This window comes from Homalodisca vitripennis, chromosome 8, assembly GCF_021130785.1.
Source record: "Homalodisca vitripennis isolate AUS2020 chromosome 8, UT_GWSS_2.1, whole genome shotgun sequence".
Lineage (NCBI taxonomy): Eukaryota > Metazoa > Arthropoda > Insecta > Hemiptera > Cicadellidae > Homalodisca > Homalodisca vitripennis.
In genome coordinates, this window is record NC_060214.1 from 31,057,533 (window position 1) to 31,201,711 (window position 144,179).

At 33.1% G+C, this 144,179-nt stretch overlaps 3 protein-coding genes across 9 annotated transcripts; 2 read left to right on the forward strand and 1 right to left on the reverse strand.

Moving 5' to 3' along the window:
- The first annotated feature begins 4,896 nt into the window (after window positions 1–4,896).
- On the forward strand, window positions 4,897–46,061 carry LOC124367476 (calcium release-activated calcium channel protein 1). 6 transcript variants are annotated; one of them, XM_046824317.1, is made up of 4 exons: window positions 4,897–5,071; window positions 10,488–10,643; window positions 43,740–43,862; window positions 44,912–46,061. In XM_046824317.1, exons 2-4 carry the CDS (start codon window positions 10,494–10,496, stop codon window positions 45,443–45,445), a joined length of 807 nt encoding a protein of 268 aa, XP_046680273.1. In that variant the 5' UTR covers window positions 4,897–5,071; window positions 10,488–10,493; the 3' UTR covers window positions 45,446–46,061. The 6 variants fall into 6 exon arrangements, with proteins under 6 accessions (XP_046680273.1, XP_046680272.1, XP_046680275.1 ...); XM_046824316.1 differs by having other exon boundaries at window positions 4,898–5,071; window positions 10,482–10,643; XM_046824319.1 differs by lacking the exon at window positions 4,897–5,071 and adding an exon at window positions 35,041–35,148 and having other exon boundaries at window positions 10,513–10,643.
- An 8,450-nt stretch (window positions 46,062–54,511) lies between these two features.
- Window positions 54,512–68,361, reverse strand: LOC124367477 (ankyrin repeat and MYND domain-containing protein 2). The gene is made up of 6 exons (XM_046824323.1): window positions 68,100–68,361; window positions 64,234–64,399; window positions 62,644–62,783; window positions 61,219–61,403; window positions 60,541–60,688; window positions 54,512–55,012 (listed from the first exon to the last, which is right to left on the reverse strand). Exons 1-6 carry the CDS (start codon window positions 68,304–68,306, stop codon window positions 54,758–54,760), a joined length of 1,101 nt encoding a protein of 366 aa, XP_046680279.1. The 5' UTR covers window positions 68,307–68,361; the 3' UTR covers window positions 54,512–54,757.
- A 12,846-nt stretch (window positions 68,362–81,207) lies between these two features.
- On the forward strand, window positions 81,208–126,877 carry LOC124367478 (transmembrane protein 104 homolog). Of its 2 annotated transcripts, XM_046824324.1 has the most exons (12): window positions 81,208–81,360; window positions 82,519–82,640; window positions 86,457–86,562; window positions 93,030–93,114; window positions 93,593–93,657; window positions 96,492–96,622; window positions 98,384–98,471; window positions 105,224–105,317; window positions 107,015–107,260; window positions 110,500–110,669; window positions 116,020–116,130; window positions 126,331–126,877. In XM_046824324.1, exons 1-12 carry the CDS (start codon window positions 81,337–81,339, stop codon window positions 126,553–126,555), a joined length of 1,467 nt encoding a protein of 488 aa, XP_046680280.1. In that variant the 5' UTR covers window positions 81,208–81,336; the 3' UTR covers window positions 126,556–126,877. The 2 variants fall into 2 exon arrangements, with proteins under 2 accessions (XP_046680280.1, XP_046680281.1); XM_046824325.1 differs by lacking the exons at window positions 81,208–81,360; window positions 82,519–82,640 and adding an exon at window positions 85,664–85,778.
- The last annotated feature ends 17,302 nt before the right edge of the window (window positions 126,878–144,179 follow it).

Here is a 144,179-nt window from a genome sequence, read left to right on the forward strand (position 1 = left end):
TGAATATTATTAGATTTGTTGTCACGATACGATCCTCTTCTAAAAAGTCACTTAGAAAACGATCAAAGCAAAGTTAAGTATTTGTCTCCCAAAATCCAAAATGAAATGATCATGTTTGCGTCACAGCATGTTCTGGATGAAGTTGTAAGTGAAATCCAAGCAGCTCCTTTCTTCTCTCTGGTATTAGACACCACTCAAGACGTCTCAAAAAACTGATCAACTATCGATAGTAATACGACATGTGGCAGTCCAAAACTACGAAAAACTTGAAAATTAAAGAATCATTCTTAGGGTTCATAGCTCTTACAGGCCAAAATTCGGAAAAAATTACTAACGAGGTTTGTAATTTTTTGGAAGAAGAAAACAACATTAAAATTGAAAAGTGTAGAGGCCAGGGTTATGACGGGGCAGCCGTAATGAGTGGAAACTATTCTGGAAATCCAATCTAGAATAAAGCAAAAGTCGCCAAATGCAGAGTACGTGCATTGTGCCTCGCATAATTTAAATTTGGTACTCAATGACTCAGTTACTGACATAACAGAAAATGATTTTATTTTACGATTTGGTCAATCAAATTTACGTGTTTTTTCGGCGAAAGCCTGCCAAGATGGCAAGCTTTGAGAGAGAAATCTATGGAGCAAAGGGGGTCTATACTTAGCAAGACACTCAAAAGATTGTGTCCGACCCGTTGGTCATCTAGGTACGATTGTTTACTGGCCATAAAGTGTAACTTTTGTTTCTGTCTTAAGCTGTTTGACGAATATTATTCTGACTTCTAAAAAGAATAAAGAGGTTTTAGAGGCAACTGGACTCAAAAAACAAATGACGTGTTTTCAATTTGTATTGATGCTTACTTTCCAAAGTAAGGTTTTAGAGGAGAATTAATATTACATCTAAAACACTACAAAAAAGAGGATGTATCAATTGACGAAGCTACAGCCCTTCTTGGAAAGAGTATGACTGAACTAAAAGAGAGCAAGAAATGAGTTTGAAGGTGTTGTTAAAGAAGCTGAAACGCTAAGCCATGGGATGGAATATTGAGTCTTCTCTGCCGACTAAACGATGTAAAAAAGTAAAAAACTTTTTTGACGAACTGACCAACGATGTTGAATTTTCTAATCCATTGCAAGAATTCAAAGTAAAAGTATTTTACAGGAGCTTGGATATAGTTTTATTGCTCAAATCTCCAGACGTTTTTGAGAGCATGGTCAGGATTAACGATCAGTTCATCTTTTTAACTTTTAACTCCAAAGTACCTCACAGAGAAAAGTGATGATGAACTAATTTTTTTTTCAGCCAGGAAGTTTTGTGAGAAGTATGAGGAAGATGTTTCACACGGGTTGGAGACACAAATAGTGTGTTTCAGAAACATTGTTTCGGATGAAATAAAAACAAGAGGATTGAAAAAAGTTAAGGATTTAGCCTCATATTTAATGATAGAAAACGTGACTTTTGTCAAGCAGCCTTCCTGATGTCTGCACAGCGATGATGATGTTCTTGACTCTCCCCAGTTACGTCAGCGTCAGCGGAAAGGTTTTCGTAAATCACCAAAATATCATAAAAACCCGTACTAACTAAAATTAATTTTTTGTGTTAAGAAGAGTTATTATACCCTTTAATTATATACTTGTATTATAACCTGAAAATGGCATATATGTTTAACAACATAGTTTTTTAATCTTATATAAATTTTCAGGTCATTTTCTAAACTCAAGCTCATAAAGAATTATTTGAGAAACACTATGACCAATAACCAGGCTGAGCGCTTTGGGAGTCTTGAGCATAGAACATGAACGGGCTCGTAGGATCAACTTGAAGATGTTAGCTGAAAAATATTTCAGTTTTAAGAAGAGGAGAGGGTTTAAATAAATGGAAATAATTAACATGTCTACAATTTTTTCTATTTTTTATTTTAATGTTTGAGATAGTTTCATTAATAAATAATTATGATGAATAATTCATTTTAAAGTTTTCTTTTCCTTTTTGATCTTTTTACAAAATGTATAAAAATAAACATTGCACAGCACGGGACTATCAACTATTTACACAAATTTAAAGCCACTCTTAAAAAGTAAAGGTTTGTTTTTCTATTACAATTTACCGTAAGTAGAGTGAACATCATGAGAATAAAGGTAGACCAGGGAAGTAGGCTATAATTATAACGATGCGTGTAGGTCAGTAGGAGGAAGGGGGGGGGGGTGTTAGGAGCCGACAGGAGGGGCGCATTTCAGTACGCTGCGGGGGGGGGCGCGACTCTGTCTAGTTACGCCACTGCACGGGAGTAGTGATACATGTTTATCCAGGAAGAGTTTTAAAGGCAAGTGATATAATGATGGGCATAGAAAAGTGAAGTATGATATTTTACTTTCTTTTGACATATCCAAAAGCACAAAATATTGTGAAATCCCTAGTAGCTTATGTTACAAGAGAACCCCATAAGCAAGTACATCGTCCTTCAATTGAGGAAGCATCCAACAAATGCAGCATGGCCTTGGACCATCATCAATGAGGCAACTGGGAAGTCTTCGAAGCGCAACTTGGGTGACGTCTCTCCGACAGCTTCACACTTCCTTCTGTGGAAGAAATAAGTGCTAAGGTGAGCGGTAGTGTTGATGAGGCTGTCAAATGTATTGAAAAATCGGCGAAACCTAATACTGGTTGTGGTTTTTCTCAAACTCTTGTAAGCAAGTGTTGAGTGTAGTGAAGTCATTGAAAAGAAATCAGAAACTAAAGATGTATATGGTCTTACCAGTAAGTTATTTATTCATGTTATTGATTTCATTTTAGTCCCTCTAACATATTGTTGTAATCGGTGTGTTCGAAGGGGATTTTCCCTAATTATTTAAATTTTCTAGAACTTTTCCGTTCAAAAAAGGCGATCCCATCCAGTTATCAGTATCTGTTGTATTCCTGTTATGGCTAAGGCCTTAGAAACATTTATAAACATTCATTTGTGTAGTTATTTTGAAGAAATTCGTTTGTTTAATGAAAATCAATTTGGCTACAGATAGGGTTGTTTCGCAATAATGGCAGTGGATGGTCTTGTGACAGAACTGTACTTAGCTGTAGAGGAGAAGCGCATCGCTCAGGTCACATTGTGTGATCTGAGCAAGGCATTTGGCTATGTGGCACCTGATATTTTTATTAAGAAATTGCATTATTACAGTCTCAAAGATTGTGAACTTTTTTTTTTGTCATATCTTAGTAATAGAACACATTTGGTTGAGTAAAATGGTAATAGATCTCTGATATTAGATATTAACCAAGGTGTCACACAAGGCTCAATTTTGGAGCCAGTGTTCTTCCTAATTTTAATTAATGATGTTTCTTGTAATGTTGATTGTTTTTCCACTGTATATGCAGATGATACCTTGCAGGATGGTATATGCAGGTTTCTTGTTACAATAATATTCATTCTCTTGAACATACCTCTCAGAGAAGTTTTAAAAAAGCTGTTAACTGGTTTACTATCAATGGTCTGTTTTAAATGCTGAAAAACTAAAAAGACTATTGTATAGGGTAATTGAATAATGTTTATCTATCTGATAAATGTTCTGATAATGTAAATTTGATGGGTATCTACATTGATTGTAAATTAGCATGGACATGCCATATAGAGTTTGTGTCTAAGAAGTTGTCTAAAGTTATATTTTTACTATATTGTTTAAAGGAAATTGCTCCTATAGTCTGTTAAAGAATGACCTATTATATATTATTTTTTGAGTACTCCGAGGTATGGCTTGATTGTGTAGGGTAATGGTGTAGGAATTGACAATGTTTTAATTTTGCAAAAGAAAGCAATTATGACCTTGACCAACTCCTTGTCACAAGAACATTGTAAGCCCTTGTTTGTGGAAACAGGAATTCTGACAGTTGTCAATTTGTATATTTATGAAATGATTAAGATTGTGAGAAAAGATATAAATAGTTTTAAGTCCAGGTCTGATGTCCATGTCCACAATACTAGGTTTAGAAATAAAAATATATTTATTATGACATGATGTAGATTGACAAAGACACAAAAATATCACAATACACGTCCTAAGAGACATAGCTCACTGTCAGTTGGGCACAGTGCTTGCGACAATGGGCTTGGTGGTGGAGCATAATGTCCCCCATGAGATTTGGCTTAGCATTAGTAAAACCTACTTTTCTGCAGTATATCTAGAGAACGAATTGGGCTATAAACTTGAAATGTTGTATTTTCATTCATTACAAAGAGGGTTGTCACATTCCTCTTCTGCTTCAGTTTGTGTGCCTGACTCTCTGTTTGTTTTCAGCAAAATATCTCGAGAATTAATTATTGTTTAATTTCTACATAGGCAACTTCAATTCTGATGATGGTGCTTGTCCCTTCCTCCATGGGATTCGGTTGAGCATTAGCAAAGCCAGAAAAATATCTCAAGAAGAATTGAGCTGTAGTCTTGAAATGTTGCACATTCGCTCTGGGAGTGCCATGTTCTAAAAGTGCTGATTCTGGCGTACAAAAAAGGCCACATTATTGTGCTACGATGTATCCATAAAATTACAAAATAGATGATTGTAAAGTACTTCAATTAAATGGTTTTGTTTCAAATTGATTGTTATAAGACAATAAATGTATTAAAAAATAAAATAAAGTAGTAGCTCATAGTTCTCAGGTGTGCTTTTTATGTGTGTCTCTTAATCAGAGTGTTGGTTTTCTCTTTATATTATACTCTGTTAATTGAACCAATATACAATCAACGAAACAAATAAAATTATGTTAGATATTTTCAATAATTAATAAATAGTTTATATCCTCCCTCCTTAAACAACTTTGAAAAAAGAAGAAATTTGGAAATCAATTTAACTGTAAGGCTTCATGCGAGAAGGTAAACTATAGAAAAAGAAACAGCTGGTCAGTGACACTTACAGCAAAAATATCTTCATAATTTTGAAGAGAATGGACAACAAGATTGTTGATTTTTGAGTTAGTGGTTTGTGTTACTTACTGCGCTTTAAATTGTTGTTTGATTGTTTAAATTTCAGTTTTATCAATTACTTGCTCAGTAACAAAATGGTCAAAATAATAAGACATTTATTTATGAAGGTAAATCCCGTTACGCTCTAATTACCTATGTTGTAATTGCAAAACTAACCTTAGTTTTGCATCCCACATTATCTTCATAAATTATTAATATGAGCTTGACATAGTCTGAGGTTACAACCATAATTAATTAGCAAATATGACATTAAAAAAAATAAACCGACATTTTCTATGTTTCAATGTAACTGTAGTAGGAGTGGTATTTTAATTGTGGCCTAGGGCTAAGTATTCATTGATAGATACCTCTTGTTATTTTTTTAAAAGTGTGATGAAGTATTGGTATCAATTTACAATAACGTGACCATGGAAAGGTATGTTCATTTTTTTTTTTTACTGAAAACTACAATTTTTTCCTGAAAACAATATAGTGAAGAAAAAATTCGTCGGCAACGAAAATCAAAGGAGTTACGATTTTTTGAAATCCTCTGAAAACTCTGTTTTTGACAGTACCTCTGGCAATTTTACTGAAATGATGCTGACTAGTACGTTAATCCTGTCAACGATGCCTGCCTGCCCGCTGCGCACTGCTTGCTCTTTTAGAAAAAACATTGACTCGAGCTTGCAAAAATCGAATCCCAGATCACGTGATGCCCCTGATCCTTAACCCTCCAAGTGTTGTTCGACAAAATTTTGTCGGTTATTTTCCATCCTTAACGCAATAATGCCTGAAAGGCATCAATATAATACAATAATATACTTTCCCCCCAGTTTATATGCACCTGTGATAATAATACTTGGCTATAAATGCCCAACCCATGAAAAAAAGTCCATTTTTCATGGTCACGCTATTGTAAATAAATACCGAAGTATTTTCATTGTAACGCTACTAACCTAATTTTAGTTTTTACTTTATGTTTAAACATTTGTAATGACAAAGTAGGTTTTACTGGTTATTGGAGAGCAATAAAAACATAAGGGGAGACTTTAATAAGCGATCTACTACACTCGTTATTCAGTTATTTTTATTGAACAATTCTATATATTATCCAACTTCGATATGAGAAAATCGTACACAATAAGAGTTTAATAAATTACCATAACAAGGAGAATCTTGTACATTATGATTTTAAAAATTTAAATTTAACACTAACATTACAAAACCAACTATGGCCTAGGCTATACTTAGATATCAAAGAAGGTCTTATAATATTTATAACTTGCCCAGCTTGATATTAATGAGTAACCGCTATTGGGAAATGTAGGAAAGAATTCTCCCCATGTGTTATCAGGAGCAAAACCCACATTTGAACCCACTTAAACAAATCTCCTTACTTGTGAGAAATATCTCACATATTTTACTCATGTTTGTTGCCATTTGCAAAGTGTCAGAATATTAGTTTCTTCTTGCTGTTTATTGTTTACATAAAAATTACTATAATTAATAAGTTGAAATCATATGATAAGTTAAATAAATTGTCATATCTAATTATTCCTTCAGATATAAACATTGAACCATTTGATAAAAACAACTGAATAACTATTGTAGGCCACTTATTAAAGTCTACCCAAACATAAGAATAGCAGTCATAAAACTAAGAAACCCAAACTTAGTCTGCAGTATATTTAAGCGGCCACCAAGACAATCAAATCAGTAAACTATATTTTCAATTAGAAATATACCTACCTATATTAATTAGTATAATAGTGTTCTAATTATACTTATTTACAGTTAGTTATTGCCAGCTTTTTTAAATGAAATTTAGATTGCATTAAATAAGTGTTTTAATTTAAATGTAAATTTAAATTTAATAAATCAAACAAAGTAGAATTGTTTGTGGGTATTTAAATAATGACAATGAACATGCCTTATTTAGGTCTAAAGTTGTCAGATATTTTTACACTGTCTCGTTTGTTAGAATTAATAAATACACATTGGATAGTTTTTAATTAATCATTAAATGATTACTTTTTTAAGTAAAATATAGCTGAACTTTACTATAATAGGATGCAGTATAATAAGCGGCCACCACCATAATCGAATCATGATTATCGGATAATCAATATTCACGGCTATCTAAAACTACTGAAAACAAAATTTTGAACCAAATTATGTAATGGGTATTTCAAACAACAATATAGTTCTGCTGGTTTTAAATCTTAAAATTAATATATTAACGAGAAATAAAAACTATACATAGGTACTTATAAAATGTAACAAACAAAACAATGCAACATTTACTTACTTTTTACTATTTTCAAGGAGAAACTTGTCTGACTCCTTGTGGCACAAAGAACAAATGTGTGTCCTCATTGTACTTGCCGCCATTAGTCAAATATCAAACACGTGATTTTAGTTTGAATTAATTTGGAATATAATAATGTTGATCTTAATTATGTTTTAGTCTTTAAAAATGGTATTATAGTGAAGCTATACTTTTGTATGTAAAAGAAATGTATTTATTTCAGATTATATAAAATAACTAAACTTTATATCAACTATGTTTGAGCAGTGTAGTACTTACGACTACTTTACAGGGTGAACAAGTCTGATAGCATTTAAAAAATGCTCGAATTGATAGCCACCAATAAATATTACTTCTGGTAGTTTGTTTGATTCCATCTATAATAGTAGCTTATATGATTTTCAATATATGCATAATATCAAATTTAGAATGTCCAAAATTGTCTTCTCAAGTGCGTTTTTTGCAATGTTGTGTTTTTTCTGACTTTGCGTGCAGCGAAACACTAGTTGATTTCCACTTTTAATTCTTTCTTTCATCTCCTCACTACATACTAGACATCTTGTAACCATTTAAAACATTAGAAATATCAAAACTATTGAATACAACATTTGACCTTTATCTATTAAACAATTTGGTTCTAGAGAATGTGTCTTTGAAAGCAATTATTTATGATAGATCAATGTCCATTTTTATCAATTATTTCGTTAAAATTTTGGAAAAGGCAAGGTTTAAGAAAATAATTTTTTGGAAAACGTATTAAAATTTTCTGGCAGCAATTAAAATTAAATATGCTCACTGTGAACTTATATATAACCTGGTTTCCTAATGGGTATAATTGTTTCATTAGCCCTGTCTAATGTATCAAACTTAATCAATAGGAGGGTGTGCCACTGTTGAAGAAATGTGACAAAATATTGTATTAATGAATATGTGTTGTAGCGTATGGATCTATGTTATTTAATTCCTTTAAATGTATAAATTATTATTATTATTAAATTATTACTCAAGGGTATAATTTAAATTTGTGTATGAGCAACTCTTGTAAAAAAGGTGTGTTACAGTAAAAATTTTGTGAAAAAATAAGCTATGCAAAACAATATACCATACCCTATTTTTGTCATAACCTAATTACATATAAAGAAAGAAAAAGTAAATATTTAAATAGTTTATGATAGTACTTCCGCATCTAGGCACCATATGATAAATAGTATACGATAAATGAGGAAATAAATTATTATTCATTATGATGTTGTGCAAGACATACTATAAAATGTTATTTCATGTAAACTTTTGTAAAGGAATGAAATTTTAAGATAAATATTAAAGTCCTAACTACAGAGACACCACCTTAATATCAAGTTAACATTATGGAAGTTAAAGTAAGCTACAAGTTTGTTCAGCTCAAAGGGTTCTTAAGAGAGATGAAAAATTTGTTTAAACTCCAAAGAGCTGTACAATGTACAAGGAGATAAGGCCATACTGTAATAAAATACTTAATTCCATAAATCTGTTATACAAAATAGAAATTTTAAGCTGTTATTGAGTATACCTTTAGTAAATGCCCACTTTGATTTAGATTTGATTAATTAGCCATTTTAGTTCGAAAGCAAAGGAAGTTATGAAGTTAATTTAAGAATTTTCACTTTATTATCTTATTGTATTACAGTCATTAGATTAATTGCTCAATTATGTCTTTGGATATAATAAGGTTGATACACTTGCAAATTCAAGTCATTTTGGGAGACTTGACATTAATTTTAAAGATTCATTTATAAAGTTTTGTACTTTCCACATTGGCGTTTCTCCTTATCTGCTGCATTTTTCTTCTTCATAAGCATTGCAGCTTGCATTGCAACAAAGCCAGTAGAGCTCTTAACTATCTGTTTTCACAGTCTATTTAGTGCCACTCACCCGTAGCTTCATCTACAATGGTCTTCTGGCTTGTTTCATCTGTACATTAGCTTGTAACATGGCAATTGACTTGTTTTCTCTTTCCCAAACTTTTCTAAATCATTTTCCTGTAATTTTTGCAAGTGAATACACTTCTCCTAATGGTGTATATTATATAACACATTTAATTAGAGTTCTCTCAAATGTTCAACTCATTTCTTAAAATGTGTATTTGTTTATTGTTATGAAAATTTAAATTTTCTCTGTAGTACCCAAAACAAACACAGTTCACAACCATCTTTATTCAAAAAATTTCATAATTTCACAATGTATTTTCCCAATGCACCATGCAAGGTGCGCGTGGGAACATCTTAATCTATATTTATCTTACCATTCAACTGATTCTATCTATCTATCTTGTGTATATCTATATACACAATCACAATTTTTTGTATATATCGTTTTAGAATTTCAGAAATACAATAAAGAAATGCGTGTATTATTTATATTAGGAAATAGGTGCAATAATACATGTCATTTTAGATTAACATCATATTCCATTATTTTTTTTATCTCTGCCATTATTTATTCGGTCGATTAAACCTGCTGCTGGAGCAATTAAAAAAAGTCTATGCGTTTTTGTTTTAAACTTTATATAAACATATTTTAGAAATGGTTTTAGATAAATGTTTTATATGTTGTGTTTCTATAGTTTTAGCACTCTTTCTGACTATAACAGACTTTTGCAACATACGTGGGGATGAGGTAAATTGGATATGTTTAGTTGACATGAAATGGTTCTAATTCAATCATGGAATCCAAGTTTTCCAGTTCAAACCATATTGAAAATGTATGATAAGATAAGATTTCTAGATGTTAGGGTGTGATAACATCTGCATACTGAAGTCACATCACTAATATTCTACAAAATGGTTGTTTTAACATCCAAGGGTGTTTAAATAAGTCCTTGAATAAAATATTTATTTACTTTTTCTCCAATATCAGATCAGAATTCAGCATCTGAATTTTTGGTTCTAATTATACTTAAACTTAATCCAAAGTTGCAGTCTAATTATTTCAAAATCACACCAGTTGTTAATTGTTATGCAAGCTATTTTGTGTGCAGAAATGACAATGAAACTGTTGTGAGTCAGTTGACACACAGTGAATGTGTTACCAATTATATAAATTATCACTTTCGTACCGAATGGTACAGGGACACTGTAACATCTCCTTCGTGTATCATTGTGAACTGTTTTTCTTCTGCAGTCCATTAACATTTACTTAATGTATCGGAACATCTGTAAGATTATCTCTCTGTTGAGGACTGCGGTTTTAAGTTGCAGAAGTAAATGCGGCAGCCAAAGTTCGATACGAGGTCGATGTCCTCTTGGTCCAACAGCACTGGCCGTCGCACTGTGAACCTTATCGGAGACTCGAACTTCCTCCAGGGACACGAGCAACTGTGGCCCAAGTTATTCTATCCACACCGAGCCGGCAAGGTAAGTTAAGCCTTTTGTAATCACCGAGTGTTTTGGGTTTCGGAAAATCAACACTGTTTATCTAATCTACAATACCGGGTTATCTAAAGTATGTGACACTACTATTTCCACATTGTTTTTTTTCTGATAAGAGTTTCTAAATTCCATTCTTTCCCATGCAGCAGATTTCTCTCAACTTATGATAATTGTAAATAAAGCTTATACAGTAATCAAATTATATTCGTTGAATGTGGTTTTTGGGAAAATTAAAAAAGTAACTTTATGTTTTAACAAGCAATGCGTACAATTGGCTGAGCATAAATTAAATTAATTAAATAATAAATAACCTTTGATAGTCACCAAGTGATTTGTATCAAGAAAAGTCAACAATCACTGTATCCAATCTACATTATCATTTTAAATAATTTGGTACAACTATTTACACATTGTTACTTCTAACAATTATATGTAAATGTCAAGTTCTTTCCACACATTTTTGTTATAGCATAATATGATTTTTAATCAAAATAAAATTCAAGGTTCGTGTGTTTACTGTATATTGGAGAGGAAATAGGCTAATATTACATCTTTTAATAGGATATGCCCAAATAATGCTGGACATAAATCTTACTAATTACATTAATAAATTTATAAACAAATAAGGATTTATAATGCAGAATTTTTTGGTACACAAGAATCAGGATTTAAAAGTCAATGAAATTATCTAAAATTTAGATTATTTAAAAGTTTGTACACTTTTCTACCAACCTATTAGAGCTATTTTCTTCCTGGCATCTTTGTAAACAATTCAATTGGGCTATCTGGAATGATGGAAGCAGATATGTGGTCAGATAACACAGCTACGTTCTGGACAACAAAGATCTATTTCCTTTCAAAAGACCTCATCTGGAAATTATACATAATATTCTGGGTGGAGGAAGGAAAACCCTTCTTCTTCACTTTATTTTATTGTCCTCATTACTTGTCTTTGGTAGAAAAATATACTTCATAAATCATCTTGATCATAGGTGACTTGGCTGATATGTGTGCCCCTCTACCGTTGGTTGTAACTTTATTTCTTGGGATAGTATATGTTCTAGTTTAAGATTTGTGGGTTATTTAAATCTTTCATACTCCAACGAGGCTAGAATTTCACGGATCTTATCCATACAAACTATGATCAAGTTCGACTTCTAGCCTGAGGTAGTTGCATTGGCCATGGAAGACAGAGCTTACTTATCCTTCTCTTTAGAATTGTATCCATGGTGTCAGTTGTATGAAGAAATTTTCTGACTTTTAATTCTAACACTTTCCATCTGGAGATTATTTGGGTTTATAACCCCAGTTTTCATCTAATAAATAGGCTAGTACGCTACTTCTCCTTCCTCTCGATACTGGAACTAAGGATTTTAACTCAGCAATTATTATGGTTACAAGAGGTAATATACTCGTAGGTATGAAAAGGTGAACATGTTTAATGTACCCTAAGTGGTTTTCAGTTAACTTGATCATTTTGCTTAAGTGAAAGCTTTCTGTTCATGAAGTGGTCTGGAGTTATGGAGTACTGTGCAAGGTATTCATGCCTGAGAAGAGTTTTTAAAAGTAGAATGATGATCATTGCATAAGCAGCATTGTAGAAGTATTAAAAGTGACTTCAAGTCTAAAGTGAATAACTTCTGAGAATATGTTAACCGGTCCCCCAGGACAGAGTCCAGTTGTGATCTACATGGATGGTTCGTGAACTGGGTCTGGTTCAGGATTGGGTGTATTTGTGCCAGATCTTCAAGCAGAAGTTAAGAGCTATAGAAATATACACACAACTAATGATAACCAAGAAATATAATAAAGCAAAAAGTCTTATTCCTTCATGCAACAAGATAGCTCTTAAGGAGTAAGAGACAACAGGGTTTGTCTTAGATTTTACAGATCCTTATCCTGAAGCCACCGTGAGCATTGTCTGGAATAGGGAACAGGGTTGCATGAATGTGGTGATCAAAGCTGTGCAGAGAATTTCTTTTTTACGGATGGCCTGGAATTTTCCAGATATTGTTGGATTTTACATTTAGATGTGTTGAATTCCTGCTATTTTAGATTGTCACACTAGTAGATTTATTGTGTTTGTATAGACTTCTCCAAACACTCTCAGGGTCACTATGATGTATGAGGAGAAGTATAAGTTTAAGAGATCCGTATAACCTTTACATGAGAGACCTGTTTCTTGTTCATATCTTAGAGTAACAGATGTACTAGCGTTGCAAATACACATGTAGCAAATTAGGTATTTTGAAAAAAACTTAGGAAAGTTTTTACAGAATTTCAAAATGACATGTGAGCCATGACTGTGACTTATTCTTGTCCTCAGCATGTTTTAAGTGTGACTGTAATTTTTAAGTGTTTCATGCTTGGTCACAGTTGATTTCTACACACTTGTATGGTCATGAGTTCTACAAATAAAATGTTATAAAAAATACTAAAAGTATTAAATTTGTATAAAATATACATATTGCGAAATTAACATTTTTCTAACACCCAAGAGAGAAAGTTACTAATGTTTGTAGGGAGTACAACTATAGAAACATTGTATGGAGATAACAAATGTTCTAAAGTCTTCATGAGTAATCCAAAAAAAGTGTTAAAAATGTAGGAGAAGAGTGAAAATAAGAATTTATTAATGCCTACTTTGTGGAACCATCTGTTATATGTAGTTGTTAAAGTTGTTAGTTTTTATAGTTGTTAAATCCATTGAAGTTGGGGAGAAATTTAAACATTAATTTAACATTCATGACAGGGTCCCCACCCGACCGTGAAAACCGTGAAACCGGGAATAAGCCGTGAATTTCGTTCACCGTGAAAAAACCTTAAATAAGCCGTGAATTTTGTTTACATACCGTGAAAATCTCTACAACTTTTGAATAAATAAAATCAACACGGGTCGTCGTCAGACGATCATATGGGAAAGTTGACCTTCGCTATTGCAAAGTAAAAAGTAGCACGCAATGTAGGGGATAGACCACGAAGTTTGACAGGTGCTGCTATCTGAGCGATTTTACTGATAATATGGTTTATAAACAAATGAGGAAAAGGAAGGGCCGGTGGGAGATGACGCTTCCGGCTCAAATCACGTGAGGCCTGTCTTTGTCTGTCGCCAGGTTCCGGGCCTTGGCTACGCTACGCGGCTGTAAACAAGGCATTCTCTGATTGAACGCGAGATTAATAACACAATTTACTTGATAGATTGTCGTTTAATGTAAACACTTTTCGTATTGGAGTTTTATTGTATCAGATATAGTCTATTATTGTTTTCATAAAATAAAAAAAGTATACAAATCCTTAATCTAATGTAAGGAATTTAAATTACATTTTAACTTAATTCCATTACTTGCGTCGTAACCGAAGCCTATTGTTATTTCGTTCTTTTAGACGTTTCCGTCAATTCCTGCACGACCAATGACATCGTTAGTCAAATGGGAAGAAGTTTTATATTGTATTTTACCGCTCCGCCGCGTCTGTAGTGTTTACGTCTCAACTTCGCCCCTCTCCAACACGATTTTGTTTGTACCGGTAACGTTGTTTATGAAAACTTTCCGACCTTGAATTTTAATTTTTTTAACCGTGAAAACCGTGAATTAGCCGTGAATTTGAGTATTTAGATTGAGTGGGAATCCTGCATGACATCCACACAGGTTGTGCCATTGTATAGTCTTCTTAGATGTACTGAACATTAAGGCACATAATGTATATCATTTAGATACCATGTACAGATAACAGCATGTCTCTGTATTTATGTTTCCCATTCAAAAGTAGTGTGTTAACTTCTCCTGCATGACAAAAATACTGTAGAATTCAGTTATAAATCAATGATTTAAAAGGCAATTCTTCAGTTTGTCTAGAACAATCCATTAATTATTTTATATTTTGTTACACTTTATAATTTTTTCTTCACTGTCTTCCCACGTATACATTTGTTTTGTAACTCAGAACTGGTTATTTTCAGTTGTATATGTGCGTGTGTGTGTGTGTGTGTGTGTGTGTGTGTGTGTGTATATATATACATTCATTAAATATGTATAAATGGCAATAGCCGAATTTAATTTATTTCAATAAACATTGAATATATATATATATATATATATATATATATATATATACAAGAATTATTATATAAATAATTCCAAAAGTTTAGTAGAAGTAAAGAGGGTTACAAAACTTATTGTATACACTTAGTTTTAACGCTTAATTCATATAAGTGATAAGCATATTTTTAGAATTTAACTGAGACTCAGAAACTGATAACAAATTACATGTATATTTTGAACAAAACCACATCAATTAGTATAGCATTCTGTTTGTAAAAGCTTAAATTGGATGAATTTCATTGAGATTTTATTGCTATAACTGCTGACTTCAATTGACTTGTGCCAATTTATTAATACTTCAATTGGGAATCCACCTACACCAGTTCTGGTAACTAGTCTAGTTTTATCGTGCTATGGTCAAGGAAGAAGTTTGCCACAAAAGGTTTGTGTTTGCTGTGTCAGGGCATCTTGAGCATGTTTGCCGGTTTGTTTGCTTATTCGCTGTGGATTTAATCTTCTCGCACACTTAAAAATGTTTGGCTGTGGTCTATTCCTGTAGCCAGTGCCTTGTAATGGATGCAACATAAAACAGTGAAACACTTTGTGGTTGTACCTTTGATATGAATGTAGAACACTGGCTACAAAAACACTACCGTGTAAGTAAAATCAGTTATTTATACTTTGTTTATCAATCAATTAAATCAATTCAAAATAATAATAAACAACACAACGAGTACCATGTAAGTAAAATCAGTTATTTATACTTTGTATATCAATCAGATCAAATCAAAACGATAATAAACAAAGTTTGAACGTTCTGTTATGATATGTATGCATGGTACAAAGCAGGCAATTTTTACAAATTTTTCCACTCTAGAAAACCTGACTTGTGTTTCTTATATTTTGTTATGATACAAGTGTGACAATCTAGGCTGTATTAGTAATTACAAAATTATACCAAAAGGGTGAAATAGACAGTTTTTAATTTTGCATATGCTTTTTTGAGTAGATACTTGAAATGTGTAAAGTCAATGTTCATGGGGAATAAAAACTCTGAACTTCACAAACCGATGAACACCCTCCTTTTTTCTATGTTTCTATGTACAGCTGATATACACCAGACTGGATCGAACTGTTCAAGGATTATTATTAGTTTAAATATTATACTATCCAAAATTGTCTATGTTATTGATTTTTAATATCTCTTATTGTTCCGACAGAAAATGGACTAATTTTGACTAAATTGATCGAATTTAGAGGAAACATCATAGAAGGTTAAATGCTCTTCAAGTTTTTAGTTTTTCCATTTCTCCAATTTCATAACAATTTTTATCTTGATTGATATATCTTCTCATATCAAAGGAAAAGTGATACAGAGATTGAGATATTTCTCAAAGATCATCAGTAGCTTTGGTAACACAAGCTCCTGAACCAGGTCCAGTAAGATGGATTGAAACGTGGTATGTATTTCAATTACAACCATTGAATATAGAGATGATGTCATACAAAAGGTTGTCTATTACGTCCCAGTAATATTATGGAGTACAGTGTTGTACTAATTAAACTAATGTAACACTAATGAAAATTATTAACAACTGATAATTCATTTAATAATTGCATATAGTTACTTTTATTTTTAGAGTAATTAAATTTTGATATTCTGTACACAGAAACTACATATAACATACATATATATACATATAACAAGTTTATATATACTTCCTTCTATTACCATACTTTTTAAAATTAGTTTAAACAGTTTTTCTGTTGGAAACAAATAACCTTAATTCAGATACTAAACTAAATTTTTACATTGGAATTAAGTATTCTCTGTTTGTTTTTAATTCTGCCTACTTTTCCACTCTTGCTAATTTATTATTTGTAGTGTGATAAGTAACGAAATTGTGTTACTAAAATTATTAAAAATATTCAACAAACTTGAATAACAAACATAAAGGATTTTAACTTGCTTTAGTTATAAAGATTAAAAAGATTGTTAACAAGATTTTAATAAATTTTAGGTAACATTTTTCATAGTTTAAATTAATATATATTACAGCTTTAATTTTAAATTAATTATATTAAAATAACTTTTACCTTAAAACACTTAGTAGTTTGTACTATTTATTTAAGTGTAACAAAATGAAATTCTAGTGATTTCTTTATTTAAGGAAAATAAATGTTTCAAAACAGATAAATTATATGCTCAAATAATTATAAATATTCAACAAACTTAAATAACAATTATAAAGGATTTTAACTTCTTTTAGTTATAAAAAAAAGAAATTGTAATACATTTTTAGTGATATTTTTCTAGTTTAAATGCATATTGAAGGTTTAATTTGTAATTAATTATATTAAAATAACTTTTAGCTTAAAACATTTAGTACTTTGTACTATTTAAGAGTAACAATGAAATTACAGTGATTTATTTATTGTAAGAAAAATAAATGTTTCAAAACAGATAAATCAGTTTAAGTTAAAGTTCTAATCTGACTATTTTATGTCTTGTATTGATAAGATTTAGATACAAATTGGTTGCTATGCACAACAGTGATAATTGTTTAATTAATCACTGATGAACCTAATTAAGCCAGTTAAGCCAGAGTATCAAGTCAGCTATAATCAGAGATGTGAGCTATATCAGAAGTTTTACGTAAATGCTACATTACATTCGATAAGTTTTACCTGGTGTAAAGGAGGTAGTCACAATCAGTGTGCTAAGACTGCCAAAACCCATGGTGTGTCGTAAGTAGGCCCTATCACATGACTGATAAGTGTGGAGGTTTCACTGACTGACAGCGTTTAGTAGTCAGCCAGTGTCCTGTAGCACGAGGCCTGCTGCTGTCTTTGCCATGTCGGAGGACAATATTCTCGGCTGTGAGGAGGTCAGTCTGGTGGTGTTTTGTGGCTAAACAGTGTTTTTACGATGTGCCATCAACTTATCTGTGAGATAAGACGTTGGTTAATTATGGTTTTCTTTCTTACTAAATTGTTTTACGAGTGCAGTCAAGTCTAGAATACAAATTGTGGCTGTGTTGAACGTTGTCAGTTTTAGTCTCGTTTAAATTATTGTTTACTGTCAGTTTTCAAACAGGCAAATGAATAGTTCACCTTTTGTTGATTCATATGTTTCTCAGTTTCAAATGTATTGATCCTAACATGGTTCTGAATTAGTTGAAACAAGTTTTAGACAAATTTTTGTATCACTTTTTTACAGCCTTGATGATAAACCTTAATATTTAAACACTCAGATTATTTTGATATCTTCATTTTGATCTCTTGTTATTCAAAATCTAATTTTAAAATTGTAAAAAAATGTTACGAATTCTAGATGTTTTTTTCAAGTTAAATTTTTGTACACTAATACTTAACTTGGTTCAAATATGGTGTTAATTATGTAAGTGAAATGTGCTAAGCTAAGGAAGTAAACTTTAATTTGCTGCTTTGAGTTAGGAATCTGGAACCATTGCCTTCACAGTTTTTGGCTTTGTGCAAGTTCATTATTCCCATAACTTGAGCTGAGGGTTCTTGTCGATTCAAAATTCTCAACAACAATATTTAGCATGCTCTGGATATCTTTTATTTGCTTAGGAATAATCTATATTGATTTTTAAATTTATGAAGGTAACCCAGAAAGTAACAGGTTATTTGAAATAAAAATTATCAAAAGGAAATACCAAATTCCTTTATATAATTTGACATATACATTCTCAAACCTTTTCTACATTGTCGCCATTCAAATAAAACTATCAAAATTTGTGGTAACTAAACTTTTCCACCATAATTTCACACATCATGGTGAAAATCTTTTGAAATTTGGGGGAAAACTTTGCAAATGTCCCATGAAATGGACGAATTTTGTCATTTATTCTTGAAACAATTTAGTTACAAGGCTAGAACTACTGTGGTTCTCATCATAAACATTGCTGTTTTAGAAATCAATGCAATGACACCTCAATTGTCTTTCTTTAATTTTCCGTTTATTCTGCACAAAACAAAGTTGGCAGAAAATTTTACTAAACTAGCTAGCAACTGGTGGAATTTTCTATTGTAGCACACATTTTAACACCTTTGTCACTGAGAGTAAGTAGGGATGGAAATAGTATACACAATACTATAGTTAGATGCATAAGGGATATAGGAATATTTTTTATATCAAGATGGCGGTTGTAGCCCTGTACATTGTCACAAAACTTTTTTTAATTACTGTCTGGACAATCCTTGCAAAATAATTAGTTTGATGTCATCAAAATCTAAATATGAAGTCCTGAAAATTTTACATAAATAATTGGAATTATTATAAGTATGTGTGCATACATGTAACCCAATCTGTATATAATTCATAAATTTGTTGTAAATCTCTAAACATTAAAAGTTCAAAATTAATTTCTTTTCTCAAAATTAAAAATGGTCATAATTTTGGGTGTGATAATTTTAGCTTGTTAGCGTTAATGAAATGGATGATAATTTCAATTATGACTTAGGCCTTGAAGTTACGGACACATTGAGGTTTATCAGTTAAGTTATTTGTTTCCGGACAATTATGAGAGGTGGGGGGGTTAGGATGAAATCTTAATTTGACATCCCTGATTTATAGATAGTTTTAGATTTGTCTGGATGTTTTGGAACTAATGTACATGGAGAAAAAAAACATTCAGGTTAATGGTTAGTTATAAAAACGTACGAGACTTTAAAATTGTTGTTTATATAGCATGAGGGCAGCCTGACTACCTGGCTTTCCGATTGAGTACACTGCTTCATTACCATGCCGAAGGATGAATACAATTTGTATAGTTAGGGATATACACAGAATGTTATTGTTGAACAGGTTAAGTGCAGTTTTGGAAGGAGGAATAGTTTTGTTGGATTGTGGATTTAATTGGATTTACTGTTCAGTTCAATAAATGCTATAAATTATTAATCACGTTTGATTTATTTTATAAATCAGTAATTTGTTTTGTTTTAAATAACAGCAGAGGAATTTTATATTAGAATTCAAAAAGCAGACCGTGGAATATGCTGCTCTATAACCAATCTTCCTAGTGAGTCAGGTTCAACAAGGGTACAGTAAAACACCTGCATATCAACTGATACAACCTGGTAGTAGTCTCGGGCAGTCTACTTTTGGGAATCGGTTTTCTTAAGTTATCATAACTAATGATAAAATTTTTCAGGTTAGATGAACTGCCCACTCACTGTACTAAATTAAAAGCTTATATTACGTATTTTAATTGTTCATTTTGTCATTATCATCAACATGTCATCATAATTCGTATCCTTTCAAATCATCCATAGTCAATAACAAACATTAAACAGAGAAGAGTTTAATGGTATTCTAAGAAGAAACATGAATACAAATTAAGGATTAAATTATATAGGTATACATTTTAAAACTCTCAGTCCCATTTGAAGGTGGAGAGTAAAATTACTTACAATTACTGTTCAGTAACACAGAGCCTGATGAGTATTATACAACAATACCTGACTAGTTACACTGCACAATGTCTATACTTTCAGTAAATATTCCTCATTTCCAGGAATTCTGTGAAATCCATAATTGTATTTACTAATTCTACACTTGGAAATTCAACTTTACTTAAATATTAGTTTATGTGTATATGGTTCTCCAATAGTGTAAGATTTGAATGATTATTCTTAATGCCATTTTAAGGTTGTCCTCAATTTCTACAGTGCTAAAACTTACAGTGCAAAAGATAATTTACAAAAAGATCATCTTTTATAACAACACTGTCTGAAATATTAAATGGATGGTCATTTATAAGTCTTGTATGATAATAATAAATAAAAGTGCCCCAAACATTGATCCATGAGGCATTCCATCTTGAATATTTTGTATCATGCTTACTGTCTCAACTTATCAATTGATAACTTAAATTTTAACTGTTCAGTTTTGTCTCACGCTTGATTGTATCAAATCAGTGACTTCATTGTATCATACATTGTGCTAAAATACAGTTATTTTTCCTAAGGCTTTTTTGACAGTATTCAGAAAAGCTAGCTGTACCCATGCGTACATCTACTGTCTTAAATGCTAATTGTTAGAAAAACGTCATTATTTTCAAAATATTCTCTTTTTTTTTCGATTAATACCGTACACCTTAGTCACATCGAAAGCTTAGGAGTCGTAAAAGTCTAGAAAATTCAATTCAATTCTTTATTCACACATTTGATTTGTACAATTTTACAAAAAATATACAAATATTGTGTTTTGTCAAGTAACATAATGGAGTAATGTATAATCAATGAAAGACAAGCAAGAACGAGATACCTTAACTTTCTAAGTAAAAATTGAAAGGAAGTCAAAAATTAAACTCGAGGAACTCCTTAAGAGAAAAAAACACTGAACTCTTTAGGAGGTTTCTCAGCAATCTCTTAAACCCAGAAAGGGAGGTTTAAACCCAGAAAGGGAGGTTTCTGCTCTTATTTGTTCCGGTAACTTATTGTACAGCCGAATACCAAAGTAAAACAGACTCTTCTCAAACTTGGCCGTTCTGTGCTGTGGAAAGCATAGTATTTACTGTGGGTAACTTTATAAATAGTTATATAAACCTCTTGAAGTCTGATAGTAAAGCAAACATGATCAATTATAAATGGTACTTTTAGTATAAAAGCTGGTGTGACCATTATGATTAGAGTTATCTATGCAAGCTTTACTGGTGAACTTCTCAACTCTCTCTCTCTCTCTCTTCACAAACATAAATGTTGAGATCAATTCCTGAGAGAACGGAACAGGTTGTTAAACTGATTTTTAATAGTGTTATTTTGTTTGAATTAGTTAATCACTAGGAGGTATGCTAATTTCGGTCTATTATGATTTAAGTTGAGATTATACTCAAACTTAGCTACAAAACTGTTTTATAGTATCTTAAAATTTAAAATGTTTTAATAGTACGCTTGGATGTTGGTTTTGTAAATAACATAAATTGTGACTTTTTTCAAACTTAGCTAAACTAGGAGTAAACTTAAATGAGTTACTAAGAGAAAAAAAAAACATACAGGCACATACAAAATTAGGTTGTACAAATTTACACTTTCTTTTATTTTATGTAATCTTTTTCGTGATAAATACAAAAAAGTACAGTAAACATTTAACTTTTCAAGTGCTATCTAATAACTTTAGTGTGGTACCATTAAAGTGGTTTTTATTACATTTTAAATACAGAAATATCTTCAAATATCATGTGTTATTCATAATTGTTTTCTATAAAGTAAATAAAAAACAAAACCCATTGTTTTGTTTAGAAAGATGGTCTTGTTGCAGTAAAAGAGTTTTAATTTTTTTATTTGATAAGGTACAATTGTTTTTTTTTTTTTAAGTAATAATAAAAATTTCAAAACCAAAGCTTTTGAACAAACAAATGTGACTGCTTCATCTTGTATTTCTAATAATATTCCAAATTAGTACTTTCGTTACTGTCAGAATATATGGGAATCTTTCCAACGTTTTACTTTACAAAGAACGCAAATATTGAATAAACCATGTTTGTTTGTAACACAACTTAGCGAAACAGTACAATGTCACGATATCAATGTGAGTGTTAAATTTACTTTATACTCTTTGTTGCAAGTTAACAAATGCTTTGTGTTTGAAAATTTTGAGTATAATCCATAACTTAGGAAAATTAAAGTGGTTGTGTAGTTTTACCAAAAAGAATTGCGCACAAACACCTCTATGGAGCCATAGTTTTCTTTTTTTCAAATGTTTGAGTAGGATTATGAATTTTTTAGAGAAAAAAAGATGAAGGGCTGAACTTTTCCTTAAAATCTTTGTTTTGAGTGTTTTCTATATTTACCAAAATGGGGAAATAAACTTCCTCCCAAACCAAAGTTTCATAATAAACAAAGCAGATATTAAAGAACTAGAAAGACTACTGAACAGGCTGCTTAGTAGATACAGAGTCCATTTAGATGCCATGTCATTCCACTGGTTTGTCCTATTTGGAATGAACGATAGAAAAGATGAGTTGATGGGTAACAATGATGAATGATGTTATAAGATTGATATAAGCAGATAATCTTTAGCTTTTGGTCCTCATGATGTGACGTATGTGGTGAGTGACTTGCATATGGAAGGATGATCGAACCTCAATGTGCAAGTCACTAAGATTGCCTTCGTCTAATGTTCATTTCCAATATTGTCTGATCCTAATACATACATATTACAAATGTGGTTTTCCCAAATTTTGGTTTTTCCAATGCCCTTAGTATTTTCCTTAAACGCCAAGCCGTTTTTTCCCAGGTTTACAAGCTATTTTTTATAAGTCTGTAAAAAAATAATTTTTACTGCAAACTTAACCATATTTGGTTTTATTTTGTTCACAATAAATGGTAGAATACAATGATAATAAGTATCTATAACAAATATTTTCATTTGAGTTATTTATGGTGAGTGGGAACATTTTTATTTGTTATTTGTATGTAAAAAGGGAGGTTGTGTGCCTGAGGGAAAATATAGTTCAGTATATAAATTCCAAGATAGCTTAAAGATTATAAATTTAGTCTAGTTTCAGAAAATGTATAACTTTGTTTGAGTTTTTGGATAACTAAATTAGTTTTAGCCCAAAACTTAAAAGTAGTATAAGAAGCATGGTTTTCATGATCAAAAACACTTAAATTTGTAAAAATGTTTATAAAGTTGTTTTAAACTGTAAAACTGAATATATTTAATAATCTTTTATTTACAATAAACTAGAGTACACTATAACAATAAATAATTTGAGAAATCTAAGGTTTTTATTTTTTACACTTATTAGAAATCAAAATTTTTGTAACACGTTTGTAAATAAAGGGATACTTACCTGATAAAAACAGTATTGTAATAATGTTTTTGTCTTTTGTAAAATTGCTTAATATCCTAAAGGTCACAAATTTAATTCAGATGGCGTTTAAGGGACGAAAATAAACAATGAATATCCGTTGAATGGCAGTCAGAGGGTTTAAGTTATCATACCAATTGTTACAGCAGTTCCTGATTTTGAGTTAATCTCTTAGGTTCGCAGTATTCTTACTTGTGACAATAAATAAGTTTAATAAGTACCTGCAGGAGAAGTAGTGGGCTGGATCATTTCACGGTCCTTAAAATTATTTTGATTTAACTCAGGGAGAATCTAAACATATAATAACACCGATGATTTGGGTGTTATCTACTTCTCTCGGACTCTCAGCGTTATGTTCTGTTTTCCGGTCCAAAATCAACTGACCTCCAACAGGAATATATACTACTAAACAAAGGAAGACTGTATTTTGCATTCAATGTGATAATGCTTCCCATTCATTGGAAACCATTGTACATGTAGTACAGAGTTGTTACAGTTACCTGGTATTGTGATCTGACTAAGCATTGTGATATCAATCCCATGCTGGCTTGGCTGTAGCAGCTATAGCACTTGTTCCACATTAATGGGAAGACATCATAAACTCGATATGGTCTGCAATAAAGATGACAACCTGTGTATTATCGACATCCAGGTAGTGAGTCGTGAATCTTTCTTTAGCATTTTTACCACTATGTACATAAATCAGTTGCGTCCATAGGACATAGTATTGTCCTAGCCACAGTTATTAAAACAATGAGTATGGAGCAAAGTATGTGAATATCCTTAACAAATAAACAACATTTAAGGGGAAATTGTTTCCTACACATTTCATTTGTCATCTCGCTCATGACCATCTATAAAGTGTCTAAATTTTGCACAATTGTACATAGCTAGGTCAAAGATGATTCTGGTAAGTTCACTGAATTTTAAGAGAAGCACACAATGTTATATTTTTAATTTTATAGCTCTAAATGTACTTTGATCTGTGATTGAAATGAAATATAGATTGAAATGTGAAATGAAGTTGGAAGGTATACTATAGTAAAGTTTTTAACATGAAGTGGGATGGTATACAATAGTAAAGTTTTTAACATGAAGTTGGAAGGTATACTATAGTAAAGTTTTTAACATGAAGTGGGATGGTATACAATAGTAAAGTTTTTAACATGAAGTTGGAAAGTATTCTACAGGTAGCTACATTTCAAATATACCTCTAACTTAGAAGTCTGTGGTCGCATGGTGTGTAAGCTTCGGACTTTAGGTTTTTGTTAGAGTATTCACCTTATAATATAATTAATCTCACCATTACTCTACTTGTTAAGTTCTCTGTGCAGATCTATAGTCCTTGGACAGTGGGCAGAGTAAGGCTAAAAAGGGGTAATGCTCTACGTTTATGTGTAAAAAACAGTATTTTTATACACATTTCTAGAACAGTTTACTTATATCATTGAAAGAGTTTTTTTTTTTTTTAAGATACTCAGAAGTGTATTCAAAATGACACAGTATATCGGGAAAATGTGACTACACCAAATTCTGGTTCATATTAGTGTATGTGGTCTAGAATTTAGTATAATATTGTTAAGGAACCTTTCGGAAACCATATCCAAATTATTAGTTATCTTTAGTCATCAAAGCTGGTTAGGTTTTGGGATAGAAGGAATCTAGTGTCGGATCCACGGATATTATTCCTTTGGAAGGTGCCCTCTTCCGGCTGCGACGACACGAGGTCGCAAATATTGGTAGCGCGAGCCGTCCGCCTCGGATTCTCATCACCATTCCTAACCATTTCCTTAATTTAAATTCACGCATACTGTCCTATTTTTTCGTTTTCGAATAACATACCAGTGGTAATTTTTCAAACAATGGCGTAAATCACCCCAGGGCAGCGACCGACGCCACGAGGGAAGCAGCGACCTTCACCAACAGGATCAGATAACTAAATTAGTTCTAGTCTTTTAAAATAAGCTTAAAGTATAAACCTTTAATACATCAATTAAATTAAACATTTATGTTATTGTTCACTGTTTAACTTTAATCTTAAAATTTCATTGTTCAACCTTAATGATTTAATATTTTTTGCCCTTTTTATAAAGTATTTCTTAAATAACTTAGTATTTTTTAATAACTACTAACAGTAAAAGTCTCCTTTAAGCTTTAACTAAGCAGAGTTACGATATTAATAACAAATTTAAATAGTTTTTTAATTACTAGTAATCTGAAGTACGCTTGCTATTAGACTGTAACACTATTTATTTCACTAATAATAGGTGTTTTGCAGTATTTTTCTTTTGTTAACTTTTAATTACGTATCTGTCCTTTTGTTTTTTACAGCCTCAATTCCTTTTTTAAGTTTTTCATAAGGCTTAAGTAATTTAAACATTATTATCTCGGAGTTCGTAATTTCCGTCTGTCTGTCTGTTGCAAACAAGAATTTCTCGTTTCATTTTAAGACAGTTTTAATTTTTAATTTGTCAATTTTCCTCGTAGTTATACTTATAGTTTTATAAGCTCGCAACTGTTATAATTATTTTACTTAATTTTTATCCGTTTTAGATTTTCTTCTTATTGGAACTACAGTAATTTTTCCCGACACAAGATTAGTCGGTTTGATCTGCAGGCACGTAATTGTGTAAGCAGAGTTCCTCAGATCCGGTTTTTGTATCACTCCGTAGATAACGAAGTCTTATTATGTTACTCTACGTTGTGGATTTGAAGAGGTTAATATAGATTTTACTACTCCAGTTAAGCAGGAATATTTTATAATTTCCGGCCAATGTTTTAAGGTACTACATAAGTTATCTTTGTAATCCAACGTTAATTGACTTGTTTTCGTTTTCACTTAAATATTTTTTTAAGGGAATGATTTCTTTAAATTATTTTACGACTTAGCCTTATATACGTTTAGATATTGGTTATTTTAGTTAGTGTTAAACACATAATAATGACTGGTGCTTTTTGTTTTAATGTAAATTGCAGCTTGCGACGATCATTTGTAACTAACCTTGAGTTACGAATACAGGTAAGATAATTGGTGACTTTGTTATTTTTGTTATAGCCAATATTTTACTTTCGGTAGAATCTTAACCTTTGTGTTATAAATATCACTTCGCTTGGAAATATGTTTAATGTTGGATACGAGCATTTGTTTCAGGTACTTATAACAGTTGTTACAATTATTATAAGTCAAACAATGCAATTTGAATATAATAACTTTTTATTTATTCAAAAGAGATATACAAGCTAATTTACAGAGTAAATGTTATAAAATTTAAACTACTTAAACTTTTTTAACTCCAATATAAAACTAATTTATAAAATACTAAAGTAACTATCTGAGTTTTTCCTCCCCAGTAGGTGTTGGTTTGCTATATTTTCCTCAAAGCTAGGTCAGCCCAATTTGTTTGAAATAATTGTTTCATTACTGTTATTGTTTTCAGACTCCTGCAGTCTAATAATTACAAAAGTAAACATATTTTGGTACCAGTTTGCTTTGTTTAGCTTATTGTGTTCCTATTTTCTTTCTTTAAATATGTATAAACCAGATAATATTCCCAAAACTGTAGCGTGGATTAAAGAGTTAAAAGCAACTCAGGCCCGTGATCAATGCTCTCTATTGGGCATCACACCAGCAGGTACACTTGAGGGAACGAGAGTTCAGCTTCGTGCTTATGTTAAAGAAAAATATAAATTAGGTGAAATCGACTCAGATGAAAATGTTAATGAATCCAAACTAGAAACTACAGCAGCCTCGACTGATGTTACACCAACAGTCACAAAACATTCTGAGGTACAGCCCAACATAGCATACACACCTTTACAATCAATAGATCCGAATATACAAAATTTGATAGTTGCTATGCAACAACTTACACAAACAACAGTTAAACGCACTACAGAAGTAGTGTCTTCACAGATTGCCGAGTTATTCTCAAGCCATAATAGAGATAGTGATGCGACATTTCCTTCTGTTGTTCGCGAAATGATTAGAGCCCTGCCTATGACATCAGGTTCATCCCTCCCAGACCTCGTACAATTTGTAATTAAAGCTACAGAAATATTCAACTTGAACCTTGTAAGTGACAAACTCTTTATTACGAATACTATTCCGCGGACTGAGGGTAGACTTCGTGGTATATGGTTAAATGCTATCACGTCTAATCTTAGTTGGCTCTCACTGGTCCAGACAATACGTACTTCACTCTTAACTGATAGAACACTGAGGGAAGCTCAGAATCAGTTTTTGTACCGCCAGCAAACTAACTCAGAGCCCTTAGCTGACTATGTACACAACATTAGTGCAATGTTTACATTTTTAAACCCTACAGTAGATAATGCAGTTGTCTTTACTACTATTATGGCAGGTCTCAATCCCTCCACTAGAGCCTGCTTATCAGGACTTATAACACCACACTGCATTAATGATCTTTTAAAATTGGCCCCCACGGTAGATGACCTACGTCTTACATATTATGAAACTCCACAAACAACCAACGTACCCCCACCTACATCCCTTCATAGTTCCATACCATATAATGAAAGTTTTCAACAGAACAACAGATTGTTTTACAACCGAAGTAGTGGCCACTCTAACCATACTAACGGTCAACACCACTACCAAAATTACCGGTCACATAACTTTAATCGATATAAACCTCAAAATAGTCGTAATGGCGGTCATTCACACTTGGAATCAGGAAATAACCATTCAGGCCAATATAGTACACCAAAAAACAACACATGTCAGCGTAACTACCAAAACGGCCAGCAGAATAGGCAAGCTAATTATTCTGGTCAGTCCAATTCCAGGCCGAAACATTTAAACTTCTCAGGGAGGCATTTTTAGACAGGGAAATTGTCTCCCCTAAACCGAAGGTGAATTGCCCTTCCGATCTATGGCACCTTCTTTACCCAAAGTAGATCCCCTTACTATCTGGCTATCCATAAAAGAAATCAAACTTGAAGCACTAATTGATACAGGCTCCACATACTCAATAATATCTGGGTTAGTCTTTAAGGATCTTCAGAAAGGTAAAGGGTTTTATACGTCAACTCACTTAACACCAGAACTCAAACCATGACAGCGAATGGTACTTACATGAATTTCCAAAAACAGACTAAATTGCATTTTAAAATTTTACACCTTTCCTGGACTTTTCCTTTCTTTGTATCAGATAGCCTACCGGTGGCAGTTGTTTTGGGTTTGGACTTTGTAGATCACAGTAAAATGGTGATCAATGCGGCTCAGCGTAAAATAACTTTTTCCTTTGACACAACCTTAATTATTAATCAGTTCCAGAATCAGTCAGCTCAACCTAACATAGAACCAACTCATACAGCACTAACATTAGGAGAAAACTTGAACACAAAACAAAAACACATTTTAAAAAACCTATTGCAGCAGTACCCGGATACCGTAACACCATGCCTTGGCAAAACCAACTTAATATCTTATACCATCCGTATGACAACTAATAAAATTATCCGCTCAAAACCTTTTCATTATGCTCCTCCCAAACTGAAAGAGCTAAACAGCCATATTAAAGACCTGTTGAGTAAGGGTATTATTCGTCCTAGTGACTCTCCATATTCAAGTCCGGCATTTTTAGTCCCGAAAAAGAATTGTAAAAGTCGCATGGTGGTAGAGTACCGTCTCATAAATAAGATGGTTGAGCTGGAGAACACTCCCATGCCAACCGTGGAGTCAGCTTTCCAGTATTTAGGGAAGGCTTCTCATTTTTCCCACCTGGACCTTGTAAGCGCCTATAATCAAATTCCTCTTTTTGTCACAAGCACAGGTTGTTACGAGTATAACTATCTGCCCTTCGGTTTAGCATCCGGTGGCATGGTTTTGGCAAATCTACTTGACAAAGTCTTTGGAGATATAAAATTCAAATTCCTTTTTGTTTATTTTGATGACCTAGTTGTCTTCAGTAACAGTTTCAACGAGCATGTACAGCATCTTAAAATAGTTTTAGACAGGCTTAGAGATGCTGGGCTGACTGTTAGGCCTGAAAAAAATGGTTGTGGCATCTCCTAGAATCGAATTCCTGGGTCACATATTTCATAATGGTAAAATCAGTCTAAATCCTGACAGAAGTAAACCTATCAACTCCTACCCAACACCAAAGAATTTAAAACAACTTTCTAGGTTTCTGGGAATGTGCTCATATTACTCGAGATTCATTAAAAGCTTTTCTCAGATTTCGGAACCTTTAAATTCTTTAAAAAGGGCGTTCCTTACATATGGGGACCTTCTCAGGAGGAGGCATTCAAAACCCTTAAAGCAATTTTAGTATCTTCACCTGTTTTGAGGCTACCCGACTTCGAAAAACCCTTCACGTTGCAGACCGATGCCTCTGGCATGGCTGTGGGTGCGGTCTTGTCCCAGGAAACTTTGGATGGCAGCCTAGCACCTGTTGCTTACGCCAGTCGTGCCCTGAACCTCCATAAAAAAAACTACTCTACTTTTGAACTGGAGGCTCTCGCTGTTGTGTTTGCTTTGGAAAAGTTCAGAACTTACTTAGAGCATAGAGAATTTTCTCTCTTTGTGGATAATAGTGCTCTTTCCTGGTTGCTGAACCACCCCAGGCAAATTGGAAAAATAGCACGATGGATTGCCTTAATAAACACATTTAAATTTCAAGTAAGTCACATTAAGGGTAAAGAGAACGTTGTTGCAGACTGCCTCTCTTGTTTGTACGAGGAAGACCCCACAACTCCCCAACAACATGACACAAGTTCAACACCTTCGACAAGCAAACCCCAAAATCCTACCTCAAAATGTTTAGTTCTTTTCTCTCTACCAGAAGCCTTCCAAGACATAAGAGAACATCAAGCCCTAGACCCAGAATTAAAAAATATTATTAAGTCAATTAAGTCTGAACAACACCCTCCTAACTATGAAATAATTGATAAGTCTTAGTTTATAAAACCCCTTCCCAGAGCAGACCGCGTGTTGTTGTTCCCAAAAATCTACACCACTTGCTATTTGCCATGTATCACACGTCCCCAGTTGGAGCACACTTGGGAATCTCCAAAACACTAAATCGGTTAAAAAGAACATTTTACAGTTCTGATCTTACAACAACAATAACTAACATGGTTAAATCATGCTTACAGTGCCAGCGCTATAAGCAAGCCCCAAACACAAAATATGGTTATCTTTCGTCTGATCTAGCATGAAAAACCTTTTGAAAAGATCATGATTGACTATCTTTTGGTCTTATGTTGGTCTATCTTATGTTGGTCCTCTCCCTAGAACTAAACGTGGTCATCGGTGGCTACTAACCATTGTAGACGCGTTTAGCAAATTATCAGTCATGATCCCAACTAAGAATTCAACAGCTTTAACTACAGTAAATGCCCTTAAACGAGGCCTGTTTTCCTACTTTGGGTTTCCCCAGTCTATTGTCTCCGATTCTGGCGGTTGTTTCAAATCTCATCAGTTCAAAAACATGTGCGATGAGCTTGGGATTAAACACATTAGGACTTCTCCTTATTACCCGAAAAGTTTGCACACTGAACGTGTGAACAAAAATATCGGAGTTGCCTTGCGAATTTTCCACCACAAAGACAATACTCAGTGGGATGAAAACCTACATTTTTTTCAAACCCCCTTTAATTCTTCTAAGCACGAGAGCACTGGCACATCATCCTCTGAAATATTTTTGGGATACGCTATCCGCACTCCTTTGGAAAATAAATGGAATCTTAACCAACATCTAGAATCTAATTCTGAACCAAGAAACATAGAACAGAGATGGAGTAAAGCTCTAGACAATCTGATCCGTGCTAAGGATAAAGTTTCCAAACAGTATAATAAAGGTCGAGCACAAGTTCCCTTTAGAGTGGGTGATACAGTAATGTATCGACTATTTAACCTGAGTAATGCACCCAAACACATCTCAGCCAAGTTGCAACCTATGTGGTCTAAACCTTTGGAAATTGAGACCTTTACTTCCCCTGTAACAGTTGCCTTGCGTGACCCAAAAACCAAGAAATTTGTGAGGTCAGCACATGTATCCCATATTAAAAAGTGCATTCTCCCAACTCCACAACAATGATCTGCCACTAGATATTTCCTCTATTCCGAAAAAGCCATTGTGATATTAGGTTTAATTTGAGTTTATTTTCATTCTTCTTTCATATTACACCTTACAAAAAACATTTCCTTTTCTTTTTCAACTCTTCATTGGGACCCCGCATTGGTAGCTGGCCTGACACTGAGGTGGATTGGGCTTAGGAGTTCACCTGCGTGTGCTCTCCTCTTGCTACCTGGTGTTGGGTTTGGCAATTCTGGTGTTTGGTCCAAACTGTCTACTATACACTTACACGGGGATGGGTGGTTGTGAGATCTGCCATTTAGATTTTTTTTGTTTGAAGTTTTTACAGCTTCTATGAATTGATATTTATTTATATATTTTTTTCTGTAATCAATATTGGGAGCAGTGACAGTCTCATTGCCTCCTATGCGCAACCCCAAACACACTCCATTAACTCATCTTTAACTACCTCTATCCTATTGATTTATTTTTTGTTAAGTTATAACTTAAGGCAATTAAGGATAGAGAATAATTTGTATCGATATGCTTTGTATAAATGCTTTAGAACCGACATTACTTAACATTTCCCTTATAGTCGACTATTCAACAAAGTATTCTCCTATATACAACTAGGCTAAAGCTATAGCGAAGCACTCATTCCAGTTAGTCAAACTTTATTTATTGCTATAAATGTTTATCTCTGTGTAATTTAGTGTTCGTGTATGGTTTTTCGTTGATAAATATTACTTTGTATTTTCGAGCATGCGTGTTACGACCTTATAATGGTCAGTTATATGTATATTTATTTGTATGTGTTAGTTATATAGAGTGGTTATCCTATCCACAAATTAATGGTTATTACCAATCATATCCTGGCCTACTAACTTATCATAACTCTGAGCCAACAGAAGTTTTTTTTTCTTTTGAGTTATTGTTTGTTGGCCCTTCCTTCTCGATCTGAACACTCCATTTAGGGAAAACTACTTGCCATATATCACCAAACAATCTTGAGAAACTAATAGTGTAGATAAGTTTAAAGAACTGTGTTAGCAGACCAATTCTCCTCTTTCCCTTGCCTCTTATGACTGTAGTCACTAGGAGACCTCATCATTTAGATTTGGATTTATTTTTCCAATGGCCATATCATCTTTTCACCACCTTTCCTGTATTTCAAATATTGAAAGAAAATGAACAAAACAATTGTATATGTTCTTCCAGAGAGGTCATGGGAGACCTTTCACTCCCTCTCCTTCTGCGTCCGGTGGATTGGCTTGTTGGTAGCAGGCTTGTCTCCCGTTGCGGGAGGAGTGGGGGAGGGAAATAAGGGGAACAGGACTAGGATTATGGCCAGCTACGATGGAAGAAATATTCTAATGAGTTACGCAAGAATAAAATATCCTTAACTTCTCCTTTCCTACTTGGCCTATTTTTGGAAGGAAATCTGAGTCTGATGATGGGGCTGAATGAAGGTTGTGATTCTCAGTCAAACACGGTTCCCAGAATCCTGATTCCTTTGACCTAGATTATCTTCTTTAATTTAAATAAACTTTTTAAAGAAGCCCTACCTTAATTTTAGAAGAGTTAGAAGTATATAGCCGGTATGTGACATATTGGTGATAGATAGATCTTAGTTGCTTTCCACTTTGGGTTGAATTTGTCTGTGGTTGAGGACTGGAGCTGTTCAGCGAGAATGGGCGCGGTTTCTGCACCGCCTTTCTGCATGGTAGTGTTTTTTGAAAATTTTAGTAAGCTGTGTTCTAGTTTAAGATATTTGGCTCATTTTAACTATAACTGATTCACTTCCAGATAACATTCCTCTCACCCATTCTACCACTCTTAATGGCTAAGCCTTCGAACTCCTCGGAGAAGGAGGGGAGGATGCGGCGAGTGCCGCTATAGTTTTGAATTTGGCGCGCGTAATCCTTCAGTAGCCACGAGCGTGATAGCCAGCTGCGCCGACCTCTAGCTCTTAGCTTGAACAATAGGAGCCTCCTACCATCCGGAATTCTTCTGGACAGGTTCTGGTAGGATGATTCCTGCTAGGTTGGCAAGCTGAGACCGGAGGTTGTGCGGGGAGTCGTTGTGCAGCTATCGAGTAGAGTGGACCGGGAGAAGTTAGTGTATGTGGTCTAGAATTTAGTATAATATTGTTAGGGAACCTTTCGGAAACCATATCCAAATTATTAGTTATCTTTAGTCATCAAAGCTGGTTAGGTTTTGGGATAGGAGGAATCTAGTGGCAGATCCACGGTTATTATTCCTCTTCCGGCTGCGACGACGCGAGGTTGCAATATTGAGTATCAGTACAACTAAATAGATATTTTTTATTAAGGCATAACATTATGTAGTGACCAAAGAATCGTAATCCTCCTTCTGGCAGCAATTTTACTTCTTATTGGAGATCATTTTCTTGCATCATACAGCTGTATTAAAAAAAATAACAACCAAAAATTTAATAATAATAATATCATACAGTATATATATAATTGATTTTACAATGAAATAAAAAATTATTTTTGCAAAATAAATGGGTTATTTTAAAATGTATGTAATAAACATGTGTAAGATTGTTTATACGATTAAAAAACTGACACATACAGGAGAGCCTATCCTTTGAAAAAGTAGTCATTCTGAAAAATAAAAGTTTTAATAGGCATATAAAGCTAGTAAATTTATGTATTTTATAAACGTATAACATTAATTCTTGAATTTTACATATTAAAGTAGCAAATAAAAGTGTTATAAGGTATAGAGGTATAATAACTGAAAAGAAATGGATCTTTAGTATTTGTCTTATATTACCAAAAATGTAAATAAAAATAAAAACATATTGTTACATGTTACATTCACAGGCACTTAAGCGTTATTTAAAAAAAAAATTATATCTCTTAAATAACAATAATACACTATATAATACCAAGTATAATAAAAACTATAATAATTTTCATATATTTGCTGGTAACCAAACAAATCATGCCAAGATGGTGTTGAATTTCATTGTATGTTGATGTCACTGCTTGAACACCAACATTGAAGAAAGCTTATAATAGTTTATATTCTAAAGTTTTAAATGATACTTCAGTCTTGTTGATATTTTTATATTTTATATTTTATATGAAATAAATACAACTATAGGTATTACTTATTAATTCATGAGCATATGTTCACTAGGCATATAACCATCGATTACCAAAATGAGATGCTGTTCACTTGGTGGATAATCTTCGATTACCAGAAAGAGGGTTAAATAATGACATTGATTGTTTACAACAGTTATTACCTAGACTTGTGATCCAGTTATTGTCTGCTTTTGCATTGTTGTTGTGTTTGTGTTTAATGCTGTAATGCTCCTCTACTAATGCCTCACTAATGCTTGAACAACCCCTTTCTTCACATTGACTAACACACTAATCAAGTGTCTCACCGTTTACTTGCTTCTCACGCATTTCAATTTTTTCAGATCAGGGTGCCTCATCAAAACAGAACATTCACTCTGTCTGTATCGGAATAAATTGCGAACGTTCATTGGTTTTCTTAAATTTGAGGATTTAACAGCGTAGGAGAAAAGGTAAAATTGTGTGGCCCCGTACTTTAAATACTTGCTTCTTTGTTTGACTTATTTATATCGTGCCAAGTGCCTTCATCCTTTGACCAATTCAGGATTGTTCCATGCATTTTGAAGTACCTCTTCTTTTCATATGTGATGAAAACTTTGGCTCTGTTGAATGATTCCTATTGAATTGCATGTTGAAGTGAGTGCCCCAAATATTTATAACATTTAAATTTGTTTCAAATGGCAGCAGGCATTTTTGGGTTAACATGCAAATTTAAGTTGTAATTATTTATGAAAATAACTGACACTTTATTTATAATAGTTCTTGGTTAATCTGGAAAAAAAATTGTCTTATTCGTGAGATACTTCAACAAGTAATAAAATTTAATTGTACTTGTAAATTTTACAATATTTCGCAGTTGGATTGCATTGTGTACAAGTCTTTGCGATAGTTGAGATGTCAAAAAATCGAGCAAATGTTAAAATTGGCAGGCATAAGCATCTTTTGGAACACTTATCAGAATCTTATTATTTGATAAGTTAATGTTGTATTTGAAAAGTACTAACTCTTGTCTCAAAGTTTCGTCCACATAAACATGTAACCAATTCACTAATTATTTGTAGATGTATCGTTTTTAACAGTAACAAACTTTTAGAACACTAATATTTAGTTTTGACTCTCATTGGTCACATTCATTGTTGATGATTTGGATCAGAAATGTATTCGTTGATAAGTTCTGAGAATTAAGCAAGTTACCATTATTTTTAGCAGGTACCGGTACATCTCAGAAAACTATGCCATTGAAGAATTGCAATGTAATAAAACAATGTGGTGAAAATTATCAATTACAATCTTTTGCATAACATAACCCCTGTGACATAAATTTGTGTTTATTCAAATCAAGTGATTTGATGTATTTCCAGAAAATGCATCAATGAATGATACTACAAATTCCTACCTATTACTCATATAACGTCCATGTTATATTATGAATAAGAATAAGAATAAGAATATGTTTTATTGTCGTTCAGGCTTACAAAAGCATTGACAAAGTTATTTATATTGAGCAGTATTGCCACGTCACTAACCTACTTAAATAAATAATATAAGGATATTTAAAGTTACAACAAATAAGTCAATAAATAAAAAACAGTTAAAAATGTATTACTTAATAAAATCTTAACAACTTAATCTCTATGAAAACTAGAGATCAAAATAACAATAGAAACAATATAAGTTATACATACATAAACAAAACATAAATTTATTTATTAATAAAATTAGACAAACACTTATTATAAAACATTAATAAATAATTAAGTACAGTTGCACAGTATAAAAATAAATTCTTAGTTTAAAAATTGATCACAGACAGTAAAAAAAATTCATTTAAAGAATAAAAGGGATTGTTGAGTAACCACTTATAAAATTTGTGTTTAAATATCTTCACTGAATTTTCATTTATAAGGTGAATAACCTTATTGTACACTTTAATAGACAATACAATATGACTAGATAAAGATTTGCTTAGTCTGTGATACTCAATTACTGCCTTATTCTTGTTACGAGTATTGTGGTCATGAATTTCATTTGTAAATTTTAACAAGTCATGATTCTTCAAAATGAAAGTAATCAAATCAAATATATATATAAGTTTATGATTGTTTGCACTTCTAATTTAGTGAACAAAGGTCTAAATGCCTTCATTTTTGCCATTTATTTTGATTCCATGAATATATGTTATTAAATCAACAATTTTATCATGATACAAATAGTTTTGTATTACCTTTGACTATATTAGTTACTAAAGAGATAATTCTCCAATGCTATAAATTGAGGCTCGGCAAAAGTGCACGCTTAAACTGCCATCTGAACTAATCCCTTGGACATTAACATGTCACTGCCATACAAATGTGTCATCTCCTGTGTAACTAATCAAAGGTATTGCCCTGAAAGAAATGCAAACCCAAGTTGTTTCTGCCAAAATTTATATGGTTGGGCAAAACGATTTTGAAAATTCTTACTCATGAGATAGAAAACATATCTACCGTTGCATGCTTGGTTTCATATATTAAATTCCTTTTCTTTCATTATGTGCCTGTAATACCCTCTTCTGTTTACTTGTACTGATGAAACTTTGACTTTTTATAATAATTTATGGTTTCCACCATTAAATTTAACTGGTTCCTTTTCTTAGCCTTATTCTGCCTGTCTTCATGGGCCACTGATCTTTTGGATTTTATTATCAAACAGTTTTTATATGGGATATTTGTTACAGGATAACGTCAATAGTCCTGATTAAAATTGTTCCAGTCACAGAATTTGAATCTGTAATATATCTCTAACTCAGATTCAAAACAATGTGGCATCTGGCTCTTTAAGAACTGCCTTTACCTATTGTCTTTATCTGTTATATTATCAGGTATCTGTATAATTATTGACAGAGATACAGCCTATTTTATGTCTTGACCAATACTATTCAAGTTACCAAATACACAATACATTAATTCCTATTATATTATTATGGAAACTATTGATTTAAACTTCTCACTGCATGTAAATGAATTCAGGTTAAAAAAATTAAGCTGAAGGAACATTTCAAGACAAATAAACTTAATTTTAGTGTATTTTGAGGAGCCATGTAGACTGGATGCTAATGAGACCATCCCAGCTCAACATTTTCAAATGGAAATACCCCCATATATTAGGCCTATAATAGTGAAAAGGAGAAAAAAAAACATTTTACTAACTTTGTTTTATATTATGTTTGAAGACAAAAGTCAAATTGCTGACATTTAGATGTAACCATTGTGGCTCCAACATGGTTTCCAGTTTGAATCATGTTTATGAAAGAGGGAGAAAAAATAAAAATAATATTATTAACTCATTTTTAATAAAATTCTTCTTGCAGACATTGAGTTTAGTAGTAACACACATATTCCTATTAAAATATATAGCATCTGAAACTGTTTAACCTTTTAAATGTTGGTGAATATGGTCCCTGTTGTACATAGATTTGTAACCAATCTGGTTTTTTTACATCTTTCCCTCTAATTTAGGCTGCTATAATGGTTCATATTCTTAGATACTCTTATTTTTTACATGTAATGAAACATAAATAAAACAATTGGGGGAAAAAGAACAGGACAGGAAAAGTTTGGGAAATGGGAAAGGTTTCTGGTGTTCAAAACTCCACTAGATATCATGCGTTGAAACAGATTATCTCAGCACTGGTAACCATTTTGTTTTGTTTACTTAATCATCATAGAGATTACGGACTGGTTCTGGACCAGAATCTGAATCAGCTAATCGATAAGCAATGGTTTTCTTTAGAGCTGAGATATGAGAACCAAACTTATTAAGCTCTAATCTTTGGCAAGTTCATACTCTAAGCCAAGTGAATTGTACAAACAAAAAACTGTGTATTAGTTTTAGTACTGAACTAGTGGTCAAAGCCAGGGCCAGATCTTGAAGTTCTTGGTGCGTGGCCATTTATATAAATGTATCATTTCCTGTGGTAATCATTCAAAATAGGAGCTCCATTCACTGAGTTAATAATAAATAGTTGTCTCTTTTACACACCGTATTGGGCTTATGGCATCAGTGTTATATAAGAATACAAATATTGATTGTAGTGTTTAGTATTTAAATCCTTTAACATTAAATGATAACAACGTGGATAGTATATTTTATTTTGTATATAGACAAAATACGTGTTTCAGTGTAGCAAAAGCTGATAGTTGGTTGACTGGAGATAAAATGACGGTTGAACCTTCATTATTTGCCAAAATTTCGTATTAGTTGACATGCATGGATCTTGGTTCATCTACTCACTGACTAGAGGGCAGTGGGGAATCGTACTATAACCTATTATGTTTTCCTAAAATACATACAGTGATTATGATGCTGATCAGAGGTTTTTGACATGTAGTAAAGAATGGTGAAACAAATCAAGTATAAACTGAAAGTATTAAGCAATGTGTAATAGTTACTGAATATAAGCAATGCACGAATATTGCTGGTAGCTAGTTAAAACAACAAAGACTATATATTCAACTGGATCAAACCAATATAATACTAAATCTGAAAACTAATTTTGAAAAGACTGGACATGAGATTGTGAAACTTAACTAATGTCAACCATAGGTTGGTACAGGTAAGAAAAAGATTGTGTAATAATTTTATGTTAGGATTTCTTAAAGTACTATTTCTAATCAAACTATAAATTTATAACGGTTGGTCTGATATATTGGTGGAGGTGCTAAATCTGGATATTTTATATAAATATTCATTAAAAATTAAACTAACAACCAATTAAAGAAATTAACACAGAGTGCTTTGATCTCAAATATTGCCTTCTCGGGTTTGTAAGTCTCTTGGGTTACATGCATTTATTGTGCCAAAAATAAGATTTTTCTAGATTGTTACTTTACCACAAAGAATGGAACACGATGTTACATCAGTTTGAAATATACAGAGTGTCCAGAAAACACTAGATATTTAGAATACATTTTATATTTTTGAAGGAAATAAATTAAAAAGTTCTTTAACCATGTTATAATTTGTGTACATGAATGTAATAAACATTGTCTGGTAATAAAACATTGTATAAATTTATATTCGATAAATGCCTAGATTCCTTTTTATTAATTCTCCACATTTTATTTTTTTGCCCCAAAATAAACCCTTGTTTTTGTGAAAAACTGCATCTACAAAATTAGTATTATATTTTCATTGTGGTCCATTAGAAGCTCTATGTGAATGTTCATTTCATTTCATAAACAAGGAACAAGCATTAGAATGGCCCCAATCATCTTTGAAAAATCAATTAAGTTTAAATAAAAGCAATCTGTTGGAAAGGTCGTCGCAACCATCTTATTGGACAGTAAAGAGCTATTGTTTGTTTAAAGAATATAGTATCATTAGTCAAGCTAATTTTAAGGCTTAACCACAGTCAACTACTGTAAATTTTTAGTGGCAATCTTCTGTGTTGTGATAGATAATGGGAAAAAGAATAATACTTTAATAATTTAGTGCATAGTATATCATTGGTTTAATTCACAATTACGACTTTCTTTTTTTGCTATGAAATCATAAGGTTAAAAGGTATATCGTAGGTTTTTTAAATACAAGGTAATTTTAAATAACATTTTCAATGTGCCGATGTTCTTGAAACAACATGGAACAGGATGGGACATAAAATACTGTTTGAATTATTTAACAATCTAAATGCCTTTGTATTTCGAATCAGTACATGATCCAAACATGAGATTGAATTATTGACTGTTCTAGTAGTTCACTGGACATAACTTATATAACCATAAGAAGAAAATAAATCAATATACTTGGGGCCGGAACCTTCATTCTTAAGAGTACATTTGTTCAAAACCAATTATGAAAGTTGGGTCATGTGTAATTTTAATGTCCCTAAATTCATTCTTAAATTTAGAAAATATAAATGTACATGATCTATAAATACCATATATAGATAAATCTAACTTAGTGCCATTACTTAATGTAACAGTGAGTAGAACATTAATGACATCAGCTGTTTGTAGAGAGAGAAGTCTATGGGAGTAGTCAAGGTCAGAGTCTACGTAGATAATCACGCCTCCAGGCCGGTTTTTAGCTCTGGGTTGCAGCAACAAGTCGAAACTTGGTATCTGGAACTTGTTTTCTTCGCCATTTTTAATCCATACTTCACTTCAAATTATAATTTTGAATTTTATTTTTAATGTTTGCCAAAAAATTAATGTCTCATCAAAATGTTTACAAACACTCTGTATGTTAAAATGAAATGTATTTATTACAATTTGAAAATGAGTAAGTTAGCATTTTTTCTTTATAAAAATTTTTTACGTCTCCTTCAAAGGTCAAAACTACAGCTTTAAAAGTATTGTTCTATCTAGCAAACTCTTTACCTTCCCTGAACAAGACATATTGGTAACCAATGTCTCTAATTTTGTAGTTTTGTGCAATAAGTTAATAGGCAGAAAGTTGTTCACCTAAAACCCTAAGCTTGCAGCAAATTCCTTAAAAAAAACAGTAGACTTCAGGTGGTCTCTATTTACCTTAGTCTTGGCCAACATGGTTTCTTTTTTGCCTATTAAAAAATTGAACAACAATTGCTTTTATGCCTGTTCTGTTCTTTGTAGGAACCCTATAACACGCCTTGGATATCCTTATTAAAATTTATCCTTTGTATTAAAAGAATTCTTTATACATGGTACATGTACACTCTTGAAGTGTTGAAACACTGGTAAGACAGTAAGACATTTTATTTATCTTTCAGCATGTTACATACATTGCAATAGATATTGTCATTTTGTTTAAACGGTCATTCTCAGTTTTTATCCTTAGATATATTCAAGAATTAGAAAGTAGATATAATACAAGTAATAACTATTCAGATTAAATGTTGTACAACTTCTTACTACTTCATAGACTACAACTTCATATCACATTTTTGATAGCTTTATAATATTCGTCCAATTTATAGAATGGGTTTCTAGATAGCCAGTTATGTAACACTACTGAAAATGTTTTCTCTGTTAGATTTTGCCATGAAGCAGGTAGATTAATTTACATTTTTAAGCCTTGATACTTATAGTAATTCATGGTTCTAGTTAACCTATACCTTGGTAATTCAAGCTTATTACTATTTCTGGTATCATGGTAATGTTTCATGTTTCTTAAAGGTATTTGTTATAATCTTTCTTAACTAAAATTAAAATATATATGAATAATTACAAACCTACAATGGTTACAATACTGCTTTTTACAAAAAGTGGTCTACAATGAGTTAATGGCTTAGAGCCAATTAATATTCTTACTGCTTTTTTCTGTAGGATTAAAATCTCTATGGCTACCCCATTCTCCCATACCACTAAACCATATTTTATAATACAAAAATAAGTAAAAAGGAGTAATAGGCCATTTGTACATAACTGGTAGTTACGATTCCTTGCTGGAATTGCATTTCCTTACATGATTGCTGGTAGTATCATCAGCATAAATTGTGGTAAAGTTTAACAGATTGAAACTTAAGTCATTTATTACAATTAAGAAGACTAATGGCCCCAAAACCAACCCTTGAGGGACTCCAATATTTATTTCAACAATCTTGGATCTCTTTCCTCCTATCTCAACTAATTGTTTACGATCTTTGAGGTAAGATTCCAAGATAGTTAGGCTTGTACGCTGAAAACCGTAAAATTGTAATTTTTCCAACAATACATCATGCTGCAAAATATCAAAGGCTTTGCTAAGATCACTAAGTGACCTGAGCTGCACTACCGTCTTCTAAAGTCAATAAAATTTGTTCCACAAGAGTATCTATGGCCTGTACAGTTGATTTTCCAGTGCAGTAGCCAAATTGATTGTTACTAAATAGATTGTGGAATTCAAAATAGTGACAGATCTGAATCTTGAGCACTTTCTCATAAATCTTAGCCAACACTGGTATACATGAGATCGGACGATAACTACTTGGTTTGATAGGATTTTTGAAAATAGGTACCACTTTACTTAATTTTTTTTTTTTAATCAGGAAATGCCCCCTCTATAATATTACAATTTATACAATGTGTTAGAGTCTCCAATACTTCCAAACCAACTTCTTTTAAAAGATCACTGGACATACCATAAACATCTCTCGTTGCTGAACTTTTAAGAGATATAATTATATTATACCCATCATTTAAAGACACTGTACAAAAATTAAAATTTAAAAAAGACTGCATTGTAGTACATGTTCCAAGACACCTCACTGCTGAACTGGGAGATGCATTCATTTTAGAACTGATTTCTTCCACTGAGGTTTTAAAAAAACTGTCGAACTCATCTGGTTGGATATTTGGTTTTATGCTGGTTGAAGAAGTCTTCCCTGCTGCTTTGTTGATGATGGTCCATGCAGCTTTACATTTGTTTGAAGAACTTTAAATTATTTCCTCATTTTTCACCCTCTTAGCTTCCTGCAAAGCTGATCATTTCCTTGTTTTCTGTACATGTCTTTACACAGTAAAAGATTGTTCTTCATAAGAGCAAGCTGTGGTGTATACCGATTTAAAGTTGGCTTACCCTTTTTGTTAAGCTCCAGATTAGACTTAACAAATTTTTTGGGGTATTATATGCCAAGGAGATTATGTTAATAAATCATCTCTGTAGGTTTTCTTTTTGTTTAAATAAATCATCTATAGGTCTTTTAAGGTTTTCATTTCATACACTCTCATATAGGCAATATTGTGAAAAGAATATTCGTACTCTAATCTATTTATTTTTTTTTATTCTTTTAAATCGGTTAAAAAGGCTCAAAAATGTTTTCTTATTACCATCCTATATAAAATAGAACGTCAAATAACGGTGGCCTGTATTGCATTTGGAGTTATTAAAAATTAAGCAAACATGGAGTAGACTTTTTAACCATACTGTTTAGTTTTAACATTGGCCTATTGTTTCTTTTTATATATAAAGATGAGTGACAACGCCACACACCACTAACTGAACAAACACTTCTTGGACTGGAATCTTTTCTTGTTCTGTATGCATGTATTATCGTGTAAACTATTGAACAGTACACCAGATGTGACACATGTTCCCTGTACAGATGTCCACCTCCGGAGATGCTCTCAACTCTCCCAGCTACCTCTCCTGGCGCAAGTTACAGCTGAGTCGGGCCAAACTCAAGGCTTCCAGCAAGACCTCTGCTCTTCTCTCCGGGTTCGCAATGGTCAGTACAAAGTCGCATTGAGATCCAGAGGCTCGAGATCAGAAAACTTAAAACTGCGCTAGTGCTATAATGATACCATAAGTTATGGTAACGCTTTGATCAGCGGAGTCAGAATTTGTGATGAGAGGGATATATAGTGTTATAAACACATAAAAATTATATTTTGATTTTGCAAAAATCTTGCCATCTTGTACTGTAATACTAAGGCCAGTACATGATTTGTTTGTTAAATATCAGTTAAAGGTCTTATGAAATGTGACAACATAAGAGAAAAATTTAACATATCCATATCTGAAATGGTATATTAATATAATTAGAAATATTATTTATTTTTATTTACTAATATTTTTTTAGATAAAATTAAAACCACAAAGTAAAGCTTTGGATTGCAAGTGTTTTTTTTTTTAATATTGGCCCACAGCATATGTTTTGTTTGACCAAAAAGATATTGGCTTTTGACTTTCATACAATAGGTTTATTACTAAGTGCACCTTTTAACAAATAATAACAGCATGGAGACTAAACGTGTATCCTTTGGAATTCTCAAGATTATTAAGAATATTTTATTTTGGTATCATGCTGCAGACTATTCTTTGCAATCTTAGGTTATTTTCTATTCTTTCCAAATGTCCTCTTAGACAGCCCAATTAAAAATACGCCAAATACATGACAGTTGTGATAAACCAAATAGTGCATTCATTTTTTAAATACTTTTAGGTTCACTCTAAGCTCCCAGTATCTGTCATGGAACTTGAAATAAGTGAATAAATAATTCTAATAAAGCACTAGGTCTTTTTCAAAATCTGTAGAACACGAGTGTTTGGCAATGATATACTTTTCAAGTTGTAACACTTGCTAGCATGAATGCGTTTTGATTTCTTAATGAAATTATTTTCTATTTCACGAATGGAAACCACGTGATTGAGGTACAGTGTAGATCCCTCCAATTGCTAGCTGTACTGCATCTTTTATCCATATAATGCATTGGTCACGATCATCCTGTTAGGTGTTATTAGTTTTCTAATTCTAATTGGCCTTTTCATCTTCAGGTGGCGATGGTAGAAGTCCAGCTGAGCAATGAAACGCATGTCCCTCCCGCGATGCTGATAGCTTTTGCAGTCTGCACTACGCTGCTGGTCGCCGTCCACATGCTGGCATTGATGATCAGCACCTGTATCCTGCCCAACATCGACGCAGTGTGTAACCTCCACTCCATCTCACTTGTACACGAGTCTCCTCACGAGAGACTCCACTGGTACATCGAGACGGCCTGGGCGTTCTCCACGTTGTTGGGCCTGCTTCTGTTCCTCTTCGAGATCGCGATCCTCTGCTGGGTCAAGTTCTATGACTTCTCCCGCGTCGCCGCCTGGTCCGCCTCCATCATTCTGATCCCGGTCCTCATAATCTTCTGCGTCTTCGCCATCCACTTCTACCGTTCCCTGGTGACGCACAAGTACGAGGTCACCGTTTCCGGTATCCGAGAACTGGAGTTGTTGAAGGAGCAGATAGAAGCGGGTGACATGGAGGGTAGGGTGAACGGGATGTCCCTTATCGGCGCGACAGGAACGACGCAGATCGTCTGACCGACCGACCAAACAGATCTGAGTGCTAAATCTCTTACTTAATTAAACCTTAGAGCCAATTGATTAATTGTGATATAATTATATTATTGGATAGTTTCTTCTCTTGTTGTGTATATTTTTAGTTTAATGACAATGTTGTGGTACGCTTCTAGCTAATTATTTTAATGTTATGTAATTATAATTATTTTTTATTTGTTATACATTGATTCTGTGTAACTTTAATTAGTTTTATTTTATTTTTAGTGTTTTTTCCACTTGCCCGTGAGCTTTGTTTGTGCACAGTTTATCAAAAAATTATATTTGAATAGTAAACCTTATTGGATAAGACTGAATGAAACGGTTCTATTATATATTATTGAATTTCCATCACATTAACATAATATTTTACATTTTAGATTTTTGTTCACTTGTGTACATAATTTGTTTTATTAGTTCTTGGAGAATATATATATTTATATTGTTTTGTCCAGCAACCTAATCTTGTACAATATAATTAATTACTAATAGGAATATATAAACTGTATATATTAAAATGTTTGTACATCAACAATTACTGTTCTAAACTATTAAGTGACCTTATGAGGGAATATTGCAATAAAAAAAGATAAATAATGAATGTAGTTATAGCTTTTATTTACCTTGTCTAACAGACTTATATAATATATATCAGCTTATCAGATTAATGTGCATTTTGATTTCTAAATACAGTTATAAGAATTTCATATTTTAGTAGTTAACAGGAAAATAGGCACTCAAGATTTACAGAGCTATAGAAAAATAAGATTAGTTTAACTAATAACAAACAGTACAAGGGATGTTCTTGAATTAACACCCGTTTCTCTTTATTGAACCAAACCCTTCCCACCATAGTTACAGTATATGTAAAAAAAACTTGGTTGTTCCACTGTACTAAGAGATCGTGTCTAAAACATTTTAGTGAACTAAATTGTGCACCTGATAAGACACAGAATACCTCCACCTAGATTAAACTGTATCTTATAGTCTAGGTGTCTCTGACGTCCAAACAATGTAAAGAGATCTTTTGAGCTTCTTTGTCACCGACTATTTTGGATCTCTTCAGACGAAGATAACTCCAGATTCCCAGAGGCAAGTTTAGAGCTAAACTGAACATTAGCTAATTATTGCAATATTTAAACATGATTACAACACTCCGGTTGCACTCATTCGTAACAGCCAGAATAATGCTGTAGGCACGAGTTACTGCAAGTAGAAAGAATGGCCATCGGGATCAACAAATCACGAGCTATTAGAATTATTCAACTCAGATGCACATTGCTGTTAACTGATTGACAGATCGTATCTATCACACAATTATACACACAAGAAATCCTCGATGGAAGCAAAAGCGGAATCGGTATACAAAATTGTAAGTAAGCACATCAAGTCAGGGTGGCTGCTTGATCTAAAGCGCTATTCTTAGATGTGGGAATATGCCTTGGAGTTGGATCAATTCCTGCACCTGACATTAAGGATTTTTGCGGTTTGATGTACACTTGTATGAAAGTTACTGGTCTGTGGTAAAGCTGGTGGGAGGTCGCACCTTAAGTTAACTTCTGTTTGGCTTGGGTGGATGTTGACAGGATCAGTATATTCTTGTATAAATGTACCAGACATACGAGGTAGTGTCAGAAAGTTTGGACACGACTGTACAAGCCAGTACCCACTGAGTTTCTGGTTAAGTTATGTCTACAAGTTGTGCTTTGTTGTTGTGTTATCATTACATAGCAGTTTTTGTTGTGGCTCAAGCCCATTGTTCGAATTTACCAGCTATTTATTATTATCAGTAATTTGTGTAAACTATGGCACTTGTATTTGTTTAGAACATTGTTTTTCTTAACATCTTAGTTTTCCAGTTCATACTGCTTTAAAACAATGCTCACTCTATTAAATTCCCCCAATCATCTGCAGAAGTGAGTTGAAGGTGGTGAAATTATACCAAAATTGGCTGAAGCTTAACCAACTAACCACCAATATACTCAACAGTGAGCAATACGGCTTCCTTGTAACAGGTTGCCAGCTTTTTGACAATTTGATGCTATCTTAGTTATTCCTTTTCTTTTCTTTCTTGATTATTTCTAGTTTATCCTTGAGTAGTGGTAATTTTATCATTCAGTCATAAACTTTATTAGCTCACAGTATGTGTTCACAATTTAGAGAGGACTTTTTGATCTGAAATGTGTAGGGTTTATAAGCAACATGCCTGATACAGTGATTACACAACTATCAATTACCCAGGTTACATCAAATATTTTTAGAGGTTTATTATTTTTTACATGAAATATGTGGCAGTTTCGACAATACATGAGATGGTAATCCCTCATACGGAAGTTGGACACTGGCACTTATACACAACTGTGCTATACAAGTGCGCTACAAAATGTTCCGGAGAAACTATTTGTCACAGCAGCTGATCCATGGAAATACTAAAAAAAGGATGACTGAATAAACATTACTTTTCTTAGGGCAAGAAGCTGAGAAACCTCTCTAAGCACTTTAGTATTTAAAAGACTTTTGCAATTGCTTCTGGAATGACAGAATATTCAGAGGATGTTTTAAGTTGAGGGTAGGAGCCACCTCCTGTCGAGATCCATGAGGAGAGATAGCAGACAATATATCCAGTCATGCCATATTGGAAGAAGGGGAGGCCAGCTCTGTACAAGCCTTTTCAGTCAAAATTGGTGGGTTTACCAAGCCCTTATGTCTAGGACGCAACTGGCCTCGACACTAAGGGACCCCACCAACTCCCAACAGTTATCCGTCAAAGTAGACTATACCTACCAATCTATCCTTGAAACCAGATATCTAGTTGAACAACCATAGTATTACCCAGATTTAAGTAGCAATTTTGACTCCTGTGGTACATAATAAACAAGTATAATATATTTATTTTGGCAATCACTATGTGTTCTTGGTTACTTTCCATTGTGACCACTGTGAAGATTCAGAGATTTGTTCGCCAATCTTTTTAGAACCCTCTTCACAAAATACTGCCACCAGCACATTGAGATGGGTTTTCGAATTATACAGGTCACTCAAACTACTGGGTTATTGGGGGTTGTTGGTTCAAACTCAATAAACACTCAATTTGATGTAACCTTGTTCCTTTACAATAGTATAAGGAACTTTCATTGATCGTTGTGAAAACTGATCACACACCCACTTACAGTTAATTACTCTCATTTTCTGAAGTTGCTTAGCCAACATGTTGAACAAGATCTCAAGTTCTGTTGTTCTAAATCTAGTGAGAAAAGGTTGGTGGCAAAGCTCAGTGGGTTTAATACTAGAAAACAGGATCAATGATAGAGAAGCCAGTATACTGTGAATTACAAGAGGCTCCCTGATCTGGCCTATAAGCTGATTGAGGGTACCAAACACCTCTTTTGTTTTGTGTTCTGAACACATTTTACCTTCTGTAGTGAATAAAAAACTCTTTTAGATATGTACCAATGTTGTAAACAGAATGTGTTATAAAAATTTGTTCTGGGACTCCTCGAGAATAAATTGTGTTTTTCAAATACAAAAGCTCTTTATTTGGATTATTTCTAATGTTTAAAAAGTTTTTATCCTTTTCTTTAACACTTCCACCAATATACAACTATGAAAGATACTCTTCATAAAAAAACCTGGTAAGTCAATCCAGTATCTTATTGCAACCCTACAATGACCATTAAGAATGGCCTAGCCTATTTACAACATAGGGGTTAACATGGATCTTGTTTGTACCAGGACCCCTGTTACTCAGCTTTAGGGCTCTAACAGTCTTCTGAGGCTAAAAATGTTATAAGTTTCCTATGAACAACGAAAAATTAAACTCATACACGAGTCTCTAGCATAATAAAAACTCGCTTAACTACACCATACAATAAAAACCATAATTCGAATAACAAAGCAGCAGGGACAGAAAACAGACCACTAGATTATAACTGTAGAAACATAGAACACAGTGGTACCAACATCGAACTTCCAAAAATATATTTTACTTCAATGATAAAAGCAGAAAATGGCGTGCTATATGAAATGTTCATCATTGCTGCAACTGCTACAATTAATTTTGATATTTTCTAAAGTTTATAATTTGTTATTAAGTTTATTGTAGCTTATATTTAAAACTCAAATATGTTATGCTAAAATACTTAACATACGAGGGTCGTCCATAAAGTAACCGCCGTTTGGGCGTGGCACGATAAGTAGTGGGGGTAGCGCCGCCATTCTCACATCGGTGTGCGCAGCCATTGTGTGCGCAGCTGTGCAAGGGAGAGCATCGTGCGTTTGCGTGTTCTTTTGTTACAACGTAAAAACATGAGCGCCGTGATAGAAAATCCCGCCAAGTGTGAAGTGCGTGGTGTAAAAGATTTCTGTGGTCGAAAAGTTACACAGCAGCTGAAATTCATCATGAATTGAGTGCGGTGTATGGCCCAAACATTATGAGCGAAGGTGTAGTCCGTCAATGGGTTCGTTTTTTTTTTTTAATGGAATAACGAAGTTCACGATGAAGACCGGAGTGGTAGGCCATCTCTCGTCAGTGATGACTTGGTGAACATTCGCGAGAACTGTCGCTTCACAATCTTGGAACTTTCAGATCATTTTCCTGAAACCTTTTAATGTGAAACCTTAAATTGGCTACGACGAGCGATTCAAAACAAGCGTCGTGGTCTTCTGACATCTGGTGTTGTGTTTGTCCATGACAACGCCCGCCCTCATACAGCTCAGAAAACAACAGAACTTTTGGAAAAGTTCAAATGGGACGTTTTTGACCACCCCCCCCCCCTACAGCCCGGACTTGGCTCCCAGTGATTTCCATCTTTTCCCGTACATGAAGCGATGGCTTGCATCTCAGAGGTTTGCGAGTGATGAAGAGCTTCAAAACGCTGTGACAGGTTGGCTAGGTTCTCAGGCGGCAGATTTTTTTAAAGATGGAATTTCAAAAACTGTTAAAAGATATGATAAGTGCTTGAATTTGTATGGTGAATATGTAGAAAAGTAGAGAAAAGCTGTAGTTTTAACATTTATATAATAAACTTTTTGTATCTCAACTGGTTTATTTTTTATTTCAAAACGGAGGTTACTTTGTGGACGACCCCCGTATCTTTCTGAGTGCAACGATATAGCTTAGATCATAAACTGTATTCAGATGCAAATAAATACAATATTAAAAATCTTGTTTAAAAGACTCACTGCAGGTTCAAGTTTTCAGCCAGTTCTAAATTAACTGTCTCTGATATGTGCAACTAGAATTTTTGTCTCCTTATTTGACATATTTGATGTAACTTAATTATGCAATAAATGATAATGATTTCACTCAATAGTTAAATGAAGGTGTAAAGTTAAAGCAAAAGATTCATTGGAATGAAGATGAAATAATACTCTGCAGTAAACTAAAAACACATGTTTATTTGTACAAGACAGATTAGACTACACAGCATTCAATAACTTAACAAAAATGATAAAAACTTAATACAATAGAGAAAACAAAAACTCTCAACTTACAAATGTTGTACTCTAATATATTAATCAGTTTTCAGCATTTTATACTCTATATTTTTAATAAGAGTAGATTTTTAAATAATCTGAAGCTCAAGGAACCAATTCAAAAATTGAATTCATCCAAGATTTCGAGTTATAGAGACGAGTTATTACATGTATACGGATTTCAGTAGACTAGGTGAAAAGTCAGGGCTGTATTTACATATAGACTTAAAGAGTCATATGTTTCAGGGAGTGGACAATTGTGGGAGAAAACCTTAAAAAATGTATATAGAAATTAAAAAGTAAAGTTCATAGGATGTGAACCCACACAAATTAATATTTATGGTTTGATGTAAATGTATTACAACAAAATTTTTAAAACATTGCGAGTATAGAGCCGAAGAAGCAGACTTTATTAGTATTGAAAATAGGTTCTGGTTGCAGTTCGATAATTATCCTTCTACTGGCTACTGTACATTATAGTACAGAATATTGTGTCATGCCACTGATGATAGGCGAGGTAAAGTTACCCACACTGTATGTCTTGTAACAGGAAAAAAGGTTGAATGCAAAATTTCAAGTTTATAGCTTATTTCATTATTAAACAATAGAACAACATACGATCATCTGGAAAAGAAATTTTTACATCTCACCAAAAACAAAAGCGAGCCTATGACTGATAGGCTTCAACGATACTCAACCAAATTCGATTGTTGGACACACACCATCATACAACTTATTTTTTCCATGTAGAAATGAAGTTTCATGCAAAATTTACAGTCTATAGATGAAATCTTTCTTTAAATATCTTGCCACATGATGCACTTGAATTTTTGTTCATTAAAGTGAGTTTTATATCAGTGTTAAATAATATAAGTCTACAAAACTGATGTTGTATGAGTTGGGATAATTAGACTTCATGTATTAGTATATCAAATGTTAAAAGCTCATATGGGCATACTGAGTTAGTTTACAAATTTATTTACTCTGCTATTTTCTCACCGCTATCATGGTTACCCATAAGACCAATGTAATAATATTCGCTAACGTTTAGCCGAATCCCATGAAGTGACATGCACCATCATCGATCTCAGTGTTCCTTATATAGAAATGTAGCTTCATGCACAATTTGAAGTCTATAGATCAGTTTGTTTTCGAGATATTATGTAGACATACAGACAGAATTTAAATCTTTCCAGCCCCTCGAGTTATAGGCTTCGCTTACGCTCAGACAAAGAATCAACTTGCAGCTAAGATTACACTATGCAATTATCATACATGCCTCTACATGACCGATATCACACAATGTTGCACAGAACATGGAGTGGACCACCATACGACAATCAAGCATTACCAACACTTTGTTTTATTATAGATTTAGTTATATTCAGCGACGTATTAATGTCCTACAGCACAACTGGTTGTAGCTAATCTTGGTATATACTCGTACGAGGCAAATCAACATAAAAGAATAAGACACTGAATGGCGGGCGGTGTTGGTTGGAAAAGAGAAGACGGTTTTCACACACTGGATTAATGTAATTAGTGACCTAAATAATTATGTGACTGCAACGACATGACGGGTGCAATTATATGAGAATTAACGAACCACGATTACGTCTATCTACAATCTAAACATTACATTATTGGACCATCATCAAATACCTGAACTTAATCTTCATTCTAACTGGGGTGGGCAAAATCATTTCAGGAACAGGACACCTCAGGAAAGGCGGGCTGAAACACCTTACTCTTACTTTTGGAACACAGACCTATGACCATTTTGTCCTTTACCAATTACAGTCTTTAGGTTTATTTTGATTAAAACACATTTAAACAATAAAATATGCATAAATTTAAAAAATACAACTTATTTTCACAGGATTGCAAAAAGAATTTAACTTTTTTCAACTATATTCATTATATTAGGCCTAACTAAATTTAATATTGCTGGATTTTGTGGTTAGCTAGCAGTGCTGTCCCATACTGACAGTTAATATTATTCAATACTCAGCAGTGCTTTTTAAAACCTTTTTATCCTTAATTAATCAACCAATTTCTTAAACTTCTTAAACCCTCAACAAATAGTTATATGTTCGTCAGTTCTTTCACCAGTGAGCCTGGTAATTTTCCATGTACAGAATAAAAGAATTTTCCATGTAAAGAATTTTGATAGAGTTCTTTCACAATTATCCTCCTGTTTATATGCAATGAGAAAATTAAAATATCTGTGTGATTATATAACTTTAAAAATTATTTATTTTTCTTACATACACTCCATAATTAGTTTTGGCATATCTTTATATGGAGCAACAACTTCCAAAAATCTTGATTCAATTCTAAAAGTACAAAACAAGGCAATAAGAATTATATTGAACCTAAAGCCACAAACCTCAGTAAAGGAAACATTTGTGCAACTACAGATTCTTACTGTTTATGGACTATATGTTTATGAAGTAATACTGTCAGTCAGGTCAAGAATCGGAGATTAAATACTTAATGGTACTAATCACCAGTACAACACAAGACAGAGACGAATTGGCTACTCCTTCTCATCAATTGGCACTTTTTGAAAAAAACCACAATATGCTGGAATTAACTTTTACAAGAAAATACCAAAAAATATAAAATCAGAAACTTCTTTTTCAAAACTAAAAATGTATTTAATAAATAAAACCCTTTATTCATTCAATGGACTATGAGGATATTGTACCGTACTCTAATTTAGTAAAAGATCATATACACATGGGCTTAAGTTGTAAGCTTTTGACACCATTCAATTGTATTCATGCAATACAGTATGCATAAAGAATATTTTGATTTGATATTTTGAATAGCACAGTAGTCGTAATAAACATGTTGTAGGAATTTGAGACGATACCACTTTGAGAGGTGTCCTCTTGGACTGTTCCATTCTGAGGGAATTATATTATTGGAACGTGAGGTAACAGACATTATTTGGTGTAATTGTGTTGCGATTTTTAATGCTTTAAGTTCGAGAGTATATCGCACTCCTCTCTCCTCTCTCTCTCTAAATTTTTAAAGCTATATTATTTTGAAAATGTTTTCTATTTCTCAGCAATTTTGGTAACTTAAGACATAATTGCACTTTTTCAATATTCAATTAATTAAATGGAATTCACAATTGATAGTTGAGAAAATTCCAGCAAATCAGCTTCTCAAGAATTGTTCACACTCACTTCGAGCTTAACACATAATTCAACACATAGTGAGCATTCCAAAAGATTGTTTGTTGATTAAGTTTTATAAAATGTATATAGACATAAACTATCAAAGATACAACTTATTGCTGTAATTTTTCTAAAATGCCATTTGTTACGTTTTGTCTTCTCAACAACTTTGATTGATGTATAATTTGACCTGTGCTTTCAGTTCTTATACAAACTAATCATAGGCTGCCCTTTCGGATAAAAGTGAGTCACAAAAGAGCCTTTGAATTGCAGACATGAGCACATTGAATTTTTTACTCTCTAATAGAAACTGATATCGTGTGAACACAATTTTGTTAAGTGTTACTATTACAATTTAATCCATGAAAACTGAAATAAAATGAAAAAATTGCAACATTAATAAAGAAAATATATTCCAAGTCATGTTTATAATGAGTAATTTTACAAAAGATTGACGAGTCATTTTAGTTGCTCGTCTTTAATTTTAAAATATACAAATTAAAAGCACCATAACATCAGTAACAAAGATTGTTGTCAACTTTAGTCCACTTAAAAAAAATAAAAAAGTGACATGTAAAAAAATTGACATAGAAAAGAAAAAATTTAAAATGACTACAGGTGAACACTGACTCCATTATTTCTCATCCTCCTTGGCAGACACAGTCGGTATTCTCCCACATTCTTTCTTGTGGACGAACCAATGGAGTCTCTGACATTCTCGGTCACAGTACTGTGTCGCGCGACACTTGGAGCACTTCTTGATGGCCGGTTCCTGACCACAGGTGGCGCACTCGACAGACTCGCCCTCGGGGAAGAGGCGGGGGCAGATGACAAGGCTTACGGCGTCCAACGCGGGCGGTGAATCTGACTTGGCCAATACTGTCACCAACTGCACAACCAATTCACTCACTTTAAGAAAATACTAGAATGACTGTAATGTAAAGGAAACCGTCATGACAGTCTGCATTTTATTGTCACAGAGCATTCAGGTTTTTACAAGTCTGTGAGAAAATTGGTCTCACCCTTGCTTTGAACAAATAAACAAAATATAAGAGATTTTCAAATTTCCTTAACATCCAAACACATCAAAGCCAGATTTATCATTAAATCAAGAATAAATATGTTCCTTCAGATAGACTGTTACAGAAGTATTTTTGTTAACCCTTTAAGTGCAGAACTCTCATCACACAATGTCAGTGAGCTACTTAGTAAGGCTAACATCGCACTACGTAACGTTAGGTTGACATTTACTGCAAATAACACAACAACCATAAGGGGCACCATAAAAATGGCAGTCTATTTATCCTCATGCTGACTATTTCCCTAAATGCTGTCGCTAGACTACTGATGATTTTCGCTATGTTTATCATCATCTGGAGTCGTCATTGCTTGCTATTTGTATGCACAATAGTTTTTACCCTCCTTTTGTGTTTTAATTAATATTTTTTTGTTCTTAAATCATATGCATAAAAAATAGGCAAAATACCAACATGGACTCTTTTTGGGTGTTATGACTCACCTGTTGAAATAATGCTTCGGTTTTTGCCGATTTATACGTTTTTCAGTAGACACAATCAACACATATTTGCACCTGTCCTTTTTTTCTAAGTAAAGGTACCATTTGTATTTTTCCCCCCCAATAAACGTGTAATTATTTTGTATATTTTGGATTTCTATTTTAGTGAAGTGTTATGCTATGCTAAATATGAAAAAATGTAAAATATTTTCTAAAAACAGTTTTAAACTTTTCAACATGCAAAGGCACATACAGTACAACCCCGATAAGTCGGCCCCCGTTATCCCGGAAGTCCGGCTAACCCGTACCGATTTTCAATTAAAAAATAAAAAATCAGACAAACATTTCAATAATAAAAACGTAATATTTTTGAGTGGTATAGTATCCGCGAATCGATGTTGCATCAGTATTTGATGGGACTGTATGACAGTGAGTGTGTGACTCATGGCACACGGTGGCCGAGTGGCGGTCATTGTCCCGGAATCTCGGAAACAATAACAGACGCGTATTTCCCCAAATCCTCTCCCACGCTACCGCCACCTGGCCCCTCAGTACCGTTCCTACCTCGCTCCGCTCGCTTGTGCCCGTGTTGTGTGTGTAGTGTACTGTATTGTTTGCTTCTGTTCTGCAATCGTGCTTCAGATAGTGTGTTTTATTTGTGTTGTGCGTTTGTTTTTATCTCCGTGATGGCAACAAAACGTAAAAATGTTGTAGTGACAATGGAAAAGAGACTAGAGGTATTAGGTAGGATTGATAAAGGCGAATCTTTAAAAACAATTGCATCATCTTATGGTGTCGGTACATCTACAGTATCGGATTGGAAAAAAAATAGGACAAAAATCTAAGAATTTTGTTTCAAGATGATAACAAAATACAATTTGGGCAATCAGTGCAAAGCTAAGAAAGCTAAAAACGAGACTCTTGACGACGCTTTGTATGTTTGGTTTTGTGCGGAAAGGGAACGTGATTTGCCAGTGTCTGGGCCTATCATTCAAGAAAAGGCAATCAACCTGAATAAACAGTTTGTGAACCGAATTTGACTGCGAGTCAAGGATGGTTGGATAGGTGGAAAAAACGGCATGGTATTCGCCAACTATGTATCACAGGAGAAAGTCTATCTGGGGACAACGGCAATGCTGATGACTATAAAAACAAGTTTTTAGATTTTGTGAAAGAAGAAAATTTAACGGCAGATCAAATATATAACGCCGATGAGACGGGTGTTTTACAGAATGTTGCCGAGCAAAACTTTGGCCTCAAAAACTGAAAAAGACGCAAAGGGATACAAAAAAAGCAAAGACCGATTGACAATAATGGCCTGCAGCAATGCTTCAGGGAAGCATAAATTTCCTCTACTCTTAACCCTTTTAACCCCGGCCATTAAATCAAGTGATGTGCCAGAAATCCCAAGCCATTTTCAGACAAAATGTAAGGGTTTTGTAAAAAATTCATAACTCAGTTATTTTTTAAGATATTTAGGTAATTCTTTTTTTGTTTTACTTCTTTACACATTTAGCTTACAGAAATATACAAATAAAATTATTATTTTGAAAGTAATTTTTTTTACATACATATGAATATATAAAAAATAAATAAAAATGAAAAAATTTCAAGTTTGATCATGGAAACCATATAGATAAAAAAATATTTGACACAAAAATACCAATTTACTTTATGATATATTTAATCCTTAATAAAAGGAAACAAAAATTATAGGCCTACCTGATTTACAAGTGGAGTAACATCAATTTTTGTAAAGCCGTGTAAATTTTTCTTTTTGCCATTTTTGGGCAAGGCAACGTAACAAGACATGTAAAATTCACTGTACTTAAAATAAACATAAAACCAAAGTTATTTCTGACAAAATAACTAAAACTGTTCATAATATAAATTTAAAAAAAGTTTTAAAACAATATTTATATCACTACAAAATGTAAATTTTCAAGATATCCATCACTCAAATCGTCGTCACTAATCACACCCACACCATTTGCAACTAGGTTACTAATTAGTGTATTTTCACTTACGGGAGACTTTGAACGATGTCTTTTACTCATTTTGAAATAAAACAAATAATAAACTAAACTTTAACTGCCGTACTATACACTGCTTTAACCTAAAACTGTGAAGAACAGCTGATATACGTGATATACAGCTGTCTGCAACAAGCGTGAGCAGTCAGTCGAGACGAACTGCAATTGCTCAGTCACAGACTGACAAAATACGAAGTCAAACCATTACAAACTAATATATTTCGATGCAAAATATCTTTGTGCACAAGTCTGTGAAATTTCAAAGCATTTGGTGAAATAGGTGGCCAGTAAAGTAATAAAAAGTACACGTCCGCACTATACGGACGTCGGGAGTTGACGCCATTTTTACGACGTCCGTATAGTACGGACGTCGGGGTTAAAAGGGTTAATAAGAAAAGCGAAAAATCCGTGAGCACTGAAAAACGTAAATCAGGATTCTCTACCAGTTGTCTACAAGTCTCAAAGAAGTGCATGGATGGACAGCAACACTCTTAAAAACTGGTTTTTTGATTGTTTTGTGCCAGGTGTGAAGAAATATTTAAAAGATTGTGGGTTGCCAATTAAAGCTGTCCTAATATTGATAATGCTCCTTCACATCCGTCTGCAGATGTGCTGGTCAGTGGGGACATTACCGTCAAGTTTTTGCCACCTAATATAACAGCGCTATTACAGCCCATGGACCAGGGGGTTCTCGAGAAAATCAAGAAGGTTTACAGAAGACAGATGCTAAGCACAATCATTGACAATGAAGGAGAACACGGTGTAGTTGAGATTCTCTACATTTAACATTTAATGTGAAAACTGTAATGTACATAATTAATTGCAGAATCTTGGGAACAAGTGACTAGAATCAGCTTAATTAAATCTTGGGAAAAAACTGTGGAAGGGTGTATGCGACTTGCCTGAAAATATAATTCAATCAGTGGGGAACTGTAATATGGAAAATGACTCTCCAGACGATGTCCAGCCCCAAGAACTTTTGGATATGTTCCAAAATATTGATGGCTGCTCTGAAGTCGATGAAAATTACATTACTCTGTGGTTACGGGCAGACAATAACGGAGGCTATGAGCCACTTACTGACGAGGAAGTGATCGCGTCGTTTTTACCTGATGCTAATGAATCAGACGCTGAGAAGGCAGACGGGGACATTGAAGATCCAGTGATGAGTCATGGAGATTCAGTGACCAAACTAAACGAACTAATGGTTTATTTCGAGCGGCAGGCAGAAACATCGCCGGCTGAATTGCTCATGTTGTGGGATCGACAAGCGGCAGACGACATTGGCACAACCAAAGCTTACTGAGTTTTTTACCAGGTAATGAACAGTTATACATGTACTGTAAGGATTAATAATAATTAAATGTGCATATGTTTAATGTTTTTACAATTATAATGGAGTTTATATGTAAATATACCGTATTTTATTAATTTTTACCTAATTCTCCGGCTAACCCGGATTTTAGTTAACCCAGATCCGGCCGCGGTCCCGATTAATCCGACTTATCGAGGTTCCACTGTAATTGTAATAATTATTTCATTATCCTGTAGCTTTTGCTGAAAAAAATAAATTATGTTACACTTTTAAATTTTTTGTACTTAAAACAATGGATTGAAATTTAATGGATGTATTATAGTGGTTTTTATAGCAATCTGAAAAATAATAATCAGTTAAATAGAGTATACTAATAAACGTTTCAAAACACGCAAAAGTATTAAAAAAATTGTTAAAACAAATCAAATCAACGACGCAGTTTAGACAGATGAGTCATTTCTGTGGTGCCTAACAAAATTATAAGAAACGAGTCTTATACGAAGTAATCTCACGCCGAGTCCTGAGCAGGGAAAGGAATGATGAATCGTGCAAAGCAGTCAATTCTCTCCAAGCCATAGGCGAGAGCAAACCTCAGATGTCCGTGTAGCCACCAACTCATATTCATACGATTACGTGAAGTGTGGTTCTGTGAAGGTACCTTCAGGACACTTACAGGGTTGTGAGTTGCACATTTCATAATAACTCATCAAAAATTTAATGTTTTATTGAAATTAAAATCAGAATATTTTCTATTATTTGTATATACATCTAAATTTATATAAATGACAATTTTAAAAAATATTTTGAGTGAAAATATTGTAGCGAAGTGTATTTCTACTGAGTAATAGAACTACAGGTAATTGGTTATGAACTTAAATTATATCCTCTCAATCTCAATTCATATTGCATATATAACACTTCATAAATTGAATTAATACATAGTAAAATTTAATTTTAAAAAATAAATTCTTTTTGAGTTGGAATTCTGAAGTGTAAAGAGCTAACTTAGCAACAAAGATTGAACTAACTTGATTCTAATATACACATTTTTAATACCACACCATGTCATTATTATTTTTTCTTTCAATAAAAGCTTTTAAAACACCTAAAAAATTTGAAGCGCTATAGGTGAATATAGTAAGCACTTGGATGGTAAAGAATATTTGTTATTAATATTTTATGCACAATGAAACCATACTAAAGTCGGCATACTATCATAGCAAACATGATGACATGTAAATGTCATCACAAAAACATTTACTGGTTTTTAAATGGATCGATGTCAGCTGTAATTTAAATTGAACAGCAAAAACTGTTGAATTCTAATTTCTTTTTGTGATATTTTGGTTGTTAAAATGCCTTTGACAATGCAGGTACATTTAAACTCAACATATATTTTAATGTTGTTCCTTGTAAAATACAATGGTATAGGTTTTCCACGTTTTTTATTTGCCATTTTAAAAAGTGTCACCATGAATAAACAATACACATCAGGCTTTCATGGCTATAGACCCAATGAATAAAGTATTGAGACATTAAGTATGGATACTTACTTGTCTGAATATGGTGCATTCTCTGTGGGGAAACTCCCGGACACAGTCACGTATGAACCTCTCTGTGTATTCACGTCCGCGTACACTGCGCAATACTTTGCGTGCAAACGCTTCCACAGGATCAGAGGGCTTCTCTCGTTCTACTTGCCTGCAATGAACTTCTCAAAATTAACCCTCAGGGCGTCCATTGTAACTTCTGAAATGCACATCTGTTTTATTGGGTTTGCAGGCTCTCCTTGTAAAATTTACAAAAGTTCTTATAGATAGTTCTTATATATCACAACACATGTTATAGATAGTTAATTTCCTAAATAAACAATCAGATTACATTAAACTATTGGTCTACTTTTACAAACCCGTTTGAATTCTTATCTGTTACACCGTACTATATCAAGGGATGTTTTCTGATCGACCTCATCAGTGCGACCAGCATCAAAGATGTTCTTGTAGCCCACATTGATGGCCGGAAGAATTACTGTCAGATTATTTAACTACTAGTTCCTTCTTCAAGGTTTTATATTTTTAGGGCTCTCCGCACCTTAATTGTCTTGATGTTTTCTACTCACTTCTATTTAATCATTTCTATTCAAATATTTTATAGTTGAAAAGACAAAGTTTAAGTTTTACCAGATACTTATTTAAATTAATTACATAGACACTAATGAATCTGTTTTTTACCTGCATTTGGCAACTTCTGCCACAACGTTGGCGAGGTAATGAAGTTTGAAAGCCATCAGCTCATTGGTCTCCTTCCTTCGCATTTGTCGGTCACTCATAAGGGTAAGAACATTACGTAGGGTGTCCAGGGCAGCCACGAGGTTCGGTTGAAGGTTCAGGGCTATTCTCACCGGGTTCATGTTGAACTAACAGATTTGTTGGTTAGACAACGTTCACTTTACTTGATAATTTACCAATTAACAGCAGTCCTAGAAATTATTTTTTACAATTATCTTAGCAAATTTACTTGAAAACATTCACTGGTTTGCAAAAATTGTATTTTTCCTTATTCACCAGATACTCATTAAGTTGACTTTGCATTCAATTCGGTACTTTGATATTATCCACTATTTCTGAAAGGGTTTTTCTTACCAGGGACCTAACAAAACTACATTGATAGAAAGAACAGACTTTATTTTACTTAGTGTAAAAACTAAATGTCATTATGACGATTGGTTCTTGTTTCCTGCCTCCCAAAAGTAAACGATGTCTGCAAGAATGAAACCAATCTGTCCTTTACTATGCCTTATGTTACCAAAAATAAAAATAACCTTTACAAGCGCTCTGAGCTTGAATTCGGTCCTATCTCAAGGGATGTATTTGTTTTTCCGTTAAAAGTGCAGCTCACACTGATGGCCAGGGGCATTTCCGTACTTTCCCAACCTCAGATCATGTCCCAGATCGTCCAACATTAAATCACATTGAACCAATCTTGGCATGTAATCTGAGGTCGGGAAGTACCGATCAGAAATGCGTCATTCTGCATTTCGAGCGAAAGAAGAAAAACAACCTTCGAAATGGTATCTAAAGTCAAGCTCAGATCATTTGAGCGCTCGCTTACTTTTTATATATATAATACTTACACATGTATTTACCCACTTAGAAGGCCTAATTACAAATAATAGATAGGAACAGAGTGGCCTCCTTGCCAACATCGCTTCCTTTTCGGAGGCAGAAAACAAGAACCGGTCCTCATAAGGACACGTAATTAAACACTGCTCTTTCTAATAATGTAGTTTAAATTAGGTCTCCAGTAAAACAAACTTGTTCAAAAATAATGGGCTCCGGATAACAAACAAAATACTTTCAATTGTAGAACTAAATCTTTTGTTCAATTTTGTTCAATTTTGTCAATTACAAGAAGAATTTGAAACCTAGTGATAATCTTCCAGAAGTTTGGTTCTTCCAGAATGGTTTGAGTGCTTTGCAATGCTTCCATAAATAAATGCAATCCTTTCCAAATAAATTTAGAAAATTACAAGAATTTATGTGCATTACATTATTATTTTATCTAGGAAACCTCTCATACTTTATCTGAGGATTCAACCCAGTATGCGAGTCCTACTTACAGCGATACAAGAAAGTTACAAACCAACACTTGCTGACCTGCATGGCAAACTTGTGTACATGTCCGGCCAGACTGGGCGGCAGCTTGGGTTCACTCTCTAGGCCCTGTGGGACTGTAAAGTAATCCACCTCTACCCGTGGGACGAAGTTGTTGATGATTGCCACACACATGTGGTTCCCTGCAACAATAATTCAGGTAACTGTTAATAAATTATGATCTGTTACACTGCAGAATATAAATTTAACCCTATACCTCAGTCAGTGTAGATATCCATTAGTTTAAGAAAAATAATAATGCATTTTAATTTTTTATCTAATAAACATAAAATTGTTTCTTAAAACTGGCAGTTATGTTTACTCCTTTCATTATTATAGAGACATTACCAAAAATAAGGCACAAATAAAATCAGCGCATTCTTCAATTCACTTGTATTGCAACAGCCTCCTTTGAAGGATATGAATGAATTCTTTGCACTGATTTTCGAAAACTGAGTTTAAGTGGGAATTGGTGTGCACTTGTTGCCTCCTTTGAAGGATATGAATGAATTCTTTGCACTGATTTTCGAAAACTGAGTTTAAGTGGGAATCGGTGTGCACTTGTTGCCTCCTTTGAAGGATATGAATGAATTGTACTACTTTAACTGTACCACAAATGGGAGGTGGGAGTTGTCGGCAAGGCAGTCCACATGTCAGGACTAGAAGCTGATATTCAAAATAATTTTTTGTCCAAAAAAAAACATAAACAAGGTTTTCTGTGCTGTCATAATATAATTTATTTGATGCATTAATTCCATAAAAATAAAGCTAATTACCTATTACAATAAAATAAATTGTCACGTAATTAAGCTTTAAGCAATTAGTCGACGCGGTTTGAACAAGAAATCTTGATAACAGTAATCTGTTTTCCATTCTCGGTTTATTTTATTGATACAAGATTGTTGATAAAACCCTATGACAGGCCTTTAAGATTATTCTTGAATGGTATTGACAAATTTGTAATTTTATAAAAATTAAACTCGACACTTCAATCTCAATGCTTTTAGAGCTACATATTATTTACAAGGTACGTTCAGAATGAAAGTAAATAATTCCGTGGAGAGATATTCTATTTAGTGTGTTTAGTTTAGATTTTATGACTGTGTTGTGACTGACCAATTGTTTATCCATGCTTTGTCAAGGTGCGTCTTCATGTGAACATTGAGTATTGTTTTTGCTTGTGCAGTGGCATTTGAAATCCAACAATTTGACTTCGAACAATTTGTTTATTACTCTCATTCATTCCAAATTGCAAATTCATTAATTAGCATCATACTTCATGTGTTCTTACTGTACCATAAAGCAATAGCAACAAAACACTTCCTTTTTATGATTAATATTTATGAACGATTCTTTTTCAAGTTGAGACCATCTGACCAAACCCTATGGATGTATAAGATAAAATAATTTAGTATGTATAAATAGTAAGCCCAAACTCGTACTGTAAGATCCTGTCTGATAACTCGAACAAATAACAATCCTGCCAACAAATTTTCTTCTATTCAGGATTCAACCTTTCCAGTATAACTAAGTAATCTTGAGATGACTTTCAAACAGATGTAATTTTTAACAGTAAAAGTAGTGCTAACACACCGACAAATGCAGCCATCTCCATCGGTGTTTTCCCAACAGAGTTAGTGGCATGGGTCTTTGCTCCAGCAGTCAGCAACAGTTCACACACATCTGTGTTGCCAGAGAGCACTCCAAAATGTAGGGCACTGTACCCATGCTTGTGTCGACCTGAGTTCACATCAGCTCCCTGAAACACAAGAATTTAATGAGGAACACCGTTCACACATCTCTGTCGCCAGAGAGCACTCCGAAATTTAGGGCACTGTACCCATGCTTGTGTCGACCTGAGTTCACATCAGCTCCCTGAAACAAAGAATTTAATGAGGAACACCAAACACCTCCGTGTTGCCAAAGAGCATTTCAAACTGTAGAGCACTGTACCCAAGCTTGTGTCGACGAGTTCACATCGGCTCCCTGAAACAAAGAATTTAATGAGGAACACCAAACACCTGTGTGTTGCCAAAGACCATTTCAAACTGTAGAGCACTGTACCCAAGCTTGTGTCGACGAGTTCACATCAGCTCCCTAAAATACAAGTATTTCATTCTTTAATGAGTGCATGTAAACTCTACATAATGAGTAAGGACGTCATATGACTTATACTCTTATAGTGGCCCAAGGAGTACAGACGTCATATGACGTTTAGCCTGTGTATTTTTGTATTATCGTAAATGCATTGCTATTACTGATTGCCTTTAAGTAGATATGTCTGTAATGTGGCTCCATCTATCAGCAACATACTTAACTTCCATGTTTGTGCTCGCATTCACTTGTAATTTGATTTTACCACCAGATCGCAGTAGCCACCCGGTAGAAGCCCCTGACTCAAGGTCGCCGCATCACTTTGCTGTCAGAATATGCCGCCACATTATACTAGCCATTCCTTGTATACTGCGTACTGTGGCCCCATATTTATCTTGTGAGTGACATATTTGTTGAGCAACTATCTAGTTTATTACTGTTGTCCAAGTGGCAGGCAATATTGATTGATTGAGAATTTGGTTTTGAAAAGTACTGAAATACTGACTTGTAGAACACGTAGTACTTTTTTATTAAGCTTTCAATTAATGCAAATAAACATTTTTTAAGAGATTTCAAAGATTTTAATTTTGTACTCCTTTTGGTATTTTTTGGATTTCATCCAATTACTCATTGTAGCCTATCATATGACATCCACACTCCCTAAAGGGTTAATGAGTACTGTTTCTGGAAATCGATGCATCTACTTTGTGTTGTGGGTTGATCAGCCCTTGTAATACTGTTTAGGGTTCATAATATTACCTATTTAAGAAAATATTTTTCACAGTATTCAATAAAACCGTAAAAACTTGAATTGTTGATTGAATTGAAATTAATCTTTTTTCTTAAACATACTGTTACAATAAAAGACAATAAGTTCACACTTCTCATTAGTGTGAAAATCTACTATTTTTTATGACGCTATATAAGACATGCATGTATATTACAAATAGAAAAAAAATTGTTAACATTTATGAACGCTGAACATGATATAAGCTTGATCTTAGGTACTATCACAAGGTATGTTTTTCTCTTTTACCAGAAGTGCGAGGTGGCACCACTGGTGCCGCTTAAAGCCGCACTGATGGTCATGGCCATTTTTGATCAGTTCTTTTCCAACCTCAGATTACGTTCCAGATAGTCCAACTTTTCCGACATCACATCACATAGTTACTTTGGTACTTCTAGTAACATATTTATGATAACCTAATCTAAACCTACTTTACGTAATAACAGTTAGTAGTGACAGAGTGGCCTCCGGATAATTCCAAAGTACTGATTTATTCTAAGATACTTTCTAACTTACTTTTTTTTTCAATCTTAAATTCATTAAAAAGTTCCTTATTATTAACAGAACATCCACTACATATCTTTAACCTCAAAATTTGTCTTCTGTCAAACGTATGTGGGCTAAATAGTTATTGGATATTTTAAACCTCCATGTAACAACTAATTATTAGGTCACATGTTAAAAATGAGTTTTCTAGATTAAATACATATTTTGTTTACTTTAATTCATCAAGATATTTTTCATAATAATTTTCGCCTTATGAATAATTTAATTTTTTAGATATAGTTACTAGGAATTATTATTCATATGTGATTCAGTTGATGTGTATATTGAGTCTTTTGGCACTGAGTGTGAATAATGTATCTGTGAAGAAATGTTTAAACTTTGGTGCTGAATACTTGAATGTGCTCCTCATTTTGCTAACCTTCCAGCTTCTGGTAGTTTTTCCAAAAATGCCAGATGTGTTATTTGAATGGGTTTTTAACTCTTTTAAAAAAGATTATTTTTATAGTTATAATTCAATACTAAATGCCTTGTAAAACATGAACTAATAAAATTTAACAAAAATTGAGGTTTTCTAAGTACTAAAGAAAAAATTACAAAATGGGTATTTTGGGCCTTGTACATTTATACAAGAATACAATACAATGATCCCATCAAATTCCCAGCCAACCACCGTTAATTTAAGGTGGACCCTCCTGCCAACTCCACCACAGACAAGTGACTCATAAATATAGACCAGACCGCAATAATCCCTGATAACAAACAGGTGTGGGGATTGTACACACAAATCCAAGGCCAAGTCCCACATACGACTTTACACTTTAAGTTACAAATATGATTTAAGTGATTTACCTATCTCAAATTTTTAAGTGATGCTTTAAAAATTTATAAGGTACTTTGGGATTATACCTACCACACCAGTATGAGGAAAACAAAAATATACATTTATAGGAACAAACATTATAGAACGAAAAAACAAGTCTTTACAAAATTACAAACTTACAATGATTATCAATTGTTAATGGGTTTCCTGTGACGCCCAGAATGCAGCAATATCAAGGATGAGTGAGTGTAGTGGATTTCCGCCTTCAGCCGCAACTGCCGACCGCCACATGTATTCAGCTAGGTATTAGTCAAAATGGTGTCGTGCTATTCCTTTTTGTTTTTTATGACGCCATTTAGCTAAACCCCACATTCGCTCAACCTGTTGAGTATTAGCACCGGTTTCCAAGTCGCGGCATACCAGCTGAACGGGCGGCGAGACTCTGCAGTCACATTATCTACTACACCGCTCGACTTTTAACTCTTTCTAAGGATGGGGAAGGGTTTGCGATAAGACAATTCCTGTTTTATATTGATGAAATATTGTTCTATGCTAATCTAGTAATCAGTAGAAGCAAAATGTCAAATAACGATTCATGTCTGGGTGTGGTCGGTACAATCCCAAAGTACCATTTATAATTAGGCCTATCATGTTGTTTTAGTAAGGTCACTATGTCACCATGGACATCTTCGATCCTAAGATAAGGGTAATTTTGCAATCTAAACATTAAAAGAAATTTTTTTTTACATACAGAAAACCCAATTTTTTTAAATCCTGTGGAGTCAATCAATTGGAAAGAATGGAGAAATTTGTCCACCTTGATGAGGCTACAGAGATTCCACAAGATGACCCAAAAACGAATCATGGGAGGCAGCAAGTTAAATTTCTGTACTACAATAATTTTCATAACACAAAATATGTCCATTAGGCCAAATGAAAACAAAATAATCTCTGGACATAGACTATGATAATTATGGCATCCTGGTTAAAGATAGGCTATCCAGAGTCATCAGTTTAGTCAGTGTTCCAATACTGCTATATTTTAATTTATGAATAATTAAGGATCTAGGGATTCTACTGGAATATAGGCTACTGAATAGAGAATGTTATTATAATGCTCATAACAGATAATCAATTTCGAGCCCAGAGTAGTAATTATAGATTCTTATGCAGTTTTACCGAATACTTGCTATCCACAATCTATATTGTTTTATTTATGTGTGATTAAATGTTTGTTTTGAAATGACTAACCTGATCAAGTAGCAGCTGGACTATTTCTTTATTGCCTTTATATGCAGCATGTTGCAAGGGGGTCATGCCATGTTCATCAAATATATCTCCATGTATAGTATGTATAAGTGCTTTAAACTCTACAATATTATTTTTTGCTATACAATCGAAAATTTTCTTTTCGTCTTCATCAACTTTCTCAGAAGGAGCCATTTTAGTTCTCTCCATCAATATCAAACTCTAACCTAACCATGTACCAGGACCAGCACCATCTGTGATTGATTGTTTTTTAGGCTATCACTGTCTTTTTTTCTTCTCTAATTGTTCGCTCTAGACTGTCATTTAGCCGCGATGTTCACTGAGGTTTTCTGTTCTGTGGTTGTATTTTCTCATAATTGGGTTCTATTCAAGGTCTTTTATTGGATGTTCTTGGATACTAACATGTATGTTTTAGTTTAATGTTAATAAAGTAGAGAAACAAATAAGCTAAGGGTTTTGAAGGCAGGACAATGGTGGTTGAAGATGACCATCTTCTCGCCATGGGTCAATATGGCATTCTTAATCCGAAGGGGAAGATCACGGATGAATACATATAATTTTGGTGTGTGTTCAAATTCTTTTCTTTAATAGTGTTTTAAAAATTGCAAAGCTCGCGATAAAAGTCCAAGTCTTTTGGGTGTAAATTATCTTTTAATGGTGGGATTTTACGATGCAATGTTTTTTAATTTGTTGAAATGCTTTCTGGCATAATTGTGTTGGAGACAGTCAATAACTACATGGTCTATTGTTTCATTACTTGGAAGCAATACTTCAAAATGATTATTTCCTGCAATTCTCAAGATGGAGCATTTTGTTCCTATTCATATACGACTATAACTCCTCAAACTGCTCCGTCATGACCTGTGGTCGTCTGCAGAATAATATATGAATGTAACGCAGGTCAATTTCCAGTATAGTGTAGAAGAGTACCAACGTATAGGAAGAATATCCTCGATAAAGGATCTGGGCGTTATATTTTCGACTGACTTTTCATTCAATGAACATGTAGAAGAACTTACAGGATACTAGGCTTCATCACTAGTCTTCAAGACAAATCCCCTTGTCTTGAAGACTCTCTACTTACCCTTTGTGCGTCAACTCCTGGAGTATGCTAGACTTGTCTGGTCTCCCTACCATCTGGGTCTTATTGAGAAACTAGAAGCTGTGCAGAGGAAGTTCGTGAGGTTGGCAGGCGTTCGACAAGGGCTGCTCTACAGGGAAATCTCTCTTGCTGGACTGCAGGCTGAGCTTCTTCTCCCTGATCTTCAAGTGAGGCGGTGCGTCACGGATGTTCTGTTCCTGACGAGTAAATGGACAACTGGATTGTCCGATGCTCTTGTCTCAAGTGGACTTCCGTATTTCTTTGGCAAGGACTCGATCACGTGATTTGTTCAGTTGACGCCATAATCAACGCTCCTATAACTTCCATCGTTTATATTCATTATAATGTATATATATTTTATATGTTTTTAATTGTGTCTAGGAATACAAAGTCCAGTTGTATGTTAAGCTTGTCCCTATGATGTTGAGTACTGTAGTAATTAGCTATCTCATAATATATTTATAATTATAAATTGGTCTTTGATCGTTGGAAAGAAATAAAATTAAAAAATATACTGTGGCATTTAAGACACAGGGTTCACTCCCCTTGAGGTATTTCTTTATTGAATACTAGCTGACCCGGTGAACTTCGTTTCACTTACCTCTTAACATAAACCATATTAATTTAAACCCTAATTATGTCTTGCAGAACCGGTAACTTTATAAAGGCATCATCATCATAGTGTAGGCCATGCTATGGCATCTTAGAACTGTTCAAAATTCAATGAATACAGCGCTTTCCACACCGCAGCTGTTGAACAATGCCACAATAATTAATAAAAAAAAACATAAAGGTGTTATTAAAAAGATGTTTTAAATTTCTGTTAGATCAAGTAGTGTCAGATCGCTTTGTTTTTATAATTGGCTTAATTCGTTTGTAACGTGATAGTCACTTTCCTTTAAATTGATTGATTGATTTGTTTTTATAGAAGAAGAACTTTTACAATGCATTGTCCCTTTTGCAAAAAGTGGATAGAACGGCAGAAAAAACAACTACCTGTCCCAGTTGCACTAAAAAATTGTTAAGATGCGACGAATGTTTGACAATAACCGCTGATACTTCCAACTTTTGTATCAAGTGCGGTCAAAATTTGAGCTGCATAATAAGAATTAACAGGGCTAAGGAACAAAAAAATTAAGTGAAACGACAATTGTTATCAAAACCGAAGTTCGTCTCAACAATGCTATCATCATCATCATCTGAAGGAATAACATTTTCAGAACTTAATTTAATTGGTGAAGAATTCAAATATTTGGATGAGATAGAAGAAAATCAGGAGCACTACATCGGCAATATTCTGGCTGTGCCAGACTTGTCCGAGTCACCGAGGCTCCCGCCACGTCGTCAGGTCCTAGCGAGCAAAGTGAAGACATCATTAGCAAGCCGGGTTTATACATAATTTTGATATAGAGGTGGAGTATTTTAATTTTAACCCTAATCATTCGAAAGTTATATTGTTTAAAAATTCAAGTGCCGATTTTTTTCAAGTGCCGAGAAATTTAAGAAAATATGTTTCTTACCATAAAGACTGATCAATATATGTTTAATTTGATTTTTCGGCACTATAATCGATTTCTGGATCGTAGGAGAATGCTGCTCGTTCCAGGTTCACAGGAGCATTGCGTTTGCGGAATCGGTCAATTTCCTTTTCCCGGGCTCGCTGCTGTTGTGATCGATGTGCCCGAACTTGTTGCATTCTTTGTCTATCCACTTCATTCTGATTTACTGTAGAACGCAAATGTGCCATACCAATACGACTGTTATCATTATCAGTCTCTTGCTGGTCATCAGTGCGATTAGCGCATGAGGTAGCTCACCGCACATTCGATTTACTTCGACGACCTATGTTAGGTCGTTTTCTTCTCGACATTGTAAGCAGTATCTGATATTAATGTTTTCTTGCACTAATAATGTTAACCTATAATGGCGACAGCTTTTTTACCCAAAATTGCATGCAGTAGTAAATAAACATATGATACTGAGACACTTCGTCATTTGTATTTGTTACAGCTGTTAAATTAAATTAAGTTAAACATAAACATCAATCAAACGTTTGACAGGTAAGAACAGTTTGTATGGGAAAATCAAATTGTCGTTTTTAGTATTTTCCTTGCAATTTTGTTACATTTTCTCATCGTTTAAACCTTCCCTGGACTTCCACGAAAATTTCAAGACCAAAATTAGCCAAATCGATTCAGCCGTTCTCGAGTTTTAGCGAGACTAACGAACGGAAATTCATTTTTATTCATATAGATAATTCACTATTAGCATTTAACATTGGCATGACTAAATCTCATTCTGTTGATGTTTATTATTTTATTTCTCTTTAACCTAATATGTTTGAACCATGGTTTATGTTTATGCATTGTTTATATACGTACATTACTATTTGAGGTTTGAAAGTGAATTCTGCCGAAAATATTACCCAGCACCCGCAAGTTGTCTACAATGGGAACGGGTATATAGTTAGTATCCAATTGTATTTAGGGTGTGATCCAATTGTTATTCCTATTTTTGGATATTATTAAGGTGTTGCTTTAAAATTCCAGACAAATTCTTATAAAATTGTTAACAATATTATTCAGGGTGTCTTGAATAATTTCATAGAGTATATCATTATTCTTATTGTATGAGTAGACTATAGTATCATATGCATACTATAAGCATTTCACATTTGGTTCTAGGTCAGTAAGTGTATCTGCCACATTTACGGAGAACAATAAAGAGCTCAATACGCACCCTTATGATAGGCCTCTATATGTTTATCTTGTAAAGTTTGCTTTTGGAGTAGAAATCTTTAGTTGCCTGTCAGTGAGCCATTTCCACAATACATAACAAATTTTGCAGGGTTACTAGCTCTAGTCCTTTTTTCCAGAAGCGTTGGACAGTACATTTTATCGTAAGCATCTTACAGTATATATCCAATGGTATTAGGACTACATTTCTTTATATGACAAGGCAATAGAGATATCAGATGTAAGGTTCGGGATGTAGTTTTTGCATTCTCTTTACCTCCTAAATTCATATTGAAAATTAAGAATGATATTGTGGTTTACAACAAACTATTCCAATATGTTTTAATCATATAGATGTTGGTCAATATGATATGGGTAAGTGTTTATCTTTATTAGGTATTAATAAAGCTATTACTTTGAACGTTTTCCATATTTCAGGGATATCTAATTGTCAATTTCAGATTTTCTTGACGATCTTAAGAAGGTATTCTAATGCGTCCAAAGGCATTTGTCGAAGCATGCTATAGGTAATACAATCTGGACCTGTAGCAGTGTTTTTTTTTTAGATTTGTAGCTATTTTAATTCCTTAATATTTATAGGTTTACTCCCAGTGCGTTAATTGTAATAGTTATATTAATTGTGTTAATCTTCAGCTCGTTTTCATGTGGGATATAGTCCTGTACGATGTTTTTCATAAAGATATCTCACAGTTCCTCGTTATATTGTATATGTGTTTCATTATAGTATGTTGGTTTATTAAGTATATTCTAATTTTTTTAGTTATTCGCCATGCTTGAGTGGTGTTTTTTGTCTTATTTCATTACATCATCTTTGCTATCCTACTTGTTTTGCTAGCTTAGTTTTTCTCTGGTTGCAAATTGTGCAGACTGATATTTCTGAAAGTTTTAGGGTGTCATGTTCTGTTCAAAATTAGAGAGTGCCAGTCTTCTTTGAGTGACAGCTCTAGGGCAGTTTTCTTTCCACCAAGGTTTTAGAAAGCTCTTGCCAGTAATTATTTTATATTTAGGAATGGCAATATCCATTGTAGATTCTAAAATATTATAAAGGGTGCGTATTTGAGAATCTTGCTCATTTGTCACAATTGTGATAAATTTATTTTCAATTATTTCAGCATATACTTTCTAGTGTCCTTTTTCATGTTTCTTTTATTAAATGAATGACAGTATGACATTTCTGTCCGATGTTTAACCAGGTTATAAGTATTTATTACTATACTTTTTAAGGGGGTTTCCTGTTATTTTATTTTTGTTTAGTGTTTCTTCAGCTATGTAAGGTATTAATAGTTCCTCCATTTGTTTTTTAAGATGAGAGATAGTGAAGCGCTTTGGATCTTGCTACGTATCTCTGTAGTTTTTCATGTACAAGATGTTTTAACTCTTCTCTAATTTGGGGACCCTAGTTTTTGTTTCTGGTTTGTTAAAGTTTCGTAATGACGAGGTTCTTTTAGTGACTGGTCTTGAAGACTTGCTTAAGTTAGAATTAGGTTTACTGTACTGTTTTTTATGTTAGGATTGTTTAGTATTTGATTATGAATTTGTTGATTCAGGTTATTTTGGGTTTCCGTTTCGACATTGACAAGAGGTGAATATTTGTATAGCAAAATAGACCTAGTTGGTCTGTTTGTATTGGGTAGTGTCTGTTTGTGGTATGTACTGACAGTCTGGGAAATGGACTCCTGCAGCTCATTGCAGGTATTCTAAACAATGTCCTGAATATATTAGGCAAAGAAAGATAAAAATTCGCATGAGTTTCTTTAAGGAAGAATCCCATCTTATGCAGAAATGACAACCGTATTGAACTGCTTACATTAATCGATATCATTAATAGATATTCTAATAAAAAAAGACGCAAGAATGACAAACCGCTCCCGATTTTTCTTTCAGAAATATCTTATACGAGTGGAATGGTTCCAGCTGATAAGAAAAACTCTTCCAACATTACTGACCTCCGAATAACACCAAAGTACCATTTTCTTCATAGAGACTACAAGACAAACTCACCTATGCCACTTGAAACGTCTTAGGCCGGAAGTACACGACAAATGCTGGAAGAAAACGTTTTGTTAGATGCAGGTTTTAGAGATTTATATTGGTATTTTCTTGATCGGGGTAACAAGGAAATTTCAGATTTTGCAACGGAAATATAATTTATTCGATCAAGAAATGCTCATACACCAGCAAATCCTGATATGAGTCAGTCCCTTACACTCTAGTCATCTTACCCATGAACACTGATATAATATGTACCTATCTGCCTACTTGCGTTTGAAAAGTTGCATTGAGTTCCGTCATAATAAGTCACACTAGCTTTTAATAAGTATGCTAAGAACTTCGGTTTTAAAATTTGCGTGCGAAGTCGTGAGCAGCTGCTTTTTGATAAGTTGAGTAAAAATTGGTGGGAATTTTGGTGTCTGAAGTGAGTTTTATAAAATTCTAGAAATCCAATGGACAAAACAAACTCCAAAAGAGCCTCAGGTCAATTGAGAGCCGTAATTCAAGATGTTAAAAATAAGTGACTTCGACAGTTAACCTCTATTCCATCCACGAAAGAGGTGACCAATTAATCTCTATGGACAATTACTAAGAGAATAAACAGCCACGCACCCCAATTCAACGTTTATCTAAATAGTATAAAACTAGTTGGTTGTTGGGCAAATTGAGCAAAGAAAACCCTGATAATTTGCTAAACATTTCTCTGTGACGTTTCCCATCTTTATCTTGTAAATAATAATTATAAAATTAGTCCATTATTATAAAACTTACCTAGCAAACTTGCACTGATGGTCAGTCCTTTTACATCCAAATTTGAAGATAATATTGATGAACTGAATCATACTAAAGCTCCAAAATTATGATCTTTTAACAGAGGGAAAGCACGAACGAGGCTACCGAGAAAAACAATGATGTTTTTTTAATATACTATTCAATGCAGATCTTAGACGTGAATATTTTTCATCCCAATAGAAAACTGCCCAAATTATAGTCGTGACAACCATGTACACTTTCTAGTCTCTTCGCATTAGATAGAGCTATATCGACCTTATACCAATACTTTCCAACTATTTTGAAAACGATATTCCTCAAGCATTTACAATTAATAATAATCAAACAAATATTATCCCGGATCATCAATTTGGCTTCAGCATTCAACAACTGGGTGGAGAATCTAATACTAATAATGAGACAAGACAGAATCGCAAAAAAATTATTCTGCTAAATTTGTTATGTGTCAAGCTTTTAAAAGGGTTTGGCATCGGGCTATTTTTCTATATATCAATGCACTTTAGCCTCACTCCTATTGCAATATTATAAAATGTTACTTACAAAACAGACATCTTCAGATCAAGTTGAATTAGGTGATCACAGGGAAGCATATTTTAGCCCTGTGCTATAAACGGCTGATATTAAAACCCACACAGAAACAATAACAGCGATGTTTGCTAATCGTGAAGCAGTTTCAGCCAATAAGAATGATCTATTTCAGGCTTCAGAAACATTACGAGCTACTAAATACATTTCCTTATTGATTAAAGTGTTGTAGAAGTAAAGTTAGTGGAATAAAGTCTGTCCATATTTCTTTTATCCTCAATCAAGTGATTGTATACCTGAAACTCGTAACAATATACAACTCCCTTAAAAGGATTAAACAAGATACTTTGCTCTTAACCTATGTAGTGTATCACATAGGAAATGCTTATCGCACAAATGTCTGAAACAAGGCTACAACTCAAAGCTAAATTTTCTAAAATGTTTTGGCAGTTTGGAAGAAAATCTCATGTAACAGTGGGAAATAAATTGCCTTTACATAAATTTATTTTGAGCATAAATTCTGTATTTGTTCACAGAATTAGATTTTATTATATAGCTATGCAGTTTGATTATGCTTCAAAATCAAGCCTTGTCTTTATCCAGAGATCAAATTTAAAGTCGATTGCCAAATATTAAAAGCTTCTTGGTACATTAAAAATGAAGTGATTTACAGAGACTGAAATTATTTTCATAGAGGACGTAATTTCCAGAAGAAGTAGGAAATGTTTGAGCTACAAACGTTGCAACCAACTGTATATTTGCTGTACAATAGTACTCATACACAGGTACTATTAGGCGTTTTACTTGAGATTGAGTGGTAGAGAGGCTTGACTGCCCTTAACTCAGTTTATTTAATAAAGGCAGTTTCTTTTCCATCTCATAAATTATAGACTTTCTATGTTTTTCACTGAGTTTCAGTTACGGTATTTAAATCACTGTTCATGTTCTATCGTATTCGTTTTAACAACTTCGTCATAACTAACTATTGTTATAAAGTATATCTATTTATTGTTCCTAACATTTGAGAACGTTGTAAATAAAGCATAACGAAAAACATTCTATATAGTAGCTTAATTAATTTTTAAAGGTTAGTTAGGGCAATGACTTCGCACGTTAAATAAAAATAAAAAAAACATTAAAACAATTAAACATTAAAAAATCAATATCACATTTACTGTGTTTTCAAAAATTATTGAAAATAGAAAAGGAAATATTTTACATTAAAAAAAGAACAAAGTAACATTCCTATACAACGTGCTGAGTATACCAACAAATATAGAGCCTAAGGAGGAAACGAAATAAGAACGAAATATTGTTAGTTACTACCAAAATATCATCAGGAAATCGCTAACAGAGAAATATCTACATATTTCTTCACTAATCAAATCAAATCAAATCAAATATTTATTTGTTGTAAAACATGTTCACATGTATAAACAAAGTCACTTAAAAAGGTTACTTAAACCTAACTTAAAGAGTTAACAACTTCGTAAAATTCTGTTACATCGTATAAGCAGGTTGCAAACTAGAAAGTTCTTTAGTTTTTGTCTAAATCTAGTGAGTGGCAGCTCTTAATACCTTCCGGCAAAACATTAAAACATTTTTATGCCTTGGTATAGAAAACTCTTCTGAGTTGCAGAGTATCTGCATGTTTCGTTCACTTATAAGTTTATTTTTGTTTCTAGTTGCATAGTTATGGACCTCAGACATTGCAGGCAAAAAGTGCCAAGTTCCTCTTAACAAACAAGAGTGTGCTAAATACATACATAGAAGGCAATGAAAGGACACCTAACCTAATGAAGAGCTCTTTACAGTGGGCCTGCCAGTGTGCATCACAAATCAGACGGATTGCTTTTTTTTTGCAGCACAAAAAGCTTCTGTACATATCCATGGTTTGCCCAGATTGAAGTTCCATAAGAGAGGTAGCTATGTATGTGGCCATAGTAAACACAGAGCAGAACACCCAACAGAGACACTGCCTTTAAGTGCTCTGATCATGAAAATGCCTTTTGAAATTTTGTTCGCAAGACTGTCAATTTGCTGATGCCATTTAAGATTGCTCTGGACTGTGAACCCCAAGAATTTTGAGTGGGTTACTTCCCCCCGATTGCTAAGGCTGGAAAAGCAAGGTCCTGAGTTTTCCCGTCATTAAGGCTTAACTTATTTGCATTACACCAGTCATGAATGGTTTTAGTTTTGGTGTCGAATTATGTAACCCACATTTTCTGCACTGTTACCCTGACACCACACTGCCAAATCGTCAGCAAATAGAAATGATTTTACTGAATGAGCATTTAGGTTGTACGGCAGGTCATTTACATAGAGTATGAAAAGCAAGGGTCCCAAAATGGACCCTTGTGGGACCACCTTGTTTTACACTTAACTGTTTTGAGTAAGAGCCATTTAGGAATACGGATTGCCATCGATTGTTCAAATAAGATCTTAAGAACTGCACTACACTGTTGTCAATAGAATAAAAATACATCTTATCCAGTAAAATTTTGATGCGACACTGTGTCAAAGGCCTTGGACATATCAAATGATCTGAAAAGAACGTTCAGGTTGTTCTCCCAGTCCTTCAAAACAATTCAAGATCAAATCCTGAGTAGCTTCAAACAGTGCTATGGTTTAGGTCTAAAGCCGTACTGATTCTTGGGACAATAACTTATTTGATTCCAAGAAGGAGGAAAGTTGTTCATGAATGAGACGTTCCAAGACCTTTGACAGCGTCGGAACAATGGATATTGGCCTATAGTTGAGCACAATAATCCCTAGGCCCTCTTTTGTGTATTGGAATGACCTTACTTACTTTTAGTTTGTCAGGATAAATTACCCTGCTTAATACACAAGTTGAAAAAGATATGTTAGTACTTCACAAATAGACCTAGCTGATAACTTCAGTATTGCTGGCATTGGTGCCATATATATCAAGACAAGTGCTATTATTCAGTTGGTTTATGGCTAGGTAGACTTCTTCTACTGTAAAACTTCTAAGAGTGAATAACCCTACTGAATTGTTTCCTGTTGCACAGTTCTCACTATTGTCAAGAAAAACACTATATGATTAGGCTTATTTGCATCAGTTGGTATGCTATTACAAATTTGTTCTACACTGGTAAGAAAAAAATTGTTAAAGCATCAGGCGTTAAATTAGCGTTAATATTGGGAGGCTTACTGTTAACATTTCTAAGCTGATTTATTGACAGACCATGCAGCTTTTGATTTATTGTTTGAACTGTCAATTATGTTGTTATTATGATTAAGTTTTGGCTTTTTTAATTTCTGCCTTGTACGTTCTCTTAAGAGCAATATAATTTTCTTTAGACCTGTTACAGTTAGTGTTGCAGAATAAATAGTAAGCATTGTCAAGTTGGACCTTTAATATTCTTAAGTCCTCATTGTACCATTTGTTGTTAGATTTACTATTTCTGTTGGTTATCCCAACAGTTTTCATAGGCATTGCGCTGTTTACCGCCCATAACAACAAATCAAAGAACTTATTGAACTTATTGTTTAAGTCATCCTTACTATTATATATAGCTGACCAATTTATACTATTAAGGTAAGTTAGAAATAGCTTAGAGTTCTGAGGATTGATAGGCCTAACAAGTTTCTTTAACTTAAGGTTGTCTGAAGTCACGTTCATTGGTGTACTGGAAAATGATGGCGTTGTGATCAGACACACCTGTGTGCAAAACGGAAGCATTCCATCTATCCAGGATGTAAGGATGTAACAATATTGTCCAAACAGGAGCCCCTACTTGTCGCATTTGAAGATAGATTTGGCCTGGTAACATCCTTATCGTTATGTGTAAACCAAAAGTTTTAGTTAAGTTATACAGCTCTAAGGTATCATTATTATCGGCTAACAGATCGATATTCAAATCTCCTGCGCATATAAAGTCAAAGTTCACACCATGCACACACGAGAAAACTGCATGCAGCTTGTCAAACAAAGCGCTGGTCTTACCTGTAGGTGGTCTATAAAAAGCAAACGATGATGGTATTAAAATCAACTAACTGTATTGCTGTAAGTTCAAAAATTTGTTCTTCAACTACCAGTGATAACTTATTATATACTTGGAAACGCACATTCTCCTTCACAAAGATCACTGTACCACCATGAATCGCATTTGATCTAACAAGTAGCTTGCAGTTTTATAATCTTGCAGTGTCAAAAAATCAATGTCAGAGTTAAGAACCCAGTGTTCAGAAACACAGATAAACATCAGCACTGTGCAGTGATGCTAAATGATTCAGATAGTCCAGCTTGTTTGTTACACCCTGCGCGTTCCAGTACAGTAGCGTTAAGTTAGACAGGGCATTATTTGTTTTTGTTGGTAATGTAGAGCTATTTAAAATGTCTTCATCATTTGATTTGTGTTCATTTTAGGTGTACCAGAGAAATTTTAGGTAAGTCACCAATGTCTACAGAAGCCTTAACCGCTAACTTTTTGTTTTTGAGTTTTGTACATTCCCCAAAAAAGAATCTTGGTCCCCAATTTGTACTTATTATTTTAAAGTTAAAGTAACTGACATAGGCTCCGGTTGGCCAGAATTCGGGAATAAAAATTTGGTCCATAGATTACCCGGTACACCAACCTTTAAAAGATCGGTAACCAGGAAAATTTATTTCCTCATCTGGCTGACTTTATAGTTACCTTTAAGGCCATCCATTAAGATAATTTTTTTACTGCGTCACTGTTTACATCGGTTGAAAGTCTTGAGAGAAAGAGGTACCTGTATTTTTCCACAACTTTAAGGTCATTCCCTTTGGTAGCCGTGCCTAGAATACATCTTCCCTTTATTAAGATTTTTAGTATTTTTTCTGGGACTAATGCTGTTTTTAGTAACCAATAGGTTATCACTAGGACCATGTTTACTTTTAGGGTTATGTTTTCAAAATAGGCCTATCATGGTTAGAATGGCTACTGTTTGAATGATCAGTACTAGGCCTAGACCTGCCCGATTGCTTTGGTGATGTTGTAGAATCTTTTTTCAACTGTGTGAAATTCTGAATGTTTTCTACAGCTTGTGGTTTGGCACACACTGGTTCCAACGTTATAGGAGGTTTAATGGTCGTAGAATGTAGACTAATGCCTAAAGGGGCATTAGTTAACCTATCACTAACATTGAGGTTAATGTACAGGAGATGTGCAATCAGCTCTATTTGCTATTTCATTGCTTACTATTTACATCATTACTCTTTAGTGCCTCAGAAAAGGTTTTCCTATTTCCACTTGTTGCAAGCATCTTATCAAATAGTTCTGCTTGGTTAAGCAAGGCTGCTTTAAACGTGGCATTTTCATTTTGAACTTGAGTAAGCTGTTTACGAATTTCAATATAATTACACTAATTTCGTAAATTTGGTCTACCAAAATTTTTATATGATCAGTACAATCACCTTTGCAATTTTGAATTTGATCCTCAAAATAGGATTAATAGGATTAACATTTTCGTTACTCACAGAACTTTCTTGCCGGGAGCACATACTACACTTCCAGTGGGCACTACTTATTTGTTTGTCCATTTTATTATTTCCATCACTTAAACAATGAACATGGAAACTATGTGCACATTTTCCTTCACATTTAAGTCTCTCGGCCTTTTGTGAAATTATTTTATTGCAAGAGCCACATTTGAGTGACTTGCTTCTTCCCGCCATCTTGGATCTCATTCTAATTGATAATGTTAGTTTAGAAAACTATTCTGCATTTCATGAAATTAACCGATAAAGAAACAGTTATAGCGTTTCAATCAAAAGTAACCTAAAAATTTAAAATTACGAACAGAGCTTACAATTTATAAACATTTGGATATATAGTATCGGTAAGGTTACTCGGGTTTTGTCCCGTACCTGTCTACGATATGACGGTAATTCTAGAACGTTTTTTTTCTAGGAAAAAAAACTGTCACTATTCAAGTCAAAGTCATTAAAATGGGATGACTGTTATCAATATAGCCTATCAAGGATTTAATTTAAGTTATAAACATATATTTGTCAGTCGAACTTGGGACTTTCACAAGAAAGGAGTAATCAGTCTAATCTGCAATGGACGAAACATACTCATCTTGGGTAAGCTGAATTATTTTATATGTGCTCTTGACTTAGAATTTCTTTAAATATCGTAGGTTAGCTTTTAAAAATCTAATATATATTTTTGGCGTTAGGCCTATTTTTTGTAGTAGTTATTTGACTAGGTATTAGCAGGCGTTTTGATTGTTTTGTTAAAATAATTATAGAAAATATAAATTTATAATAGCATGCATATTGTACATCTTGGGTTTTTGATAGAAATTAATAAAAAATCTATTACATAACTAACCATTAGGCAGAGTACAATAAGCAGATCTGGTGTTTGGATCTGGTGTTTATGGATCCCGTGTTTATATCCCTTATTACAATTATAGATACTTTATATATCGAATAACAGAACAATCAATCGATAACAATGTATCTAAAATGGGGAGACTTAAATAAGCCGTCTACACTCGTTATTCAATTGCTTTTATCGAACAATTCGATATATTATCCAACTTTGATGTATGTAAAAATCGTACTCAAGATTTATAATAAATTACCATAACAAGAAGAATCTTGTACAATTAGATTTTAAATACACAAATTTAACAATAACATTACAAGACAACAAAAACAACTGTGGCCTAGACTTAAATATCAAAGAAACCTTACAATATTTATAACTTGCCCAGCTTGATATCAATGAGTAACCTTTTTTGTGAAATGGAGGAAAGAATTCTCCCTATGTGTTACCAGGAGCCAAACCCACATGTTGAAGCTACTTAAACAAATCTTGTCACTTGTGAGAAATATGTCACATATTTCCTCATATTAATCACCATTTTTAAAGTCTTAAAATATTAATTACTTCTTGTTGTTTATTTATTGTTTACATTAACATTACTATAACTAATAAGTTGAAATCAAATGATAAGTGAAATAAATTGTAATATTGAATACAATATATAATATCGATAATTTTGATATAAAAAACCGGGTCCGCTTTCATTTATACCCCTAACCATGTTTATTGACTCTTAAAGCTTCAATTTTCTTTTATTTTAAATACAAATTAAATTTTTGAAGTTAAAAGCAGTGTTCCATTTTCTTCTATTTTGTACATTTGAAGCTGTGTCTAGCTTATCCATTTTGTACAGTTTTTCTTATTATTTTTACATCTTTTTCAACATTTATGTTTATTGTTGATTTCAGACTGGCCTGATCTACATTTTCAATCTCATTGTTGGCACTGGAGCGCTAACATTGCCATCCGCATTCTTGCACTCAGGCTGGGCTCTCGGATCTGTGTTGATGTGTATCTTAGCATTTGTGAGGTCAGTGTGTGCAAAATTTGAAAAAAATATATTACTTTTGAGAAATATATATGTTTTTAAACAATGTAGGTTATAATTTTTCATAATTTTAGCTATTTACATATTGTTTATGAATCTAGCGTTGGGATATTCATCTAGTTTAGCATTTTTAAAGTGTGGATGAAAAATTATAGTATTATTTAAGGATGAATTAAAATGTTTTCGTAAATTTGTTGTTAGATAATTGGGCTGCAGTTTGATAAGCACTCGAATGATCGATAATATTTAATCATGATTAGAACAATTTAAATGCTGTCAGACGTGTTTACCCTGTTAAGTAGTTTTAAATACTAGGCTGCTCAAACTTAATATGAACAAAATTGTATTTTTTTTGTATAAACTAAAATGCGTACGGTATATTTCTTTGACATAGAAAAATATAGCTTCACCATAATACAATCTTAAAAGTGTATAAAATAATTCAGTTCGACAGTATTGCTCCAAATTAGTTAAAAAAAAATTAAATTGTTTGTATGGTATTTGAGTAATAGCTGCTAGAGATCGGGCCTACGCCAGTCTAGTCCCTCCAGTAATCCGGCCAGTAGACAAAGGCAGTGAGACCTGTACCACCGTCATTCAAGTCACTGTTTGTCGATGTGTGAGAGAGAGAGAAATAGCTATCTGTCATCGTAGCCATCAATTTGCGATCCCAGCCCATAATGACAGTCTATTTAACAACATTGTTTTTCCGTTTTTGAATAGTGTACATATAATAGAGGAACTTGTGAAATATTTTTGTGATAATTTTTTTTTCTTATTGTGTCATTCATAATTTATGGTATTTATTAATTGTTGTGGGTTAAATTGATAAATTTTGTACTGTACGCTGACTTTATTTGTGATTTGAAATATTATCTGATATCGGAATCAGCATTTTTATTAGTGTACGTTAAAAATGCTGTCAAATGAAAAACTAAAACATAAAACTCTTACTTTAATTGAAAAGAATGAGATTATAAATAAACTTCAGAATAGTGCAACATTCACGCAACTAGCGACAGGGCATGGCATAGGGTGGGCAAGCATATTTAATATCAAGTAAAGCAAAGAAAAGAATTAAAGCCTTTTACGAAAGAAAATTATGATCTTTTCGACTAAACAGAAAAACTTTTGAAAACTGGTGAGAATGCATGTGTAGTAGAATGTTTTTTTGCCTGGTTTGTACAGAAAAGAAACATACGTACACATTGTCAGGACTGATGATAAAAAAGCTAAGTATTTTTATACAGAAATAAAAAAAAGGATGATTTCAAGCTCATAAAGGTTTATTACAAAAATGTTATGGAATTTGCCTGCTTAATTTTAGTGTTAAAAAAATAACCTGTGATGAACCAGCAGTTGAAACTTATAAACAAAAGTTTCTAAAAGTTGTCAGTGATTTGAAACTTGATCCAGACCAGGTGTATAGTGCTCGACGAAACTAAACCTTTTTTGGAGGTTCTTACCTGATAAAACACTTGTGCATTTAAAGCTGAAGCTAGTGCTCCAGGCTAAAGAAAGCAAAACAGTTTACACCATGTGCTAACACTAGCGAGAAACATAAACTTGATCTGCTTGTTATTGGAGAGATCAAAAATCCGACAGCTTTTAACAATGTAAATATCCCTGTGACATATACAAATCAGAGCTGTGGTTGGATGATGAAATCTTTATTTTTGCAGTGATTTCATTAAACTTTGTACTAGCAGTCCAAATATTTATACAGGAACAAAAATTGCTTTGGAAGGCCCTACCACTCCTAGACAATTGCCCTGGACACCGGATGAAACTGAATTAAAACCAAATGATGGCTGTATTCAAACATTATTTTTACCAACCAATCTTATCCGAGTCCTATAGCCAATGGATCAAAATGTAATTCATACCATTAAAATGAATTGTGAAGGAAACTTATGAAAAATATAATAAAACAAAAATAAAATGAATTGCAACAAAAGTCTGTTGTATAACGTATTGAATAGCGACAAGAATATTGTTCAGTCTTAAGAAGGTCAATCTCAAAAATTTTGTTTTCAATCTGCAGAATGCTTGCTTGATAGAAAGAAAAAAGGAAAACGATATTGTGTGTTCATGGGTGAATGTATGGCCTGAAAGAACTCTTGAAAGAATAGAAGACGCAAACATCAAGTACATCTGAAAATGGTCAATCTATCGGATAATATTCAAGCGTTTATGATCAAATTTAAAATGAAACTTGACAGAATGAACTTCAGAAAGCTATTGCTCCTCTTTGTGGTGGAGACGAAGAAAACCTAACAATAATTGACGTTCAATCGTGGTTTCTTTGTGCAGCCCTGAAGAAAACCTTCAAATCATGAGTGATAGAAAATTTGTTCAAGAAATCGTTGAAGAAGAATACTTTGAGGAGAAAATCAAAAACATTTGAGAAACAGTTCACTCTGTAAATGTTGACATTGCAATAGCAGCCTTTCGAACAAGCATCAAGAGGGCTGAGGAAAAAAAGAGAAACAGCACAAGACATCTTGGTTTTACAAAGACTTTGTCAATGTTTTGAGAAAGTGTTTTATATCTAAGAATCAATAAACTAAAGACAGTTTTTTGTCAGAAATAAAGCGATACAAGAGTCTAACAAAACTAACACTTCTTAAGAACTTGAAACCGAGTTGAGCCTACATTTATTTTCTAGTTTTCCATTTTTATTTTACTAAACAATCTTTTTAATATACAGTACTGTATGTGTTTAATACAAAAGTTTGATAATTTAAATGCATACTGTATTTCTACTGCTGTGCTGTACTTTTTTTATTTTAAGATTCTATTGTACATCTTATGGTAAGAATTGTCTTTTTTGAGTAACAATACATTCTTTTATCTAATATTTTAAACTGTTTTTCAGTTGAACTCCAGTAATCCGGCTTTTTGACTAATCCGCCACATATCTGGTCGTATTAATGAGGGACTAGTGTACCGTTGTTTGTCAATAAGCTATTACAAAATAACATGTTGAGTTATTATGTTCCAGTAACTGTTACTGTGGTAACATGTTAGTATACAAAGATTTTAACTAACTCACTACAATGTAACATAGACTAAACAAACGGGTTAATTCAAATTTTCACTATACAACACAATAATTGGGTATTACAGAGTCCTAGTCTACTATTTGTTATTAGACTATACACTTGCGTATTTTAAATAATAGAAAGTAAAAAATAAGCTTTTCAAGCACTCATGTAATCTGAGCTTAAATTTTGGTACTATCTCAAGGGATTTTTTTGTTACCAAGGCCCACTAGTGGCCAGGGGCATTTCTGTTTGGTATTTTCATGACCTCAGATCACATCCCAGATTGTCCAACTTCTCCAACGTCACATGAGTTGTACAATCTAGGACGTGATTTGAAGTTGGGAAAATATCGATCAGAAATACCCCTGGCCAGTGGGCTTTGGTGATGCCACTGCTTTTCTGGCGAAATAAGAAAAACTCGAGATAGTACTCAAGTTCAAGCTCGTAATACAATCATCGAGAACCTAATATAAACCTTTTAATGTACAATAAAACTTTCTGTAGTGTAATATTTCCATTCCTAGCCTCATTAATTGTACGAAATGGCCTCGGCTGTTACTGGTTACTGATTAACCTAAAATCAGAAAATCATTATGAAAATACCAAATCATTCGCTTATTATACTGCAGATTAATGTCAATACTTGGATAGCAGGACACTTAGGATAGTTCAAGAAAATTTTTTTATAAATTAAACTAGCATATTGGTTTGAATAATAATTCACAAAACTATTACATGCTAATGTTAACAGCTATGTAACGGCAACATTCGTGGTAGAGGCAATGGCAACAGGCAACGCCCTCATCAACTTCTCCAAAATGAAGCAACTCCGGCAGATTGGGCGCTGTTTGGATTTGGTATGATTTGTTAAATCTTGGTACTATATAGTATCTTTTCCTTAAACAGTATTTGTGAGTGTTGATTATCTTATATCCAAAGAAAAGTAAAAATGAACAAAATTAATGAAAAGAGAATTATTTTTTGATTGGCAAAGTCATTGTAATATGAAACACTGTGATTTCCTCTCTTATGCAATCTCTCATATGGTCAGGTGGTATAATTTTCAAAATCCTTCTTTGTAACTATTATAATTTCTTATGTCTACTGCCCTTCCCCATAATCCAATTCCATATCTTAGAATTGATTCACTTAGATGTATTGACATAAGGTGTAAAGTATTACATGGCAGATATTGTTTTAAAGAGTAGAATTTTCCCAGACTGAATCTTAATCGTAGACATATTTATTAAGATGAAGATCACATTTTAAGTGTTTGACTATGTATGCAGTTTAATATTAGCTTGGGCACTACTTACTATTGGGGAATGAAAATCAATGACTAGATTTTTTCCATTCATAACCAATCTATAATTCACAGTTTTTAGCTTGGCAAAGTCATGCTGTAATTGCCTTCCAATACATTTTAATGGTTACTACAATGGCAGTGTCATCTGCGTACATGTATACTTTTGAATATTTCATCAAATTTGGTATTTAATTCACATACAACAAATTTGGGATTGGTCCCAAAATACTCCCCTGTGGTACTCCTGACTTATTATTGGCCATGTGCAATATGTGTCATTGACTTTATCAACTAACTTTCTATTTTCAAAATAGCTTCTGAACGAGTCTTTCAAATATTTGTTAATTCATTTTTCTCAAATACTTCAAGTATTTTGCAATGCTTTAGGGAGCGAACACTTTAAAAAAATTAACAAAAGTTATATGTATTTGTTCTTTCCCATTTAATTTATTATTTGCAAAATCTTAAAAATCAATTAATTGATAATTGGTGCCTTTACCTCTTTGATATGTGTATTGACTTAATGTTATGATCTTGTTTTCTTCCAAATATTTAATGAACTGATTCCCAAACATACCTTTCATTTATTTTATCTAATTCATATAATATCGATGTAAGACAGGAGTTCTTAAATACTTTGTGATCATCTCCCTTGTATATTGGCCTTACTATTGCAGTTTTAAGTTTATCTGGAAACTCCCCACTTTTAATTCATGTGTTAATCAGTTTTTTTTTTTTTAATTAAAGGTGAAAAAAACACCTTTACATTAAAAAAAATTGAACAACATTTTAAAAGATCTGTTGTCTTTCCTCATTTAATTCTGTTAGATCATGTGTCTGTAGTCCCTACACTCTAATACTCTGTAATGTACTCAATTCTGATACTATCAATTCTTTTTCATTTTATTTATAATTTTAATACATTTTCCTGTACTTGCCTTTGGTATATAAAATTATGTGAAATTTGTATGCATATTCTCATTCTGCTTGTCCATTACTATTACATTCACAGTCATTAACTACTTTATCCCCTTCTTTTGTAGAAATGTCTACAAATCCCTGACAAACCTCATATTCTTTTCAACCTCTTCCATTTATAAAAAATATTGATTGTATTATTAACAGAATTTCTATTTTTTCCCAATTAGACAATTCATTTTAGCTCATACCTCTTTAATATTTCTTTACAGTGATTTAAAACTTGTAGATAATACCCTATTTTGCCTCTTAACAATTCTGTATTTATTAACCTTTAATCATATTTTTTGTGAACCATGGTTTTTTGTTTGTGCCCCTTTTTTTACAAGTGTGTCTGTACATTTTTTATATGCTTTTCTAAAACTGTTAACTAAATAATTACATTAAAACTTTGTGTCAGACTGTTACCATATGGTACAGTCCAATCATAATCAAATATTACTTCTTTTAATATTTTTCTATCAATCCTATGATTTGTAAACAGACTTCTGTTACGTGGAAAGAACCCATTATCAGGTTGTACAGTGATAAGGCGAGTATAATGGTCAGCCAGTTTCAATTTCAGTAAAAGAAAATCAGCTGTTACCTTTATCAGCCCTGAGATAAGCATGATAAAGATCATGATCAGTCTGTTTCCCAAAAACTTCCCCTCTTGTAAATCCATTTATATTTGAGAATAAACGTTCTCTGCCATTAAATTTTTAACTATTTTAAATTCTAGATCTGTCGGATCAATATTGACATCTCTTATAACCGAACTGTTTTTTCATTTACTCTTTCATGAATAATGTTTTCCAAGGTAAGTCAAAATATTAATACAGACATTTAGTTGTAATATGAATATTCAAATATAACTGTATTTTTCTTAAATTTACAAGAATTCCCTCACAACAACCCATATTTGTTTTCAACTGATCATAGATACATTTTCCTTTTACAAATAACATTATTCCTCCACCTTTCCTTGCTTCTCTCAAACTACACAAACTAACAATCTTTCCAACTTAAACAGTTCTATCAGTCATTTTTTATATTGACTTCTGTTAAAATAATGACAACCGGTTTATTAAGAAAACTCCCAAAATAACCCAAAAACTGGTCCCAATTTTGTTTTAAACATCTTATATTTACATTAAGTGTTAAAAAACCATTACCAATATTACTGTACACTCTACACAATGTTTTTCAAAACACAAAATATCATCAAAGGTTCTACAATAATTTTATCTTCTAGATTGGTTACATCTCTGTCGATGCGAAAAACTAAAAAAATAAAATTAAGTGTACCATAACTAACTAGTTATCTCGTCCTATCCAAGTCATATACCCTCTAACTGTTGAAAACTTTACCTGTGTCTGTTTCCCTCATCGTGACAACACCATTCTTAAACCAAATGTACTTAAATTGAATTCCCTTCCCCTTTGCGTTGCTTCAAACACTAAGTTATAGTAGTGTGTAGATACATTTTCGCTCACATAAATTCGTCCACCATTTACTCCCGTTGTCTCAGGATTTGTTACAATTTTCTTCCAGGCCATAATAAACTCTTCTCTCTTCTTTCTTCTTACCATCTGCACAATTATTGTAGCCAGACTGTTGTCTGTGCGCGTCTTCGAGAGCTGATGAGCCATCTCCATATTTTCTTTTTTCATTTCTATTCCTATCTTCATAGCTACATTGATAACAATCTGCTCAACATCCTCTCCTTGCCTTTCACAAACTTTAGCTTGAAATTGTTATTACGTCCATACTGTTCTAGACTACATTCTTGAAGCTCTTTTCTTATTGGAAATTATATATTAATTTTAACAAACTCTCCAATAATATAAGTTTTATTTTTGTGAGGCCTTTCGTACTCAATGAGAACATCTTCAGGACCCACACAACTGAATACAAGTAATAATAACAATAATAACATAAACAAATTTATACTAAATGAAAGCATAGATTACAATTAGAATACAAAGAGATAATATTCTATGACAGCACAGTATGTTATATATATATATATATATATATATATATATATATATATAAAATAAAGTTGATATTTAGTTAGATCAAATAAAGTAACAGTGGATTTTGAAAAGGCCCAGGTTCGTTGTTTACCAGATTATTTTGGTTCTTTTTTATAAAAATTGTTTCATATGCATCAATGAATTTTTTATTTTGTACTTCTTTTAATAATTTTGCATTTGAAAGAGTGTCCAGTTTGAAGTGCATGTTTTGCCATGGCTGATCTTTCTTCCTGTTATATTTTAAACATGCCCTATGTTCCTTAGCTCTCTGTGTTTTAACTTTCTTTTCGTTTGGCCAATGTATTTTAAATGACAATTGTTACAATTAATTTGATAAATTCCAGATTTTTCTTCTTCATTAATTTTATTCTTGGGATTTCCTAATATATTCTTTAATTTAATTTTGGAATTTGTTGATACATTAATATTGGCATGTTTCTTAAAACTTTTAGTAATATCTGTAGATAGATTGTTGTAGGAAACAGATATCCATTTTTCAGGTTCTTTACTTTTGATTTGATATAAAGCTGTTCTAGACTATTTAATCTTTTATTCATGTCTTCGATTTGTTTGTTTTTAGTCTGAATTGTTTGTTGCTAGTGTGAATTGTTTGTTGCAGCTTGATAATATTCTTTTCCACTTCCGGACAAATTTGAGTTGCATTTTAATTTCATGATATCGCCAACTCAAAAACTATTGGCTGTCTTATATTTCAATACATGTCACCTTGATGTTTTCCAAATAATTTTAGAATAATGTTATTTAGAGAATCTATTCTATCATCATTACTTTTATAAATTCCTATTATCTCCTCTCCTGATGTCTACAAAGTTTTTTTTGACTGTTCATTTCATACTTCGAATTTGATCTTTTCTCTTCCCTGAATCTTAGACAAATTTATTCTTTTTTACGATCATCAGTGATCAATTTTCTAAAAATTGATTCTCTGATCCCAGCACAACCATAGTGGAAATCTTTTGAACAAATCTTGATTGAACAATAAATAAAATCCTGTGCAAGCACGATGAATTCTGTATTGTCCACAATCTACGAGGGGTATTAGAAGAATAAGGTTCCCTATGCCGTCAAGACAGAATGCGATATGTTGGGAGAAATCAGGCAACACTGTCTTACCCATCAGCTGTCCCTCTCTCTATCCATACCACTCACGCCTCGCTATGTCCAACAGTGCCGCCCTAGCTACCTTCGAAGATGGATTTCCCTATCGTTGTTACCGCCAGATTCGAAATTCGTGCTGTGATACGTTTTTTAAATGCAAAACAGATTTCACCTATTGAAATTCATCATCAGTTAATTGAAGTTTATGGGGAAAAACTTCATATCTGTTCAACACGTTCGGAAATGGTGTAGAGAATTTAGTGAAGGCCGCATGGAAATTCACGATGAAAACCGAAGTGGACGGCCTGTCATGACAATCGTCTTTTGGGACAGTAAGGGCATGCTTTTGATCGACTTTTTGCCTCATGGAACAACAGTAAACTCTGACAGATATTCCTACATATTAAGAAAACTGAGACGCGCGATCCAGAACCGCCGGAGAGGAAGATTGTCCAGTGGTGTGAGGCTTCTCCATGATGAAAACGCTCGACCTCATGTCTCACGTCAGACTCAAGAACTGCTGACAAATTTTTCCTGGACTATTGTGCCCCATCCCCCCTTCAGCTCAGACCTAGCTCCAAGTGATTATCACTTATTCCCAAAATTAAAGAAACACTAGGGTGGCCAACGCTTCAGTACCGATGATGAAGTCAAGGAAGAGGTTACTCGATTCCTCAAAGGATTGGCGGTAAAATTCTACAACATGGGGATAGAAAAGTTGGAGCATCGTCTACAAAAGTGTTTGGACAAGTGGTGATTATGTGGAAAAATAGCTTAACTGTTAAGATTTAAATTGATGTATAACACTAAGTAGAAATATAGAGCTGCCTATTTAAAAAAAATCATGGGAACCTTATTTTTCTAATACCCCTCGTATGATTAAATAAGAGAGCACTGCACTTAACTTAATTATTCAACCACATCGAACTGATAACTGCACAACTTGTCTTTAGACGAAGCTTTATTACTTGTGCGTGAAGCTTCATTTCTTTATGAGGATCAGTTTAATTAATTATTACGCGATGTTTTAATTTATGTATATCCCTTTACTTTGCAACACAGTTTATAGTACGTGTGTCAAATTTCAGAGATTAAAGACAGCCGGGGTGATTGATGTATCTAAATGTATACATGTTATGTAAAGGAAGAAGCTGAAAAACTTTCTCATTTTTATCATCAGTCATTTTAATTTGGACTGCTTACAAAATTGCCAAAATTTCCTACTTTAAATGCCTGTAATTTTATGTGGAGTAATAAAAAAACTGTTTTCTACTTTTTCTTAAAGGAAATGAATTTAATATAAAACAGTATTTACCAAAATCCAAAATTGATTATATCATCTTAAAGTACTGGTTTTTTTTTTTTTTTTTTTTTTTTTTTTTTTTTTTAATAATTCGTTTGGATCAGCACTTAAAATATCTGTAAGTCCATATTTTATTTTTGTCTGCTGTACATATTCAAATTCAACATCACCTGCTCAAATCACGTATGATTGTATGTAGTTTGTTTAAAATTATTTAGTTAGTTTATTCTGAAACTTTCTCATTGCACCATAAGATCAATGTAAAAATATTTGTTAACATTCAGCCAAATACCAAGGAGTAACATGCATCATCATCGAACTCAGAGTTGCTCATATAGAAATGAATCTTCATGCAAAAATTTGAAGTCAGCAGGTAAATTTGTTTTTGAGATATCATTTGGACAGATAGACAAACAAAAATGTAGTTTTTCTACCCTCATGAATGATAAGCTTCGCCAATAAGCTCTACTTTTGCATGAATATCTTCTGGTTTGAAGCGCTTTTACTAATTTTTGACACTGTCATCACTAATTTTAATACTGCTACCATAAAGATGCGTTTACTGATTTGTCTTTAACCAGACATTAATATTATTGCAGGCCCAACAGTCTGCAAGAAATCAAACGGATAGCGAGGATGAAAGTTGGGGGTCGCCTTCCGAAGAATCACCTTTAAATCTTCCAGGTACTTCTAATCTCCAGATAACTCTGGTTATTGTACAGTCTTGAGATTTTAAGGCACATTTCTTTTAGTTTTAAGTGTTTTGCTCTAGTTTTGCTTTTCTTAAAAATACTATATGAGTTTTAATAAGTGATTTTGCTCCTTGCTGAATATGATGAATATATTTTTATTCAGCCTTTTATGTGTAACATATGTTTTTAATTATATTCTTTAGAAAAGGAATTGTTGGTCTAACCATCTTTATCTGAGGGACGTTCCTATATAAAATACCTTACTTCCTAACACAAAACAATCAGATTGATGTAAACATGTTCAGTTACTGATTACTACTGTGTTACTGATTTCTTGTTTCACTGAACGATGGCAAATGTCCGGAAAAATCCTGTTTCCTTCACAATCCTTCCATCGTCAAAAATAACCTTCAAACAAAGAATTGCTTTGGGATTGTTATTAAATTTGTCATTATATGGTTTGCTTTCAGGGTCAATTCAGAATTTTCCGTCCGAGCCTCTTTCATATTATACAATCGACAATAAAGTGGAAATGGTGAGTAAAGTTATTCTTTGTATGTTTCACTTGATATGATGACTGTCCCAAATTAAAATAAAACATTTTGTAACTAAACATTTCTTGAATTATACTGAATAGCAAATGCTTAGTTACTAGCAGAATTCAATTCATTGGCTAGCAGAACATTTTCATTACACCCAATATTTTTAGTTTAAATTACATAAATCTAACTTATCAACAACATTTTCTATAGTAGAACATTATTTATATTTCATTTAATTTTTGTAAGAATGTTAATAGAAAGCTATTTTTATGAAACTGAATATTTTTTTTTGATGTAATAGAAGATTCAGTTAATTTCACAAATTAATAGCTGTGAGGTGAGTCAAGAAACTGAATATCCACACAGGAGGTAGGAAAGGGGTAATCGGTGGTGAAGGAAGGACACATCTCTTGCCATACTTTGCCATGTAGTTTAATATTACAGCCCAGCAAAAATATCAATATTAAAAGCTGACTACTAACTCTTTCTACTGTGATATTTTAAATTTTATTGGATATATTTGATTTGTTTTTCTTCTAGTAAGGACAATCTATTTGCAAACTCAGGCCTCAATGGCCTGTGTCTTGGAAGTGTGAAATGAAGTTCATACTTTATAGTTTCAGCATTCCTAAAAATCGCTTGCTGCAGATAACCAATCAGGTCTTCTTACCATCCTTGACCAAAGTACCAAAGATAGCAAAACGGTTATAGACTGGCATAAGTCAAACCAAAAGCAAGTGTTCCGCAGATTTGTCTTGCAGACTAGTTTGCTCATTGCACAGCCTAGAGAATGAATCATCTATAGAGATACCCACTTTGCGGGCAGGGCCGTCAAGAGCTTGGGTGGCCTTGGGACAGAACACTAGCAAGGGCCCCTCCTTCAAATAAAGTAATATATTTTTTTCACCTACCGTCTTGTCATGTTGTGTTAAAATGAGTGTTCTCAATAATTAGGTACTAAAACGGTATGCAAAGAGCCGCAATTTCTTTGTGAATTGCTGGTGTTTTAATCTTGACCAATTATATTGGTGTAGCAGTTGAGAAAAATGAATTTATCTTAAAATCATTACATACAGAATTTTTCTTGCAGTCAAGGGTGCGATCATGGCACCTCAGACAATGTCTCTAAGAGCTCCATAAAGAGAGCAGTACCGAAATTTTTTAACCGCCTGGTGAAGAATAAAATTTTAAATGGTACTTTGATAACAATTATTTTTTCATTTAATCCTAAATTGACGTACTAAAAAAGTGGACTTGTATCTATCTTGGATAGAAATTTGGTGTTGATAAGATCACAAATTTCTGAGTTATGCAATTTTAAAATTGTTGTTTGGTTGAAAACCATAAAAAATCAACTACGTAACCAGGTACCAGTGACATAAAACCTTGAAATTATTATTTGTAAATAATTTATTTTGTAGGTATAAACAGAGAAATAAACAAGCTAAAATGTAATGTAATTCCCATAATTTTAGCTATACTAGTTAGTTTGAATGTTCAAAAACTTGAGTATTCATACTTTTTGATTTTGAGATTTGAACAAAACACCTTTACCTACAACTTTTAACATCGTATTAAGGTTTGTGTAAGTGTGAGTTACAAAAAAAAATTCACACTACAAAATTATGAGAAAAGTACTGTAGAAATGGTCTGTCATAAAGTACATTACGTATAATATATAAAAAGTGTAACTACTTTTACCATTACAAGGTGGAAAACATTAGGCATGAATTTTGAGAATGAAATGAAAAAATCAAAAACATATTGGTACATTGTTTGCAAGTTAATAGATTATTAGATTATTTTGTTGGCTTAACTTTCCATCATCATAATTTTTATTTTTATTAAATTTATTAAATAAGAAGTATGGCTACACATTAAGTTATTTTTGTAAACTGTAGTGTTTGGTGAAAGTAAAATGATTAATAGATACTACATTTTTCATGGCTAGCCTAGCATACACTGAGTGAAAAATACCAAAACTGGTTTTGTAGCTGCTAAGTTAACTAGTGGCAAAGTCATCGAAACATTATCAGACTACAATTAAATCAACAATTTCTGACCTTTTTTGGCAATTGCTTAAATTATAAGCTCAAAACAAATGCTTTTAGCCAATTTGGATTCATTGATAAAATTCCAAGATCGTCAAGCTAAGGTAGGCAAGGTGCAGGATCCGTGCACCGTGCTGTGAGCTGTCTCTAGGTCTTACGATTCCACATAGTTTAGCTTATATATCTTGACTTACTTTCCAATTTGAATAACTTATTCTGTTTGACAGTATTATAATTTTTTATGTCACTATGGATTTCAAACGAATAATTGAACTCTTTAGAGGCCTTCGTAAGAAAATATGAAATTTTCTCATCGGTCCTGTTTGTGGGGATGTTTCATACTCATGCCCTGATTAGACCAACCATCTGAGAAGATCATGGAAATATTCCTAGGAGAAGGTGAATTTAGAACATGCTTGTTTATCCTTATAGTTCTCTCCACCTTCTAGTGTCTTTGGTGTGAATCCATGATTGGTTTGTTACTTCTGAAACCATTATACTATGCACTAAACAGGATTAATTTTATTCCACTTTTTGGGTTTTTTTCTGGTTTTTACCGGGATTCTCATTTGCTAACCCGAGAATCATTCTAGGTAGCCGCTTATGGCGGGCGCTACCGATTTTGGTGCTTGTCTTCAACCCACAGCATTGCCGTGAGCTCGCCGACGGTTCTCTGTAGCCAGCAGTACTCAGCTCACATGCTGCTAGAGTTGCTGAATTTGTACGACAATTAATGTTACAATCTCCTAAATTTAGTTTGTGGTATGTTTTTTCAGGGAGAAATGGCTGGCTTGTTTTTTAGCCAAGGAGGAAGGCTTGCTTTCTTCCTTTGTTTTACGTGTTATCTCTTCGGAGATTTGTCCATCTACGCTGCCGCCATCGGTCAGTCTCTGGTTGATGCTGTCTGGTGAGTTAATGGAGAATTGACTCTTCCTTCAACATTTTCAGTGATGGCCCTGAGTACTTGCATTTTATAGGATGCTGGAAATGTTTCATGATTTTAAAACAGCCAAAATAACTAATGTAAATATACTTCTTATATGGTTGTAGTTTTTTGGTTTTTTTCTTGTAATAAATGAATTAAAGAATTATATTTAGAAAGTAAGTATAAAAAGAAATTTTATGTTCATGTTTTAGAAAAACGGATTTTTAGTGATAGAGTATATTGTATTAAAAACAAAGTAAACTAAACATATCGTGGAACTTATTTGTACATTGTGACGGTTTATTGTGAATTATCCTCACAATTTGTATTCTTTGTAATCTTTTTTAGTGTGTTATATTTTAGTACAGTATGATGCATCCATTTTTCTTAGCAACATTTTCACACTACCTAGAACCTCTGTCAGAGGTAACTTTGCACAATCCTTTATCTTCCAGTTTCTCTAAAGGCAGTGGACTTTTTTCTAGGACCTTTTTAATGATATAAAGTTAGCTGTGCTGAGATCTATTTTGATTTTGATGTGGATTTTAAACCGAAAAAAATCACTAATCTTTTCATTCACAAAGCAAGAAACAAAATCAAAATGAATCATTATGACAAAACTGTCAGCAAAAATGAAACTGCCAAATAATTAGTTGATTATTTCATTGTGTAAGCTAGACAAAGCCATGGAAACGTCAAATTATGCAGCACTGATTGGCAAGAAAAGCTAACAATTCAAACCAGCAACTTCTACTTTGTTAACAAGCTGATTTAATACACTGTGCACATTATAGTGTTTAATTATGTTACGCATTATTGATTGCAGAGTGTATTCTGAAATTTGTTTGGCCTTAAAGGTTTAAAGTAATTCCATTTGTAGGAGTGACACTGCACCTAATATTTATATCAAACCACACCAGTGGGCTAATGTTTATAAAAATACTTAAGACATCTTTTTTTGTTATTAGGTAGAATTCCTATACAAAATCAGCCTAATTCAATTATATCATAGCACTATAATTGGGTATATTGTATTATATGGTAGCACTTACCAAAAATTTCTGTATAACTGCACCGAACTGCAGCCCAATACAACACCCTGTTTATACGATAACTCCCTCAAACAAATTACCAGACTAATTAAAACTTACGAAGGTACGAAAATTGATCTAATAAATATCTCAGTAAGTGCGTTGACCGCCTTGTTATGTCATTTTGTTTCAATATGGCAGCTGTTAAATAGAAAAATTCACAACTCTGTGACCTACAGAAACAACTGAAAGGTGTTCTGGAATGCATATCTACATGCTTTCCATACTAAATGCTTATCCTAAATGCTTTCCTAAACATTTTGTAATAAAGAATTTTTTTTTGTATCTCGTACCATTTTTAAGATATCAGTTACATGTAAATTCTTCAGAAGTTTCATAACACCATGAACTGAGAAAAGAAATGTTGAAGTAAAAAATAAAAAAAAACTTGGTAAAAAAAATTATTTAATAAATAATATCTTGGCTGAGGTCATTTGCCAGCTTGGTACACTATTACCAGTAATTATTTTTATCTCGAACAATTTTTGAGATAAGTACATGTAAATTCCATGAGAAATAAACTATTAATATTTAAGCTGTCTCAAAACCTACCTACTTCCGACTGAGCTGGAAGCATTATTTTTAAATTGGTTTTTCTATACATTTAGGTATATTTATCGGATACTAATATTAGGGGTATTTTTATTTACAGTGTATCAAAAAATTTTACCGACCCTGATGACAAGCTGTGCTGGCCAGATTACCCTTACACTACCCTCCAAGCTTACAGGGTTTTTCTGGTGAGTAGTAGTTTTGATTGATTAGGTTTACTTTATTAGCAATTGTTGGGTTGTTTGTCGATGATTTATAATAGATTGGTAAGTGTTAAATGATATATTAAAATAAGAGATTAATAATTTTATTAGTTTTTAACCCATTAGAGACTAAAGACGGGTGCGGACTATCCCACACTTAATGTCATGTAAAGACTAAAGAACCAGACCAATCACGAAGGGAAACGGAAGTGCCCAAGGCGAGTTCTTTGGTGTATGAGTGTTATTGCCATTTGGCTAATAGCAATAGACTGAAAAATTGGAATTAATCAATATAAGTGAGGAAATATCGTCAATGTTTGATTTGAAATTCGTACATTGTTTGTTTATGCATTGAAGTACTTCTATTCAGGGACAAGAGCTGATTGATAAGCCTATAATGCGAAAATTACTGTTCTCTGAAATATGTTTTCATGTTGTGTGTTTTGAAAAACGTAGATAGATAACCTAATTTACAAATTGTCACAGTTTTCTAACAACATTTTGTGCTTACTGATAGTATTAAATTTTTGATTTTTATGTATATGTATCATCATTAGTTAGGCCTGTTTATTTTCTATGACAGCTATCGGTATAATGCAAATTATTGATATGGAATGTCATTGATATATGACGTGTTATTGTATATGGAAAGGATCTTCTTTGCTCTATGACCTAGATAGATAACCGGAATTAACAAAAAGAATCATTGTTTTGTAGATAATATTTTGAGTGGAGTTTGTAGTTTTATATGTATATTCATGCATCATTTGTTGTTGGAATGATTTTACCGCATTTATTGAGAATGTTTTTAAAGAAAGTGGTTGTTGCTAGAAAGTGAACCAGTAGACCATGACAGCGGTGGTGAATCTGATTAGGCCTAGTGAAAAATCTCAGTGCCTCAACCGAAACTAGGTTTATAATTATACATTTTTATAAGAATTAGGGATATGTGTTCACAATAAATAATGTGTTTAGTGGACAAATAAAATTTTATATCTTCAATTAAGAAGAAAATTTGAACATTGTTTTTAACTTTGAAGATATAAAGTTTGATATGTAAAAATAAAATTATGCTTTCTGGATTCATAAATATGACAACTTATGCTACATAATTTTGTACTTGTACTTGTTATTGACAAATGATATGTTATTGCTAACTCTAGATGTTATATAATGCTGTTTCGTTTAAGGAATAACTATTATTGTTGTAATATAGTATGTTACCAGGTTAGTGTCAATTTTCATAAAAATGCTCTGTTGCAAGTGTGATCAATATAAACATAAGAATTTATTAAAGAAGTTCATCAAACTATATTTTCTTAATATATAATATATATATATATATATATATATATATATATATATATATATTGGAATTTTGATTTAGTACAAATATACCACTTCTGTAGGTGTGATTCCACCCTCCTAAAACAAAAAAAATACATCAAAAGTTTAAAATAAATAAGAACATTGCTTATAAAGTATGCATAGTAAAAACGACAGATTTAATGGAAAAAGTGATATAAAACAAACAATGCATAATCAAATAACTTTTAGTATTTCTTATATTTTTATAAAATACCCTTGCAAAACTTAGAAAAGTGGCCCTACAATAGAGGTAATTTAGTTGCTAGTTCTTGGGTTAAGGAAAAAGACGTTTTACATAAGTCACTCTGCTTTTGATGAACTAAATATTTTTGTTTGTTTGGTACAAATAAGTTGACCGATCATATCTTCTGTCCTATTTAACCATTATCTCCATAAGTGCTCAGTCTTTATCAACTACAATAGATAGACATTCATCTACATTGTAAAGATTTAAACCAACAAACTTGTCACTAATTCGTTAGTCTACAAATGAAAGCTGGTTCACACTCAGCTGTTTCTAATGTGTTTATTAATTTCCTCTATATTAGTCGTATAATAACCATAAACGATACGAACATCATAAAAAGACTCAACTCCAAAATGCTCTACATTACATTATTGTTAACAAATATTACATAAAAATCTGTTCTGAAGTAATCTGTAATCATTATGTTTTGTTAAGCCAGAGTTATGTTAGTGTATTTATTTTTGTTAATTTAAGACAAGAATCTAGTAAATGTCTCATTGCACCTAAATGATATAAGGATCTTTGCACTGCTTCTGGAGCAATGGAATATTCAGGATGGGAAAAGACTCCTCTAGAGATCCCATGGTACATCCAGCTTCTTCCTGCCCGAGTGGAAGTCATCAATAATAAATTAGATCTATTAATCCAACTAACATCTAAATTTTCCAGTTCACACCTCATTGAAATATTGCTTACAAAATTACATTCCTTGAAATACTACTTTGGACCTGTTGTTGAGAGCCATCCGATTGAAAGCCACAGATGTTAAACCGGAATTGATAATATTAAGAATTCTTCTGTGTAGCTTTATTGGTCACATTGAGGCCAGAATATTTCAAGAATGTAATTGTGTAAGCATTGTTTGACACAGTGTGAACCGGAAAATATGGATGTTAGTTATGACACTGATCTTAGCATGCCTAAGAGTTAAGACTAAATGTGCATTGACTAATGGCTGAGACATACACTCGTACCAGACTAGAGGCAGAGAGAACTACAACTACAGGACTGCGAGCGAGACACAGAACGGCGGTTCATGAATGCTTGCCCTCGCAGGCTGGAGTTCATTTGATCTACAGATTGCCAAATGATATACAAAATGCCTCGATGCTCGAGTTTTTGTCAATAAACTGGGAGCTCTTAGAATAATCCTGGTTTGAATTACGACTCATTGGCGATGAATGAATGGAAATGAACAACACTTTTGTCTGTGTGAGAATTGTGGTAAAGAAGTCCAAATTTTAGTTTAAATTATTGTAACATGACGTTTGCTTTACAATTGTATTGTCGCTGCAGTAGGCATTTAACTATTGTCTATTGACTACTAATCAATATCGTTTTTAAATAAATATCACATTTGCTTTTAGTGATGTGCAGCTCCTGTACATCAATCTAGTTGTCCAAATGTAAGTGACACATTAGTTTTGCTGGCATGACGTTGAACAATTTGACACCGTTGAAGAAGCCTACAACAGCTTCATAAGGACAGTGACAATGGCCCTGGATGCTGCCTGCCCCAGAAAATTAAAGAAACCTAGAAAGAAATTAAAACCTAAATTCTTTGCAGATGATGAAGCCAGCAGGCTTAAAGAAAACTTTCTAAGACTACAAAACATCAGTTTGAAACAACAGGGGAACTCGACATCAAACAAGACGCAGCAAATGCAAAGAAATCCTATGACCAACGCTTAAAACTACTGAGACAAGAGGCCTCCGCCAACTTCATAGAAAGAGCTGACGACAAGCCCAAAGCCATGTGGAAAATAGTTAATAATGCCCGTAAACCAAAAACAGGAGCTCTACAGATGACATAAAACTGAAAATAAATGGACAACTTTCACATAACCCTCAAGAAGTCGCCAATCATCTGAATTTATTTTTTGTTAATATGGCAGAAGAAACAACACTACAAAAAATCCCAGCGGATGAGAAGAAGGAATTGGAAATCTGTGGAACCACATGAAACAGCATTAATGGAAACAATGACCAAAACGAGCATCGAAGAGGTTAAAGATACAATTAAAAAACCTCAAATTCAAAAATTCAGCCGGTATTGATGAAATTTCTTCCAAAGTATTAAAATTTTGTGCTGACGAACTAGCCCCCCCATTGGTTGCCATATTCAACAAATCTTTTAAAGAGGGTCAATTCCCCTCAAAATTAAAAATTTCGAAAGTATTCCCTAAATTTAAAAGTGGGTGCAAACATGATGCAAACAACTACAGACCAATTTTCACTGATTTCAACATTTTCAAAATTATGTGAAAAGAATTGTTCTTCAAAGACTCCTGGACCATTGCGCTCAGCACAATCTCTTAAATGAAAACCAACATGGATTTACAAAAGGGAAGTCAACTACAACGGCATTGATCAAACTAATTGAATCAGTGACAGACAGCATTGAAGAGGGAAAATTAACCACAGCTTTGTTTCTTGATTTAAGTAAGGCGTTTGATTGCCTCAGCCACAACATCATTCTGAAGAAATTGGAATTGCTTGGAATCAAAGGGACAGCAAATAATTGGTTTGAGAGCTACTTAAAGGGTCGTACCCAAACTAGTAGAGCTCTACCACTCATCAAATGGTATCACAAAGGCAGTCAGATCAAAAGTCCTTCCAGTGCTGAGAGGTGTGCCACAAGGTTCCGTATTAGGACCAGTGATTTTCATTCTCTTTACCAATGATCTACAACAACACCTAGGAAATGACTGCACACCTCTAATGTATGCGGACGGACACTACCTTATTTTCTGGAAACCCAACGTTCAGCAGATGGCCTTGCGGTCTCATCTTATACAGCTCTCAACATGGCCATCCAATATTGCTATGGAAATGACCTTGTAGTAAATCCATCAAAGGACTAACCAGATCGCTTTTGGAAGGAGAGCATCAGAAGTCCCAACCATTCCAGATGTCAGTATTGAAGATCATTTAAAATTCCTTGGAGTAACAGTGGATACCGAACTAAATTGGATTAATCACGTCAACAATCTTAGTAAAAAACTCAACACTGGTCACTTTGTCATCAAGCAAATTCTTTCTCTCAGTAGCCTTGTGAAACAGCAAAAATAACTTACTTTTCCCTTTTTGAGTCTCACCTGCGCTATGGTCTTGCTGCCTGGGGTGGAAACTACTGCTTCAAATCTCCAACGGATACTTATCATACAAAAGAAATGTATTAGAACACTGGCGGGACTACAACCTCAGGAGAGCTGTAGAGAGGCATTCAAGTCTCTGAGGATTCTCACTGTCATTTCGCTTTACATTCAAGAAGTAATAATGTACGCTGATGGGGAGAATCTTCCAAGGACCAATGATGTACACCACTACAACACCAGAAATGTACACCTCTACAGCCTTCCTGTACATCGTCTGAGGCTTTATGAGCGAAAAACCATCATATATGGGAATGAAGCTCCACAATCTCCTACCACCTCACCTGCTGTCCAAAAGAGGAAAAGAACTCAAGATAGCACTACATCAATGGCTTCTAGACCGGCCATTCTACACGCTGGAAGAGTATCTTCAAAAAACCTTTTCCTGATGTTAATGTATTTAATGACACTGTTTATAATCTCAAAGATTGTAAATAAAGATATTCTCATTCTCATTCTCATGTACGCAGTATAGGTTCTGCTGACGAGTATAAATAAGTCTCAATTGAACTCTCCTGTGAAAAAATTAGTTATAGCTACTATCAAGAATAAGAAATTTATAATTTTCTTTACTACTTACACACAGGTAGGTTCATTGGACTTCCAAATTTGAAATTTGTGTAATTGTTAAAATTAATGGAAGTAGTTATGCCACTTAAAGGGCATAATTGCAACTAAGGATTTTTTATCAAGTAGTAGTATATAATCAAGTTGACAGTTGTAAGATATAATGCTGTCAAGAACAGCTCTTGAAGCTTTTCTTTCACTGAAGTGGTGAATAATTGGCGATTAAATTTCAAGCACAGAGAGCCTCCAAAGGGGGGTGAAGTGCAGAAAATATTGTCAGGATAGTTAGATACTTATTGTGTTGTGTTGTTAAATAACAAATCGTGTCCGTATTGTTGTAAAGTGTTAATTTTTCTCCCATGTGAACATTCTACCAATATTATCCATCAATTTACTAATGAGTAAAAAAACTGATTGAAATGATTTGGATCATTACACTGTAATTCCCTTATAACACCCCTTGTTTACTTTATTTATTGTACACTAGAATGTGAATTAACTATAATTTCTAAACATGTTTTCATTGAAGATTGTGGCTACATAAACAAGTTATCACATTCATGCTGCTGCACTTAACTCTTTCAAAAAATTTGGTTCTTCCTTTTAACTCATTGGCCTAATTGATTTTTCAGAGTTGCGAGGACCAAAACTAGCAATTAATTCAACTGAAAATGTAAAGATTTCGTATTAATGGTTTAGAGCAATTAAACTAATAAAGCTATCATCATATTTTTTTCAAAATTGTGATTCTAAGAAACCACACTACAGTTTACTTATAATACAAGAATATTTTTAAATTTCATTGCATATTTTAGTAATTGATACAATCTTTTTGTTTGCTAGCTTGTTGCTTTTTTTTATATATTTTGACTGTTTATTTACAAGCAAAATTATTTATAAATCAACAAATGTTCAATATTCTGTTTGTGAAACTGTTTCTCGACAAAAACAAACTTTTACAAAATTTGTATTAAAACATAGTTCAGTACTTGCAAAAGTATTTTTATCACTTTACACGAGACACAAATTTTGCTTTCTTACAATGAAACTACGTTTTTTAAGAAACAAGACAATGTTTTAATTGTAAGAGTAATAAACCTAAGTGTAGCTAGGCTAATGGGTAAAAAAAATCAAAAATAATATCAATAAATTATTTGAAAAAAATTAAAATTTTCTAATTCAGTCCAACAGTGACAAAGCTACATTCAAAAATTGGCATTACATGATCTGATCCATACTGAGTTGTGATCTACTTCGACAGCTTCTTATGTGTTGTCTATAAATATAGCGACAATCGTGTTGAAAAGTATTTTGAAAAGAGAACTGGTTTTAAATCGTGTTATTGTTTTAACAACAGTCATTTCACAGTGCTTGTGAGAGTTTTGTGTTCTTGTTTACAGATTGCATTTTTGATGCTGTTTGGGCCGTTTGTTTTCTTCAACGTCCAGAAGACCAAATACCTGCAGATTGCCACCAGTCTGACCAGATGGCTAGGTTTGTACTGTTTTTGTCTTGAAATATACCTCATTAAGTGTAGTGCTTTTAAATATTATATATTGTAATGTGTAACTATTGCTTTCTACTACCCTATACATTAAATACAAGAATATCGTGATAGCTGAAAAATGAAAACTTGTTTTCATTTGTATCCAATTTCCTACACGTGAAAGAGTAGATTTTGCGAAAATCTTTCCTTGAATAGGTGAGTACGTGTGTGAGTATACACATGTGTATTGGATGTAGTGAAATGATAAAACCGTGTTACCCAATTGTAGCACCTATGTAGGTACAGTTTTTAAATAAACAGATTTGTCCATTTAGAAGATTATATTACCCACCCATTAAATCATACTTGTGTCAAAAATTTAAATAAAAAATAAATGCTGTAAAAATGCTTTTTATATTTTATGTTTTTGCAATCCACTAGGTGCTTGATGATGTGGTAATTCCATCCTTTAACATTCTGAATCAAAAGTTGAGGACTACATTTAAACAAAAAAAAAAAAAAAAATTAAAATGACAATATATACTATACTGTTAAGCATGACTGGGGTGTACCTTAAATGTCAGGATAGCAAATAAAGGGCAACTTAAGTGCTTGAGTATTTGAATATAATTTTATTGATCCAAAGCATCTTAGTAATAGTTATACATTGAACACAAGTTGTTCTTACAAGGCTGATTAATACTGGAGACTACCAGACATACTAAAGAGCTGAGGGGTAGCGTGACTTACCCAGCACCATGGACAATAGGGCCAACAAAGACATGGCAGCACGGAGAATGACACCGGGCAGAACTCGTATAGGACTGGGCCCCGACTCGACTGCGCTGATGTGAGGCTGAGATGACGAGATGACAGATGAGATGAGAAGAAGTAATAATTTTGACTAAGTTTGGGTCTACATACTGAGGTGATGGTTCCCTCTCCAGAGGAGGCGGAGCCTCCCCTTCCGTGCCGTACCCCAGGGGTTCTGAGCCCTGATTGGCAAGTGGATATTTTGGGTCTACACGTGTGACCTCCAAGAACGGAACTGCTTTCCCACAGCCGGGCCATTAGTGGTGAGCCGACATCCCGGACACTGGTTTTTGGAATGTTATTTTAAGCTGCGTGTGACCTTTCCTCATGTGGTGTCGTCCTCCCTGGGAATCTTGGCTACATGAGTGTTTTTAAGTTGATGCCTAATCCAAGATAATCCTGTCTGCATTCCCAGACGCTCTTTAATACCCTGGGAAGAAATGTTAAGAGGGCCACTGTCCTAAAAGCCTCTCAGATATCTGTCTACTTTCCTAACTGACTTCTAATTTGGAGTAGAATGATTCATAACAATACCGAAGATCTAACTTTAATTATTTTGATATTTAATTTATGTATATAAATAAATGACTTTTAATGTAATTGAAGGAGGAGCTCTTCTTATCGGAAAAACTATTTTCTATTATTTGATAAAAAGAAAACTCACAGTTATCCAATAATTTGATTCTTTTACAAAAGGTGTTTTAATGTGATAATTGTGAGTTTTCTTTTTATCAAATAATAGAAAACTATTGAATTTGTTTACATTTCTTTCTAATTCTTATTTATTTGCTAATACAATTCATATAGTTTATTTTACAATCAGTATATGAACTGTTATGGCACTTATGACTTAAAAAAAATGGAATATATATATAAAATTCTTTTGTTGCAGCATTTAGCGTAATGATCACTCTGACAGTTCAGAGGCTGCTCAACCCCTCTCTACCACACAACTCCCCCTCCCCTGCGGTGTTGGGCGGGTTTCCAGCACTGCTCAGCTCGTGCGTGTACGCGTTCATGTGCCACCACTCGCTGCCTGCACTACTAGCTCCCATGCGCGACAAGCGAGGGCTACAGCGCAGCCTAGTGGCAGACTACACAATCGTACTGGCATTCTACCTTACACTTGCCGTGCCAGGTGAGCTTTGAACAGGAGTTGCCTTCATTGTAACTTTTATCAGGTCATAAAAATTCCTCTGGAATAGCTACATAAAATGTGTTATTTTCACCTAAAACCATTCATGCTGTATCTCTATTGTTTGCATGTATTCATAAACCTGATCTAAATATTTATCGAACATCACTAAACTAATAAAGCAATTCTCCCAGTATAAAATTCTACCACCTGATATTGCAACTAGGAATCTCATTGACCTCAACTAGATTCTCATAAGCTGTTTGATTTGTTTGGTAACATGATATCATACAACAGATTCATTACACTTGGGATTTATGTAGAACTAGCTGTTTCCCACGGCTTCGCACGCTTCTGGTTCAAGTGAATTATATTTCCAACGGCGATGTAGAGTTTGACCTTGTTGCCACGATCAAGAAAAATCTGTCAGAAGTGTATGTCTATAGCCATTGTACACGCACAACGCACATGTACTTTATTAAAAAGTGGTCTAACACTCAAGCTTTAAGTTCAGCCAGAAATTTACTTTAAGACAAATATACATAATAAATTAGCGCCTTCAAATAGTGTTTGGCAATTTAATATACGTAATTGTCTTGTAGTTGCAGTTTATAATGTGCAGGCGCTTTGAAAACATTTATGTTTTGCAGCGCTGCCTTGTGGTAAGTTACATCAATGGGCATAGCATATAAACCTTCCCCGTGTAAAAATATATAAACATACAGATTTTCATAACGAACGGTCAAATAGTTTCTGAGTCTATAAAGGACATACACAGAAACATTCATTTATATATATATACTAGCGGGCCCGGCGCGCTTTGCTGCGCATTTCAATAATTTTTTGCAAAAGTTGCCCGCGGCTTCGCACGCAATTTCCCGTTGAAAACAGTACACTATATTCACTTATTCTTTTTCTATCACATTCTAAACATTGCTGAGATAATTGATAGTCGTTCCATCGTGAGCCTCTTGGGCGTATTATGAAGGTATGTACCATATTCCTGCCTCTATCTAGCTGTTACCCACGGCTTCGCACGCAAATCTTAAGAACCGAAGTCCTTATATTACTTAGTAAATTTTTTTTTTTACTATAATAAATTTTAGATTAAATTAGTTATATCTCCGATGCCACGATTGAGCTTGCTTTGTTGTCTCGATCGAGAGAATATGTACACACGGAGTTTTGAGAACCATACTTCTGTCAAAAAAAACAACTAAGGTTGATTTTATAACATTCTTTATATTTGTAGCCAACGTAAGATAGTAATTATGATATCTGCATTACTCTTCTGATCAAGCATGAGCATGGTTTATATTAAATAAATATTGCAGTTAAAGGTGAATTTTTACGTCAAATTTGAATTGTATTATCTGGATAGTAAAGTCTATGTTTAACAGTGATTGCAAAAACAGTTTAAACAAAATTTGTCGTTTCTCTTAAGCTTACTCTATGCTTTAAAACTATAAGTGTAATATATGTTTACAAAGAACAGCTGATTAAAAATTTGAAAAGACGTTAACATATGTTTGCTGCAATGCATTTCTTATGGGTATTTCTGTAACCAGTGGGGCGGAATCCTGAATCGGGAAAGGGATGGGCATAGCTTATAAACCTTCTCCGTGGAAAAATACATATACGTACAAATTTTCATCATGATCGGTCCAATAGTTCACGATTCCATAAAGGACAAACATACAAACATTCATTTTTATATATATAGATATTATATATATATATATATATATTAGATAAAGATAAAACAACTGAACTAGAGTTGTTAACCTTCTCCTGGGAAATTACCTCAATGAGGAGCTTGGTGCTATAGTATTAGCAAATAGATATTGCACCTGAACGGCCACGTTGCCCTTGCATGTACGCACTGCCATACCCACTAGCACAGAGGGTTGAAGCCAACCTGGCGCCTGCCGTTGCATTGTACAGGTTCTAATTTCCTGCACTGTGCATGTGTGTTGGTGTAAAACTACTTGGTGCCTAGCCGCAGTCCTTATTTTCTATCAACTCTGACCGCCACCAACTGCTTTATCATTGGACTCTGCTTTGTGCTGCTATCTTACAGCTACTTTTGGAAGTACTATAGGAAATATCCATTGACAGTATTGGTATCTTTTGTTCTCTGCGTGTTTTCATGTCTATTGGTATATTTTTTTCACAGTTATATGCAAAAGAAATAAAACTTGTAATTTTATATGATGATACATAAAAACTTTCTTGTACAAATTAGTTCTTGTTTAAATTTTGTTAACCTCACATAAATCTAATAATACTTTTTATTATAGAAAGGATAATAATCTTTACAACAATGTGTAATAAATATTTGACAGTTTTATTGTTATATTTTTGTAAAAATAATAAAAACACAAAAGTATTCTCCTGTGTCAGAGCAGCCAAATTAATTCAGCCTATATATTTAAAAAACAAAACTTGTGGTAACTTAACTTTTCGATTTTGACTTCTTACAACACAGTTCTGTAAGAAACTTTCTAGAAAAAACGTTTAGTTTGTAAATTGATTTAACACGAGTTGTCATAAAACAGTTGTAATTTTATATAAAACTATTCAACAACTGACTTAGAGAAAACAATTCAATGTTGACACAATGTTAATAAACCTGTTTTGACATATTTCCTGTCATATAAATAAGGTGTATGTATTAACAATTTCTAATTTTTACCAGAATAATTATTTTTCCTCTTAGTGTAGTCAATCTTCTATGAACACTGTTGAGATAACTTGCAACCTCATAACTCCTAATCTTTAAACAAATATATGTGTGTATTTGGACTACAATATTTGGTAATATTTTCCAAACTAATGTTACATAAAAAATGTAGACATAAACATAATTTTTCCATCAAAATTATTTGTTTTGAACAAAGTAGTTTTGCAATTCGTTTATCATTCTTTATTTTATGAAAAAAGTGTTAAAAAAACATTAAACAATCTGTATTATTTAAAAAAGTTTTGTTCCCCACAGACCATTACAATTTTCTAATTTTTACACGTTGAAAATGGAAAAAACCAGAAATGATTAATACTTTTATTTTTTTTATTTGATATTTATAATTTTTTACGTGTGTGTTCTGAGAGGTGAAACTTATGCATTATACTACTAATAGACTATTATATAGTAAATATTATTTAATATTGTTCCTTTTATCACTTTATATAAAGTTAAGTAAATGAAGTTCATATGTCTGACGATGATTATGCAATTGCAGCGGTGTTTGCGTTCCCTCACATCAATCCACTGTTCTCACTGAACTTCGTGCCAGCTCCCGGGGACTCTGCAGAGCTCCGAGTGGCTGATTACTTCCTGATCCTCTTCCCGGTGTTTACTCTGACAGCGAGCTTCCCTGTCATCTCTGTCACTCTTCGCAACAACTTGCAGGTACGTTGTAATTCGCTGTTCTTTACAGGGTTGGGGAGAAAAGATTGCTAAGGCTTATGGCATTGGCATAATACGCATGAAAGATTGATCCGACATTCTCTTGAATCTTTGTCACGGCAACTTTTATGTACTGATGTTGTACCCTTAATGGATTGTAAGTAACCGAGGTCTATCTACAGGGCAATAGGGTCAGAGTAAATGAAAAGATGAAATAAAGTGAAAAATGGATTTGTTAACGTGACAAGGCTAACTAACTCTGACTTCTTTGCCACTTATAAAATTTAACTTTGTGAATATACAAGGTGTCCCAAAAGTCTCCCCCTCCCCCATTAACTTTAAAACAGAAATATATCAACCAATATTCTTGAGGGGATCGTTATAAGACTGAAAATCATGGTTTTTGGGAAATATGAGAACTTCACCCTTGAATCCTCACCCCTAACCTAAGTAGGAGGTTTGGGGGTAAGTTAAAACCTTTAAACGCACACCCCATCTAATGACATCTCATTATAAAGACTCTTGTAAAAGAAGAACATTGTCGCAAACCAGTGGTCCTTATCTCAATCTAGTACGAAGTGTGCCTGTCAAACACAATGACAATGAAAGCTGTACAACCTGCTGCCAAATCACCTTAAGGCAATAACAGAGGAGCGGCACTTCAAGAAAGAAGCTCGACAATGGCTACTGGAGAGGACATTCTATACCATTGAAGAGTTTCTCAACTGGAAAAACCTAATCTTAAGTTACCTATAAAATTGTTAATATTTGCATCTATGACACCATTGTATTTCTCAAAGAAATTATAATAAAGATGATATGACTATGACTATGACTATGACTATGACAATTAGTAATTTTGGTAGCAAACTACCTGTTTTAAGTAACACAAATTTTAAATTAATTTTTTTGTACTGGATTGAGGTAGAGCCTTCTGGTGTGCAGCATTGTTCTTCTTTTACAAGTGCCTTTAAAGTGACATGTCACGTGATGTGGGTTTACGTTTAAACATTTTAACTTATCATTTAATTCCTCACATAGGTTGTGTGTTTAACCCGTTTCTGCCCAAATTATTTTTTTTGTCAGATTTTTTGGTGGCCTTTGGTTATTTGCTTTATTATCAGTTATTTACTATAGTTTTAGTATGAAATATGTAAAATTTAATAATAACAATAAATTATAGCATGTCGACATATGTCGACAGTGGGCATGAAACGGGTGCAGTTAGAGAATATAGTGGGCTAATGTAGACATTTGTCGACAGTGGGAATGAAAGGGGTGGTTTTAAAATAAGTTAAAAAAATGAAATAATGATGCTTTTATTGTTCCATTACAGTATTTATGAATAGATTACATATCAGAAAGGATTGTATAAGAGATTACTTCCTCAGGAAGTATGGAAAGCCTCCGCACAAAGCACATGGCATCCAAACTTGACAAGTCTTGCACCGTTTCCTTGTTGCTTTGGAACACAGTGCGCAGCGAATTTGCTTTTGAACTGTTTCTAAATGATGATCTTTTCCACTGAATCGGATTTCAGGCAACACCCTACTGGATACTGTCTGGCTTGGCCGTCCTGCAGAGGATCGATGGCTTGTGCATGTTCGCATGTACGTACGGACAATGTAGCGGGTGAATCCAAGAAGATCTAATTGTTCTTCAGCTCCTTTTGGCGTCATTCTGTATAAAAATCCAAGCATTATTCATACTCACATTCAGCATGTATGCAACCATTGGCCAATACCACTTTTTGTTGCGAATATGAATACGGTAGGTAGATACATTTTCATCTAGCCTAACCACCCCACCCATATTCATATTGTACCAATTGACACAGTTTGGCTGTGGCACAACGATGTGTTTTTTTTATTGCTAGAGGACCAACGCTTTGCTTTCCCCTCAGGATGAACGCCTGTTGCTGTCGACGCTATAGTAAAAACACTGTTGTCCATGTATCTTACAAGTGTTATGTTGGTGTCTGTCTGTGTCAGTTATTTGATGGAAAGTACCTCTTGGTTCTTTCTTGAGATCTTGAGGTTTACGAAGAGGGGCATCCTCAACTCTGTCTACCCTTATGGTCCCTGTACCATGATATCCCCTGTTTTTTAACGCTTCAAGCAGTTTTAAAGATGTAAAGAAGTTGTCGAAAAACAAACTATATTTTCTGTCCTGTGGGAGTTCAGATATAAGATCAATGACAACTGAGCCTCCCACACCGAGCTCAGGAATAGTTGCTCCAGTCGCTTTGCCCTGATACGGTTCCGCCTTGAATAGCGTAGCCTAACCTTGTAGCTAATATCCAAACTTTATATCCGAATCGGATAGGCTTCCCATGGATATGTTGTTTCAACCCGTGCCTTCCAAAATAAAGGTACCATGGATTCATCAATGGATAAGTAAATGTCACCTGGGAAGTAACGAAGCCATCGCTCGTTCAGCATGCACATAACAGAGCGAAACTTTGGCAAACTTGTCATCTTTGTCTAATTTATCATTTTCACAGAAGTGAATGTTTTTCAAGATATCCTGAAAATGATTACGTGAAATTGCACGTGAAACTGCTTCATGATGTGTGTGTCCTCTGCCGTTTCCAGTACATTCTGTAACGAGCCATAGTGTTGTATCCTGATAGAAAAAGAATGGCGAAAAAACAGACGTATTTCATTTTTTGATGTAGAAAAGTTTATGTTTCCTTTTTCTAGGGAATATTGATTAGTGCAATAAACAATGTACTCTAACGACCTCGTCATCAAAGAACATTTCAAACAGTTCTACAGGGAGAATAATCATTTGACAAGAAATTCGCACGAGTAAACTCTATAGAGCTTACATCTGCAATGTCTTTTTCTTCCCATGTACGTTTTGACTTATTTCCTTTCACCTTCTTTTTTGTTTCTAACATCTTTTATTTGTTTTCTTTTTTTAGTTCTGCTCTCTAACGTATTTTTTACTAACTTTTCCTTGGGTTTCTTCTTCAAAAACAACACATCTACGCTTACTACACTGTCATCTTTCGTCCACAGGTTCCTCAAAATTTCTTATCTTCTACTTGTTCCACTTCTTCTTGGTCACTTTTTTCTTCAGGTATTCCACCAATTCTTATTGTAATAACCATCTTCAGTTAATTTTCTTCCTATCAGCTCACCACCAGCTCTGAGTTGGTTGCCAGATAAATGATTTATGTTGCCACTATCATCTCGTCATTCGGAATCACAGTCACTGAGGGCTGGATTATCTGGTGGCTCAATAAAAAAATGTTGGATCTATAATATTTTCACTCTCTTCCAATATATTAGCGATGTCAGCTACCGTCAACCTAAAAAAAAAACAATTTGTTGTAATGGACATCGACCCCTACCGCTGGTGCCCACTGTCGACATTTGTCGACATCAATAATTTATGATTGTAAAATCGATACCCTAAAACAATATTTTACACGTTCAACACAGTAATACGTCAATACACATATCTTATATCACTATAAATAGCGTACGGTAAATAATATTATTATTTACAAGGTTGTAATACACTTACCTGTCTATCAGTGACATAGTGAGGCTGAGAGTCAATCAGTAGAGTTGTTGACACAAAAGCACCAAACTAGCCACTGCCGCGGCGCATCAAAACTGCTAGTTCAGAGATACCAACATAACAGCGGGGATATTATCGTAAGAGTCCTAGACAATCAAAATTTCCCACAAAAAAATATTAAGTTGCGTGTCGACAAATGTCGACAGTGGGAAGAAACGGGTTAAGTTCTCATACTTCCAAAAACTAAAGTTTTTAATCTTTAACGATCCCTCCTTGAATCGTTAACAGTTCCTTCCTTCGATCAAATTAACATTTTGGTAAATAGTTATTTTTAGATTTTTAACAATAAATATGCTAATTTTAACTAAAATCCCCTGTTATATATTATATTTTTTGCATTTGGTTGATATATTTCTGCTTAAATGTTAATAGGGGGTTGAGACTTTTGGATACCGAGAGTCAACATAGATGAGTATTAATTCTTAATATTACCTAGACTAAAACAAGGAGCTCAGACAGAATCTCATGTTATCTTTGTTTTCATTTCCTTCAGTTACTATCTTCTGCTGGAGCTCAATTGATGTTTTGCTAGATAACGTAACAAGTTTCCTCTATGTATGAGGTAGAGTCAAGAGGTTCCCAGAGTCCTGTTGCCACATCAGATTGCATTTTCCCAAACTACTAGTCAAAGGACTTGTGGATCTTGGTTATTCTTTCACAGACAATCTCATTAAAGGCCGAAAGTAGCTCAGATACTAGCATCTGCAAAAGTATTTTAGCTGTAGGGTCAGAACGCACAGAAAGTCAACTACGATTTTCATTTACACTAGAGACTTATTTCGTACCGGAAATTGTAATTTTGTCATTTTTAGACTTTTAATGTACAGAACTAATGAAAAATCTTTATGCTGCAATGTTAATCTTTATACATTATTTATCCTTAAAAGAAATACGAAATCTATAAAGTGTTCTTCTGATTGATTAAAGAAATTGACATGTAATATTTTATAAGAGAAGTACTGCTACTGGATTATTGTAGTACTACAATCTTGCTAACTTAGTTAACAATAATATAAAGATTAGTTACTTGAACGTTAATGTGTGTTACAGTTAAGGATTTCTTTACATAATTTAAAAAGAAACACTCCATTAATAATTCAATTTTATTTCTGTGAGACCTTTTGTTTTCAAAGAAAACATCATCAGACTCACATTACCGAAATAAAAGTGGTTAAAGTAATAATATAAATAATTTAGTTCTTAAATAAAAATATGTCATTCAAAATACAAGAACATACAATTTAAAGGCCAGTAAGTATGTACAAAAGGAATATTTAATTGGATTAAAACGGTAATGGTAAATTTTGGAAAGGCCCAGATTTATTATTTACTATATCATGTTGGTTCTTTATAAACATTGAAACATTTTTTATTTTGGATTTCTTTCAATAATTTTACTTGTGAAAAACAAAGTCCAGTTTGAAGTGCGTGTTTTGCCATGGCCAATATCTCTTCTTGTGGGTATTTTAGACATACTTTTGTTCTTTAACTCTTTTTTTATCCTATTTTTTGTCTAACCAATGTATTTTAAATTACAGTTGTCACAATTAATTAATTTCATAAATTCCAGATTTTTCTTCATATATTTTATTCTTTGGATTTTCTATTATATTTTTCAGTTTAATTTTGGAATTTCTTTACTGTTTAAAATGTCTAGTGTTAATACTTTACTCAAACGTAACTTTGTTGCAGTTAAGGATTTCTTTACCGTTCAAAAGGTTTAGTGTTATTAGATTGTCTGAACGTGACTCTGTCTGTACAGTCCACAGTGTCTTCCGGGAGGACCAGGCTGTTGAGGTTTGTGATACTACCCCTGATGGCTGTCATCCCTCCAGTGTTTCTGGCCATCAGCATGCCTAACCTTGAGTTCTTGGTATGTAGCATTTCACCACTTCTTTTATTGTTACAAGAACTTAATTAAGAGTTTGGATAATGTTACAGTGATACTTCACACAGACTTGCCATAACTAGTGGAAGAGAATCGGTTAACTTTCTTCCAGCTAGCAAATTAAGAGTCTTTAACCCTACATCGGGCGCTAAACGGAGTTTTCCTCTGTGTATTTTTTTATTATAAAAAATAGTACTACTTTTCTGATGTTGGCAGTCGTTTCCCGCAGTGTACTTCACGAGCATCTTTCGGGGAAGCGAAACAATAGCCTCCCGCTTATGTTTGTCAAAATCTGTCAGTATGACGTCTACTTCCGTGCGAAACTGGACGATTCCTCCGTGAGCGCCCGATGTTGTGTTTGTAGTGCTTGGACGAAATCTCCGTGAGCGCCTTATTGTGTTTAGTATTTATGGAGTAATAATCCGTGTGCGCCTAAATGTGTGACGTGTTATGGTTTCTTTTTAAGTTTTACAATATCTTTTATTTGAATTTTGTGAAATGGAGAATGAAGACGAGAGTACCCGTGTGCTAGGGAACATTTCAGTACTGTTTATGGAGTGAACATTGTCGTTATAATAACCAGAAGGAGGAAAATGTTTTGAAACTTTGTGTAGTATTAAAAAAAATGTTTAGTAAAGAATAAATTTTTATTTCAGAGTAATAATTTACATTGCATTGTATAATAACTCAAGAATTGAAGTAAGTTGTTTTTGTAAGAAGTTAAAAACTAAGTTAAATTCCATATATTATTACAGTAGGTAAAACATTTACAATTAATTGCATTATTCCTTAAAATAAATCATGTTGTTACTATACAATAACATTTTTTAAGATGTTGTTGAATTTCTTATTTGGAAAATTCATTACATAAGTGAGTAATTTTTATATAACTTCTGAAACTGAATATATTACATTGTAATTAAATCCATATGAATATTTAAACAAATAAAAAACAGTTTAAACTACTATGATACCCATTATTCGCTAACCTGGAGGAAACCTCCGTGAGCGCCTGATGGTGTTTCTAATTTTAAGCGCCTGATGAAGGGTTAAGCTGCCTGTCTGTAAGAGGAAAGAGTGATAAACTTAATGTGCCATCTAGACCCAACAGAGTTCTCTTCCAAACAAAAATGAGAAATAATAGAAGTTCTTTGGCTTGTTGAATTAGCCTAAGATTCATTTTGCTCTTTTGTACAGTCTGTGAATGACATCAAAATGTGTACTATTGCGCTGGATTTGTATTTCAGTCTAAGCATTGTACTAGAAGAATAAAATTACTTTCTTCACTACAAAACGGTTCTACTGTATTCAATATTTTACATACTGAAATAAATTAAACGCTGCAAAATAATTTCAAACTATTTAATAGTGGAGCTAACGTGTCAAGATCTTTATTCAACATTTTACTTTTACTTTTTTTAAACAGAACTTTACAAAATAACTATAATTGGGTGAATGTTAGCGAAGGATGAGCGATGAAGACGAAAACATTTAACTTCTCTTTGTCTCTCGGAACAGTTTTTCAAAAACTAATAGAGGTACAAATTTGAAATTTTATATGTAGCTTTTCATTTCTTTATAGGCAACATCAAGTTATGAAGATGGTAGATGTCTCTCCAAGAGATTTGGCTGAGCGTTAGTGAAGCTTAACTTTCCATGAGATATTTCAAGAATGGAATGAGCTATGGTCTTTGAATTTTGCTTATTTCACTATCCCTCAAAATTTTTTTTGTTATGTCTATAAGTCTCTTTGTCTTGTTTTCCATAGGATATATATTGAGATAAAACATACATGACTTGAAATTTTGTTTAAACCTTCATTTTGATGTAAAGATGAACATTAATAATGATGTACATTAGGGTGGACCGATGCTTCTAGGTGTCGGAAGAGGCGACTCATCTCTTGTGAATTACATTACTGTATTCTCACCCCAAACGTTGTTAATTAAATGATTATGATTAATGATTATGATTATGATGTATTTTCAATGAAATTAGGCTGAGCATTATTAAAGCCTTAGGGAATATAACTGAGGCATAGACATGAAATATGTATCAACTTATACTTAAACAAAATCGAGGTCGATAATGTTGTGTGCATCTCCATGGGATTTGGTTGATTCCTAGTGAAGCCTGTTGTTACAATTGCTATAACAATTTTCAAAGGGAAAAATTATGAATAACAAAGATTTTTGTTTAGCAATAAAAGAGATTGAGGAGGAAATCAATAAAAAACAAAAAATGAGAGTTTCTATAAGTAATAATAGTGCATCTATATACGGTGCTCAACTCCTGTTCTCCAAAGCTCTATAAACCGATCTAATGTAGGAAGTGACGAAATAAATTTTGAAGATAAGGCTGTTAACACTCCTAGATATATGGATCTGAATTTTCAAGTAGAAGCTTTGACTGAAAAATGTAATAAGCTTAGAACAAAGTATGATAGAAAAAGATGAAATAATTAGTTTGAAAACGAATGAAATATCTTCTATGCTACAAGAGGAACATAATACAAAAGACTTTCAAACCCAAATCCTAATACGGGAACTCAAAGAAACTAAAATAGAAAATGAAAACCTAAAAACTGTTATAGCTATGATGCAAAAGGATTATACTGACCTAGAAAACAAATTTAAAAATACAAGAGAAAATATACACTTAAATGTTTAAACTGCTTTCCATGCTTAGATCAAGTCAGGACTAATTCTAATCTTTCAATGAATTGGCAAAAACCTACACATACATCAAAAGTTCAAATGGAAAAACATTAGTTCCACAATTTATTGCCAAAACAGTTTTGAGGTTCTGTCTGAGGACAATAGTGAAGAGGAAGAAGAATTTAGCAACACTCCTGATACCATAAACTCCCTTAGTAAAAGAACCAAAAAATGTAAGTAATACCAGGAAAGTAAACATATTGAAGAAAATCTCTGCACATACTCATGTATCTCTGGCTGCAAAATCCAAATTACTAATAATGGCTGATAGCCATGGGACAAATCTCAGTAATCTAGTGCAGCAAAAGACAAACTTAAATGTAACTGCAGTTGTGAGGCCAGGTGCAAAGATAAATGGGGTAATTAAAGAAGTAGAGGAACTTTCAAGTGGTTTCAATGAAGATGATTTTATTCTTGTAATAGGAGGCACAAAACAATGTTGAAAGCACTGGAAAAAAGCATATCTTGGAAGAGTTTGGAAGGTTAATGGAATGTACAAAGAAAACAAATCTCATTGTTGCGACCTTGCCTATGCGTCATGACAAGCCAGAATTAGACAGTAAAATTGATACAATAAATACGGAACTAACTACCAAGATTTCAAATACGGACACAAACATTAGACTACTAGAACTTCATCTATTACCACGTCATCTATATACCAACCATGGTATGCACTACAACAAAAGAGGAAAAAGAAAAATTGCTGAAGAAGTTTTGAGAACACTGGAATACTCTCGCTCCACTCTGACTGCAACTACGACTCCACAAGTTGTAAGTGAATCTCGGCCCTCCCATTCTCCTCCAAACACTGACTACCCTGCTGGAATTGGACTAGTGACCCCTTCAACTGCACCACGCATTCCTGCTATAATCTGTAGTCCTAATCTAGTTAGTGATAAGAGTTTTTTAGAAAATGTAGAAACATCAATGAAGGAAATCTAATATCTGGAAAAAAGATAAACAGTAGTATAAAAATAAAGGATAATAAATGTCCCGCTATGCTACATTACAACATCCAAGGTGTTAAGAGCAAAATTGATGAACTAGAGTTGTTAATAACAAACTGTAAATATGATATACAAATAATTTGCCTTAATGAACACAACATAAAAAATTCTAATCAAACTTCTTTAAATAAATTAAATGGTTTTTAAATTAACTGACGGATTTTTTTTAGAAATAGATCTAGGGGAGGGTCTTGCATTCTAATTAAAAACCATTTACAGGGTACTCCTAGACCGGATCTCTCAATCCTAAATGAAGAGTTCATCTTTGAAGGATCATTTACAGAAATCAAATCTCTGAATTGTTTAATTGTGGCAATATACAGAACACCAGGCTACTCAATGACTAACCTCTTTATACATAAATTAAAACTTTTAATGCAAATACTTGAAAAGGACTCAAAAACAAAAATTTGTAGCTATTGTTTCAGACTTTAATATAATTTGTTACAAAATGATAAATTTTCAGAATCATTTCAGGATTTAGCAAAACAATTTGGATATAAGATAAATAATAGAGAACCAACTCGAATAACTGATACAACAATGAGTTGTATAGATAACATATTAACCAGTTTAAAATGGGGCAGTAGCAGTGTTCTCAACACAGATCCTGGCCTCTCAGACCATAATGTACTTATCGTTTCCTTACCATACTCAAACAATTCTCAAAATTATAAAAAACCAACAAAAAATATCAGAATATATAATGGAGACAATATCATTTTGTTTCTTAATAAACTTAGACCGTGAAATGAATGAATTCCATTTCCTGGATTGTGTAGAAGCAAATTATAAGTGTTTTCTCCATAAATTTATATCTTGTAATGAATGAGGGCTTTTCCTTTAAAGGCTGTTAAAGTAAATAATATGAAAAAAATAAAATGGATTACGGAAGGTATAAAAACGTCTGCTAAGAGAAAAAGAGAGTTACATGTTATAGCCAAAACAAACAAAGATCCAAAATTCCAAAACTATGGTTAAGAACTACCAAAAAATGTTTTAAAAAAGTAGTAAACAAAGCAAAAATTATAGCAAATGAAAAGTTTATAATCAATGCAAAAAATAAGTCAAAAGCCACTTGGGCCATTGTGAAAAAAAGAGCTAGGAGTACAATGTAGCAGGGATGACAAAATCATTTTAAGCATTAATGGCGATGAGATAAGAAACCCCCGTGCACTTGCTGAACAGTTTAATGGCCCATTTTGCTAACGTTGATACGCTACTTATACCAAAAACAGTACAAAACACATAACATTGATGCTAGATCAGTAAACAAAACTACCAGAGTTAGATTTTCTTCATTTTGTATCAGTTACTGAGGTAGAAAAAGATAATTCTTAGTTTAAACAATAGTAAGGCATGTGGCTGGGATGGCATACCATAATCTTTACTGAAACTTTCGTCCAAAATAATAAGCCCAATATTGACCAGGATAATAAACCAGTCATTCCTCTTAGGACATTTCCCAGATAAACTAAAGTTGTCTGAAATCATACCTGTATATAAAAAAGAAAGACTCCCCTAAGGACATCTCAAACTATCGACCTATCTCTTTATTGAGCAACATTTCAAAAGTCTTTGAAAAGGCAGTACATTCTAGATTAACAAAATTTTAGAAAGAAACAAATTAATATGTGATGAGCAGTATGGTTTCAGAAAGAACAGAAATACAGAGTTAGCTATGGTTTCGTTTGTAAAATAGTGTTTCAACTTCCTTGGATCAGTCAAAGTATACCGCAGGTATATTTTGTGACTTATCAAAAGCCTTTGATTGCGTAAATCATAAATTGCTCCTCTCAAAATTATATCAAATTGGAATTAGGGGTCTAGCTTTGGATTATCTGCAATCATATCTAAATAACAGGAAACAAAGAACCATTTATCAATGAGGAATTCGCATTAGTCACATCAGATTGGGTAAATATTCTGTATGGTGTCCCTCAAGGCTCTATTTTAGGGCCTACCCTTTTTCTTATATACATTAATAATTTACCAATCGACATACCAAACAAACAATTTATTTTATTCGCAGATGATACAAATGTTCTTATTACAGAAAAAAACTTTTTCAATATGGAGGAATCTATAACAAGAACTCTTCAGTTAGTTAGAAAATTGGTTTTAATTCTACTGGACTTCTGTTAAATCAAACTAAAACCAATATAATAAATTTCAGACCTAGTAACAATGGTAATAGCTTTCTTAGAAAATTCTGGATTAAATCTAGTGGACTCTCACAAATTTTTAGGTATCAAAATTGACAAAAACTTAAATTGGAAATGCCATGTAAACCACCTTGTAAACAAATTGAGTTCGTTCCGATTTGCAATGAAGATTTTAGTAGAATCCGTATCTATAAACACATGTAAAATTGTATACTTTGCATATATTCAGTCAATTCTTAAGTATGGTATAGTAATATGGGGATCATCTCCTGATTTAAAATAAATGTTTTCATGGCACAAAAAGCAGTGGTAAGAGCAATGATGGGAGCAAACTTCAGAGAAAGCTGCCGTCCTATATTTAAAAAAGCAAAAATACTTACACTGCCATGTTTATACATATTGGACATTTTTAAATCTGGTCCACAAACATCCAAATATTTATAGTTCATACACAAACCAGCATACCTATAAACACCAGACATAAGGATCTTTTGTTGTTTCCAATAAATAAAACTACCTTATTAGAGAAAAGTCCTTTATATATGGGTATTCGTGTGTACAATAGTTTGCCAACACCATTAAAACATCTTGAAGAAGCTCAATTTCATAAATGTATTAAAAAAAATATTATTGAAAAAAGCCTATTATAGTACAGATGAGATATTAAATGACAAGACAATTATATTTTAAATAAAATAAATTTATTTAAACATCCCAGCACATGCACAAGCATAATAAGTGTGTATGTTTGAATACTTCTGTTCTTACTTTTAGGAAATTTCCACTGTTTTACTTTTAAATTTAACATTGTTTATTAAATTATGACAATGCACCTGTTTGTATTACAAATTGTAATAATGTTCAAATGTAATGTGCAATAAAGACTTTGACTTTGACTTTGACTTTGACTTTGTTACTCGAGAGATATCTGGAGATCAAGCTATACAGTCACGGCCACCAAATAAGGCGGGTGGATGGATTTGCGCTGCTGCGACGTATGGGACCGGTGAAGAGGAGGAAGGTCGAGAATCGGTTGCTCTCAGGCACAAATTGGCAACGCTGTGTGCACATTGTTGCCTAGTCCAAGCGTCGCGCCGCGCCGACGCGACGCTGCAGCTTCCACGCGGATTATTATAAACCTCATTATCGGTTATTATAAATCTTAGAGACTCATCAGACAGTGAAAACAGCGACAGTGACTGTGACAAAAATTAAAAGCAAGTAGCTCGGAACCACCAAGTGATCATATCAACCACGGACTGACATAATTTCACTGTGATTATGTAACAATATGTACTAACAATGTCACTTGTTTAATAATAATTACTTAAAAATTTTTCTTTATTATTTCTATTACTACACGTGTTTAAAATGTTTATATTTAAAATAATTTTGCTAAGGATGGCAAAGCAGATTGTTTTAAGCATGGTTAATTTTATTAAACTTAAAATGTTTATTTAATTTTCGCTATGATTACAATACAAAGTACTATAGTTGAGTAATGATAAAAATAATAGAAAGTAAAGTATTGCTATTAAAAAAAAGTTGAGTAGAAATTTTGTGTATACGCACGGCGCACGCATCGCTCTGCGTGTTTGATTTCAATAATTCAGGTTTGCACGCATTTCCCAGCGAAGTTAGTAAACTGAGAAAAATTTGTTTGGAACAAAAAATAAAGTTTATACCTTTGTCTAAAACTTTGCCACAGGAAAAATGTTCCTAACCAAAAAATAAAAAACTTCCTCGCTTACTGAAATATTTAATACACCATGTTAATGAATTAAAATTAGTTTGTAGGTATTTAGTATTTCAAAATTACATTTTTGTATTTACATACAAAAATTATATACCGTTATCATCAGCGGTCTCTCCTGAAGCCAATAATACGATTTTCATCTTTGTAACTTGTAAGATGTCATCAGAATCTCAGGAGAAAGTAAACAATATCAAGCTTTAAAATGGACACAATTCAGGGATTATTCTATTTCACGATGTTTGCACAATCTGGCAACGGCGCAATTCCACCTACCCGCCTAATTTGGTGGCCCCGACTGTAGTGTTGAAATTTGAATGAAACTTCATGTATAAATAGGCAAGATCGAGTTTGTTCATGATGATTTTCCTTGTGATTTGGCTGAATGTGAATTGACTACCAATAAAAATAAAAATATTTTACTCCTCAGTACCGAATAATTAAAAAAAATTTTCAATGGAAATCATTGTGTGGATGCCTAGGGTAAATTAAAAATCTTAAATGACCATATAACATGTTAAAACTGTATTTTACTATCTTATATTTTAGATATTTATTTGCCTAGCAACAATTGCATTTATGCCAGATCTACCTCTAAAAATACAATTATGTGGATCATCAGCTTGCCTTGGCCACTCTGAAATTTAAAGGTTAGGCCTTGTCACATAATTTTCTTGAATTTCTTTATCACTATTTTTATTCAAAAATTTGTCATCAAAGTTACAATCATTAAAAAGTTTAGTTTTTACTTCCATTGAGTATGTTCTCCAAAAAGTTAACAAAATAAAGTTTCAGAAGAGAATAATGGCATTTTACCCTGACATCATTTCAGATGGCAACTAATCAAAACAAACAGTCAACAGATAAAACTGTAAACTAAATCGATTTGAGACAGTCGAATAGTATAGATAATTGCCAAAATAATCTATATTGGGAATATTTTTTGGCTGCAAAATATGAATTTAGCATGACGGGCATGTGCCCGTCATCGATAATAACATCGACACTTACTAATTACGGACAATATATCGAGAATGAGGGTTTGGGGTTAAAATTGGAATTAAACTTCATTTCTACATCTAGGCAATATCGATCTCCCTTCAGTGGATATCCTTCATTTGGCTGTTAAGGATATGCCCATTGGCTTCAAATAATGGGGAGAGAGATGGGTAGTCCAGAGCGACAGGAATCCACCTGACTTGGTACAGGTAACTGTTAGTATGTTTTGGTGGTAGTTAGATGAAGGCAACTTTTCGCACAGTGGGATGAACCTTTTCCCACAGGATGCCATTGAGATAATGCTCCTAGCCTCAAAATTTAGCAATATCTGTTCTGGAATACGTGATATGGATACTTCTACTCGTAAACTGTTATACAAGGAAGGAGTACACCACACAACGTCTAGCATGATAGGATACGCTGAAATTGCATGCAAACTTTCAAATGTATAGTTTATTTTATTCTTGAAATGTCCTGCGGATGTATAGACAGACAGACAATGATACAGAAAAGAAATCTTTAAATCCAAAAGATTATACTGTACAGACAAAAGAGAAATTTTGTCCATCTATTGAGTAATAGGTTTCAAGGACATCAACATATAATGTTTCGTCTATGTAGAAATGAAGTTCCATGCAAAATCTACAAATTAAATCTTTCTCGAGATATGTTAGATTTCTTAGTAATATTTAAATAATAAAAGTTTTAGTGACAGTTTAGGTAGGGGAGATACTACAACACAGAGAGAACTTATGTCAAATCTTGTCACCAATTTTTAACATTAACTTACCACTCTATTATTTTTCTTTTTACTTCCTAGATGTGTTAATATGTAAGAAAATAAAATCTGGAATGGTTGTACTTAGTTTATTTACGAATCGATTTATTCTGCTATTTTCTTCTTGCCATGATGTTTATTTATAAGACCAATGTAAAAATGTTTGCTAATGCACAGCCAAATCCCATGGAGTGACATGTACCATTATCGCATGTGTTGTATATATAGAAATGAAGCTTAATGTAAATTTCAAGTCAATAGGTCAGTTCATTTTAGAGATATCGTAAGAACAGAAAGAGAGAAATTAAATTTGTATAGCCCTTTGTGTTAGAGGCTTTGCAAATGCTCAGCCAGTAATTATATTTATGTTATATCAATCCTGTCACAATAAAAAAATAGTAATAGTGATTCCAAAGAACATTAAAGTACAAAGAAATTATAATTGTTTATTCAAATAGATTTTTCTCCTAGAGAAACAATCTTCAGCCCTATATCACTACACTATATCACTACAGGACTTGCTAAAGGCTACTCTGTTTAAATAATATTTTTATATTGATATCCCAAATCAAAAATTAATTTTGAAAAATCAATAAAATATTCTAGGATAAAAAGTTTAGTTTAGTAAGTTTTTAACTTCATTTCGTTGTATCGCTCTTTAAATGTAAATTGACATAAAAAAATGAAAAAAAAAAATCATTTTGAAAGAAACATTGTTAATTGTTATCATTGAGAAATCTAGAGTGAATACTGAATATTTTAGGTTGGTATCACTGGATCTTATGCTGGAGTGGGTATTCAATACATCATCCCAGCGGCACTAGTGCTTGCGTCGCGCAAGAGTAAGCCACGTGAACTTGCAGAGATGGAAAACCCTTTCACCTCCCCCTTCCGACACCCTGCTTGGGCCATCCTGGTCATCGTGTGGGCACTGGTGTGCATGACCTGCGTCACCGTGCACATTGTCCGGTCACACCTGCATTCCTGAGCAACGTGTGGAACAAAGGTGTTATGTCCAAGCGTGGAGAGGTAACAGAGGTTCTAAGTCCATGGATGGAAGGTGCTAACGCTTTTACTCAAAGAAGTCAATATATTTAGGTTTTTGAGGAATGAAAAGACGTAATGTCTGATTTTATTTTATTAAATTAACAAAAGGAGGGAAATATCATATCCCTCTGAGTAGTAAAATCCAAAATTGACGTCAATTATGTGTAAGAAATGGGCTCTAAACATGTGTAATGGAGCTTTATTTTAATAGAAGCACAGCAAGTTATGGTTTAAAATGTTGAACCGTATCTCTTGAAGGCTTATGTACTAATTTTTTAACTTCAAAGACTTTTAGGATCATAGTATTTAAGTGAGTTTCAGTGGCATGTCTTGGATTTTTGTTAGTGATAAGTAATGTGCTGTAACAATGAATTTAAATATTAGTTTAGTGTAATTATTAATTGTTATATGTATACTTTTATAGCTATCGTAAAAAGATTTTATAAAGTAGTATAAGATCTACTCAGCATTGGTTTCAGCCAAAGCTTAAATAATAGTTATAAAATAATAATCTGAAACAATTACAATTTATTACAAATGATTTAAATATCCATGACAAATCTTAAAAGTGAGCAATTTTATGATATGATTCTCCATGAAAATATTTGTAGTACAAAGTTTGCTTTAAAAAATCTCTTGAAATAAAATGAGCATAATAATTTTTGAATTTTAATGCTTTGATGTTTACTCAATCCTGCTAAGCAAGTAACTAGTATAGTTTTATTTTATCTGGACTGAATTGTAGAGCTATTTTATACTTTTATTTGTCTTGTATTTGTTATGTAATTAGCAAGCATATAATATGTCTTTTAGTCTACTATGATATTTTATATTTTTGTATAATTTTCCTTTATTACGTTTCTTAGTTACATAATAGTTACATGTATTTTGTACTACCGCAATGATTCTAAAGATAGGAGATTGTGTTTAATTTTTCATACTGGTTGAAAACTTAGCAAAACCTTAACTTTTACTGTACATTTTTGTATACTGGTAAATGTAGAATTTCAAATTGATATAACCTATACATGTTGAATTCAAATGGGTCTAATATTTATTATTTGCACACAGCCAGCAGAATATTTAACTAAAAATAACAAATTATCATATGAGCATAGTTAATAATAATAATAATAATAATATTACTTATTTTAGTACAAAAATGTATAGAAGCCAAACAAAATGTTGATGGTTTTAAATGGCGATATGTTAGTATATTATTGGATGCGTTAACTATTTTTTCATACTACATAAATTCAAATATATCTTCTTCCACGACCGGAAGAAGGGTAGATGTTAAGTCTGGCTGTAATTTCAATAAAAAAAACGGGAAATGCATTATTTGTTATGATGATTCATTTGTACAACACGATACTATTTTAGTCATAATTACTATTTTTCTAACATTCAATTTCAATTCTTAAGGTTTCTAATGCAATGAATTGGGCCTATTGCTATTAATATTTCAATCATTTTGATGAGAAATGATGTGTCCAACTTTATTATAATCCATATTAATTCATTGTAAATTATTGCATGAGTGTTTTTTTACACTAATGTATTATTCTTAATGTATTTCTATTTTAATATTATTAAAAAAATAAAAGAAGCGTATTACATAATACTATGATTTGGAACGTATATGTATTAAAATTACTGAGTATTTGTTCTACTTTTTTATCATTATAATTTTATTGCTGAAGTATTTCCAATATCGTTTAATTATTGAATTGTAAAATTTCTATGTGATGTAGACAACATTGCCATCAATTTTCATGTCACAAAATTCAACTAACTGGACTAGACCTAACTTATAATCAGATCAGCAGAAATATTTTGATTCGGTGATTATATTTACATCTGAAAATATTTTATTCATCATCATCATCATCAGTACACCATTTACCATTTAAATTTAGAAAATATTCTATATGAAAGCGTACTAGTTCATTTATATTGGATTTGGTATCATATTTCACCATTCGCATACCCCAAACTGTGCTAGATATAACTGAAATAGATATCCAACTCCAGTATTGAGTTTCTCACACCGAAATAAAGAAATAATTATCAGTAATAATATATCCTGGAATGCTTTGTTTTCTATCTGTCCGACTGGATGAGTTTTTCATACAAATGTTTATTTCTCACAAACACGTACTTAGATATTGCAATAACATTTGGCACACATTTGTAGTTAACTGTGCTTTGTTTGTAAAAAAACTATCAATTTATTACTGTTTTTAGTTGTGTAAATGGTGATTATGGTATGTAACTATTTTAACACTAAATTACAACAAACTAACAGGTGTAAAAAAACCTAGCACAAGCAGATAATGGTTTACCAAAACACCTAGCAACGGCTGATTACTTTCATTAATTGTTGATTGATTTGATACTAGAGAATAGTAAAAGACAGTCATAGTTGGCAAGGAGAACATTTGAATGATAGAAAAGAGGCAATTGGGATGAATCCACCCCGGCAAATCCACCCTTTCATACATTCTATAGAGCGGATCCTCCTGGAGAATGCTGATTCTATGAAGATGTTTCCTCAGATGAACAAGTCCTGTAATAGACCCACAACCCCGAAGACATCGATCTACTTAAGGAGAGAAGGTCAGACACCACCCTGGGAAGATGTGACTATAGGACCATTCTGCTCATTGTCAGACCCAAATGCAACCTCCAACTTCTCTCATGTTCATCGTGAACCCACTTCGAGACAACCCCCCAAGAAATAGAGCACAGCCCGTTCACACCTAGAAATATCACAGAACGGTTAAGGACCCATCATGTTGGACGCCGAACCCAAGAAACAGCAAGAAACAGCTTGCAGCAATCCTAGACAAGTTTGAAGTTGAACACACAAGAGTCCAATGCCTTTAATGCTTCCTGACTGTCTGTGAAATTGCTAATCGCCTTACTCCTATACAGCAGACGAAGATTCTCACAATCCATAATGACTTTGACATCTGCCTGAAAAACTGTGGGATAAGTACCCGTAGGGGCCACCACCTTCTTACATGGTATCACTCCAGATTTTAATTAAGATGTAGATGTTATGAGCAAGCTACCATGATATTTATGATATTTAGCTATATGATAATGGCATGAAGCTGCACGCCTGTATATTGAAGCATTTCCTAATCGCCAGAAACCATATGATCGTATTATTGATATAATTCTCTCTACCTTCAATGTTTATGTAGAACTGGTCTCTATTCAAATATATTTGGCTCCAATTAAATAATTTGAAACGGATCTATTTTAGTCTGTCAAAGTCTGAATATTTGCATGCTTCTGTTTTGTATGGGAATATTTACGTGAATATTTGTAAGATTTTAATTGAAGTTCTTATATGCAGCACATAGTTGATCAATGTTTATGTTTTTTAGCAAATAACCTTGTTCTGTAGCATAAGTGTGACCAGGTTATTGCTGTAAGTTATTATTGTACAGAGTCATTACTTGATGGAATGGTTCTGTGATGCGGTGTAAATCATCAATGTTCTCTACCAAATGTGCATTTGTATACTATGCTATGTACGTTTTCCCAGATGTATTGTTACAATGGTTACAAACAGTTTAGTGTGTATGTGTATACGGTTTGCACAAAGTTATATTCTTGTTGATGAGTAGTACATTCTATGTATAAGTTGGACGTTTGTTAGTTCAGTCGAGTTTGTGCTGTAGCTCTACATATTGTAAAAATGAAAATATTTTTCACCTTTAGTTGACTACATGTTAACCCTTTGAGTGCCGTAGCTCATGGGATCTGGGTACACGGGTTTCTGCCACTTGAGTTAACAGGTTATGCGATACTATGTGAGAAATGCCAAAAATCCATTGGGCTTCTTATTTACAGGTATTATGGCATTATAATGTTGCTAAGTGAAACGTGAATAAACACCACTTAAATTTTGACATTTTCTTAATGCATTGTCTTTACGTACAATAAAAATTGTTGGACAGAAGCTACTCTCAACTGAGTTATAAGTAATCAGTTTTAGTACACTTAAATAGAAGTGGCTAATCTTGATCAAGTTTTGAAACAATTCAACTGATAATTCTTTATACTATTACTCATGTTTGTTTTCAAAGATTGACCTTAACCCGCTAGTTCTATTTAAGTTTATTGTAACAGCTATTTTGTTTGTGTGGTCTGTGTATTTTCTTTTGTGAATAAGTTTTATAAACAGTGGATATAATTCATAATATTAGAATGTTTTATTTTACTTTAAGTTATTCATCCAATGACATTGATGAAATTCATACATGACAAAAATAGGTAATTGGTATCCTGATTATCCCCTCCGCCAATACCTACCACTCCTTAGCTTGTTATCCCTCCACCCAGAAACCCCGATTTCCCTCGGTCCCCTATTGTACGGACTATTTGGAATATAACCTAAATTTCAAGCACATTATCAAATATTGTGCAATAAATGGATCACAGCCGACTAAAAATTCTTTCTGGAAATAAAAGCATACTTTTTTAAGAAATTTACAAAAGTGGATTTATAACATTATAGCTAACGTGGCTAATGTAAATATTATCCCAAGAATATAATAATACTATCTTCTTGTAACAGTCAATCAAATATGTTTCAGTTGAAGTTTAAGAAAAACATCCTGATAGTGTTACACAAAGTATTAAAAAAACCTTTAGTAACTCTTCCAGGATTAAAAAGTGATAGGGCTTGACTAAATTATTTCAATATAATAAATTTCTAATAATATTATTGCTCTGGTGTTAGACAGTAAAATGAAAAAATAAATTGTATTTGTAACCAAAAGTATTTTTTTAATGAAAATATATTTTTATCAAATCTCATTTCTCACGTGATTTTTGCTTTAAAATAAAAATACTGTAATGAAAACTTCACTAAAAAATATTTGTAATAGTTTTTGTAGGTCAAACAAAAACTAGTTTTTATATTAGAAGAATATGCACAAAGCTACAATGCTATTTAAAAAAATATTATGTTATGTAACAAGACCATTCCTTATAATATTAAAAACAAACAGATTAAAAATATCTAAAATGGGAAATTTATTTAATGATTTCTCTTGTAAACCAATAAATTTTGACTAAAAAACCACGGCATTTCTTGCATACACTCAAAAGGTATTCTGAAATTTTTATCAAAAAAAAAAAAAAAAAAAAATGTTTCTCTTACATAACACAAAAGTTACTGTAGCAAACATTGAATAGTTAAATATTGTGTCAGAGATAGGGAAATAGTGCCTGAAAAATTTAATGAGGATATTTTATATATATAAAATGTACTAGAATGTACTTACAAAAAGTATGTTGGAAGTGTGATTGATCGTATAAATTATAATTATAAATGTATTCTAGCATTTTAAAAACACTTGTGATAGTTCCTTTAATAAACTTAGGTTATGTAATCGAATGTAAGAGACCAAATATGTGAGCACTTGTTTTATTATTACAATTTATCATATATTTAATTTTTATATATATTTACTATTTTTCTATGCATTGACAATGAGTAATTTGAAAACTAATGTATCAATAAAGTGTTTGATATTATTATTTGAGCTTTTTATAATTATTTCCTTACTACTTAGATTCTAATTGGGTAATATAGTGTTTGATTTTTGATGGACTAGTCTTTCCTACCTAATACTTATTTGGATTTTGAACGAGCTATCAGGTTCTTTTTCTTCACACCAAAATTAAATAAATATGTGTGGGCTGGTCACTTTATTTCTTGTTTCATAATTTCAAATATCTTAAACCTTTGGAACAACTCAGTATTATTAGTCGTATCATTTGAAAACTAATGTATCAATGAAGTGTTTGATATTATTATTTGAGCTTTTTATAATTATTTCCTTACTACTTAGATTCTAATTGGGTAATGTAGTGTTTGATTTTTGATGGACTAGTCTTTCCTACCTAATACTTATTTGGATTTTGAACGAGCTATCAGGTTCTTTTTCTTCACACCAAAATTAAATAAATATGTGTGGGCTGGTCACTTTATTTCTTGTTTCATAATTTCAAATATCTTAAACCTTTGGAGCAACTCAGTATTATTAGTCGTATGTTGATTTGAAAAATATTCTTATGGTTATTCCATTTTCCAATACTTTTGTAGCCCACGCATTTCGTATGTGTTGTTGGCAGTATCTAAGCTCTACAATAATCCCAATATCTTCTACACATTTAATAACAAGCCCTTAAAATTTTAGTAGTATTTAAAAGGTAGTAAACAATTGAATAAAAAATATTCTTTTTAGATCAGTTAGAAGAAAGGTAGATTTTACATGTGGATGTCATCTCTCAAAGTTAAAAAGAAGATGTATTGTTGGTTTAGATTTTTAATCTGTACACCACTGATAGGACAATAACTCAAAATTTAGTCTGAATCTATTAAGAACTACGGTAGTTATCGTATTCACAATTATTCCTGCAATGTTGTATTCTATTGAAAACTTTGTAAAACCCACTATTTGGATATCTTACGAGGTGTCAAAAAACTCATAAAAAAACATTATTGTAAATGACTCAAGAATTTGAAAACACTATTTTGTTTTATGCTAAAATGCATAATAACTTATAACCATTCCTTTTCTTAACTTAAAACCTCATGATATATCAAACAAAGTGAAAGAGTAAAAATACTTATAGTTAACTAGTATAGTAAAAAAATGCATCTTTAGGGTCTACATTGGGAATTGGTTGAATTAAAAGTTTTACTTGAATCCGAAAGGTGACATCTTGAAATTTTATATTAGTTAAGATGACTAATGAACTCATCCAAGCTATGTGCAATTACTGCGTTTATGCCAAGTTTAATCTGGATATTAAAAAAAGTACGTAGTTATCATGTTCAAAAGCTCATGTTATCATGTGTGAGCCTAAGCACGCGCGCACGCACGCGCGCGCACGCGCGCGCACACACACACACACACACGTTTGGATTATGTTAGTTTTAGATTCTGGAGGTTATGATTGGAGAAAGTAAAAAAAAATCAGATCTATCGTAAGGGTAATAGCAACAGTCATATGAAATCTACCTAATTGGATTTGAAATGGAAATGACATTTAATTCACTAGCAATACTGTGAAGAAGAGGAGGTATATGCGGTGCACTCTATATGCAAAACTGAAGCCTAAAAATCAAAGTGTGGATGAGACGTTTACTAAAAAAATTGAATTTTTACCTTCAAATAATGGGCAAAGCTCAAGATCACACTAGGAAAATCGCTTCAATAATTTTCGTTCCTCCCGAGACACTGCTTCAGCTTTCACCAGCTTCTTTGGAAATGTTAGTACATGAAACACACCAAGCAATCCAGGACCTCCCCATACCCACACTATCCCCACAAGGAACCTGGGCAGGAGATCCTTGTGCAGGTAGAAATACACTGTCCAATTCATTTTTAAATAATATCAGCATGATAAGCTATAGGATTTAAACAACCAAGAAGTCATTAAAATCATCCAGAAAAAATAAACACCAAGTCCTGAAAGAATACAAAGTCCACGTCCATGAAAACTAACATTTTCCATCAAAATATTGACAGAATGGGGAACAAAGTTGACATGATAAACCATTAGACCTCTAATCGCTGATAATTAAAAAAAAAAATTAATATATTTAGTTTTTTGTATTCAGGTTAGTCTAAAATGCCAAAGTTATATGCTTCACTGTTTCTTTTACTGTTACCTAAATATAATAAATTATTACTAAAAAAATTGAGAATGTGGTGAAAAGTGACAATTTTAATATATTTTTAGAAAGAGTACTTCTTTGGTAACATTGGATAAAAATTAGGATTTCCTACAATTATTTAGAAGGTGGTAGTAAAAAATTGTGAATCTCAGGGCAAGGAATTCAATTGGTGAAAAGTATCTTTTTTACTAAGATTACATTTTAATACTCATATATTTAAAAACCTTGTAGCAGTGTAACGTTTAGAATCATTTACTTAACATTAAAACAGTAAACATTGTGACTATAATTATTTTTCAAAATTATTAGTTATTACTATTACTTACTACTTAACAATAGTAAGCGCAATAGTCTACTGAGTCTGGACGGACAGGATAGGTCTACCTACTTTTGGATCAAACAGTTTTTATTAAAATTTAGCTTTATTTCTGTATTTATACATACAAATAATTATAAACAAAATTCCACTTTTTATTTCAGTAAAACAAAAACAGGTAATGGGTTTTGGTTCTTTTCAACCAAAACTGCAACTTCTCAAATTCATAGCTCTGAAACTTTAAATCGGATGAGATCATGTTTTTATTTTATCTCCTCATGACTGTTCGATATTTAAAGCCACTGTTGATGAGAAAGTTATATTACATCACTATAAATAAAAAATAATTACTGAAATGTATTGTAACATCAAAAAGAGATTTTTAAGAACTAAAAAATATATACAAAATCAGAAAAATTTACATCTGTATTTAAGTACCTATGAGTAAACTTTTTCTATACGCTTTGTTTGAGCTACCTTATAACAACTTATCTTAACATAATGATTGATTCAATTATCTTAATGTTAAAAACTAGTATTAATTGAAAAAAAAAAAAAAAAACACACAATGATAGTAGCAGAGTAACTTAGTTTCTGAGGAATATAAGTACCAAAAACTCCCCTTCCCCATCTGTAGCAAGTCATTATGATGTATGATGAATGAAGAGCTTGTCTCCGTCGTTTGTCTCGTAGAATTAATTACCCTTCCTTCCTGTATTGTGTTGGTATTCTTAGCGTTGCTAAGTTTTAATACGTTTTATTTGTAGAATTTTGTAGTAAATTGAAACCAAGTTATCACTACAACCATTAATAATCATATGTTTTGCTGCATAGTTATAAGACCTTGTGAAGGTCACCGTTTCTAAATGTGTACAATAGGCATAAATATGTGTTACTGATAATGATAATGATCGATATTGTATTTATTTACTGAGAATATAAAAGAGCAGCTATACAAATAAACTACTTCGACACCGTTGAAATCTTAACTATCAGTTAATGATGTTTGTTATTTTAACAAGGCAGCTCGATTTTTTAATAGAATTTCACACATTTGATATCATTATAGGTTACAAGAAATACAATAATACGCTTCCCAGATTTTGATATCCTTCTTCATATCGTGTAAAAAAACAGTAGCAGTCGCGGGACTGCCGATAGAAGTGAAAACGGAACTATTAAGTTGAGAGTAATTAAAACTATATGCAAAAATTATATGAAATTTTTTATGTTTTATTTATTAGTTACATATGATGGGTTAAACATATCATGAACAAAATATAAATACAAAGTGGTTGAAAAAATAATCAATATATAATTATCTTAACAATATCTTAATAAAAACAATAAATGAACATATTTTATAAAAATCTAAAATTATTATAACATTTTTTTAATTTTCAAATTTTAAAATCCACGAAAAAATATTATCAAATAACTAGAAATCTATTTTACCACGCTAGTAAGATAAATCTTATACCGTAATAATACTCATTTCATGATGAAGAGGTTAAATATTAAATAAAGTATATAATTACAATAACAATTAAACCCACAATATTTTATGACTAATAAATTAGTTAAATTAACTTGGTTCTTTCGTAAAGGTATTTTTATTGCACAATAAACTAATTTATTGAGTTAATACGGTATCAGTGAGCCAATGCGCCAACTACAGTTCCGGCAGAAACGTTCACTCATCACTTCATACGCTACTACTACAGGCTAAACTAAACTTCCAATAAAAAAATGATAAATTACAAAAAAATATTCATCTATTTTCACACAACTTTCTCGCTGACAAGTTTTGTCTGACCAAAAAATAAAAAAAATCCTCGCTTACTACTTTTTTTCTTGTCATTGTAAACCCTATGTAAAATGTAAACAATAATCAAAATTATTTCGAAATTTTTTTAATATTTAAACATGTAACCAATTGATTGCCAATATTAAGAGCTTTAAATTTGACGCATCTTACAGAATTGTACGACATTGGCTTCACTTTTAAATCGCGAGAGGAAGCCGTAAAGGTCACTGATTTTCGCAGTCTGTTTTCATACTCCGCCGGGACAGTTTTAACACAGCGAGACTGACTTTTTCATGCAGGTTAGTAGTCCGCGGCCAAGTCTACGGTTAAAACTATTATCATTAGCATGTCGTGTCGGTGACGCGAACCGAGGATTTTACCCTCTACCAAAACGCTCAACGCGCCTAAAGAAGTTTTCACTTCAAAAATGTAAGGCACAGGGTTAGGCTAGTACAAATCAATATATGGCAGTGAACAAAAAACAATACCTTAGTATTTATAGTGTTTTTTTTTGTTCTCTTAAGACAAGAAGCTTATAAATTGCACTTAGTCCTGTAAGAACCTTTGCGCTGCTTCCGGAGTGATAGGATATTCAGGATGGGTAAGGTTAGGGAGTAGGGGCCGCCTCATATCGAGATCCATGAATTAGGGCACTACATCTCAAAGTCATCCCGGAAGAAGGGAGGCCAGCTCTGAACCAGCCTTTCCAGTCAAAGTAGGCAGGGGGTGGCACACCCTTGTTGAGGTTAACAAGAATCTCTGAGGTAAGGGAACAAACCCCACCAACTCCAACAGTCATCTTCCTAACAGTAGACTAGACCTATCGAATTGCCCATGAACCTCAGAATCTCGTCATTTTGCGGTTAGTGATGTGCCGCTACTGGACATCCATAAGGTTGCCCAAATTGAAGGGACACATCGGTTTTTGCTGTGCCCAGTGGTGGGTTCAACTGGTAGGTAGGCCTATAAACCAGCCAGAAGTGATCCGTGCTGGGTAATTTATAGTGGTTAGAAGATACACAAATATGTGTGCACGGCACAGAACACATAGATACACCAGATAAAGTGATACAATGTACAGAAGAGGAATGAAACTGATTAAAGTAGAACATAGCGTTCTAAAAATCATACAGATATTAATGTTAACAAAGTTTGTGATTGACATATTTTCAAATTACATGAAACACATTCTATAAAATGGCCAATATATAAACTGATGTGTAATGTTTTTGATTCATAATGATCAAACAATAGGCTCCCCAATTCAAAAACAACATTTTTGAAGTAAGAAAATTTTAAATAATGACTCTGTATAGCCGAGTGGGCTATCAGATTAAAGGAGTTTTCTTTTTGCGTTCAAAGTTATTTTTGGTTATAAGAAAGTGATATTTTGTAATTACCTGGCCACAAAAGTCAAACAGTTTGCCTATACATTTTCTGCTTAATAATGATTATCTAACATCTAAACAATACTGGAGTGAGATATATAAGGCTATAAGTTACTTAGGTAGTCACCATACAGTTGTCATTTTAGAAAAATTAAAATATATTATCTTACAGCTAAAGATCATCGCATCAACTCCGATAAAAATCACCTATATATAGCAGTGTGTGACATTAAATTAAAGTGACTCTAATTTTTAATTTGAATATATCTTCATTTTTTGAATACTGTAAGCTACAATATATGGCTCCCACTACCCAAAACACCAAATTATATATAATAAATTTTACAAAAAGTTCAATAATCACAAAAAATTATAGTCTAGTTCTTATTTTCGTGAATCCAATGTAAATTATGAGACATTATGATAATGTATCTCAGTTTTTACAATTTCATTTTACTGGAGTTCTTTCTACACCAGCGGCATTGGAACTAATATCGGTACTCAACCATTTTAGAAAATTAGAAATTGACTTTTCCAGGAATCGAACTCGTGGCCTCTCGGTCAAAAACGTTGTAGCGTCCTCCCTTCGATACAGTGCATTTTAAGTTTTTATAAAAAATAAACTACATAGATGACTGAATAAAGATATTAGTTTATATATCCGCCGTCAAATAATGATTTCCCAATGTTACAATAAAAATGATGTTATTAGTAACATTGAAGCAAAAATAACATAGTAGTTGTAAACTTCAGTGTTATTTTTGGTAATACTGTTTAAAAAACAACAGGGATTGTTGTTCTTTTATTACAATCAAGTGTTGCAATTAAGGGACCAGCCGTATTTATAAAACCTTAGATGTTCCACAACTTCGCTTAATTTAGTAGAAAGAATTTCACTGAAAAATGTTACCTTTTTTGTGAGTACCAGGTTTTAACGGAGGATTTAATTCTGTCAAGAAGAATTGTCGGAAGGTTGTTTTCTTCACTAAATCAAAAGTTTACCAGGGCACACTAGCGAATAACTTTACTCCATTACTTTTCCACGTGTCACTTTGTGTTGAAGTGAAGGATTAAGATCGTTTAGCGAACAAAACGAGAAGCTGGACGTGTTAAGTCGGGAAGAGAAAAACTTGTCTCGCTCTCACGACATTGCTAATCGGATGGTGACGTCTGATTTAAAAGATTGCAAAAACACTAGCCCCTGTTGGATTTACATTTTAGTCTGGATTTTATATTTCAAGTTGCTCGTAAGAATTCTTAAGGATTAGGATTAGTTTACATATGTATTTAAAAGAAAATGGATTTTCCTAAATAAATGATATCTTTTTGAATAACACACTTTGCTTTATATTTGAACTAGCAGTTATCCAAGGCTTCGCACGCATTTCGTAGGTTTTGCACCTGTATGAGCACTTCTGGTTTGAGTTAATTATATTTCCAACGCTAATGTTCTGTTTGCTTTGTTGACATGATCAAGAAAATGTGTTAAACAGTGTATATTTATGCCCATTTTAATTTACTCCAGCCTTACTGTTTTTTTATATACACATACACAGCTCTGATAAGCCTACTTTTGTCAAAAGACAACTTACATAGGTTTTATAACAGTCCATAAATGTATAGTAGAAGTTAGACTACATGTCTACTACCAGTACCCACTTCTTTGCACACAATTTAGTTGGCGTTGCATGACTACTGCTGGTTCGAGTGAATTATATTTCCAAGGTAAATGTTGAGTTTGCCTTGTTGATACGACCAAGAAAATATGTAAAACGTTTATAATTATGGCCATTGTTAATTTACTTCGTTCTTAGTATGTTTTATTCCATAGTTAATTTTGCTCTGTTTCCCGCTCAAGAAAAAAAAATATATATAACAGATCAGAGAAGCCTATTTCTGCAAAAACAAACTAATATGGTGTTTTAGATAAGTCTTTAAATTTATAGTAACAGTCTTTTGATATTTAAAAAAACCTAGAGGTGAAAGTGGTACATTAGTTCAAATAGTTCAACGAAATTTCATCTAACATCTAACAGTTCTTGTCAACTGCTTCAAAGGGAGTGTTCGGAATCAAATTCTGACCTTCTTACGTTTATGACATTTTATAAGGTAGATTAGTACTTACTTAATAGCTGAAATCTAAATTCCTATTTACTAATAACAAATATAATCTTTACACAGTTTATTCACTATAAATGTAAACAAATATAAAATAATAAACAATGTTTACACAGAACATTGAACAGAACATTTGAAAGCATCATTCAATTAACATTACTCAACTTTATAGAAGAAGATGGCATTTATTCGCTATTTTTAAAGACCAATGGGAAGTAGCCCGAAGGTATTTTAGTAATAAGAATAGGCCTATATTCATCCCAGGAACTGTAACAATTTTAGTACAATCGGTTTAGTAGTTTTCGAGTGAAAAAAAAGAAAACAAACAAAGGCATATTCGTATGTATTATTAGGGTTAGGATTAGGATAACTATTGGAATAGGACTAGAAATCAAACTAGACGACTTGGTATGATACAGTACCTACTAGTTATATTATAATTTTCGATTTTAAAAACAGTTGCAACATCAATTTTTAGCATGACTGATATGATAGAGCCAATTGTATATTGCTGAAGAAGGCAATTAAAATTCAAGTGCTCGCAGTTTCTAGAATCTGGAGATGCAGAATCCGCCCAAGACGAAAAAGCTACGGTAAGACAATAATTGCAATTATTTTTAGTACGGTACTTCAATTACTATAAACATGGAGTAAGGCTCTTATTACAGTAGACAGGTAGGGGGCGGCGGCACAGAATGGTAGCGGAGGTTGCCACCAGAATGGGATTATTATGTTTCTTATTAAGCTGAAACAACTGGCAACGACAGTTTTTCCGCCTGCAAAGAACTTGTTACGAGAAATCGACTGTCTAGCACAAAGTACCTGTTTGATCAAAACAGGAGGAGTCGTTAATATCATTATTTTATTACATTAACCAGATTATCGATAAAAAGATTTCGTTATTGTTGATGGTGAGGCTTCTTTACCATTTTTTATAGCAGGTACTTTCAGTAGTGATTGAAAACGTTTAAAAACTGAAGATTTTCTGCAAAAGTAATTACAGGTTTTGCAGTAGTAACAGCGTAGGAATTGAGAGCAAATGTCATTGTTTAAACACTCATCATAGTTTTTCGTAAAATGGCTCGAGGAATTTCCTCTAAGAAACCAATCGATAGCCAGTTCTAATTTTTGCGAAATTTTTGGATGCGTTATAGTGAGTCATAGGTTCGCTTAGTTGTACGGAAAGTAAAAACTCTTCATCACTAAGAAGCACTGTCAATCTTAGCTGAGGAAGTGACAGAACTGTGAGAGAAGGTGAGGGAGGTGTCACTTAAATTCCCCCCCCACCCCCCCCCCCCCCCACCCCCCCCCCCCCCCACCCCCCCCCCCCCCCACCCCCCCCCCCCCCCACCCCCCCCCCCCCCCACCCCCCCCCCCAAATTTGCTAATATTAACCATAAAGGAGAATTCTTGACTATCCCTATTTGACTCATATTTTTAGTAATATATAAAACTCTACACCTTTTTGAGTTGAGAATAGGACGTAATTGTTTCCATTTTAAATCATTTCTTTTTTGAAAATTGTAACTAGAGATTACCTGTGACAAAATAAAATATAAAATAACACTTAATAATTCAACGTAATAACGTCACAGGTAATAAAAACAGTTTTTTAGTAAGGTCCTGTATTTTTATTGAGTTCTCCCAACTCTTATCAAAATAAAATTATCAGAAAACTGTTTAATCTTTACATAAATTAACATTATAAAAAATTATATTCTTTTAATTTCTATTCGTGATCCTTTAAAAAATAACAAAAACCCAGTTCATGTGTTATATCAATAACCATATACAATGAAATAATAAAGGACATATCGACACGTCATTAACTGAAACGTAAACGTGATGGACTGACTGCCCTTCCATATTTTGACTCCAAAATCAATAGACATTTTTTAGACCAATAGGATCGTATGGAGTTTAAAGTCTTTAACAGGGTTTAAAGGGTTATCGCATAGTTGGGCAGGCGGGACAGAGAGGCTTCTTTCTTTAACCAATAGCAACCTATGTTTCAGTCCCTAGGACCTTTCTATCAAAAGAAGGCCAGAGAGAACTGCCAATGGCGCAGTGTAGCGGGTTCAACGGTTATCGCAAGATAACCGGATCAAGCAACGTCGAGCGTGGCTGCTGCTTGGATGGGTGACCGCTGAGCGAATCCTGTCCTTTCAAGCAACCCCGCCTGCCCGGCCGTTGGTGGTGGTTCGGAAGTCATCTTTAAGCCGTTGGTCCCCAGGGTAAGTGTTGGGAGAGAGCTTCTTAGCCCTAGTAAAATAACACATTTGGTGCTTTACATTACTTTAAAAACTGTCGGATGTCCTTTGACAACAATGTCTACACCGATATTTCTTGAACAAAAAGGAACCTGTGTACTAATGGTTGACCCTTCTATCGAGAGTTATAGTAAATTTTTATGTATTTATATTTGGTTTTTAAGAGTTTCCATTATAACTCCACGGTCGTTTTATATGACAGGTTATCTAAATGCAAATGTTTTCCATCGCCTCTCATCTGACCTAAAGTATTTTTATTGTTTACGATTTCTCCAAATTGAAGCAATCTACCCAAACGCTACATCGCAAGTCACTCCTGATTGCTTCCTGTCAAAGGCCCATTTTTTCCTGTAAACTGTTGATATCAACATAAATTATTTCCATGGTTAAAATAAGGCAGTGACCATTTTAATAGTATGGTAGTCACATTTAAAAATTAGTTATTGGATTTTAAATTCATTTGAATGTATCAAACTGTACTGAAAGCTTCTGGCAAGAATGTACAAGGATGTAACACTAAAAAATTGTTTTTCGTTGTAAAACTGTCTGTCCGTCACTGAGAAATACTAAATGATATCGCTACTTACATACATATCCTCTTTGGTTGTTATTGTGTGCAAAATTATGTAGGATGTGCTTTAAAGTTAAAAGTACAAGTATTCACTTTTTCTTCAAGAAAGATGTGGAAGAAGAAGCATTCATCCGATTCGTACACATAATGGATAAAGTATTATCTCCTTAGACCTTTTTTACTATTTAAAAAAACAATTGAATATTTTAAAGTAAATAAAGATAGAGTTGTGGCGGATTATGTAAAAGAAAAATCCCCCTCAACCTTTCATGGAAGTAAAGATGCAGGTTTTTCCAGGAACCTCTGGCTTTCCCGATCCAACCTTCTCAGAGCGTAAAAAACAATTGTATACTTTAAGTAAAAGTTAATGATCTTTGATATATCTACTATGTAATGCTGGAATATACTGTTATTTATAGTTATTTAGTACACTGTATTCTATAATATCAACTCTAAATATCATTAGTTTCAATTCTTTATTGCTTAAAACTAAAACATGAAAAAACCGTATCTTTCTGTTTCGGAATTGACGAATAATATAGAATTTGAAGCTATTTTAAACATGCTCTTAATAAAAATATTAAAGTTCATATAATAAAACTTTAATTTTATTAGTGGTTTATTAGTATAACGGTCTTCATTTTTTTTCTCCCTTCGTTTAAATATTTCTGGAATTCTTTGAGCTGAATTAATATTTTTATTGTTGCTACACAAAAACTACTGATTATCTTCCCGAACTCGAGACATTCTTAATATGTTTACTGCTTATTTCTGCTTCGTTACACGTTAGTAATTTGAAGTAGCAATTAAAGTTTTCCTTAATATTTAGAAATGTGTTAAAAATATTAACCCAAATCAATACGAATTGCAATTATAAATTATGCATCCATACTCGATTTTTTTAGAAGTTATGCATTGTCCTCGATGCATTTTCATGAAAAAACTGCACTTTAATAAAGACTTAAAGTTGATATACGAGGTTAAAGATTCGGCGAGAGCGGGCAGTAAACAGGCTTTTGTAAATTATGAAGTGACTGAACTGTTATTTGAATCGGACAAGGCTTAACCTAACGAGGAAGGGTTGCAGCGTCCAATTTTACCTTTGTTTATTTTACTGACCGTCTTTTACTTTCTCTTTTTATTACAGGACTCTGTAATCTTAGTTTTAGTTCAAACAATAGTTAGTATTTCTGTATAACGTAAAGATATTATCAGATCTAGGGATGCGCTAAGATAAAGTAAGTAGCATGGAGGCACATTGTTGGAGAGACAAAAGGCAATTGGGTTTTGAGGGGCACAGGAGTAATTAAGTAATTATGAAATTAAATAGTGCTATAATGGGCTTCTGGGTTAATAACATGTCGTTAAAATTTTACATGAACTA

Excerpts from the sequence above, each read along its gene's own strand:
- LOC124367476 (XM_046824317.1), top strand. The coding sequence starts at position 10,494 with ATGCGGCAGCCAAAGTTCGATACGAGGTCGATGTCCTCTTGGTCCAAC. Across the intron at positions 10,644-43,739 it reads ATCCACACCGAGCCGGCAAG|ATGTCCACCTCCGGAGATGC; the intron begins GTAAGTTAAGCC and ends TTCCCTGTACAG. Across the intron at positions 43,863-44,911 it reads TTCTCTCCGGGTTCGCAATG|GTGGCGATGGTAGAAGTCCA; the intron begins GTCAGTACAAAG and ends TTTCATCTTCAG.
- LOC124367477 (XM_046824323.1), bottom strand. The coding sequence starts at position 68,306 with ATGGAGAGAACTAAAATGGCTCCTTCTGAGAAAGTTGATGAAGACGAA. Across the intron at positions 61,404-62,643 it reads TACACAAGTTTGCCATGCAG|TTCAACATGAACCCGGTGAG; the intron begins GTCAGCAAGTGT and ends CAAATCTGTTAG. Across the intron at positions 60,689-61,218 it reads GCAGAAGTTGCCAAATGCAG|GCAAGTAGAACGAGAGAAGC; the intron begins GTAAAAAACAGA and ends AGTTCATTGCAG.
- LOC124367478 (XM_046824324.1), top strand. The coding sequence starts at position 81,337 with ATGGACGAAACATACTCATCTTGG. Across the intron at positions 93,658-96,491 it reads TCGACAATAAAGTGGAAATG|GGAGAAATGGCTGGCTTGTT; the intron begins GTGAGTAAAGTT and ends ATGTTTTTTCAG. Across the intron at positions 96,623-98,383 it reads TCTCTGGTTGATGCTGTCTG|TGTATCAAAAAATTTTACCG; the intron begins GTGAGTTAATGG and ends TTTTATTTACAG.